Below are 137,330 nucleotides of genomic sequence, written 5' to 3' on the forward strand. Positions count from 1 at the left end.
CTCATTATGCAGTTTGCAGCCTCTCGAGCCAAGACTTGATGCCTGACCCCTGTCTTTAAGATCTAATCAAGCACAGTGTATACAGCTTCTACAAATCAAATTCAGAAGCAAATATGTGCTGAAATTATAACTTGTGATGTTTTATATTAGATCTAAGTTTGCTTGCAATTGTAAAATCAATATTTTGGTACCTTTACCTTTAATCTTCAACTCAGTTCTTGTAATTTCTTTAGGTAGACTTCCAGAATGGCTCTCTATCTCTTAAAGGATATTAGGACAAAGTTCTTCTGTGGCTGTTGGCTGTCTTTTATTCTGTTCTCAGCCAAGATCCCACACTGTAGTACTGTTGAGGTCAGGACTCTTTTATGTGTTTCTTTTGCCATCCAAGCATGCTTTTACTGCAATGGCAGTATGGGGAAATTATTCAGCTGAAAAATAAAGGTTATTTGTAGCTCCTTCCTCCTGAAATCAGTGCAGAATCAACTAAAACTTAAGGAACTAGTCTCATATAATGACTTTAAGGCAATTTTAAATGATTTGGATGCAGTTAATGCAAATGTGTTTCCAGTATACTGAATATCACCTCTGTTTCTAGCTTTAGACAATTACTTTTACTGAAGTATTCTTTTTTTTGACACTGAAGTTTATACGTAACTGTACATGGATTTGGATTAGGAGCATTTCATTTTGATGTCTGTACTGGAACTGTTTTTATGTTATCTCTCTATCCCTATAGGGGGCACAGGTTTGCACAGTTTGCTATGTTGAGCCAATTAGTTATTAGAAGAAGTGTGATAAGATGTTGTTTCCTCATGAGTTACGCAAGACTGGGTGTGTTCCTTCCAATCTAAATCCATCCACTCTGTTAAATCTCTTTGAGTGGCAATATTAGTACGTTTCTTACTTGTATTCAATTATCAGACAGTTTATATGATATTATTGAAGTTATTTGGAAATGTTTGCTGTGTTTTATATGTCAATAGAAGGAAATCCAATCCAAGCTCATGTTAATGTGACATTTCTGTAGTTTGCATCATTTCAGTTTCACACTTTTTTGCATTAAATCCTGTCCAAATACAACACGTGCCTGTTCATTGGAGGAAGTGATACAAGAGAGAGTTTAGCTGGCTGTGAATCTTACTATATAGGACACGGGGTCACATTGGGTGCAACAGTACAATGTTCTACTAACATTTACCTCCTTATTCTCCCTTCGACCTCCCACAGCATGGATTTTCACAGCCGAAGTGCCAATGTGTGCATTTTTTTTTGTTTCTCCACAATCATATTGTATGTTAGCGCTCAAAACTTTACAAAACCTTTATTATATACACGCAGCCATGTGAAGACGGTGTACATAAAGTGTTTTTGACAAGTGGTCCTTTTACAACACAGTCATGATTTCTTAGCAGAAAATAAAGGCAGAAGAGAAAACGAGATGGAGAGAAAGAGAAAGTTGTATTTGGTCTCCGCAGAAGAAGTGTGTCACACATTTCCACATTTATTACATTCAAACACTTATGGAAGCAGCTGAGTGTGATCTAATTTTGTCTCTTCTTTGGAGAGTTCACTGATTTCACAGACCGTAGTCTGATGTGATGATCTTGTAGAGCTCCCAACCTTCTGCGTTTTTGATACTGCTCTTCACAAAGGCTTCTGTTTCACTGTAAAATACTCAGTTTGCTCAGATGAACAGAATGCTCATTTCTCAGTCCTGAAATCCTTAAACGCATTAACCTTTCTTTGACATGCCATTTCACTTTGTCAAGCTGATCTCCTGCATCCAACCACAACCTCAATAGATGTGGCTCAAAGATGGCAGGTTACGTAATGTCACGACGAGTCTCTATGGGGTTTTTTTTTTCTTTATTTGAGTTTTGATACAAAATAAGATTTAAAAAAGTCTGGAAAAGCATAACTGAACAATGGTCCTGTCTTATAAATTCACATTTTAAATATTTATCAGTCTGTGGGTGTTGGATAATTACTCCTCACTCTGTAACTCATCATACATTTACATTTAAGTCATTACGTTTGTCTTCTTACTGTTGTCCACTCTGCTTTTTCTTTCTACTGCCTCCATGCAATTTTCTGCAGGCACATTATCACTATATTGCCAAAAGTATTTGCTCGTCTGCCTTCGCACAGTTATGCTTAAGTGGCATCCCATTCCAAGCCATACCAGTGGAATCCAGTATGATATCAGCCCACCCTTTGCGACTACAGAGGAGGACGAGCGGCAGGTGTGGCTGTCTCTAGTGCAGAAACACTTCTGGGTTCGCAGTCTCCTCAGCGAACCAAAACATCCGGAAGCTCACACAGAGAAACCAGGAGGAAAAAAAAGGAGAGAAAACCAAAACACCACACGGAAAATATAAACATACACTAAAATACATGAGCCCTGGGTCCCTAGACCCAGGCCATGACAAAGAGGGCCCTTTCCCAAACTGTTACCACAAAGTTGGGAGCATGAAATCATCCAAAATGTCTTGGTATGCTGAAGCATTAAGAGTTCCATCCATCCATCCATCCATCCATTCGCTTCCGCTTATCCTTTTCAGGGTCGTGGGGGGCGCTGGAGCCTATCCCAGCTGTCATAGGGCGAGAGGCGGGGTACACCCTGGAAAGGTCGCCAGTCTGTCGCAGGGACAGGGACAGACAACCATTCGCACTCACATTCACTCGCACATTCACACCTAGTGGCAATTTGGATTATCCAATTAACCTATCCCCACAAACTGCATATCTTTGGACAGTGGGAGGAAGCCGGAGTACCCGGAGAGAACCCACGCAAACACGGGGAGAACATGCAAACTCCACACAGAAAGACCCAGCCACACAGAAAGACCCATTAAGAGTTCCTTTTACTGGAACTGAGTTAGCTGAGCCCAACTAAAAAACAACCTCACATCATAAGTCTCAGTCCGGCAAGTGCAGTTCTCCTGGCAACCATCAAACCCAGACGCATCTATCAGTTTGCCAGATTGAGAAGCATGGTTTATTACTCAAGAGAATACCTCCAGAGTCCGGTGCCGCTGTTCTTTACACCAGTGCTTTGCAAAAGCTTGCATATAAAGCTTGGATGCAGGTGCTCAGCTATGGAAACCTATTCCATCAAGCTCTCTACACACTGTTCTTGAGCTAATCTGAAGGCCACATGAAGTTTGGAGGTCTGTCACTCGTGACTCTGCAGAAAGTCTGTGATTTTACATGGCCTACCACTTTGTAGCTTAGTTGCTGTCATTCCCAATTACTTCCACTTTGTTAAAATACCACTAACAGTTGACTGTGGAATATTTAGTAGCAAGGAAATTTCACAAAAGGACTTGTTGCACAGGTGGGATCCTCTCACAGTACCACACTGGAAGTGAGTGAGCTCCGGAGAGCGACTCATTCTTTTACAAATGTTCGTGGAAGCAGTGTGCCTGCCGAGGTGCTGAATTTCAACAGCTGTCACCATGAAAGTGATTGGAACCGCTGAATTCAATGATTTGGATGAGTGACCGAACACTTTTGGCAATATAGTTTAGCAGTGGGTTTGAAGCCGCATGTGGTTACTGGCCTGCCTAGTGTTTATCGCTTCTCACTGCTGAGTTTACTTCACCTTGTTTGGTTGACGCAGGCAGCGACCTCCGGGTCTGATTCCATCTGAAGTTTTTATTGTCACCACGTACTTGCTCAAAGGGTAATTGCTGTTTTTTTCTTTATAATAATATTAAAGGATCTTGACGTTACATACATTCCCACCATAACTTATGATTTGGTGCTAGATAAATGAAATTATTGTGACTTAATGAACAGCAGCCATGCATCTGGCGACTTGGATGATGGCTACAACCAGCCCCAAACCCTTTATCTGCACCCCGTCTGCTTCGTGGTCACAATTAGATTTAAGTACAAGACAAAAAAGAACAGAAATAGGAAAGTCTTTGTGGTTACAAGAAAGAAGCACAAATATTAACATCTATGCCCAACATGACACAAAGGGGAGGAAAGGTCATATAAAAATCTCACCAAAGATGAACACCGGCACTGATTCACCGAGCTGTGAGATGTGAGAATTCGCTGTTTGGAGTCTCTAATGTGACACATGTGGATCCTGGATATGTGGCAGAGATGAATATGATGAGTCACTGGTCACGACACATACGGAAGGCATCTCACATTGACGAATGTAAAGAATAAAATGATACTTTTTGAGGGGAAAGACAGATGCATTTTGGTCCACACCCACACCTCCACTCACCAAGCTCCAATCTACCCATCATTTTCTGCACCTGTCTTTCTCCTTTTTCTTTATCAGTTGGCTTTAAACTATTTATTTTTATCTTCACATTTTTGAAAAAATATTAGTAAGGACTGGGCGTTTTTTGGTTTGTGCTTTGGATAAATGCATCTTAACCTCCTAAGACCCGAACTCTTCCACGGCATGCATTTTTAATTTCTCTTTGATATTTGGGCTGATTGGGGCCCGATGAATGTAAAAACAAAGAATTGCCAGATTTTTTTTTTTACCTTATTTTTGTTTTTAAGAAAAATAAGAGCCACATATGAGAATATTTGTTTAAAATTTTGATAGAACAGCAGCAGTATAATGTCCTTGTAAGTGGATATCAGGCCCTTGTAGAGCAAAATTGAGTATTTTGGTCTAAATAACCCAAAATGTGATGTCCACATATGTGGACGCCAGGTCCTAGGAGGTTAATGGTTCTTTAAAAATGTAGCGAGCGCGACACACTCCTCTCCTTGTACATAGAGATGTAAAATATTGTGTATGTCATTTTATTACATTGCAGCATAACTTGGAGCACTTACAATGACCTTATCAGAGCAAATACATTTATATTGAGTCATTTTTTTATTTGCGAGAGGGTTCAAAGCATTGAGGTTTCTTCTTGGCATATTCACGTGTGTCCAGGCTTAAAAAGTTCAAACATCAGTGATAATATTTTTCCCTCTACTTCTTCTTTGTAACATTATATAGTACTAAATTAAACTAAATGACGACCATGAGAGTTATGAATCTATTCTTAACATGTAAGCCTTAGGTCTTCTTCAAAGAAACAGTAGATAGATCAGTGGTTAAGTTCAGGATTTGAACCTAAAGCCATGTGGGGCCTTTTTATGTGTAGTTTGCATGTTTGCCCTGCGCCTGGATGGGTTCTCTGCAGGTAATCTGGCTTTATCCCATAGTCTAGATTTTCACTTGGATTTAGGAGATGTGTAATGTTCAGTCTCTATATGTTGAGAACCCAGGACTAACAATCCAAACAAAAAAAATCCAAAAAACAGATTTGTCACCAGTGTCCTGGTACTGAGACCCAGGAAATCTGATTATTGTAAATCCTTGTAGACATGATACTCACAGTGGAGAGGCTGACATGAAACATGGGAACACATCAGAATGTAAATTAACAACAATAAAATATCAGTTCAAGTTATGAGATTATGCAATTTTCTAATAAAAATGATTCTAGGAAAACGAGGAGTCACTTTATTCAGTTAGCACACGTACACGAACACCATGTTAGTGTCCTACGTGGCCACACAGAGCCAGTGAACCTTTCTACTGAGTAGTCTGCAGTGATATCTCCATCTCCATAACCCTGTTGTAAAGGGTTTAAATAACAAACAGTGATTGAATAACACTGCCAACCTACTGCCTGTCTCTACAATGACCTGCGAGTCACATGGTGTCTGGACTCATGCTGTTTTCTATCTACAGGTCAGGCTGCTGGTGATGGTGTAGCAGAGAGTTTTTTATGCTTCAGTTTTAAGGATTCTTTAAACATAGATGGACTAAAAACTAAGCTGTTGGATTTTCTTTCTCGCTGATGGGACTAACTACGCACGCACATTAGAAATGTGGCATCTCGCTCCAAGAGACAAAGTTCTATAATTCAGCACAATAATGGGCTATGATTCATGCATTTCAGATAGGAGCACCAAATTGGCATAAGTGACAATGGAGACACTGTCCCTAGAGTGAACACGTTGTCCAGACAGACGGATATGTGTGAGAATGGGCATTAACGAGCTTATTTCATTCAGCAGATCCTCCATCCGCAGCTCTATTTTTATGTATTCAGATATTATTTCCCTTCAGGACTGCAGGATTGAGTGTAAAGTTGACTCTCTCCAGTTTTCCTTTGATAAATACCAAACACTCTCAGATATTTGTGTCTGTTTATGGAGGGGCTGTTTGCATGAATCCTCCCGTAGATTTATGACTTTAGAAACAAAACAGAAAACCGCCTGTTTGATGAACTAGGAGGCGGAAGACTTCAGTGTCTTTCTCTCTCGACTTGACATATAACATTTTAAATAATTCTTAAACGCTTCAGATCACGCATGACCCCAGCTGCCGAATTTAAAAAACAAACAAACCTGTGGTCTTTTGAATTTCAACATATCTTCCAGTTTGTCAACCCGTCACAATCACCTCAGTTTATTTTTCGGCCTGGCCTGAATTACTCCCCCCAAATGTTTTGTTGCGGTCAGTGTTTTGGCAATGAGTGGTTTGCGCTTAGAGTTCTGGGTCAGTCTGTGGGATCCAAATCCTTTTTCAAACAGACTATTGCAAGTCAAAAACAGGAATCTTTGGCTGATGCATTTATTGTACAACAGCAAAAGAAAAATGTTCATGCAAAAATTGTAATCAGAGCAGTTGTAGGGAAATAGAATACAGTCTTCTTATTTATACATTATATAACTTTTGCTTAATGTGGTTCTAACACCTTGTTACATAACCAAGAACACTGACTTGATAAGCCTTCTTGACAAATTTTTCTCACTGATGATACAGTATGGACAGCGGACACTTTATTAGGCAAACCTTGGTAGTATTGGGTTGGACCCCCTTTTATCTTCAGAATTGCCTCAGTTATTCATGGCACAGATTCAATAGGGTGCTGGAAACATTCCTGTCATGTCAATTTTCTTCCAAATTGACATGATAGCATCACATGGTTGCAGATTTGTCAGTAGTGATCTGGTGACTGTAGGGAGCATCTGAATACAGTGAACTTAATGTTATGATCGGGAAACCAGTTTGAGATGATCTGAGCTTTCTTGAGGTGTTTTTACCTGCTGTAAGCAGCCATGAAGAGATGGACATGGTCAGCAAGAAGCTCTCAGGTAGGCAATGCTCAACTGGTACCAGTGTGCCAAGAGTGGAATCCAGTGTAGCCTTCTGCTGCTGTAGCCCATCTTCTTCAAGATTCGATGTGTTGGTTATTTGAGTTCCTTATACCTTCCTATCAGCTCAAAACAGTCTGGCCATTCACCTCTGAATCTGACATCAACAAGGCATTTGTGTCCACACAGCTGCTGTTCACTGGATCTTTTTTCTTTTTGGGAATGTGCTTTGTTAACTCTAGAGATGTTTGTCTGGAAAATCCCAGTAGATCAGCAGTTTGTCCATGTGGTACCAACACCCTTTCTTTCCCATTCTGATTTCAGCAGGTCACCTTGATCATGTGTACATGCCTAAATGGACATGCTGCCATGTGATTGATTAGATATGTGGATTAACAAGCAGTTAAACAGGTGTAACTAATGAAGTGGCCAGTGAGTGTACTTGTCTGAAACACTAAGATAAGATAAGATAAGATAAGATAGAACTTTATTAATCCCTCGGGTGGGTTCCTCTGGGAAATTCAACTAATGCCAATAACTGGAGTTTGGCTTACTGCATGATGACATTGCTCCTTAGCATCTCAGTGTTTCTGTGTGTGTTTACCGTCTTAATGACCTAAGAGTTTTGACAAGAACCCCAATATCATCTGTGGCTTCCCACAATGCAATCGGATATCTGTAACCGAGAGGAGCCAGTTTCAGAGGTATGAAAAAATGCTAGGGGTATGAAAACTGTTCACCATGAATAACGCGAGGTGGGACCGTACGGAGAACGATGATGTCGGTAAAGATTTCACCTGAAACATAAATCCAACCATATGTGTTATGTGGATATTTCATCCAAGTGCATACATCTGTTTTGAGAAATATTTGCAGATCTCACCTTAAACATAAGTCAAACAGTATCTGGTGATCTGGATTTTGTTTCCAAGTGCTCACATCTGTTTTGAGAAACATTTGATTTATAAAGTGGCAGTGCAAGATTTCTTGAATTTTATTAAGTGATCTTGATATATTTTAAACTTTCTCACAAACACAGACTAGAACTTTTAGAAAGCTTCCTGCATTTGGCATGCTCATATGATTTATTTCTCCATATCTCTCTCAATGCAATATCAAACCAATGCAACAGTGTGTCTTTGTGCTTAACTGATTGTGGCTATTATTGTGTTTACAGTCCAGATGCTACCGATTTTATTGATTAGAGTATTTAAAAGTCACTCAGATCTGAGGGCTGTGAGGGTAAGACAATCAAAATGTACAATCTTTTCTGCTATGCAGATTACATTGCTAATCATGACTTTGTTTTTACTAGCTACGCTAAAATCAAACCATAATGAAAGAAGGTGATCATCCTCTATGCGGGCCATAAATTGCAGTAAGTGCAGGCGGTTTGATGACTCACTGAATCCAGAGAGTGAGTCACTAATTTCAAGCCCCTGGTGGCTTTTAGTATTAATCCTGGAGACAGGATTAATGTAATCGAAATGCTGTAAATGTCATATTGATTTTTAAATTCTGTCAAAATAAAAGTATGTCCTCCAGTAATAACTGGGTATTTTATTTAAATTTCTATTATAGAGTGGCAGGCTTTAGACATCACCCATACCTTGGAAAGGTTTAATAGAATATGTCTATATAATCATGTATATCACACTGAGATATTCATAAGAACACCCGGAGTGAGTCATCTATCACACTCTCTCCTCTCGTTATTGCATTACAGAGCATGCCCAGTCACAGCGTGACTCAACCAGCAGAGATGTTGCTGTTACAGGACACCACCATCAGGTCAGAGTACGCTGCTCCCAGTACTCGTTGCTAAAGGCCCAAACCTAATTTTCAGTTTATAGTACTACTACTGAGATATGTGTTTAACATATTTCAACATAATAGTTCATTAATGTGTTTGTCAGCTTCTCCTTACATATAGGATCAATATAATGCTTAGTATGTCTGTTTATAAAATCACACGACCAAATCTGAACCACCTTATAAACAGTTATTGAGTTGTGTAAGAGGGGGTTCACTGTATGTTACTGAACAGCTGCTATTCATTTTGCAATAATAACTGAATAACTCAAATGTTTAAAGATTAAATAGCTCATTTTAACAGGGTAAAAACAAACTGTGTCTCTTTATGGTCACTTTACATAACACGTGTACACTGTTAAGCATTCTGACTTTACTGTCTTGTGTGTCTTTAACCTTTACATACCTTTCATATTTCATGCCTTTACCATATGGTTTTGATCTGGGCTGAGAATCGGATCATAGAAATGGATGGATGGATGGATGAATCATGCAAAGTATCTATACTGTACTCAGGGTGAACCTGCCCTCATCTGTGTAAAGCGCAGGGTGCAACTAGTCATTCATAACCGGTAGACTGCTGGAGGTCAGGCAGTGGCAGTGCTCATCCCATTCCTCCTTGCACAAAGAAGCAGATACCTGCCCTGCCCAGCTCCCCTAGAGTAACTGCCTCTCCTGGAATTTCCTCCATGCTCTTGAGACTGTGCTGGGAGACACAGCTAACCTTCTGGCAATGGCAGATATTGATGTGGAGAACCTGGACTTTCTGTGGAACCTCTATAGGCTCCGAGTATAGTCTCATTAGTGGAAAAAACTGTCCGAAAAGATGAGAAGGGAAAAAAGTGCAGCAGCCAAAACAACAGGCATGATGCACCTGAGAAACCTCTATACTGAATCTTGTCTAAATTATGAGCAGGTTCAGATCTCATATCAGCATCAAGGCACCTTCTTACCTCTGCTTGACCTCTGTTCCTTACTTACATGCACCATATATGACCAGTCCTGTGCTGTTTTACTATTTCATCATTACAAAATTCCCCTACAAACCTTCAAAGAACAGCAGGTTCTTGTCTCTGCAGGAACACGCAGACAGTTCTCATGGCAGTGGCAGTGAACTCTCTATCCACTCTCCCATCAATAGACACAGAATTGGAATTCATAGTTTTCCTGATCTAAAATCCACCTTGCCAAATTTGACCTGGAATAGCCTCAATCGACAAAATGTTGCAGCATCTGTCCAACTGTATAAAATCAATATTATGTATTTTGGATCATTTTAAGAGAATATATAAAGTTTTTCAGTTTTTACACGCTTACATACACACGCAGTTAATGTCCCTCCATTTACAAAGGCAGAGGCTTCACGGTGTGATTATTTTACGTGTAGTTGTTTTTTTCCTGTGTAATAATATTCAACATTGCTGTCAATACATTTTTCAAAAAAATACCTCTCTGTGCAAAATGGATTTAAACACATAAACAGCTGTGGGATACTGTTTGTCCGTGATTTGAACCGGGGAACAAATCGTGGCAGGATCAGCCTGATATTCGTATATCTCCAAAATGTCAGGAGTAGTTAGTCATTACAAGAAGTGTTTGTGAACTAAAAATCACGAATGTGGGATGCTGTTTGTCCGTGATTTAAACAGCCCAGCGCTGCTCCCGATGAAGGGAAAACCAATTCTGCAGGGGAGACCTACCTCGGCACTTGTGCAGGTGAAACCAAAGGGAAGATATGCTTCACCATATTTTCTAGTCTTTGGCTTAGAATGAAGTTGGTTTGTAAACATATTCAGCTATGCTTCATCTCCTGCTTTGCGTTTCTGTAGGCGCCCGTGCTAGCAGTGTCCAAGCGTTTTGTTTTTTCCCCCCCTTTTCATCCTGTGCCCCCCTGCCAAGGCTCTGCGCCCCCCTAGGGGGGGCACTTTGGGAAGGTCTGGTCTAGGGAGACATACCATTTGGTCATCAAAAACCTTCCCCTACACTCTGAAGACATTTATACAACCTACGTTTTCAGCAAAAAATAACTGTTACATCCCCCAGCCCCTGAGTATGTTCATGCAGTCTTTATTTATTAACTGTAAAGCCACATAGGATCAATAAAACACTGGTTCATATCTATTAAAGACATTTTGAATAACATATTGTATACATCATTTCATGATGTTATGAGCTATGACTAAACTGCTGGTTTGTCGTCGAAACTGACATAAATCCTCTTGTGCAGAAACAAGTGTGTGCGCGTGTGTGTTTGTGTTGGGGCGGGGGGGTTGTACACTAAATTATTTGATGTCTCGCTTAATCTATATTTATGTTCAGCTGCAGTTGAGGAATGTACATTGATGAACTTGCAAGGTTTACGTAAAAGTGGTTGGAACTGTCCCTAATGAGCAAAACACTGTAGTAACAACGTAGTAGGTGCCAAACATCTTACCCAGTCAACTGCAGATGTTGAGAAGTGCAGCTGGGGCCAACATAAACTGTATAGAAAGAACGAGAGAGAACACTGAAAGCTCTGGCATCATTTGAGATCATTTCCTTTCTGTTCTCCAGATATAAACTTTAAGCAACCATTTTGTGCTACAGAACATCTGTTTATTGCCATTTTTTATGAAATAATAAAAAAAGTCTCTCTGTGTCTGCTGCCAGCTGGCTCCGTAATCAAAAACATAAAATAAATGAAACCTACTGTAGGTCACGTCTTTGAGTCTGAAGTTTTCTTTACAGGTTTAAAATCAATCCTGACAGGGAAGCTTCACTCAGAGACTTCTCTTACAAATAGGTGGATCTTATCCGTGGTGTTGAAAGACTGAAATAACAATACAGGTCGGGGATTTGACTCCCTATCATGCCACGCATTTTACAAAAAACCCAAAGAGTGTTTACCAAGGAAAACTTTGCATACTGCAAAATATAAACAAAGAAATAAAAAGAAAAAAAGGAAAGAAAATGTATAATTGTGTATACTTAGTTTTAAAGGCATTCAACTCAGTATGATTTATGTACTGCTGTAGGAATAAAAAACAATCACACCACATACAGATAAGACACATGAATTCTTCACCTTTTAACATGAGAATGTGACACTGCTGAAAATTTAGCATCAAGAAAAAGAGTAAAAAAAACCCAACCCACACAAAAACACATACATTCAAATTTTTTGACTAATCTGTCCAACACACCCTTGCAATCAAAGGAGCTTGCAAAGAAAAGCGTCTGGATTTCTTTCAGCTACTTGAAGACGTTTCACCTCTCATCCGAGAAGCTTCTTCAGTTCTAAGGTGAAATGGTGGAGAGTCCCAGATATAAACCTAGTGGGAGTTTCCCCCCACAGAGGGACAAAAGGACCCCCTGATGATCCTCTAATCGCCTGAGCCAAGGTGTGAAACTGGGCGTGGGTCCCAATCAGCCAGAGTTTCGGGTGAGTTCATTGTGAAACCTGGTCCCACCTTATCATGCGAATTCCTGAGATCAGATGGCCCAGGATGTGAGTGGGCGTTAAGGCGTCTGGGAAGGGATCTCAAAACTGGATTATAGATGGCAGAGAGTTGGTGTCGTAAACCACCGCCTCTGTTCAAAGATGGTCGCTCACAGTGGACATAGATGGCTTCTTTCAATCCTCTTTCAAACCATCTGTCCTCTCTGTCCAAAATGTGAACATTGGCATCCTCGAAAGAGTGTCCTTTATCCTTAAGATGCAGATGGACTGCTGAGTCTGACTGGCTGATTGGGACCCACACCCAGTTTCACACCTTGGCTCAGGCGATTAGAGGATCATCAGGGGGTCCTTTTGTCCCCCTGTGGGGGGATACTCCCACTAGGCCCTATAGGGCTTTGGAGTTGACGTCATGCCGCAATGCATTATGGGAGCGCAGCGCCATTTTCGGGGTCTACGAATCAAACCAAACACACTGTGTTGGAACGACGACTACAAGAAAGATGCTTAAAAGCAGCTCAAAAGAGAATGAACTGTATAGAGACCGATTTCATTCAGAGGCGACGCAGCGGTACTTGCAGAAAATAGCGTGCATTGGAAATGTGGACCCGTATGAAATACGGCCGTGGAGTAGAAACCCTGAAGACCAACCGCTACTGACGTAGCCTGACATATTTTCGTACCTTATCTGTGGAATCAGCGCGTACAAGTCGTCATTCAAGCAAAGGTAAGTCAGCTCGAGTACTGCGAGTGAAATGCGTTTGATTTCCTTGCAAACATTCAGATTAGTGCAGCATAAATTCATTCATGAGGGGAAATTACAGTGAGAACATGTGGAGGCTGTTAGGTGGATAACATAGCGAGTTCAGTGCATTGATGTGACATTCTCCTGAAGGATTGTTATTCTTTATGGTTAAAGAAATTGCACTAATTTATTCATATTTATTATAAATAATCCTAATTAAACATCTTGCTTCCATGTTTGTATCTTGTGTCACTAAAAATACAATTTATTTTAATTTTATATATTGATCAATGACCTGCAGAATCTCCTTATCATATTAAGGGATTCATAATTGTCACTTTATGCTTTCTCCATCTCTAAAGTGATGACATCCTTGCATTACCGGTACATACTTTAGGTTCATTTTCTGCAGGCAGATTTACACTATAACATGCAGCGTTCTATAGATGGACACATAAAGAAATGAAAAATTACATGTATGTGCTAACTTTCTAAACACTTTGTTACATTTATGATAAAGTAGACACATTTCACCAAGCATTTCACTACATATCGTACTGTGTATGACTGTGTACGTGACAAATAAAATTTGAATTTGAACATTTACGTCGGCCTTGGCTCATAGTTCTTGTCTTTAAATGAACTTTGTCTGTGTGTGTTTCAGGTGCTGCACTCTCAAAGACTGAATGAACCAGCATTGCAGCCATGGGTCACTGTGAGCATCACAGGGAAGGTTGAAGCCACCCACTGCACCTGTATGGCCGGAGTCGCAGAGACCTGCAGCCATGTCGCTGCTCTTCTGTTTAATGTAGAAGCAACAGTGTTGATCCGTGGCACAAGGACTGTTACAGATGAACCTGCATACTGGGTTTTGCTGGGTAATATGACCAAGATACAGCCAGAGGTTGGCCATAAGATAGACTTCTCCTCTTCAGCTGCCCAAAAAAAGGCTCTTGATCAAAACCTAAACAGACCATCTGTAGTGACAGGTAAAAGGAGCTGTCCTCAAAACAGAAAAATCCCACCTGCTACTTTGGAGGAGTTGTCACTGCTATTGGATACTTTGCTGGAACACAGTAAAGCTGTGGGTTGTGGGAATGACCCATAATGTTTTATCTAGGGGTCTAGATTTATGCCTGTAGTGCACTGCCGTGTAAATAATTTGCATTTACTGAATATATACTGACTGAGTACCACTGTTCAAAAGTTGAATAAAGAAACAAACTAATTTTTGCCTCTTTTTTTTTTTTTTATTGAAACCACCTTATAGAACATCACATCAGTTACAATGTAGAATCCATGTCATTTATAGTTTACAAATGACAAAATGTTTACACAAAATCATGAGTGTTTACATGACATCACCCACTACTAACATTATTTACTGTATCTTTTGAAAAAATACAGCAATTTTAACAGCACAAGACTTAAGAATATTTAACAGGAGCAGGTTTCATTCTTCCCTGGTTTTATTATCACACTGTTCACCAAAACGCAGCAAACCTTCACCATCTTATCCAGAAGGGTCCCCTCTTCACCCTCACATGGAAGAAGTAATCTGATTGGCATGGTGGTATGTTTGCAGCAGGTCCCTTGTGTAGCGCTGGAACCCAGTCACGATGTTTCATCCATTTCATAGGCTGGTTTGCTGCAATAATGCCAAATAATTAGCATCTCTATAGATAGAAGGTAGTTCTGCAAAATCACTCAGTAGGATGTTTGTTCTAATTTGCTATGACCTCAGAGCGCATAGAAAATAAAACTAATAGGCTATAAAGAGTGATATGAACATATTTAGAACTTACCGGAATGAAAATGTCTGGAGCACCAACAGATATTTGGAGATGGAAGAGAACTGCACGTCAGCTCGTCTCACAGCTGCTATCCAGGCTAGACGCCTTCGTTTGGTAACATCAATACACGAGCTGCTGAATGAAAAGATAAACCATTTTCAACCTTATTCTCTTGCCGGTCGTGTGATCGAACATTGCAGCCGACCACACAGCAAATACGAACCATGGCTGGTGTGTGTGACTTCGCTCCCTTTTCACTTGCGCTAGACCCCCAAAATGGCAGATCGGGCCAAAATCCTTTCCACGCCCACCCCCCGTGACATCACGCTCCAAAGCCCTATATCTGGGACTCTCCACTATTTGACCTTAGAACTGAAGAAGCTTCTCGGATGAGAGGTGAAACGTCTTCAAGTAACTTAAAGAAGTCCAGACGCTTTTCTTTGCAAGCTCCTTTGACTACGATGACCTGGATGACTGAGAACCTTCACAGACACACCCTTGCAATGTAACCTCATTCTGTAGACGTAAGAATGATGGTGACAGTAAAGCCGATCATTTCCACACTTGTATTCATTCTCGATGTGCCAAGCTGTGCAGTGTATTCTCTTTGCTTTTAGAGGGACTTTAAAATTTAGTTCAGAGGCATCGATTGCAACTTTCTGCCTCGGGAACCTCTCCCCAAAAATGTAAACTAACCCTTGACTCTCACATGTCTCGAGCACATATTGTTGAGTTATTTTTGAAGCAGTATTCAGTCTCTCAAAACATGCCGTCATGTTATCCATGACAAAAGAAGCTGCTGAGAAGTGCCAGGACCGCCCATTCATTTATTTTGAATAGGAGGTTATGGAGGCATTGTTGCACTGAATTGTTCTGTCAACAGTGCGACGCTGAGACAATGGCTTCTGTGCAGTGGATTGGGATCTGGAAAACTTGTAGTAGGGTTGAACACTTTTCACTGATCATTATGTTTGAAGAGTTGCTGCAATGTAGAAGGCCCAAGTTCCTGCCGGGTAAGTCCACTGCCATCAGGGAATGCTGTTTCTATGTGTGACAAGCTTCTTCTGCAACATTGTTTAGTTGGATAGTAAACAACAGAGTACATTATTGTGGAAAAGGTCTTGCGTCACCCCTCAGTTCATTATATTTTGCCTCTGAGGAGCCAGAATTTGTTGTAACTTTTCCATTGGTCCTGAGCAATAGTTCTCCAGGTGTTCTGAAGGTCTTTCAAAGGTTTGCTTTGGACATTGGCTGGTTTTTCACTCATTTTCAGTCCATTGTTGTACTTGACCATTTTCAGATGAATGTTTTATTTGTTAATTCATTTAACAGTGACATATCAATCACTTGAGCATCAACTCAAGGGACACCAGTGTTGTGTCCAGAAGACAAATTAGCAAAGAACCAACTTTAAATCTTTATACCTGTATACTCCAGATACTTGCAGCCTGTCATAAAAACACATAATTTGTTCCCATTTCTTTAGTTAAATCTACAAAAAATGATGTTAAAGATAATGATGCCAGGAAAAAATAGTATATGTGTACAAACAAGGTGAATCCCAAAGAGCTATTAGCGGGATAATTGGCATATTTCACCACAATGTGCACTGTGTCCTTCAGATTTGAGGTACCTGGACAAGCAGAAGACAAAGAAAGTATGACTACTGAGAAAACCCCCCAAAACAAAATACAAAACAATCTAAATCTAAAAGATACATCCTTAAGAAACAGGAAGGAATTCGGCAAAACTCAAAATGCATCTGGCCCTTCAGTTGATCATCTACTGTTTACTGAAGCCTCATCATAAAGGGTCTTGGTGGAACGGTGGCTGTCAAGAAACCAAACTTAAGGAAGTAAAAGAATGAAAAGTTACACAAGAAATGTACTGAACAGATAAATCCAAATTTTTTTAAATTCAAATCATCATTCAATGTATGGAGAATGTCAGAAGAGAGGTACAAAAGTAAGAGCCATCAGCCATCTGTAAAACACAGCACAGACTCTGTTATTGTTTGTGGCTGCACTTCAGGCAGTTGTGTTAGAGATCTTGTCAAAATGGATGGAATTATAAATTCAGAAAGGTACCATCAGAGTTTGATCCCACATAAAGCATCATATGAAAGATGTCTGACTGGCAACCTGACTGATCATCTTGACTGAGAACAACATATAAGGTGGCAAACATCCAAAGAAGACCTTAGAAAGTCCTTCAAATAGCCTGGAGAACCATTTCTGAAGACTAAGAACATTTCAAAATAAAGGTGGTCAATAAATTGCAACCTCATTAGTATCTTCAGGCTTTATTTTCGCCATATATGCTGTTTATTCACTTATAAGTTGTTCACTTATAAGTTGCAACAATAAGTTGTTGCATTTATTTGCCATTTTCCAGGCAAAAATAATGAAAAGAGGGATTGCTTAAGATTTTTGCACAGCACAGTACATTCACATAAATGCAGGACTCAAGTTTTCCTGGCAGAACTTTGCATAGTAACAAGGGGATCAGTGACATTCACGTCACCTGTCAGCAGTTTTACTGTTGTGGCTGATCAGTCTATTTAGAATAACTCATGTTTCAACGCTCTCGCCATAAAGTTTTGATTCCTCAAATCCTGCGCGAGCTTCAGCATCAGCCCTAATGCCATAATCCATATACATGATTCATCTTTGATATGTCATTTTCCCGGCAGTAATCCCAAACTGTTTATTAAAGTGTCTATACTGTTTTTAACTCACTATATTCAACATTTTCCTTATAAACGGCTCATTACATTTGGTAGACATTGTACCAGTTGTTTGTCTTAATTTACATCCATCAGTGTACAATGTACAGAACATTCTACAATATTCAATAAAAAGGTTATCAAGGGTCAATGTGTCTTTGGCTAGCGGGCACCTTTGACAAAGGCACGATGTTCATCTGCAATAGAAATCAGGGATTTTTGTGTTTATTCCCTGTCTTTAATCATAGATTTTCATGATTAATTACCCACGGAGAATACAAGTCATTCATCAAAACTGATATTAACCAGTTCATCAGCATCGATGTCCAATAACTTGCACAATCTCCTCAGATCTCCTTCTAACGCATGTTTCTTCTTTTATCCAAAGTGTTTTTACTCGCAGGACTGCAGCTGACTGGATGTTGTGCAATATACGGTTCTACACGACAAAAAGAAAGCAGCCATATGTGAGATTCATTAACTGGTGAATTTGGCATCAAAATTCGCACCAACTGAAGCCAGATTTAAACAAGGGAAAGCATTCACTCTAGCCTTCTGCTGCAGAAGAAAAAGGCCTTCTGAAACTAGGGAGGGTACTTAATCATTAATCAGTTGTATGTGACTCATGTGTCTGGATAAGATGAGATGGTTGCATCAGTTGTGGTGTACCTCAAAATGTAGTAACACAGTCTTGTGATAAGCAGTCTCACAGGCGATACATACGTGAGTTTAACACCTGCTTTCACAGAGAAACTTGTAATGTTTCACCAGCTGTTCTGGAGGAGCCTTCAGCACAAGGGACGGAGTCTTGATCAATCTCGATTCACGTGTGCACACCCACACACTCACAACACCACCTTTTATCAGTGCAACACCACCGTTCCTCTTCCTTCCCATCTTTTTAGATAACTTCCATGGATCCAACTGCTCACTGCCAAAACTTAATAGATGCTGACAGACGAATGTAGGCAAAGCACGCCAATATATATATTAAGATTCATCCGTCCGGAAAAACAAATGAGTGATATAAATAAAATTTAAAACAACATTGTAACCAAGATAAACACCCTGTCAAATCTTTGCAGAGATAAAAAAAAAAAGAATGAAAATGTAGTGTGGACAGAGGAATGATTCTCTCGAGTATGGACAGCTGCACATCTCATGTCATTTTAGCTAATACTGCCTTCTAGTGGTGCACCATCGTTCCCAGAGACTTACTGAAACCACCAACCTGCACATAAACTTTTTAGTTGTTTCTGCCTTTTTTACAATTTTGTATTTTTCATGCTACAAAACAGCAAACATGTTAAATCTATTTGACCTTTATCCATCAATACAGGCACATCGAATGCTGAGGATTCAACCTGAGCTTCCTTCGTGGCAATGGGGGCTACATTTGCTCCTAGGTGGGAATAATAAACAATAAAACTTTGTACAGTTACTTTGTTTGCAAAGAGAGGAAACTACAATGTGAATATTATTCACATCTATTTATGCCTTTCCCATCCCTTGAGGAAAAAGAGCCAGTGCTCAGAGCTTTTTGAAGTCCTGCAGAGTCCTGGCACGATCGAGAGGTGTGGGGAGTTGAAGCTTGCAAGAAACCTGTTGTGCACTGGGGGACTGGCACATCTGATTACACAGTGTGTCCTGCAGTTTCCACCCTCTGAGGCCCTACTGACAATTCATAGAACTTCAGAGACCCTCCAACCTCCCACAGCTACTGACATGTCAGATAAGTTTAACCAATCTGGGGATACAAAGCTGCAAGAACACGGAATTTATTAAGACTTAAATTTAACCCTTGTAGTACCTTTAAAATTTTAAAAGACAGTTTAACCTCGGGACCCCGAAAGGTCCCAAGGCAACAGGTGATATAGCAATATCATAAATGAATTAATTTTTTCACATCAAATCTTTTCAACAACTTCAGACCTAACCATAGGTATACAGTTTTTCATTAGTTTTTTTTTTAAATTAATATTTGTATATTTCTATGCCCTTATTGTCATAAAGACCCCTGTTTTTTAACTGGAAAAACCTATAATCTGCAATATTTTTCAAAAAATTAGTTGCAAAATAGAATATTTGGCATGAGGTAATTGCAGTCTTGAATAGGTCAATAATTGACAACATTGATTTGGATGCATTATTATTTTTGGAGCAATGAGAGTTTAAAAAAAAAAAAGATAACTTTTGCCCTCGGGACCCCACATGATCCCGTTCACAAATGTGTTATAACAATGTCATATATAAATTTCCCCCCCCACTTTATTAACATCAAATCTTTTCAGCAACCTTAGACCTAACCATAGGTATAATGTTTTTTATTCTTTTTTATTAATATTTGTATATTTCTATACCATTATTGTCATATAGGCCCCTGTTTTTTTATTGGAAAAAAACATAATCTGCAATATTTTCCAAAAATTGGTTGCAAAACAAAATATTTGGGATGAGGTTATTACAGTAATAGGTCAGTAATTGATAACAACATTGATTTAGATGCATTATTATTTTTGGATCAATGACACTTTTTTGCAAAAACAAACTGAACTGAGCTGAACAAACTCAACAACAAACTGAACAAAGATGTAATTTACTTTTTATAACATAAAGCACAAAGTGTTTTCAAATGGATTTTGCAGACAGGGGCACCACATCTGCTGCAGTTGTTTATGATCCTTTTGCGCTGTTTGCACGATGCGCACTGCATCCGCTTTTTGGAAGGCGACTCCCACTCCTCCTCCTGCTGCTCTTCCTCCTCTTCCTGCTGCTCTTCCTGCTGCTCTTCCTCTTTCACCTGCTTCTGCTGCTCTTTGCCTTGGGCTTGTAAGACCAGGCTGAGTGCGAACGGTGTTCTAGGCAGGTAGTTTCTCTTCATCATGGTCGGGGCGATAAGGGCTCTGCCAACCTGGTCTATGTACAGACGCCGGATATGTCCCTTTCCTCTGTTCCACTCTGTGTCCACAGCAGTGAAGAGGACAAAAGCGTTGTAGCAGCTTACATCAAGCATGTGATACAGCAGACACATGGGCCACCTACGTGTCCTCCGACGGCAGGAGTAGTTGCCACAAACCTGCAAAATAAAGAGAAATGATCAGATGACATGAATAGATTTATACAACCTCCACTGTAACTATCCAAACTATCATCATCACATTTATGTTATCAGATAACTGATGGGACTCTCAGAGTTATAACAACGAGTAACAGTAAATAATTTGGCAAATAATTGATGTATAATTGTGCTTACCTGATCTAGATGATCCACAGCCCCTTTGCACTTGTTATAGTCCAGGATGATCTGGGGCTTTTTCTTGCCAGAGCTTTCGACTTGTGGCTCACGGTGCTTTGTGCTCAACAGGAGAACATTTCTTGATTTCTTTGGCACGTAGGATACCAAAGCAGCGTTGTGACTAAAAGCAAAGACAGAGGACATTAACTCTCTGTGTTGAATGTTCAGCAGCTGTGGGGGCAGCTCAGGTTTGTTAATCCTCAGAGTGCCCACCAGGGCCATCTTCCTTTTCCTCAATTCCTCTGCAAGAGGAAATGATGTAAAAAAATTGTCCATTGTTACTGTGTGGCCCTTCAGTCCGTCTGTCAAATCAAGCACCACCTGCATTCCTTGACTAACCTGCCTCTTTGCTGATTCAGACCTCCCAGTGTACAACTGCAGCCTCCAGGCATAGGCAGTCTTCACATCGCATAGGGCCCAGATCTTTAGCCCATATTTTGCAGGTTTGAGGCGCATATATTGTTTGAATGAACAGCGGCCCCTAAAAGGGACCAGCTGCTCATCCACACATATGTCCCTCCCTGGATTAAAAAATTTGGGCAGGCGGCTACTCCACTTGCTCCATAAATCCTTTATAGGACCCAATTTATTCTCCCTGCCACCTGAACGGGAAAGACGATCGTCAAATCTTAGGGCCTGATTAATTTGCTGGAATCTTTTTTGTGCCATTGTAGCAGAAAAAAAAACACGTCCTGTCACCCCATCCCACAGGCTTATTGTAGATTCATGTTGAGACCTGTACAGACCAGCCAGGATCAGCAGGCCCATGTAAGCCCGCAGCTCCTCCTCTTCTACGTCCTTCCAATCTTTTATCGACCTCTTCCCCTGCAGGTTGGTAAAATGCTGGATTAGCTGCATAAGGTCCTCCGCAAATAAAAGATCAAAAGCACTCACGGGGCTGCTGATCCTAGCAATTGCGTAAGGGGTTGGTCCTGGGGTTAAAATGGAAGAAGGAAAATATGGCAGGGTCTCCTCGTGTGTGGGACACCACAGGATTTCCCCATTTTTCGATCTCCACTGACTTTTTCGATCTTCCTTCTCCTCCTCAGACGAGCTGCAAGGCTCCTCATTACCTGGCAGAAATTCCTCCCCTTCTTCATTGCTAGTGCTATCTTTTTTGCTTTCGGAAGACTGCAAGACTGCAGCAACATCCTCGTCTGAATTCGATGTGGGCTTCATCGTGCAGAAATGACCAGTGTTGCAAAATCCTCAGTAAGGAAAATCGCTATCGGTGTCCTTTTTTCTCTCTCCAACTGCATTTACAAGAACAATGGAGATCGACAGACCACGTGACTTTCGCGCATTGCATTGTGGGTACGAGTAGCAACAAAAGTTGAAGTTTTAATCCCTACTTGCATTTTATTTGCCCCCAAAACAGTTATGTACAAAACGAAGGAGAACACGGCAAAGACAAAGACAGACTTGACAAAAAGGCAAAAAAAAAAGTATGAGGAAAAAAATCAAAGGAGTGAAAGGGTTAGACCTGTGGACTGCCATAATGAATTAATTAAATACACCATTAAATAATTAATTAAATGTGGCAATAATTAATTAAAATCGGAAATAATCAATTACATAAATATTTACGACACATGTAATTAATTAATCATTGACATATTTAATTAATTATTGCCACATTTAAATAATTATATAATTAATTCATTTTGGCACAGTTGACTCCTATGAAACGCCAGGACTGCCATAATGAATTAATTAAATACATCATTAAATAATTAATTAAATGTGGCAATGATTAGTTAAAATCGGAAATAATTAATTACATAAATATTTACGACACATGTAATTAATTAATTAATTATTGCACATTGGAGTTTTGCCTACATCCGGTGATGAGAGTGCTCATTTCATCCTAAACCTATTTTTCATGCCATTAGGTATTCAAGGGAAAAGCATTATAACATGTCAGGATCACAGTATATTTGAAATATATGATTATAATAGAACTCAATGGGCACAAAAAAGGTACGAGAGCAAACAGCGTTGGCATATATGCCAATATCCTTTTCTATACACCAGTCTTTCTCAAACTGTGGTACACGTACCACTTGTGGTGCTTGGGCTCTTCTGGTGGGAAAGGCATTAATAGTCCAATTTCTTTCTTAAGATTAAATGATATACCATTGTGGAGGTATGCAAAGGCGACACGAGTCACACTGATGATAAAAACACAGCCCTTTTCCACGGTGCCCTGATCCTAGCCTCCATCAATGAGGCCCCTGGGAGAATCAGTGGGGGCGTGGGAGATGCTGCTGGTGAGTCAGGAACTATTGTCTGAATGCTGAAGCTCCTGGTAGTCAGGAGAATTCAATCTGCTTTTTCTGCGGGTGAGTGGTAACCCTTTGCGGCCAGCAGCAGGGAGCTGGTCTCACCAACTCCCTGCTGCTGTCGGAGAAAGACGTGAGAAATCCGCTCTCATCTGTTCCTAACAAGGAGTGTGCTCTCCATGAGCTCGAGAGCGGTACCATCACCCAGGCCGTAAAGGGAGTAGCACCGCAGCAGCAGCGCCTTGAGAGCGGTGTATTTTCCATGTAATCGCATGCTAAACAGACAGAACTTCAGTCAGGAGAAGAACTGCAATATAAGGTTAGTCATTAATATACTGCTGCATGGGCTGGGTTGTAGTTACATCGTAAGGTTTTAAAAACTGAGCTTTAAAATGAATAGTGATGATAAAAACCGTGAGAGGCCGACAGTGATCATTGAATTATTTAGGGGCTTGTTCAGATTAAATAGAACAAGATACAAAGTGTTACAACATGTTAAAAACATAACAGCTTTAATAAATGCAGAGTAGTTTGGAGCAGGTTTCAATCAGGTCATTAGTTAAAGATTTGATATCCCACCTGCTGTGAATGTTTTAATGTAGTACAGTTGTTATTATTATTATCACTTGTCACATCCTGTTTATGACAGTTAAAATAAATAGCATTTATATAAGAAATAAAATTGTCTGTGTAAACTGTATGTGGCCTATACTACTGTACTTTAATGTTGGTCATAAGGGTGGTACTTCAAGAGCCATTTATTTTATGAGGTGGTACTCATTGTGAAAAGTTTGAGAACCACTGCTACACACCACACTATAGAGGGGATCATTAAATTTTAAAAATAATCCTAAAAAACACACCCTGGCCAAGTTTCATGCAACTAGTGATGCAAATGACTGATATATTGATAATCAAAAAATGAGCAAAATGAACATTTAGGGTAACAGACACCTGGACAATTAAAACGATAGTCTTTTTGAGGGGAGGGGGTGCATTTTAACATGCTTTCACACGTTAAATACAAAACACTAAGTGTCCTTGGTCTTCAGAAATGTCATAGTGTACACAGGTTTTTAACAGTCACAGCCAAAAAACAAAAAAGACACCCATTCCTCAAATTAACCGACATCAATGAAAAAATCCTTTTTAAGTCATACGATGGAACTGACTTTCCATTTCCAAAATTCGGGATTAGCAAATCCGAGTGTCCAAATTCCTCCAAATGAAGCCCATTTATGGACATGCAGAGACGGATCAGTCATTCTTCTCTCTCTTCTCTCTGCGGGCCTTTCTCTTCAGCTGAAGGGTCTTCAGCTCAGTCATAGTGGAAAAGGTCCTGTACACCCACACCATCTGTCAAAGTATATTGTAGAGGGAGAGTTTGATTTTTTTTTTTCTTTAAAAAAAAAAAATCATATATGCCGAGAACAAGTGCCAAACATACCACGATGATGACAGCATTAAGAAGAAGAGGAATCGAGAAAACCAAAGATATGAACATGCCCTTGGAATCAAAGTACTGGAAGTTTGAAAAGGACCTGCAAGAAACAGTGAAGCTTAAGAACATTTTCTTGGCTTTGACATATCGCCTGTAATATTTAGCGCAACAGTAGTAAAAGAAAATATGGGTGATCAATGGTGTTACCTCCAGTTTCTGGCAGCCAGCTCATTTAGATATTCAGCACTATAAACCAGGCCAACTGTAAAGAGAGGGGATATCAGTCACAGGTTACACATGTAAATGGTAAATAAATGGTAAATGGCCTGTATTTATATAGCACTTTTACTAGTCCCTAAGGACCCCAAAGCGCTTTACATATCCAGTCATCCACCCATTCACACACACATTCACACACTGGTGATGGTAAGCTACATTGTAGCCACAGCCACCCTGGGGCGCACTGACAGAGGCGAGGCTGCCGGACACTGGCGCCACCGGGCCCTCTGACCACCACCAGTAGGCAACGGGTGAAGTGTCTTGCCCAAGGACACAACGACCGAGACTGTCCAAGCCGGGTACTACATGTACTACATGTAAACATCAAGTCATTTACATTTAAAAACAGCTGAAAAAAACGTGTAAAAGGTATAGCAGATTTACTAATAATGATGAAGTTAACTGGTAGCTTTGAGATTTATCAGTATTAATTAGGCTTAAAGTTAAGAAGCATTACGCTTTTTAACTGTAACTATTTTACATCATCACTATGAGCCAGTAAATATGTTTTCTGAGATTTCAAGGTCAAAAATGAGGGGTTGGGGTTTGTTTCTGCAGTTTATCCATGAGAAAGTGTTCAAAAAATGTCATTTTTCAGACATAGTTTTGAGAGGCATTTGTAGACGGTGATAGTTAAGATAACAAACACTGGAAATGTTGGAAAGTCTGGTTCCTGATTGCATCATTGCTTGGCTGGTTTTGTGCGCAGCAGGGATTCTTACTCTGCATCAAATGGTCCCATTTTCCCTACTGTGAGGTCTTCTTCTGACTTTGGTGCTTTCACGTGTTTTAGGTTGACATGGAAAAAAATTACGCTTCTCAGAGTGTTTCAGCAACACACTGGTAGGTTTTTTGTGTGCTTAAAGCTTTACTTAACATGTTAGCACTACTGCTAATGAGTGCATTTTGTAATGAATCCAGGTCAGTCTATATAAAGAGCAGTTAACAGTTTCTAATACTATCATCATCATCATGCCACATACATCAGGGATGTCAAATTCATTTCGAATTGTGGGCCAAATACACCCCATTTTGGTTGTAAGTGGGGCAGACCAGTGAAACTCCTCTTTCTGTCAGTGTAAAGACATTTGGAGATAATTTAATATAAAAGAGAAGTGCAATTTTAGTAAGGCATTTCACTTTTTCTACTTGAGAAAGAAATGCTGTTTTGGGCTTAAACTGTAATAAATAAATGTGTAAAATAACAGAAAGAGTTCTGTTAGCTCATTGTGCTGACTGTGATGTGATTATAAAGCAGATCAGCAGATTTGTACGGAGTCCCTCTGATGACATGGTGCAAAAAATAAATAAATTGTGACCACAAAATACTGTTTCGAGGGCATGAAATAGGTATAACGTGCGCACGAAATGCTAATTTGTGGGCACGAAACACTTGACCGATAACCGTGATCCTTCCCAGGCCCTTGCAGTTGGTTGACAATAAAATCTATCCCGGCGTCCAGGTCGTACTTACGTCCGTAAATCAACTGGGCTCTCAATATCCTGTTTAAATGTCTCTCCGTAATAATGGTTCGTTGCATTGCCAGGCTTTGCATTTGTAGCTCATTCGCAGCCTAAAATAAAACTCAATCATACTGTCTCTGTCCATGGTGTATAGGTTTAGCCTACTCCTATGCTTATGTCTCTACGCAACTGTCCAGGAATTGTATCAATATGATGTGCACATGTTATCTATTTTGTTGCCACAAATGCGTAATTCGTTGCCACGTTATACCCAATTCGTGCCCACAAATTAGCATTTCGTGCGCACGTTATACCTATTTCGTGCCCTTGAAACAGTATTTCGTGGCCACAAATAAGTATTTCGAGGGCACGAAGTAGTATTTTGTGGCCACAATTTTTTTTTTTTTTTTTGGGCCATGTCATCAGAGGGGCTCCGTAGATTTGAATTGAATTGAGCTAGTTTAAAAAAACAGGAACTTATTGTAATTTCACTGTTTATCTGTTACTTTCATCCTACTTTATTCTATTTTATCCACACATTTGTATGGTAGATACAAAGAACCAGGCCTTTTAAGTCATTTACATCTTATTTTCAATGCTTAGAATTAAAAGCTCCCATTATTGATAATAATGTGCGGGTTAAAGTGTCTGACCTGTAGCAAAATGTTGAAAGTCATACCCTTCCCTCTTTTAGCGACCGTGTAAATGTGTGGTTTTAAATCGTGCTTGATGACATCAATAATTGAGCAGTAATTCAGGTAGTTAGGTTTATGAGTTAATGGCAGGTCAATAGTAACAATTAACAGAAAACACATGTATAAAAATCAATGTAAATATCAGCCGATGATATGAGCCGTACCACATATAGGATGGGGTCATTGCTGTCCTGTTTGACGATGCCTTTCAATGGCCTTCATGTTTCCCAGACAATACAACTGAGAACCTCTGGATGTTACAAATTGTTGTATTTACTGTAAGATAATGCTACAGATTGTCCAGGAGCCAAAGGCACAGTCCCCAATCTCATCAGGAGCATGCCCAGGCATGGTCAGGGATGCACAGAAGCACCACTCAGGCACATTATGAAGGAAGTTGCATCAACTTTTGATTTCAATTTTTAACTTTCATATTTGGTGTGATTTAGAATTCCACTCTCAAATAGTGGATTGTTTTAGTTCCCACTTACTAGGAATAAAAATTGAGAAACGGAGAACTTGAGAGCTGGTTCCAATTTTTCCAATTCATCAGAATCATACAACACTGAGTTTATCAACTCCTTTATCATTGCTTGCAGGTGCTGGAAATGCAAACTGACTGCAAATCAGTAACATCATACAAGCACATTTGGTGTTGCCATAAAAAGGGAGCCATGGGAGAGATTTGGGAGGTGAGAAGCGGTCCAAAGACTTGCTTAATTTGACAGTAACAGCTAGCTTTAATGTCTGCATCGATTATTGCATGATTAACATGATTATTTCAAGTAGGGAGTGGAAACACCAGCAACATTCTGAGACATCTTTCTACACAACATGAGATCCACTTATCTGATCTTACGCCATACATTTCTCGGCCAAGCAGCTCATATGTTACTGACGCCAAATTATAATAAAATCAAAGGCACATTTTACTTGCCTAAGAAAGCCTAAACGGGAATGAATGTCATACAAATATTCTCTATTTTCCCATTGTTAATGTTAATTGAGAGACTGATGCTACAGCTAACAATAGGCAGTAAGCTTGTTTGGGATTTAAGATAATAAGACAGCTGGGTATATATAGATCTGGGTAAAAAAAAACCCGATAAAGATGGATCAATAATGGCATAATGGACGCTTGTCTAAAGTTGTTTTTAATAAATTACAGAGCGTATACCAGTACAGACTTTTAACGTGATTATCAAGTTTCCTTCTTCTTTTTGAACAGTGTAGTTTGTTTTGTGACACGTACCTACGAGCAGGAAGTGGCAGATCTGAGCTCTGTAATACTTGCAGGTGAGCAAAGTCAGGAACAAGCACACAGCATGAAACACCAGCAGACCGATAAGCCAGGGCTCGGACCACTGCACCTGCATACCAAGACAGAGACACACATACACAACCGTTAATGGAGCTGCCAAACTTGAATTAAACTGAAAGAGACTCCTGTTAGCTGTAATAGCTGAAGCGTAGTTTGCTAGTCTCCGCTGGAATCGGGGAAACAAAATTGAGCTTACCGACATGAAGAAAGTCCATAACGACGTTATTCTTAAATTGCTGAATCCGTCGATGGGGATACTGCTAATATTGTCTGCTTTATTGACCGTCATCTTCTAAAAATATTAATTCTCCTGTGTGTAAACACCAGCACACTGCGGAAGTGACACGTTAAGTCGCAGCCGTTTGACGTCACAGGACGATTAGTTTCTACCAATGACTGTAGAAAACAGTCGTCGTAGTAAAATATAATAAAAACTGAATTAGAATAAGATTGCTAGGCAAAAAAAAATAAGACTGGGAAAAATAAGTTGAAACGTCATGATTTTTAGTTACCGAATTCGACATTTCGAGCTACAACCTGAAATGTTGTATTACCAAAGGAAGAAAGGTTGGGAAAAGAATCCATGGGTACATAATGACATGTGAAACATTAAAATACTCAAAATCGCATATTTTTTCACCAAGCTGGATGCTTCACATCCAGCTTGGTGAAAAGAACTGAGGGGTGAGTGTTCTGGTTGACAAATCTTTCTTGAAAATGATACGGTTGATTTAAAAAAAGGAAAGAAAATATACATTGATTAAAAAAACGGGCTAATACTTCATTTTGTGATCGTTTCCACCAGATAGCAAGCATCTTCTTTCTTTAGCTATCTTTTTTTAAATAAAAATACATTTTTTATGGGCAGCTCAATTTACCTTAATGAATTGTGGTACATTGAGTCACCCTTTTCAGCTTAAATGAGCCTCCTTCAGCATTGAAATTTGATGGTTCCTTTTATCAAAAAAACAGTAAATATATCAATACATGTCAAATCATATACTAGATACATTTTAACATCTCCTTTCTAATTGTGCAGATCTAAAGTTTGTGGGTGCTTTAGCCTTGATGTAGTATGCATTGTGAGCAATGCACACTTAGATGCACACAAACACACACACACACACACACAGGAAAAGATGAACTAGCCATGACCAGTTCTCCTCAACCAAGGTGCTTGGAGTGGTTGGGCAACCATGTGTGGAGGTCTGTGCAGGTGAGAAAGGTGAAACTACCACTTGCTTTCTTAACAGCCTTCAACGCGGAAGGTGTTTTCAGTTAAAACATGATTATCTTCAAAGGGAAACGACTACGATGTGAGTGGCTCCAACATTGCCCCGAGAATGTTACTGTTCAGGTCTTAGTTAATAGCAGGATAAATGCTGATCTCTTCTTGGAATGGGGTCAGTTGTTTGTTCAGTCATTACCTCAGGATGACGCCAGACCCATCTTGCTACTAATCTGACAGGCAGCACAAAAGCTATTAAAGTCTGAGTTTTTCTCAGTTTTCTGCCCAGCATGCAGAAAGGCTGCCACTGTTGAAAATGCACAGGCAGGGTTCAGAGGGACAGGAATGTTCCCCTTAAACAAACACATCCTCCAAGAAAGTGCTCTTGCTCCCAGTAAAACAACCGAGAGACCCCTTCCACTTACTTCCCCTTCCCCTTTCAGCAAACCCCCAGACATCACAAGCACCACCAGGCAAAACTCAGACAACACTAGCCACTGCCCAGCCGACCCTAGAATCCATCAGCCCCATTCATCACCCTGCAGTGGTATCCGAGGTGCCCCTAATCTTTACATTCTTGGATGCCGAGGCGGTAGGATCTGAAGAAATAACAGTCAACTTTGAATGTGTTCCTGAGGAAGAGATGGTCTTTAACCTGTTCATACCTCAACTTGTGTTACATTCAGTGATCTGTGTTCCCTGCCAAAATGACAGGACTGTCAGGAAGAGAGCTAAGCCTCCATCATGTAGACTACATTTCCACCAAGGCACTGAAATCTAAAAAGAAAGAAAAGACCAGAAGAAGCAAAGGCACAAAGAAGAATGACATGTCCTTCAAAGCATGTAACGCAGTCTATTGAGACAAAAGTGACCCAGAGGCCACTGAGGAGTGGAGTAGCTGTGGGAAATGCAGCGCCTGAGTCCATGAGACTTGTGGAGAAGAAAACGGTATCTGGGCTGATGGTGGATTCTTCTGTAAAGTCTCTAAGAATTTGTCTTTTTAAAAATAGAACATACAGTTGTTATGAAAATGTTCTAATAATTAATTAATTCTAGTTGTTTTTTAGTAAAATGGTAAATGGCCTGTATTTGTATAGCGCTTTACTAGTCCCTAAGGACCCCAAAGCGCTTTACACATCCAGTCATCCACCCATTCACACACACATTCACACACTGGTGATGGCAAGCTACATAGTAGCCACAGCCACCCTGGGGAGCACTGACAGAGGCGAGGCTGCCGGACACTGGCGCCACCGGGCCCTCTGACCACCACCAGTAGGCAACGGGTGAAGTGTCTTGCCCAAGGACACAACGACCGAGACTGTCCAAGCCGGGGCTCGAACCAGCAAACTTCCGATTACAAGGCGAACTCCCAAACTGCCAAAGTTGTTATTCATGAATTATTAAATCAACACGTGAATGTGTTATGTTTGTTAAAATGAGTTCACTCTAATAATAGTAGTAATAATAATAAAAACGTCAATTTCTCTTCAGATGCATTCCTAGTAATGCTTTATTTTAATCAAAAGTACAAACATCATGAATAATTAATAATTTACAAATGATCAAATCTACACACATCTTTAAAAATATCTTAAAAGTCAGAATATTTTGTTCCAAGCAGAGAATTCTTCAAATCTTGGGCGTCACATTACAGTATTTACAGCAAAGTTATATTTTTGTTTTTTAATTTATATTAGTTTATTTAATTTGTTGTTGTTTTTTTAAAATTGTATCTTATTTAGTTAGCTTTCTGTTTTTGTAAAGGCTTTTGACCGTAAAAGTCATGTAGCCGCCCACCACCCACCAAAACACCCAAAATGAAAAACCTCCTCATACTTGTGTTCTCAAATTTGCAAAAAAGATTTTAACTATTAAAACTATTACTACTAGTTTTGAAAGTAAAAAAAATATTTATTTTGTTAGTTTTCATTTTTGGTTTCAGTCTTTCATTTTGTGTTTGTTAAGTTTAGTTTCACAGCAGAATTTGTACACCAAAAAGCACCTAAGTTGTGCCACCCAGAAAAGGACTGGGCCGGTTCCTTTCTGTTTACTTGCTCTTCCAGTATTACTGATAATCACCTCCTTGTTGAGTCTTTCCTGCTTGCAAATCCCTTAAAGAGGTCTCTGGCTTGACTCACCTCACCTGCAGCTACGGTGAATATTCCTGTTATTGCTGCCCTGCTATAGTTTCCACATGCCCACATAATCCCTTTGAACACATGCAGACACTTGATTTAAAAACAAGTGTTTTCAGTATTTAACCTAATACTTAATAAGATTTTATGATCTTGCATATTTCTGCAAATATGACCATGCAGTAGATCTTGTAAGATCTGCAAAAGCAGGGAATTTGAAAATGTAATCTGAATTGCACAATCATTATTCACATTTTTAAAGTCTTTGGTAAGAGTCTGCGAGTTACTGGTATATATAGTATGAAAACAAAGTGGAGGAGATCGACAGAGCTCGAATCAGGTCCTGTTCCTGCTCGGGTGAAAGTCAGGGACAAAAGTAGCAGCCACCGTGATGGGAGTGGAGTATCCGAGAGCAAAGCTGTAGAGACCAAGCATCAAACACTTCCATGTGGAACGCAGCGCCTTGCCGACATTCTGAAAGATAAATTGGAAAAATAACTTAATAAATCCACCTATCATTGACCACATTTTTATGATCTATAAATCGACTAATCCACTCATTCAGAGAAGGCAAGAAAGAAAAGAAACAAGCAGCGGTAACAAATGTGATTGTTTCCACACAGGTCATAATCATTTTTACTTTCGCAGTATTCAGACGCTGCATCAGTTCTCAGAGATTCTTCATAACGCAGGTGAAAATAACAGAAAATCGAAGTTAGGACATAATTTAAGTGTGCGTGCTTTAGAACAATGGCGCAGCAGGAAGAGTGGCACACTGTGAGCACAATCCTCTTCTGTACTCTCTGGACAGGAAAGAGATAACTGGCTGCAGAGGATGCAGGAAGTCAGAAGTTTTACTGGGGAATGCAACAGTCTGCAATTTAAATTAATCAGTAACAAAACCACAACACACTAAAATCTGAGCACCCTTTTATTTATGATTTATTTACCTGGCCTACATTAATGTTTACAAGAAAGACAGAGCTCACGTTCCATTTCCTTATAAATCACACGTGAGCACTGGTTAAAAAGCAACTTGTTCTTTCCAAAAGGAGCCACAAGCCTTTGCTGTGTTTCCTGCCTCTAGATTTCCAGCTGGGGTTTGTTTTGTCTCATGGTCTAGTGGTTTATACATTTGCCTAACAAACAAAAGGTCCCCAGTTTGTTCCTGGGAGGAGACACAAATCTCTTTAGGCCTTTTGCCATGCAGAGCTAAGAAGAAATTCAAGTTATCATCTTGAAATTTCAACTTGTTGACACAGAATTCTGAGTAAATTGAAATTTTGAGATAATAAACCCGAATATTTGACTTATGGATGGCAATTTTTTCAGTAGTGAAAAAAGCTTCCATAGAGGAAGGACATCCGGTGTACAACTCTTCCAAATCAAACATGGGGATCTACCCACTGTGGCGACCCCTTGTGAATAAGGAAGTAGCCAGAAGTATCTTTATGGGAAATAATTATGATAATGATTATGATAAACAATTCAATAATTGTAGAAAGTAATGATAAACATTAAAAAACAAATGAAGAAAGTGGAGCGCATGCTGTGAGGATGAGAGACTTAATAATTTCAGGACAATTTATAGAAGCGATCTTGGCCATTTTGGTCATTTAAATTTGAATCATCAGCTTGCAAAAGATTTATTAGCCCTTTGTTCAATAAACAGCAGAATGTCTGTGTCACGGTTCTGGGTCCGTTGGACCCAGTATTTTGAGTTTATTATGTTTTGGTGTAATTTTGCATCATGGATTGTTTTCTTGTTCTCTTGTGGTTGTGATGATTATTATTATTATTAGAGTTTCATGTTTCTGTTATCCATGTTTTAGGAATTGTGGTTTCATGTATAGTTCAGTTCCATGTGTCCTTTTCTGTCTCTCTGTGTTGAGTCCGTGTCTCTGAGTTGTGATTCATGTTTCCTGTTTTATTGTGAAAGTCTGTCTTATGTTAGTGTGTGTGCAGCTTTGTTTCCCCCGTCTCGTTAGCCCTGATCTCCCCCAGCTGTGTCTCCCTTCTGTGGCCCATTCCCCCATTACTACCCTGTGTATTTAAGCCCTGTGTTTTCCCATGCTCGGTGTCGCGTCGTACCCTCAGACCCTGCCTGTGTGTTCCTGCTTTGGTTTTTGTTTCATGCCAGCAATAAAAGCTGTGGTTTTAGTTACATTTCGTCTCGGAGTCCTGCATTTGGATCCACATTTCCACCTGCCCGCGCACAGAGCCCTGACAGACTGAATCATTAGTTTAAGGCTCATTGATCACATATTTTTTTAAGTGAAAAAAAGATGGAGGCAGAGATTATTTTCAACTTACCCAAACCAGAACTACAAGAAAAGACAAAAGTTTGAACAGTGTAAGTTTTCTCTTGAGTTCACCACATCATTATATTTTAATGTTACTTAAAAGAAGAAATGACTCCCCATTAATAAAGAATTTGGGAATTTGCTCTTTGGAAGTTGATTCATGGACTCTTATGTTTTGAGTTTGTTTGTTTGTGCGTGTGCACATGTTATGTTCAGGTCATGAGATAAGGTTGTTGTAAAATTGTTGCTTTCCTATCACTCACGTGGTATGGTTATAAACCTCTCTGCTTAGTAAACTGACTGTAGATGTGCACAGGGTTAAATACAGACATGCACTTGAACTGAGAATGCGAACGCTGAGAAGTTTGAGTGCAGGCTGCCTTCATACAGGAAGTGGGAAACTCCTTTGAACAGCATGTCCTGAGCTCTATTGTGTTAGCCTGAACTGTTGTCCACCTCGGTGCACGTTTCGCCACACGGCTGACACATATGAAGCTATAAAAGATCTCTAGAGAGAATAATCTCTGATAACCCAGAAGTTAGTCCTATTTGCCAAAGGAAAGGCCTCTAAAATATGTGCGTCATCATATCAGCCTTTAATCTTACCTATGATAAAAAGCTTGTTGTGATTATTTACGTTGGAGCATCTTAATCTCAAGATACTTTACACAGTAATGCTGAGAACTGTTTTATTAAGAGTTGTTTAAACCTTGATCAAATAAATTAAAATAATTTGATTGCAGCTGATTGATTTCATACTGAAAGCATTTCAACTTACCCACACTGACTCTATGAAGAAGAAAAAAAATTTGGAGAAAAACTGTCATTAGGCTGGATACACACAATGAATTTGCAACTTTAAACTTGGATTTGGAAAATTGCACTGTTAGAAAAAAAATGTGTAAAAATAAAAATACACAAACCTTCTTGACTTTTTTGTAGTTTTCCTTCTTCTTTTTCTTCTTCTCTTCTTTTGCCTTGGCTTTCGCCTCATCATCCACCAGTGGCTCGTACCTCTCTGGCAGGAAGGCGAAAAGTGTTTCTCTGTGGCACTTCTCGTGTTGCCTGTTGCTGTCAGCTGTTTGCTGCCCGTCGTTGGACAAAGATGGATCCAGCAGCTCTGGGTGATCAACGCAGTCCACATGCCGCTCATACTTTGCTGCACTTCTGCTGGGACTCTTGCCTGATGCTGTTGCAGGTGAATCTCTCTGAAACAGCCTGGATGGAAGAGACTTGGGCTTCATGTTTACCCGATTGTTGCAGTTCTCTGAAATGTAAGGAGGGGGGAAGAAAGGCACCAGATTCCTCAGGAGGTCAGGTTTGTTGTCAGCAGACGTTATGTGCATGAGTGGAAGTGCATTCCACTGGACCGCCTTGTGTGCTGGGATCTGGCTCAGAGCCCTTAAAGGTGCAAATCCTTCCTCCTCATTAGGCTGACCTCAATAGGTCACAGGGTTTCAGTTGGAATATTTTAATGAAGTACACTGAATAGTTTACCGCAGAGCAAAGTGCAAATCAATAAACTACCTTTTATCTGCACTTTTCTTAGTTTAGGTTTAGTTCAGAGCTAAGGGTAACAGGGTTTCCCACTCTAGTCCAGCTTGGAGCATTGCATCTCTAAGCTGTTTCTTTAGACTGTCTTAAAAATAGCTTATAGCATTTTAAAGAGAGTCATTTTTTCTGTTTTCTCTCAGTACTGTTTATATGTGCGCAACATCCATTCATTCATACTCTTCTGCTTATCCTTGTCAGGGTTGCAGGGGCGCTGGAGCCTATCCCAGCTAACATAAGAGGCAAGAGGCAGGCTACACCCTGAACAGGTCATCAATCTAACGCAGGGCTAAAACAGACAGACAACCATTTGCAATCAAATTCACACCTATGGACAATAAGACAATTTAGACCTATGGACACATTAGATTCATCAAAATAGCTTAACCCCACTAAATGCATGTCTGTGGTAGGAAGCCGGAGTACCTAGAGAGAACCAACACAGACGTGTAGTTTGCATGCATGGGTTAGGTTAAGTGGCAGTTTTACACTGTGAAAGTGTGTGTGAAAGTGAGCATCAATAGTTCCTCATGGTAGCCGGGAAAAGCTCCTTCAACCCTGAACTAGAGAAACGATAGAAAATGGTTGGATGTTTTTATAAATACAAGCAATTTGACCTCATACTGTATGTTCAAAATGTACAAGGTGATGAGCCTGTATAGTTTTACAAACTTAAACTGTCAATATAAACATGAAAAAAAATTTTAGCAAGAAGTTAGAGAAATGTGTTTCAAAATCTTTCTGATTAATATGTCTGTTCAGATCCCTGTTTTAAATAGCACTGTGGTAGAGTAAGGAAAAACTAGTTACTGCCTCTCAGTTTTACTCCTTTGCTGGACAACCAGCTAACATAAATGTGCCATCATCGTGCATTTATGTCCACACTCATAAAGATGGAATGAGAAGTGAAGCCACAGCAGAAGTGACTTAAACCAGAATTATTTTTAATAGGCACAGGATAAGGGAGCAATATCCTGCAGAAACGCTCAATTTAACAGAGTCAATTTTGGATCGACTGAATTGTAATTATCAGTTTTTTTGCGAATGAACTGATGAAGAAAGCAACAGCATTCAGCTCAATGATTTCACCCATGTAGATCCATCTTTTATAACGTCTATGCTCATAATACCATTGCATCCCCCCACCCAAAATCAGAATAATGTGAAAAAGTTTTAGCTCATCCGGCATGAAGGACCAATGAGTTAATACAACAGGAAGATGTCTGTTGCTCCATGACAACAATCCTCCCAGAGGGAAAGATTCATTGAACTTTGCACACAATAACCAACTAATGTTTCTTCACCCATAATTTATTTTTTAAACTGTAAGCTGCCTGAAGTCAAAGGACGAATAGAAGAGGAAGATGTGTTCGGAGACGGGAATTTGGCACGGAGGACATGCTGACACGTGGTGTGAAGGCAGATGATCCACTGCAGTGACCTTAAACCTTTGCTGACAACTACCTCTGCCCAAAATTCAAGGTGTCCCTAAATATTGCATTCATGAGATGATCATGAAGAACAAAAAAAAAAAAAAAAAGCCGTTTTCTGAAACAGATTTATAAAATTATCTTTAATTATAATTATCAGTGAGCAACAGGTTGAAATGTCAGTGGGGATGAGGGATTACCCTTAAATTCTTTTAATAAGTACTGGGAAACATATCAGTTAATAAATATAACAATATACATAACATAGGCCAATTACAATAACCAACGGGTGCCCTATATCACCCCTTGCTTTGTGCCACAGCCAAACTACCACACAACCCCTGTAACCTTCAGGACAGCACTAGCACAGTAAATGAGATAGTATAACGTAAGACAGTCAAAGAAACCTTTATAAAGACTATACTTAAAAAAAACAAAAATATGCTCAAAATTTTGGTGTCACAACTGTGTTTTAGGTTTCTTCAGCAGCACCTTAATACACTTACTTGCATTAGACAAACCTGAGGTGGAAAAAGACTCCATGAGGCTACACTTAAAACAAAATAAACCAATTTTGAACTGAATTTAAAGAAACTCAACCCGCGCTTACGATGACCCCATTTACTCCTCCAATGTGCCCGTTTTCAAGTCCGTTAACGGTTATTTTTTCTTGTGGGTATAAAAACACTCCTTCCCTGTAACTGTACTTATCTGAACATACAACATTTTTATTACTGTCTGAATCCAGTATTAGAGAACAAAATCTTTGACAAACAGCACACTGAACAGTTATTTTTGTTTACATGAACAAAGCTGAGGCTTCTCAAAACCGAAGTTTAGCTGAGAAGTAACTAACTTGCGGCTGAAGGCCTTCAATATTACAAACATTTCCGAAAAGCTGGCATCAGTGTTTCAGAGGCACTTTAAGGTTTTATCATGTTAAACAGAGCTAGCAATATTACTGGTCCTCGTCTTCACTTCTCTGCGTATTTCTCTGGCCCCGGTCTGGATCTTTGAGGCGGAGGATGCGGATGATTTTGCTTTCTGGAAGGGAACTTAACATAAAATAAAAATAAATAAAAAATTATGATGTGAATACTGAAACCAAGCAGCGCATTGAAGTCACACGACCTTTACCCTACAGTGGCTTAGTCTACAACGACCAAGTCAATAAATCACATCTGGGTGGTCTAGCTGCTGTAGCACACAAATGCTGTATATAAACACACAGAGGTTGTGTCAGTGGTTACCTCATGTTCTGTGGGGTTAAGAAAATGAACTGTCTGTAGCGCTGACTGGCAGCCACCTTCAGCATCATGTCCATGGATATCCTTCTGTTCACCATGTCCTATTTAAAGAGAACACCCAAAGCCAATGTTATCTTTAAATGGGGCCAAACCCAGTGGGACAGTTTTGCAACTGTAACGAAGTGTTGCATATTCTCTGTCTCCTTATCGTTTGTTGTTTTTACTGATGATTATCTCAGTTTGCAATATGCATGCACCCGCAATCTAAACATAAATATAATGCGAACGAAAACTATTGTATTACCATGTAAACATCAAACTCATCAAGACAGCGGAAAGGCGCCTCTGTGATCGCCCAAAGAGAGAGGACAAAACAAACAGTGGAGAAAGAGCGCTCCCCTCCGGACAGCAAGCGCATGTCACTCAAGTCAGCCTTGTTTCCTTGGCCTGGCTGCACCTACAAAGTTATCATAAGAATAATGAGTCTCTGTTTAAATAATAATAATCAAAAACCTTTAGGCACTTTAATATAAATCTGAGGCTGTAGTGGCCTCTTACTGATGAATGAAAAAAAGGCTTACGGAAATGGAGAGGGTTTCGTTCTTGTGATCAAAGATCATACTTCCACTGTAGCCTCTCTGGGCTAACATGCTATCAAAGTAGTATTTACAGCGGGCTGACAGGAACCTATGATACCAAGAGAGAGAGGGAGAAAAGTAATCATATAACCGCAATCTTAAAAATATAAATATAAAAAATAGAACTTTACGTATAGACTTCAGAGGGACCTGTAGGAGTATTTAACAAATTGTTGTCAAATATGGTACTAAAGCTACTAGAACTACAAGTCCAGGTTTTGAAGAATTAAAAATTCAATTTGATCGATCCAAATAAACATGCAGTGTCTGTGATTAAGCTAGGAGAGAAGATGAAACCTGAAAGTAACTAATGCTCGTGACTAGCTAAACCTGTGTGTGAAGCAGCGCACCCTTTTGGGGAAAGTTTGTGATATGTGTGATGAGTTCTTATCTGCCAATGAACAACGATGTCATGGTCACAGTCAATAGCGATAGCTCGCCAATCAAGGCGACTTTTTTGATGCATTAAAATTAATGTTGTCCATTAGTGCGGGATTCATCCATTTCTTTTCTTCCACTCATCCAAATCCAAGTGTTTGTGTGGAGCAACTATACTGACCCATCATCAAATGATAGGAAACAGCAAGATGTTTGTGACTGTTGAACTGATATTTAAATCTGTGCTTATTAGTGGAAAAACTTACATGGTGGGCATGAGACGGGTGAGATATTTTACACAGAAAAAGACCCCAAAAACCTCTAGGCTGTTGTTTTGTTTTAATATCTTGTTCTATCATTTTGTAGTGCAGGGGCTAACTGGAGGGTCATTAGCATGAGCTCCTTTTAAGTACACATATGTGGGCAATGCTTTGAATTTGATTTCAAAGATTCAGTGTTTTATGTTTATATATTCATGTAATTTAAAGTGAGGTTTAAAAAAGCATCAGGCCAAAATACCTTCATTTGAACAGATTTGCACATGTGCTGTCTGGACTGTTAAGCTAACATTTGTTTTAAAAATCTGACTAGTCACTCGGTCTATAACTAGACAAAAAAAGTTCCGATTCAGAAGCCACAGTCTTAATAATTTAATAATTATTACCTGGATTACAGATGTAACTATTTACTCTCTTTTACTTTATTGCACAGGTAAGTACATCACTGCAAAATACAAACAGCAAACTATGAATTCACCACTTACCTCCTGAGCTCGGCATAAGCCTGAAGTCTCTGGTTCATAACACTGTCGAGGCTTTTGATGAAGCTGTTGAGGTTCTTCATTTGCTGTGTCATGTTCTTGTAGCTCTCCAGAGCCTCGTGGTACTGCCTGTAAGTGGAAAAGGAAATCAATTCACATTTGGCGTCAAGGAAGGACATCAGTTTAAAATGCGTGTACATTCAACACCTCACAGAAGCATCACTGAAATCATGTCAGTAATACACCGTGAGGATCCAATACCTCACAATCTCCTCACGGTCTCCCTGTTGTTCCTTCTGTGAAGTGATCTTAAGCTTGAGACGACTGATCTCGCTGTCCAGGCTCCTGGCTGACCGACGGCTCTCCACACGTTCCAGACAAATCTCTTTGGCTTTGGCCACTGACATCTGAGTCACAGAGCAAAACAAACCACTATTTTAGCTGCTAAATACAGGCAAAACTTCAAGAGACAGTGCTATTTAACTCCTAAAACTAAAGCAGATACATTGTATACAAAGTGCTTTTCTGATACTCATACCTCGTACTCCTTCTCTTTGCTTTTAAGGTTGCCTTCAAGAGTTTGAATGTTGTGGAGATGGGCACTGCGTTTCTCATCATAGTGTTTCTTGTGATGTTTGCATTTTATCACCTCCTGGTCAGTTTTACTGAGATCCTCCTGTATTAAGAGAAAGCAAATAAAGAATTCGGTAAAAACAGACAAACACCAACTCGGAGACAGAGCACGGTGGGCTGGCATGGCCAACACACAAAGAGTTAGAATCACACCAAATTATCAGGGTTGATATAATGTTAGGTAGTTGCATTGACACAATGTCCTTACCAATCTTACTGATCACTGAATGCACTGTAGACTACAAGTCACATTTAGCAGTACGTACACAGGAAAAAAATCATTTAGATCACGTTTGATATCCTGTTTTCACCTTATTTCTTGACTTTACTGCCAACTGTCTCAAATAAAAGAATAGCACATAGTGTCACTACAAGATTGCAACATTAAAAAGTTGTCCCCCCCATATATCTACTGAAAGTTACTTCATTTGATTGACCTGATACCTTATAAGTCAAGAATTTAGCAACTGAAAAACAAAGGTTCTCACACTGGGTCTTTCTTTCAATATTACCTTGACTGAGTCAGCCTCCTCTGCGATAGTGTTAATGCACTCTTTGTGCTGCTTGTATTCCTGCTCTGCCTTTTCATAAGAACCCTTGAGGTCGGCCATTTGGGCCAGTCCCTCATCTGACTCCACTCGCTTGGACTTGATCTTGGTAACAATCTCATGAAGATCCTCCTCCTGTTGAAAATTAGAGATAATGGTGTATCATAAGAGTAGATCTGGTTGACATTATGTACAATATTTAAAAACTCTAAACCAAAATAAGCTGGGACAATGCTTATAGTGTAAATAAAAAGAGAATTCTTGTATTTGTAAATCTCATAAAAATCACAGAAAACAGATCGAATGTTTAAAGAGACATTCTACTTTTCAGGAAAAACATTAGCTCATTTTCAATTTGAAAGCAGACACAGGTCTTAAAACAAGTTGGGATGGGGGAAAAAATGGCTGGAAAAGTAAGCGGTACTACAAAACAGATGGATAAACATAAAATTAATTCGGTTTCTATGATTTTGTTCTCAGAATTAAAGCTGGACAATTTATTTTCTATGTTCTATTGTGAACAAAATATGGGTTAATGGGATTTTCAAACCACTGCATTCTGCTTTTAAATTTTACACAGCATCCCAATTTGTGGGATATAGCCAGCTCTAAGTCCAGTACAAGTGTGCATCTTTTTATACAGATGGAAAAATACATGGTGTTCTTTACAGACCAGGGGCCTGAGGTCCTCTGACTGAGGCTCTTCAACATTTTGTAGATCTGTGAGCTCTAGCTGCAACTTTGTGGCCTTGTCCTAAAACAAACACACAGACTTTGTTAGCAAATTCATTTCATATGATATCAGAACACTTTGTTCTCTTTCTAATGGATAAAGTATATCAAAGTAAGTGAAATGAATGACTAATATGCTTTAAACCCCAAATATGATTATATTAAAATATTAAAACTGAAAATACAAATTCTATTAGTATTCTTATCTGCCCTTCAGAAAATACCACTAACTTTAATGGTCTTTTGCTCTTGATGGGCTCTTCTTAGTAGGCCTTCATTTTCCTTGACGTCGTCATCCAACTTTCTCATCTGCTGCTGGAAGCGTGATGCTTGACCTTTCTGGTTTTCCAACTCCCTCTGTAAGTGTCTGAGAGGAATCAAAGAGACAAGGAGAGGCGAAAATGGAGAGACGTGGACAGAACATTTAAAGCACAAGTTTAAAGTCTAAAGACAGAGAATAAAATACGAGTTTTCATGTGTACAAGTCAGACATATACCTGATCTCCTCCTCAACATCTCCTGAGAGATAGTTGGCTCTAGTCTGCTCAGCAGCATAACTCCGGTTAGTAAAGATCTGATCTCCATCCTTAGAGAAAGCATGGATGCAGTTCGCAGGAGGATTTTTGCTCTGCATCACTCTCCGAGCTTCTGTTCGATTCTATCAACAAGGAAAACATGTAAATATGACATGAAGTCTGAACACAGAGTTCAGAAGGTAAGGAGCAGACATCTCTTCTATGGTATCCAAAGTCTGACTCCACATAAAGAATCTGTCAAATATTCTTATACAAATTTGAATAAAAAATAGATATAGTAAATATTAAGAAGCTTTCAAAAACATTATAGGTCTCTGCCATATTTCTGACCCAGCAGCTGAGGTTTAGGCAGATTTGTGACCATAACCACACTGACTCCACTGTGCAAAAGGTCAGATTCCTATTCCTGTACCTATGAAGCGCCTTGAGGCGACTTTTGTTGTGATTTGGTGCTATATATATAAAATTGAATTGAATTGAATTAGATTCCTTGACTTGGATCATTTTCATTAAAGCAAAAATTCAGGCAACATTCAGGAGACTCGGTCAGGCAAATAAACAAATAAACTTTCAGGCACTGGGGCCTGTTCTTCGTACGTCGCTTACTACATCCAAGATCAAATGACACATCCAAGATCAAATCATCGCGCTAACCGTGAGCTCGCTAATCCGGTTCCCCGAACACACCTGCTGTTGACGATTACTACAGCTGGACGCAGGAATGTGACATCACTGGGTGTCGTAAAAGGGGCTACGCATCGATAGTAGAAACATTGATCGGCAACCCGCTGATTGGTCGGCGAAAATGTCGAAGGGGCGTGCTCGGTATTTTCCGGCAGCAGAGCAAGAACTCATGAGTGAGGGATTTCAGGAGTTTCAGAGTTTAATTAAAACGCAAGAGAACACTGCAAAGGCTGCAAAAGCAAGGAGAGAGGGCTGGCAGAAAGTTGCTGACAAATCAAACTCGTAGGTAATTTAATAATAATACTGATAATAATGGATTGGGTTTATATAGCGCTTTCCAAGGCACCCAAAGCGCTTTACGATACCACTATTCATTCACTCCCACATTCACACACTGGTGGAGGCAGCTACGGTTGTAGCCAGGCTGCCATATCGCGCCATCGGCCCCTCTGGCCAACACCAGTAGGCGGTAGGGTAGATCTATCATATGACACTATATTGTCCAATATCATATGGCATTATATTATATTATAATATGTTATATTATATCCCCTTTCACATTAGAGCCACAACAGGACCCACAAGAACATGGGAACAAGTAAAAGTGGAATACAGGAGTATTCTACAGAATGGTAATATTTATCTCTTAGATTGCTTTGCGTCTCTTGGCAAGGTAATACTGGCCTGTAATACTCTGTTAGTTTGTTTATAACAGCAACCAAGAAAAGGGCAGAGGAAAAAAAGACAGGTGGTGGTCCTGCACCCCCTCGTCAACAAGTTGGTTAAGTAAATAATACCCTCACGGGAATATCGATATCTCTCTATGAGCACACTGTCGCGCTGAGCTAAAGGATCCTGTCTATCCCGCAATATACGCTGAATTCTGAGGACTCTCCTTATCAATCTTGCACCTTCCGCAATGGGTTGGTCGCGTATACGGACAGGACATGGCTGCGACAGGCTTCCCAAATCCACCTTCGCTTTTATAGCCGTGGTCTCTCATCTTGATTACACGAAGTAATTTACAATTACTACTCTGAAATATGAATTACATCTGTAATAATCACATACATGTAATAGAATGTTAATAGTACATTTCCCTTTTTTAGGAAATGACCTGTATGTATCTGTGTGACATCAATAAAAGGATCAAGTGCTGCATTATCTTTAGTTACATTGATAATATTTATTTATGGTGAAACAGTGGAAAAATATCGCTGTTGCTTTCGTATAAATGAAGCGGACATACCTGCGTGGCCGCGATCTAATCCTGTTTACATAAAGTAAACCTGCTCCCGAGCAGGTTTACGCTTACGGCTCTGTTGCTATGACAGCAAGTCCCGGATGAGCTTCGGGGAACCGACTGATCCAGGATCACGCGAAATCGTCAACAATCTAATCCGGCTAACCTACTTAGCGAGGTACGAAGAACGGGCCCCTGTTCGGCAAATGTACAGGTAGCTGTGTACACAATAAGCTGACTTTGGCAGGTATAAAACTTTGATGTAATAGCCATTCAGGTTGTAGAGAAGATCAGATCAGGGATAAGCTTAATAGACCTAAACAGCTGATTCATTATGGTTTGTTCACATGCTTAAGGCCCTTCAGTTCATTTACAGTATACTTTATCTAATATATGGCTTACTTTACACATTGCATCATATAAAAAAAGACATGTCTAACCACTCAATGTGCAACTATGGCTACCATCAAGCATCTTGTGTTGAAAAAAAGTTATGCTTTACCTTAATGAGCAGAATGCTCTCTATGCCCTTCTGATCGATCAGACAGTTGGCCACAACTGGGTCCTCAATTTCTAGAGCCTGAAGCACGGAGGGGTAGTTCGGATGACTGACAGCCCTGACACAAAACACATCAAAACTAATTTCGATTCATTTTTTCAGATATTTTGTAATAATTAAGTAATAAGCTACATAAAGAAAATCTTTATCATACATAATATATGTATGTATGATAAATTGGGCAGGGATAGCTCAGTAGGTAGAGTGGTGGCCCCATGATCGGAAGGTCGGGGGTTCGACTCCACTGAACGGCTACCCTGAGGTACCCCTGAGCAAGGTACCGTCCCTACACACTGCTCCCCGGGCGCTGCATTGGTGGCTGCCCACTGCTTCACTGGGTGAATGGGTTAAATGCAGAGGAACTATTTCCCTATGGGGACTAACACATGCACATTACATTACATTACATAATATTTTCCAAAAGAAAAAAGTTACAACATTTGAGATGCACTAACACTCACTCTGAAGAAGGATACCTTCTAACTGAATACTTGTTGTATTAATTGTACTTTGCACAACTATTTTATATATATAATTAAACCTCTATACTCACTTTTTTCTTGTATCATGAACTTGTGAGATGAAATTGCTAGTTATGATAGCAGGTCTGCGACCTCCTTGAAACATTTTGGCCATGAGGCCCTGCAGAACCTTCTCATCTTCATAGTTATCACATGTGAAGGCCAGCAGCTGGCCTTTAAGACATACTTCTACGGCCAGTGCGAGCTCTGGGTCCTTCAGACTAATTAGGTAACCTGTAAAAGAGAAGGAAAGTTAGAAGTGTTTTTTTGTTGCCACACATTTTGCACTGTGGTTGCGCACTTGGGGGGGGGGGGCACATGCTACACTTTCTGTGCATAACCAGGTCTTACCCAACGGTCCTCGAGGTCTGTGCTTGAAATGGCCTCTTCTGTGAGATTCCTGAATGGCGTTTAGCAGCGCAGGCATCTGCTCTCCAAAACGCCGCAGCCGATTGGACCGACTGCTCTCCATTGTCTGCAGATTCCTCCTGTTGGCTTCAATGGACCTCTGGAGAACCTCCTGCTCTCTCCTGAAAACAAACAGGGGGGCAAAATACAGTCATTTCTAGAGAATAGCTTCAATTAGAAACTGCAAATACATTCCTTTAAGCTACCCTAGAATCAGCAATTATTGGTTATTGCATGTACAATGATTTTCCTTTGGTGCATTGTTTTACCTCATTTTTCCTTGTTCTTCTTTGGCGCGACTGATGGCATGCTGATACTGGTCAATCTGTTGGCCCAGTGTAGAGATCTGATGCTTCAGGTTTTCCAACTCAGTCTGGATCTGCTCGATCCTTTCTGCTCTGGCTTTGCTCTCTGCTCCCGTTTTCTGACTGATGCTAGAGGTAAGAAAAGGGGTGTGATGAAATAAAGCACAGGCGAGCCAAAACAGAATAAATAACTTTTCAACCTCAATTTAATGCAGAAGACAACTAAATAAGATGACACAAAACCTCAGCTTGAGATCTTTTATCCTCGACATCAGCTGAGTTTTGTCCTTTTCCAAGTCTCTCAGGTTGGCTTTGCATCTGTGGACTGTGACCTGATGTGCACACGTAAATGAAGAGTTAAATATTCACAAGTTGACGTACAAGCATCACAAAGATAACAGTCATTTTTTAAAACTAATTTTGAATTAATTATATGACAGAATGGTGATGCAGCGCTCCTATACTGATGACGACAAACAAACAAACAAAAAAACACATCAGATGATGGAAAGCCACTGCATCTGCTGAGGAACACAAATGCACTTAGACACTGCTCAGCACTATAAACTAAGCCTCAGACTTGCTACATAAAATCATTAAGTACTTGTAAAAAGTGAACGAGCCGACTGTCAGAAATCCACCATATGCTGCGGTTAGTGCACTCAACTCTCACCTCGCTGGATTTTAAAAGGTTGTTGCGTTTCTGCGACTCAGTCTTGAGCTCAGCACATTTAGGTTGAAGCTCCTGGACTTGCTGTGTGATCCTCTCTAGCTGTTCCTGGACCTGTTTGTACTTTTTCTCTGCTTCATCGACCTTATTCTGCATGATCAAAAAGGTTTAGGGTTAAAAGGTTACAGAATGAACAGTCCAAAAGTCTGAGCCATAAAACTGAAGTAGCAATTACTTAATTAGTAGTAATTTGTGTTAATTCTAAAAGAATTATTAACATTTGAGATGTGTTATATGTTGATTTCAGGGTTACTACCGAAGAAGTTTCATACCTTCCATTCGTTCACCTTGTCGTCATATTTCTCTGTGGATCGTCTGTCTGCCTGCAGCTTCTCCTTCATTGGCTCTAAGTCCTTCTCCATCTCAGTCACCTGCAACATTTAACATATTTGTACAGGAATTAAAATTTAAACAAGTGATCTTAACTAAATAGGGAAAGGGAAATACTGGAAAATTGCGGGAAGTTGGAGGAAAATGATCTCACCAAAGCCCAAGCCATCTGCTTCTGCAACTCCTCCAGTTTGGTGTGCATTTCATCAAGTGAAGCCAGGCTCCTGTAACGGTCCTCCTTCTCCAGGTACTTCCGTTTTAGGTCTTTCAAGCACTAGGAATGACCACAAATTAATATTAAAAGATGCTTTAAAACAAAACTTAGCTGTGCAATCCAAATAAAAGGGTTTAAATTCAAGAAATGTAATAATATCACTACTGCCCATTTCAGCGACACAAATACATACTTCACTGTGTTGCTCAACTTTATCCTCTGTGAGATTCTTAGTGGTTTTGATGTAGATAAAGTCCTCTCTCATCTGCTCCAACTGGGTGGCTTTCATAAAAAACTGCAGAGAGAAAAATAGATTAAAAACAACCGGGGCTTATTTATAGTTAACAGTTAACAAATTCAAACAAGGAGATTGTGCTGCAAGTTAGGGAGCAGGCTAACAAGATGATCAAGCTGGTATAGAATAGAATAAACCTTTATTATCCTACAGATAAGAAATGTGGGTGTTACACAGCTCTTATAGCAAGGGGAATATATAAGGTCCTGTATACATAAGCAACTGAAGTTTGTATATGGTTTGCCATTTTACCAATCAAAACAAAACTGCAGATGAGGCTGGTGACAGCATCATTAGATATGTATATATGTGATCAGAAATTCCAAATGTACCAGAACAACATCTATACCAAATCTCTTCCATGCTAAATCTAAACTCTTATTGGCATTAGATTCGAATCAAAGAAGAGGGTTTTTGTTGCTAGAAGCTACTAACCAAACACATTTGGGCAGTCTTTTGTTACATGCAGGTAAAGAGTCTGTGTGGAGAATAAGAGAGATGAAATAGAAAAGCTATTTTGTCCACACCCCCGCCCCCGCAATTTCCAAACAAATATTTGCATTTGGAAACAATGACTGGCAGATGAAACAGAGTGTTGGCCTGCCGGTTGGTTTTATATGTACTGGCCACACCAGAAGCCCTACAAATAGGCACAAACTTAATTGCCTTGACTGACAATCATTTTCATAGGTACCATAAAGAAACACGTTTCACGGTGTAGCAAACTGTCCACCCAATGCTGCTGTGTGGCTTAAACATGCAAGTACTCTGAACTAACCTTGTACTTGTCCCCCTCTCCTTTAGAATGTAGGAAGTACTTGCTCATTTCCTGAGTGAGAACTGATACAGGATTGTTGACCTTTGGGAGAGAAAACACATTAATAAGCATGACAGTAACACAGGTTCACGTGACACCCTTTAACAACTGACATGGCCCCACAATTTGTTGCTTAAGTTTCAGGTCAAATGTTGAAATTGTACAGATAAATACAGCTAAAATCACAGCATAGTCAAAAGTGCAGTTTAACCAGAACATCAATGTGTGAAGGACAAAAACAGAGTTGGCTGAAAGTTGGCGGTAGAGCATCTCTGAGTTACATGAAAGAAGACCTGCATCTCTCATACCTGAATATTGAAATTATCCAGAATAGAGACAAGTTCTTCCTTTTTGGTTGAGATTAGCTGACCTGTAAGAGAGAGAAAAAACAAAAAGAAAAACATTGTGAACATTCACTTTACTCTCACTGACGATTTTCCAGACTCCATTAAATGACTCATCTTTGTTCTTTCTGTTCTTATTTTAAATCAATGGACAATTATAAATATACTTATGGAGAATTTACTGCAAATAGTTTGCTGCAATATCTAAATTTACAAACTCCTTCGCATTTTTACCTGATTTACTTCTCAGCTTATATGTTCTCAGTCCGTCCCGAGTTATCCTTAGATCTAGAATAATAGCCGACCCATACACCTCTGGTTTGTAAGCATCCCTTCCTTTATTACGCAATGTGATGGAAACATCAGCTGAACTGAGGAGACAGAAATGCACATCAAGGGTCAGATACTTGCGTTTGTTATTTGTAATTACTTTTCACATTTATGATGTGCTCTCTCATCACAAAATAAGATAACAGATAGTGCGTGACGGATAAAAAAATTATTGTGAAATCACCTTTCTCCTTCCTTCACAAAACCCCTGAGGGATGATCCTCTATTTGTAGCCTGGGCATTCCCGCCTAAGGCAACTATGAGAGCTGTCAAAACGGCGCTCTTTCCACCTGTCACAAAACAATTGGCACACAAAAATTGAACAGACAGGACACTGTAATAAACAAAGATTTATGGACGATAATAACAGCCACTGAGTTTCCACTTCACATTTTATAAATGCACCAAAACAACTTCAAACCACTAATAACACCATATAAATAATGACATTTGCAGACATGTGCAACAGAAAGCACCAGCACTGAGAAAGCAACAAGATCTCACTAAACCAAAGTGATTAACTAGTAATTATTAGTTAATAATTTTTCAACTATTTTCAGCAATGATAGAAGCCTTTACATGATAATTACAGCACACAATAGAGACATTTTGGCCAAAATGTAAATATAGGGTTGCAGCCTGCATTGGCATGAAACGAGGGGGATTCAGAAGCCTCGTTACATCTCCGATCTGCCAGATTAGATAGTGCACTTACTTCCGTTGTTGCCAACAACAAAGTTGACATTGGAACCAAAGGTAAACGGGCCAAGGAGCGAGTGGCACATAAAATTCTTCAGAGTGATACTTTCTACAATCCCAGCATCACTCACCACCTCCGCACCACACTGCAACTGCACACAAAGTAACAAGTATCCACACTGTGAGCCTCTATCCTTTGCATTCTCAGAGAATTATTTAAGAAATAAGTAAATACACGAGGGTGAAATTAAACAAAAACTGGAAATCAAACAAAACTAGCGTGCTTCACTGCACGGCAGACGTACATTACTCAGAATGGGATCTTCCTGGTCACTGTCAGCAGCATTTTCACTTTCATTCACAGATCTGGATCTCTTGTTGGGATTTTCATTGACGGAGGTGCCCTTCCTTTTAGACATCGTAGACACCCCGTGTTGCTTTTAACGGTAAAAAGAAGAAGAAGAAGAAGTAATAATAATAGAAAGCGACAGAGTGAAAGAAACCTGATACACATATAAAACTACTAGCACAGTCAGACATCTATTTAAACTGTCGAATCAGCTCTCCATCTAAATTCTGCCGTCACGTCGGCTGCTAGTTAACGGATATGAGTTTTAAAGCATTGCCTGCAGTTTAAACCGCGACATTAGTAGCTTAATTACGTTTAGGAAAAGTTACACACGTTACAGGACTAGCTTAGCTGGCTAACTAAGGCTACATGCTAAAAAGAAAGTCAACGACTGTCTATCCAAACGTGAGTCGAGTTTGCTGCGGGTTAGTTTTGTGCCGCCTTAAGTAACTGGAAGCGCAGGTATGGTATTTTGCGGAGTGACAACTGACCTACCTTGCGGTACCCTCACACTCTCCGACGCAACTGATGGGAACGACCACCAGACCGGCTATCGAATTCGCGCCCGCTATCCGCTTTGAAATCTCGCGGGAATACGCGAGATCGAGAAATCTGAACAGCTATTTAAAAAAAAGTAAAAAATAAAGAAAATGAAATATTATAGACTTTAACAATGAAGAAGAGAGTTAAAGAGAAGCAACGTGTAAGAATAAATTAAATGAAACAAACAAACAGTTGCCAGATTAATTCTTTAAGTAACAACGAATTAGTGCTGTAGTTGTGCTTTAATTGTACTAATGCTTTAGTTGTACCCTTTCCTTTCGCAGTCGTAGCACGCGGAAAGCTCCTGCTGTTTGTGTGTGTGTCAGATGATTATTTTACTGTACTCGGATGATTCTCCGGTGGAAATGTCTGTATTTAAACACACATTTACTAGAATTGAATGCAACGAGCATTTTCTAATTAAATATTATTGTCAAATGAACTCGCATATAGCTCTTTTTTGTCTCTTCAGTTCTTTGTATTTGCCTGGTTCCACTCATTGTAGACGTTAATATCACAACACTCTTTAGGCTGTTATTTGGGGTAGGAACCTGCAGTCATGTGCAGCATTTATCCACCCATCATCCAATTCACGGCCACACAATTTTCATTTTCATTTAATCAGCACAGAGGACCGCCAACACCCTGCTACCTTCACTACCTTCAGGTCTACAAAACCATCAAGGCCTCTTCTCATCCAAGCCACCATCTGTTCACTCTGTTGCATTCTGGAAGTATCAAAGTACTGAACTCTGTCTCATGACAAGGTGCACTACCACCACTCGGAACACCCTGTGTAATATTACTAAAGACTGTGAAACAGATATTCATATGTGTGTCAAACCCATTTCTGACTAAAACTGGATAAGAAAAAAACCTTAATAAAGTATACACGATCGTTGTTGAATGTTAAATTTATTTCAATCCAGGAAAAAGAAAATTAAATGCTTATGAAATGAATGAAATGTGTATGGTGAAAGTTACTGGTAAATAATGATACAGACAAAAGAGCTTTTATAATTAAAGATACAGTCTTTGGAAACATAAACGAAAGAAGTCAATGTAATTTTTTTTAATGTAGTTGTATTGCAGACTCAGATTACCACATCACGTTAAGTACAATGACAATGCTGTAGTCAAAAGTACTAATCAAGCTGTACGCCATTAGCTCCGGGCAAGTCGCTTAAGGCCAAAAACCTGTTCAGCTTGAACTCAAAGTCAATCGGGCGTTCACTGGGAGGCCTGTAGTTCCCCTTCATTACAGTGCTCAGGTAGGGGATGAGCATGCAGTTCTCTTCAAATGAGGCCAGCTTCTTTTTGTACATCTGGCGAATGGAGTCTGTACTCCTGTGGTTGAAAGCTATAACAATGTAAAATTGGAATTATTACTTAAGTAGGAAAAAACACATGAACAAGTTCAGTGCTGGAAGCATATAACAAGTCTTAAAAGGTGAATGAGATACATTGTACATAGTAAACTTTGATAGGAAAACATTTCAGAATGAGGTAAAGCAGCACATAAAATCTTTACTTTAAACTTAAAGTAAAGAGCGATCGTGGCTCAAGAGTTGAGAGTTCGCCTTGTAATCGGAAGGTTGCCGGTTCGAGCCCCAGCTCCGACAGTCTCGGTCGTTGTGTCCCTGGCCATCACCAGTATGTGAATGTGTGTGTGAATGGGTGGATGACTGGATGTGTAAAGCACTTTGGGGTCCTTAGAGACCAGTAAAGCGCTATACAAATACAGACCATTTACCATTTTAATCATCCTAATATTTCTCATAATATATTAAATAAAGGTTTAAATATAACATTCCTACCTTTCAAATACAAGGCCACATAACTGAGAGCTGATCTCTTTAAACTGAGATAAGGATGCTTTGGTTTGAGACACCCGGCAGCTGTCATTGCCTTGATCACTGCTTCTGCCACACCCTAAAAAATACAATGTGGTTGATGGATGTACTTTTAAAAATCTCAGCAGACAGGACGATACTGCAATATTTTCCATGTGATACAGAGTTTCTGACCTGCTCCAGGTAGCCCAGCGTTGGAAGGGAGGTGAGATGTACAGGTTCAGAAAGGGGAGGAACTTTAATGGGCAGCTTTTGGGCCCAGTAGGTTTCAGGAGTCCTTAAATAAATAATTTCACATTTCAGTGAATAGACCAAAGGTTTACACACCACCCACTTTCTTTATAAGTGTAGCTCAAAGTAGTTTGTAAAAAAGTGAAGTGAAAAAAGAAAACATTAAAAAAAGGCACACGTTTTTCAAATATACAAAGAAATAACACCTCATGAACTTGTCCCGTTTCTCCTTGGTCTCAAAAATATAAATTCGTTCTCTGTACTCCACAGCATATTCCATCTTTCCTCGAACCAGAGCTTCGTACCTAAGAACAAATAAGACTTCCATGTGAAAAAAATGTCACAGAAGACATATTCAATATTTCTGACATACTGTGATGGAATAAAGTATTTAGATTTTAAATGCTACAAAAAAGAGAAGATCCTTAGGATCTTATGTATGTCTATCTGACACCACAAAGTCAGAATCACAAAGAAATATGTTTGCCAACTTTCTTTCTTTCTTTCTTTCTTTTCTTTTTTTTTTTTTTTTAGCAATTTGAAGCATATTTCTCAGTGACACAGTGGATAATGTACCTCTGCTTTCCATCCAGGTAAGTAACAGGACAGTAGCCCTTCATCTCAACTTGCTGTGGAAACCTGTTCTTCACGTGTATCTCAGTCAGCTTCCTTGGCAGGAGGTGGGGTTTTGGGAGGGTGTGCGGGCAGCCAGGTGTGACAAATTGATCAGGAGTAGACAGGAACATCTGTGATTGAGAGAGCAAGATAACAAGTTCCAGTTCCAGTTTTTAGGTTTGAATGCCTTCCCATACTCATTTGGGCATTTACCTATGAATCTTGCAATTAATTTATGGGGGAACTTCCAAGAAACTGACCTCTAAATGGTTTTCATCACACATCTTGAAATAATGTCCCCTGTACTCAGCCGCATGAGTCAATGCTGCAGTTTCTGAGATGTCCACCAGGTGGTAATGTAGGGCCATGCAGACAGGGCAGTACTGGCCAAACTCTCCAAGTCGGCAGTCAAACTCCTTGGGTGTGATGCACAGCTTGTTGATGCAGGCTGCTTGCCCTGGTTAAATCATCATGCGTGGAGTTAAGAGGTTCAACATTTAGGCGCATGTAAAACATTTAGCCCATGAGTTTGACAGCATCTTGAGGGGATTTCTGGTGAAATAAACCAGCTTAAACTCTTCTTGAACTTACCCTTCTGTATCCTGTCCAGGTAAGTTTGAATATATTTCATGCTGGTGCTGACCTCTTTTATCATTCTGTCCCAGATCCACCATTTGCTCTTGAGGCCATTGAGAAGCAAGCAGTTTTGATATTGTTGTTGGAAGTGATGCCTCACATGCACCACCTCCTTCTTGTAGCAGGAATTACGAATGTGTAGGATCTCAGAGCTATCGTGCGTCAAGTGAGGCCTAAAGTGTAAGAACAAAGGAAACACAAGAAGATTATAATTTTTGCAATTATAATCAGCTGTCAGACCTAAAATCTGTCATTATATTTATAAGTTCTGTGTTCTCTGACTTGTTGGGCTTCATCTTGTCTGCAAGACCTCTCTTCAGCACCTCCACTATGTCCAGCTCTAGCTCAACTACTATCATGGGGATGATGCTCTGAGACCCCATCAGTTCTGCCTGCTTAAGGGTCATTGGAAACCCATCAAGCACATATCTGAAATACCAGAAATATCATAGTATATTAGATACACACTAAACCAACAAAAATAGAGTAAATTATACAGTCTTGACTTAAAAAAAACAAAATCCATGCCAAAGATTAAGTTCGGATCGCACCTAGCATTGAGTTTTGCTAAGTATTAACACATACATGTGATAAACCCTTTGTCTTACCCTTGCATGCTACAGACTGAGTTCATCAGTGCCACCTCCAGACACTGAATGGCCAGTTCATCAGGCACAACAAGGCCCTGTAAGAGATACTCTTTCATCTGAATAGCCAGATCGGTGTTCCCCTGAGTGTCAAGCACCATACGCATAACGCTACCAATGGACAGCTGAGCCAAGCCATATTTCTGAGAAAAAATTTGTGCCACTGAGGAAGCAGAAATACAAAAAGTAAAATAAAAGAAATGAACATAGTAAAAAATGTAATAAAGTTCATTTTTAACTATCTTGTATCTTACCGGTGGTCTTTCCAGATTTTGGAGGTCCAGTCACTGCTATTTTAATAGGAAGTGACGTGGTGGGCTTGGGCTGCCGCAGGTACTTTAAGGGGTTGAGCATAAATGTGTTACAGTTCTCCTTAGATGCAAAGAAGTAGATATACTGATGGAACAGCAGGAGGTATGTTGTGTTGAAAGGCCACTTCAGAGGCTGGATCAGGTCTCTTTCTTTGTGTAGCTACAGGTTGGAAATGGATGAAAAAAATGTTAAAGTATACTTTATGAAGGACATTTTACATATTTGTTTTTTCTGTCAACATTTCAGCTTAAAACAAAGGAGTAATTATATTAAAATATTTCTTGGAACTATTGGAAGCACAGCTGACGTTCCTAAACCCTGCCTACCTTGATGGGGTCCAGGAAGCCAAAGGCACTGAAGAACTTAAAAGAGGAGAGCAGCAGTTTGCATGCCAGGCTGTAGGGGATGGGGTGGCATTTTTGGAAGAGTGACTCCCTGTTGGTCAACAAGGGTTTGATTTTCTTGAGCAGCTGACACTGAACAATGCGTAGTTTGCGAGACGCATTGATGACCATTCTGGGTATATTGTGTTCACCTAGGAGTTCCTAACAATAGAACAACATATAGCACCATATATAAGATCCAACTAGTTTTATTGTAAAATACAAATATTTTAAAGTAAAGTCTTGTTGTGAATATGAAATACAAGTAGAATTGATCAGGGCTCATTTTTGTTTTGTGTATATGTACCATCACAGAACTAAGGTTGGTCTCTTGTGTCACAAAACGCTCTTTTATTCCTATCTCCAGCCTGTTGGTAGCTAGTTCCTCAGTCTCCTCATTCTCGATGTCTTCCTCATCCTCTTCTGCAGGAAATTCCTCCTCCAGCAGGGCCTCAATCATCTCCTCTATGTCTGCAGTTTCATGCTCTTCATCATCTTTTGTGCCATCTTGAAAACTGAGCTGTTTTGTTTGCAAATACAGAAAGAAAGAAGACGTTTGAATCAAATGCAGATGTGATAATTCGGGTTACCTCTTTTGCTTACCTCTTTTTTAGTTGCCTTTAAATCTTGCTCTGCCATGAGTTCAGCTTTTCTCTTGGAAATATCCTCCTCCTGAATTACAAAATTACCATGAATGTTTCAGATCCAAGAAATGAATTTATCCTAATTTGTCAAGACAGACAGCAAGACTAATGTTTCCTGGCAGAAAAATAACAGTTACTAAAACTGGGACCTAAGTATCACTTATTTTTTTACCCGTTTTTTTTTACGCAGGTCATGAAGGAGTTTCAGCTGTGCTTCACGTTTGTTTCGACGCTCACGCCAAATCTCCAGGTACTGTGGCAACAGACGACTCTGGACATCCTCAACATCCACTTCCATCATTACCACAACGTCAGGGAAAAACTTTTGCTCAAACATGTACTGCACCTCATTCAGATCAATAGGAAAGCCCTCCAAAATAAAACCTGTAGACCTAGAACATAGATGATCTTAAGTTAAAGAACAATATCTCTTGTAAGGTGACCAAAACTCTCAAAGAGACCTTGATGGGAAGTTACCGATCTAAAGTTCATTATGTATAAAGCTACTCCAGCAAATTTACATTTAGAAAAAGCTAAAAACTAGATGTTTACCCTAAGCTAGCTTTTTTTTTTTAAAAACGCGATTTGCTCTGAAAAAGACAGCAAATAGGCAGAAAACAAGAAGAGGCAGGAAACATCCAGTTTTGTAATAGCTACTTGTATGGTTCATGTTTCCAGTATGGTGCAATAGTCATGTCCAGAATCTTTGGATTGAGAGGATCTCCATCAGATAGGTAGGCTTTGATGGCCATTTCATCCTCAGTCAGTTCTTCTTGCTAAAGTTACAGAAAAGCACATACACAGAAATTCAAAACCTGAAATGAAATATCATAACAAACTGTGCTAGAATGAAACTGTGTTGAAGCTGACCTCCGTCTCATTCATGTTATCATAGGGATCCTCTGACTCCTTCTCGTCCTCCGCCCTGGCTTCCATTATTTTGGCATCCAAGTCTTCAGAATCATCTTGTAAGAGCACTAACTCATCAGCATCAGGTATCCGCATCTTTGTCTTGGCCATTATGAGCATTTGGAGCTGCTCTCTGAACTGGATATGGAAGAGTCCAAGCTGCTGTGCAAGCCACTTCCCATTAGTCGTCTTGCCTGAGCCTCCGCTGCCGAGCAAAAACATCCGCAGAGCAGGAGGCTTGGATGGAAAAACATGACAAAGAGCCAGTGAGGACACTTTTGTTCAGAACTACAGCATATGACTTTCTCTTTTCATGTTAAGGTTATACCTTGAGAGGCTCAGTGTGTGCAACAAATTGATCAGGATTTTGAAGAAATGATTCCCTGGCTTCTAAGCTGGAGAAGTAGTAGGTCTTCTCACGATACTTAGCTGCAATTTCATCGGTACAGGGTCGCAGGACATTATGGTCTTTTAAGACAACAGGGCAGAAATGCTGGGTGTCACCTAAGAATCTGTTGGTCGTGGTGTCTCCCTGCATTCATTAAGAAGATAAGATAGACATACTTCAATGGATTGCTTGCCTTACTAATATTTGTCAAGAAAGCAGTAAGTTCTTTGTTCTCTTTCTACAATTTTAAATAGCGCTGTAAACATATGGATATTAAAGCTGAAAGACTCCTTAGTTTACTGACTTCATCTCTTTCCCCTAGGGAATAATCATCATCACTGCCTTCCTCTGTTCTCTCCAGCTGAGCTAAGGCCTCTATATCTTCTGCGTCTTTTTCCATGTCCTCCTCTGATAACTCCCAGGACACATACTGAAAGGGTTCTGAAGATCACACATGAGAGCTAAAGATTAGATTGGAACTTTTTAGCAGAATATCACATGATATATCACTCGTTAGTTCACCATTTATTTATTCCAATCCATTACCAGTAAAATAACATAATATTTGTCTCAGTATTTTTTTGTGTGTGTCTGGCGCAAATTTGTTTCTAAGACAACAGTGATTTGGTCTGCATAGCTTTACACTCACTGTCCATCTGCTGGATCATCTCTTGAAGCAGGTTCTCTGGGCTTTTCCTGCCAATCTCCAGGGTACAGTGGGTTACCGTTAAACCAGACTGCATTTTCTCCCATTCACCCACAAACTGTCGTAACTGCAGTTTATACTCGTTCATCTCGGGGCTATCTGCATAGCCCAACTCTGAATCATCATGTACTACCACTGCTGCTTGGACCACACAAAGAGAGTGTGAACGAGAGAGAGTTAGAGAAAGAATGCTAATGATACTTCAGTGGTGCTCACAAACAGTACAAATACAACATATAAATTAGTTAGCACATTCAAAAATGTATCTGTGATTTTGATTGAAAATTGGAGTTTTTATTGGGCAGCATAGCCATTTCAGCGCACGTCCAAATTCAGAGAGTCATGAGAGTCAAACCCCAGGAAATCCTGACAATGAATGACTGACCTGAATATGCACCGTATACTAGTTTCTCTCTTTAGTCAATTTGCATTTTTGATCTGAGAAAAACAAACCAAACAAAACAAAACAGCATGTTCTTGTTGTAACTTTACCTTCTTTTTGTACTGCATTTGGATTTGCAGAGCTGGTGGTGTTCAATTCCTTAGGATCTTCTGAAAATAAAAAAGAATGTAATAAAAATTATACTGATTGAATGGTATATGTTCAAGGGTAGTATATAAAAAAAACCCAAAACCAGCACCATGAGCTTCTCCCATAACTGTCTTCATATTTGATTGCCCCTCTGATTCTTGCTCCTCTTGGTTTCTAAAATGGAGAGAATTAAGGCACAAAAACAAAAGTTGCAACAAAAATCTAACTCAGAAACATACAAAGAAAAAAAATTCACAACATCATTTCATGTGCACTTACGAGAGCTCTATCGCCTGAGACTGTTCATCCTCTAACTTCTTTACAGTGTTCTTTACACTTTCTTTATTCATCTCATAAAGTCTTCTCAAAACTGCTCAATGAAAAAATGTATTAATGGAAATGTAAAAAGCACCAAAGTGTATGCGTAAACACTGAAGGGCATTTCAAACCAAATTGTTGCAAATTATAAATGCAAATTTATATGTTTAAACTTTTCTATTTGTGCCTCATACCCTGGTGTCCATTGCTGTCTGTGAGACAGAAGAAGACCTCTGGCAGAAGTCCAGCTTGCTGTAAGGCATCCATCTGGGAAAGGTTCTTGGGAAAGTTGTCAAGCACCCACCCAGTCTTGCCCTCCACCTCTTCAATCTATAACATCAAACTTTTTATCACGTAAGTTAAATTTACTTTATGCATGTGACTGTCTAAGTGTCATGTCCCTGTATGCGTGATTTAGTGTTGGGTGTTGTGCGATGTAAGTCAATGATTTTATACAAATAAAAAAAATCTAACAATGCCAAACAAAGTTGCAGAAAAATCCTGTTGTGTGTCATTAATCATTCAAATATATGAACGTGTATGCATGCTAACTGCTTAAGACTGGGAAGTCGGTGTAAATCTCCCACCTGGGTTTAAATCTTTAACGTACCTCTTTTATACGCTTCTCTAGTATCTCAGCATACAAGCCAAAATAAGTAGTACTCGATTGCTTTGCTTGCTGCACAGCACTGAGTACCATGGCTTGCACCAGTGGATGATCCTCTGTCACTTAAAAACAACAGAACAAATAAGATCCTCTTTCATACAAATATACTGTTGTTCAGTATGCTTCAAAATGTTAGAACAACATAACACAACAACAACCAGAATATTGTTTAATTATGTCCTGATATGTTAAACCATGAAACTGAAAGAGGGTGCACTTTCCTTTTCACATATCTATGATACATATGGTTTATAAGAAAGTATTTTCACATCTTACCTTCACATTAATTCTGTGTATGACATTATCAGTCACTTGTTCAGCAATAGGTACAAATATTGCTTTATATCATACAGTTTGTTGGAGGACTATTACATACATATATATAGAAGCTACACTCTTAATAGTATATAGTGCTCAGACAAGTTATTATGCCATGGTACATGGCATTACTGTTATTGCAAAAACATATTATTGTCAGTCACAGTTTATCAAATGTAATTCTACATGTGATTATAGAAAAAAAAATACCAACAAAGTTCAGCTTACCTGAATTTTGTCCATCTTCCTTCATCTTCATTTTGATTTTGTCTATAGCAGCCTGTGTTGTCTCCTCTTTAATTTTATTAATCCTCTCCTCTTTAGCCTTGACCAAAACTGGCTGCAACAGTTCCTCCATGTCAATTACCGCTGTGTTATAGTGCTGAGCTAGAAGTTTACATAAGGTGGTCTTCCCTGCAAGGGAAGGCCCAATGATTGAAACTTTGCAGGGTAACCTCGGCATTGGAGGTAACAGGTAAGGGCGAGGGTTTGTGACAAATTTATGGTGTGCCTCCGCTGACGAAAGGATGTACAGTTTGTCCTGGAATCTGTACAATGAATGAGAGTTGTTTCACATTTTCACATTGCTACTCAATAGAATCCTCATCTGGAAACAGTTTTTAAAAGACTGCTCACCCCACACTAAATTGTGGCTTGCCAGGAATGACCTTGCCCTCTTTCAAAGCAACAGGGCAAGTTCTGCCCCAGCGGCTCCTTCTCCACCTAAAGCCAGGGACCATAATCCTGTAAGAGGACATAATTCTCAGTAGGTCCTCCTGAAAAAGATATGGTTTCAATATTAAAGCAAGTCCAGTCTTAATTCTTAGGATCAGGATTATTGGGATGGTTGTAGTACACATGTTATTCAAAATACAAGTATTTTGTACATGTTCCCATTCACTGATTGTGTTTTGAAATAAAATGTGAAGACTTCCAGACCGTGCTAACGTCCTCTGGCATTTCCTCATCCTCAGTCTGGTGGAGGAGGACTGGAACGGGGACGCGATTTATAGCCAAAGTTTCGAGACGCGACATAACAGACTAGAAGTACAAAATGTCAAAAAACACACCTTACAGAGACAACACTTCTGGAAAACACCAATACTATTTGTTGAAGTTTTTTTTAGTCTTTACCAAGTGCCACTCTTCTGTTGAATTATTTCCATCCAACTCCAAAAGGTAGAGAGGGTTGTGGTTTGCCATGTAGTCCTGAAAAAATATCAATTAATATACTTTTCATTCTGTGTTTTTCTTTTGTAATTTATTCTTTTAATAACAATAAATATTAATACAGTATATAGTTTGTCTGTAGTTAAATTTCAAAAGCCCTTAAGTACTGCCTTTTGAGTCAAAAAAATCTGGGATGTTCACTGCCTTATGATATAAACATACTGGTTAAGCAAAAACAGCATCTCCCAAGTAAATTCAAATACAAGGTTTAAAGGAATTATGAATTTTTATTCAAGATTTTTTTAAATAACACAACAAACTACATTTTTGGTGTGTCAGTAGTGGGTGACTTTGATGACAGGTCTAGGTCTGGGCAACTCACCTCCAGTGGTCTAAGCATGTTATCCTTGTACATGTTAATTCGAACAAAAGCATTTTTAGCCAAATACTCTGGTGTCCACACCATTCTGTCATTGGTATCCTTTGAGAGTTCCTCTTCCTAAGGAAAAAAAAATACTAGTATGGAACTCAAAGCTTGGCAGTTTTTTCTTTGCTATGATAACAACTGATCACCTGGGGAATAAAAGGTTAGCTAAAATAAAAACAGCCCCCTAAAAATGCAAAACTGAAATCCAAACATGTACGGAACTAGGAAGGTGCTAAAAATATTAATCGTCTAAGAATTGCTGGATAAAATTCTGATTAGCATTCAACACCCTTAAATCTTACAGTTAAGACTGAAACTAGATCAATAGCTTTATTTCACTAGGCAATAAATACATAGGTAAACATGGCAAAGCTTATAATATTTATGCTCCTACACCAAGACATGAGTACAACTGCTTCTGGGTATTGCTTCTGGTACTTTAGGCTAGTTTGCTCAGCGCTATCATGACAACAAGGATAGCAAGTCCTATACCTGCAGACTGACGTCATTTTCTCTTATTTACTCAAGAAATGCAGTGGCTCTGTCATTCAAATCTGACCAGCTGGGATTGGGGAGGCAGAGGATTTTAAAGGCAGTGATTTCTGTCAGTTTGTTTTGGTTGATACAATGAAATAAGAGGAAAAGCAGCAAAACAGCAGTCATTGGATTATATTTGTTACAAGCATCAAAACAAAAGGAGGGGGGAGAACTAAAAGAGCTATGATTATGCATATTACATGATCAAGTGACAACACTTATTTTCCCTTAAGTAATACCTGCTCCTCCACATCCTCCACATCCTCTGCATCCTCTGCATCCTGTTCCTTGCTCTTCTTCTCCTTGTTATACACCTCTTCACGCTGCCACTGATCCCTGTTGTAAAACTGCCCTGTCTCTGGGTCCTGCTTCAGACCAGATAGCCTCTGGACAAGGTCCTTGTCTGGGCACTGGTGAAAAGTAAAAGTATTTAATTTATAATCAATTCAGTAAAATCCTGACAGATCTTTTTCATAAATGAACTTAAAGAGATATTAGATTAAAAAATTACGACATTAAACTATGCAAAAGAAAAAAAATCAAATGCAATGGACAACTCCAAATAGAGAATGACAGTAACCTTGATGTTAATGATAATATCAGGCGTTAGCTTGAGGTTTTTGATCAGTTCAATCTGCTCATTAATCTTCAGATGCTCTTCTGACATGAACGGCAGGCAGCTCAGTACATAACCTGTATCAAAAACATGTGAATTACAAAACAGTGCAGAGCTTATCATATTGCTTATCGTCTAACCTATCAGTCATCTTATTTTCATCTGCAAAGAACATTTGGTGACTGAAAAGTTTGTTTTGCATGCATAGCCATAATTAAATGACGTCTTATTTATTACCATAGTGCTCCACATCTGGCGAGTTAAGCCTGGCAAGAATCAGCTTCAGCACCACATTCTCTGGTACACTTCTTCCCTCAGATAAGATGTCCAAAAGCTATATTCAACAGAATGCAACTCAGAGTTTCTAATGACTATAAAAGCATAAAGAAAACACATCACAGGAACAAAGGGCTTCCTTTCAAATGATACAGAAATTTTTACTTACCTCCAGGCCCTCTTTTGTTTCATTTTTTATGTGTGTGTTGAGAAGATTGGTATCTGAAAGATGTGAAAACTCATCTACATACACATCTCGAATTGGTAAAAAGATTTTTTTTATGAAAAAGTTTTTTTTATGAAGGCATAAAAGGGTACTCACCATCAATAAGGATACACCTCCAGGACTCTGCAATTTTTTTGGCCAAGGTGGATTTGCCAACACCCTGCCAAGAAGTGGAATATAGAGGAATTGAAGCATTAGAAAAAAATATTTGCTAGTGTTTGGGTATGCACTTGTTGAGCTTTGGTGGGGACTCTCTGCATGATGTTTGTGATTGTGGAGTGCAGCTTAAGACATGGAAAATTCTATAGTAGTTGTGTCCAGGAATTTTAAGTATAGCCTAAACATTTTACACTTGATGATCTACTAAACGTCATAATGTGTTTTATAACTGCATGGCATTCATGGTCTTTCCTCTTTGTTTATATATACATATCTGATTCACTGACAGATAGTACTGTGCATACTGTCTTTTGGACTTAAACACAACTACAAAGGTATATACGTAACCTAGCTAAATTTCACTTTATATTCACTTATATATATATATATATATGTGTGTGTGTGTGTAGATTACCGGTCTTCCAACGATGATAAAGCAGGTGGGCTTAGCAAGAAGTCTCTCTCTTTCGGCTTCATCTTCAATTAAGTTGTCTACTAAAGTAGCCATTCAAACTTTGTGAACACAGAAATTATAAAAGTCAAATAATCATTCAAGCAATCAGTTTTATAGCTTGAATGTGTAGTTTACATAATCTGACAAATATGTAAAATATTATTATTATCATATTTTACTTCAATGTTACTTACAGTTACCTTTGCGAGTGTCTGTATTTTCTTTTATCTGCTAATACCCTTTTTAGCGCAGTTGTTCACTAGCGTTACAATAACCTAGCTATCCATATACGGTTACCATGACAACTTGCAAACTAAAGGGCTGGCTGAAGGTTTCTTAATACCTAGTTAATGCTACCTTTAGAGTTTGAGGGTTGAAATAGCGTTTATAAATTAATTAATTGAATTATTTATTTATCATACTCAAGAGCAGTTATAAACGTTTAAAGCCGCTGCAAATTCAAATGCAAAGATAGTAAACCCATGTATCAATCGCATTTTCAGTCCTTCGAGCTTTTTGACTTTGCGAGGCACCGTACGACCCGACAAGCGAAGTCATTCATGACAGTCACCTGACTAAAACAAATTCAACTCCAACATGCTAACGGGATACACTGGGCAGAGTACAGATGCATTTTAACTGTTGTTAAGTGAAGCGTTTACAGTATTTGTTGCGACTGCATGGGGAGATGTATATTGTCATCAATGAAGACCATTTGTGGTTAATCATACAAGCTAAGTGGATGAATGGTGAGTGATGCTAGCTAGGAAGTACTGAGGGAAAAAGTAAGCTATATACATGAACACATTTGTTAAATATGCTGGCTCGTCATTTTGTGTCTTATAATGTGAAGAAATGAATGTAACAACATTCATTTCTTTTCACTTTCGCTTTGTAGCTCCTCTGTAGCCTCTTCCAGACTGACTGTTGAACAATTCAAGAATAGAAAATGCCTCAATCAGCAGCTATCATCGGTGGGATCCAGCGACTGGTTCTGTACGAGACCAGAGCAGTAAGTCTTTACATGAGCCCTTAATGTCACCATTTCTTCATAAAGTCCAATTCACCTGGGCAGTTTACAACTACACGCGATGACAGTTCTTTAAACTGCGCTGTTTCTCCATTTTGCTAAGCTTCCTTAAGGAGTTTTCAGGAATAGTACATTCAAAACTCTTTAGATGGTGGTTGTCTTTTGTTGTGTCGTGTTGTTGTGCTGTGCACGCCGCTTCAGTAGTGTTGAGGTCCGGTGTTTTTGACGAGGCCAATTTATGACTGATGGTGTTCAGTTGTGTGTGTTTTCTATCTAGGGTCAAGTGAGTGTTTGTGGGATTTTTTCCCCCCTGTTTCTTAAGGACGCGACTTTCAGATATAGTCTTCTGCTGTAGATATTTTTTTTTTAGGTCTGTCAGTTCTTCTTTTGTTCAGTTTCCTCAATTATTTTAAGCCACACTGCACAGCTCTTTAGCAATCATGTTGTTTGTGCAAAAATAGTATTTTATTCCAGTCAAGCTATCTTATATTTTGCATTTTTTCAAGGTTTGGTTAAAGAAATTGAAATAAATTGTGTGTTTTGTGACAGAATGCAACAGTATTGATGTGCCTAAAGATAAAATTTAAAATGGGCTCTTTACTAAGTTGTCTGTTATATGTAAATAATTCATTCCTTGAGTTAGGTGCTTTTTCTATGCTTGAATGATTCATAGGTCAAGTGGCTTAACAGACAAAAAAAATCTCCAGAAAATAGACTGAAAATGAGTGAAAAAGCAGCTGATGTCTAGAGAAGAACTTTAATTTGTACATTAAAACCTGGAGAACTATTGCTCAAGAAGATTTTTAAAAATTACATGTTTTCATCTGCTTAGAAGGAAAACAAATAAGGGGTGGCTGAAGGCTTTCAGACAAGACCATACTTAAGACATATGTGCTTAATGGGGAAATGCTCAAAGGTTCATAAAATGATATTGCTCAATTTTTGTGCCTAATACATAAATGTCACAAACTTGATATATATTCAGGACAATCACTGTCTTTGAAGTACCATGATAACGACACTGTGGCACAACTGTTCATTTAAGACAGCCAAAACCTATTACCTATTACCTTTTTTTTTTTTTAAAGTGCTCTCTAGTCTTTGGTTCAAGAGTTCTATAGTTGATCTGGGAAAATGTTTGGGACACTAGTGTACACGCTACATGTACACTAGATGGCAGCAAAAGCTGCAGGTGACTATATGAAACCTCAGGACCTGACATCCATGAGGTCAGTAAAGAGCATGTGTGTGATAATTATCTGGACATTTTAATTGGTGAATTAGATTTTGGCAGTTAAAATTAGTTTTTTTTTTTTTTTTAAATATTAGATGTATGTCCTTGAGAGGTAGAGTGTCTATGCTACTTTCTTTGCTGCGTATTCTAATAGTATCATGTTTTCAATTGTCGCTGCATTTCACCAGCTGTGGTCATGCTTGGTTTAAATGTGTGCTTAAGCTGGGTTTCGGTTTGCTGTTCCCATTTGCTACAAATATTTAGACACTAAGGCAAGTAAACATTTGTCTTATTTGATTTATAATTTCTTATTGAACCTCTGCTGAACAGTGCACGTGCAGGCTTTCTGTTACAGACAAAGAGGGTTAAATTAGATACTGGAAAAGGTGGAACAGGGAAAAAAAATGCTCTAATGGTTGCTGAGTGTGCTGATACAGGATGTTCCAATTTAACACTCTTTAGTGGACTGAAAATTTTGGGCCATTTTGCAACCCTGAATGAGAAGAGTAATGACCTAAAAGAAAGAAAGAAAGATGCAAGGAAGACACACATCTTGACAAAAAGAACATTGTAAAAATGTAACTTGTGATGAAATATGTGCTGTGCCTGCATGTGCTCTGCACTGTATGCACTCTTATTTCAATCTGTGTTTTTAAGATATCGCCTTTAGTTGAATACATACTTGAGTGTAATTTCACAAATTTCAGACACACTGATTCTTACTCGGACTGTGGAAATAAAATGTTTTATTATAGGAAAAAAAGAAATTCAAGTTTGACTTCAACAGTGGTGCTGCAATGCAGGAATGTGACTTGTCATTGGATTGATTCTATGTCTATTAAATACATATCTGCTCTTGGTTGAAGTCTGAATTGGTCCCAAGTCAACATCATCCAGGACAAAGCTGCAGTCCACAAAGTTAGAAGACTGTATGCAAGATTCCCTCTATGCATTTATCACCACATGCAGCTGTGAAAGGTTAAGGTTGCAAAGACTCTTCTGATAATAGGCTCCAAATGCATTGCAGCACTCACTTGACTTGTCATTTTATTTTCAGAGGTATTTTTTGGTTGGGAGCAATCATGCACAGACCAAACATCGAGTCCTAAAGATTGACCGCACAGAACCCAAGGACCTCGTTATAATTGACGATAAGGTAAGTGACGACTTTCCACGAGTTAAATTTTAATGTATATTCTTATGTAATACACAAGAAACATGCCTAAGGGGGAAATTGTGCAATCACTCAGCTGATGTGAAGTGTGCTGCTGATGAGAGTTTGGCTGCGTTCACACCCTTTTCTTATTACCAGGATCTATGAGCTGGTTTTTGATTTGTTTGTTTGTGTTGTGGGTAATTATCCTTCTGATGCAATTATTATGAAGCATCCATTAATAAATATTCATCACCCAACAGTCTCATTCCAAAAGATATTAAAATGACATCAGAAAACTGTGTGTTTTCAATTTTATTGGCATTGTGTAGCATTGTACTTGGATGCATGGATAATTTAATGAGTTGCTAGGGAGGTTTTAAAGCTAGAAATACTCCCTCGTCTTTTAGTTTTTACATAAGAAGTGAAGACAGTGGAATAAAAGACTTTGATAGAAGTCCTAAATTAATTTTTTCCCCACAAGATAACAGAATGAGAATTATTGCAATCTATAGAATCATGCACTTAAAACAAATGCAGTAGCATACAGCACACAGTACATTACTACGTTTCTCTTTGGGGTCTGTGCCAATTGTAAAGCTTATTATGTAAATGAGATGGGGGTTTTTTTGTAGATGAAATGCACGCAAAGCTACTCTTTAGTCATTTAACATTTCAGAACCAATGCAGAAAGCAGCCGATCTATTTTCAGACTAATTGCCTCAATGGCAGTCAATCTAATCCCCTTTGTAGAAATTTTGGGCATTGATTAAACAGGGACTGTTATTCATTTACCTGCTATTGCACAGAAAATAAAGAAGTCTTAATAGTTCTGACTGAAGCCATTAGTCACCCGCAAGCAGCACATTTAAGTCACTTTTGTCAGAACACAGCTTTATATATTTTAGTGTTGATTTTTAGATGGAAATCAGATAGGATTATGTGGCTAATTAATAAACTAAACTTTATAAACACTTCATCTAATGTGTATTTAATACCGTACATGCGTGCATGTGTGTGTTTCCAGCATGTGTATAACCAGCAAGAGGTAAGGGAGTTGCTGGGCCGCCTGGACCTGGGCAACCGGACTAAGATTAGTCAGAAGGGTTCCTCTGGCCTGTCCAGGACTGTCTCAGCTTTTGGCATTGTAGGTGAGTACATTTCCTCCACTCAATGGCAAAGCAACAGTCATTGCAGTTCAGAATAATGTGAGAATCTACCTCATCTCCAAAGTCTACAGTTGGGTGTGTTGGCCTAGTTTTTCCATTATTACTGCAAAATAAAAGAACACCTGGGAGTCTTTTGCAAACCACTGTAATAGTTCACAGCTTTTTCACGTGTTTTCTGCCATTATGTTTTTTAACATGTGTAACACGTTGTACAAAAAGATCCGGCCCCCAAATGTTATTAATTTGCAATTTTTTCAATAGTGGCTATGTTTAAAAAGATAAAATAGAATTATGCAACACTTGATTGTGTTACCGACCACTACTAACTCTTTAACACCTTTATGAATGTTTAATTGGGTACAAAAATGAAAAACCACAGAAAGAAGGTCCTGAGCTTAATTCTACCATCAGGCCGTGGTCTTTCTGTGTGGAGTTTGCATGTTCTCCCCGTGTTTGCGTGGGTTCTCCCCGGGTACTCTGGCTTCCTCCCACAGTGCAAAAACATGCAGTAGTGGGGATAGGTTAATTGGTCAATCTAAATTGCCCATAGGTGTGAATCTGTGAGTGCGAATGGTTGTCTGTGTCCCTGTGTGTTAGCCCTGCGACAGACTGGCGACCTGTCCAGGGTGTACCCCGCCTCTCGCCCTATGACAGCTGGGATAGGCTCCAGCACCCCCCGCAACCCTGGAAAGGATAAGCGGAAGCGAATGGATGGATGGTTGGATGGATATTTTACTTCAGCTATCTGAGACAGTAAAAGCACATCTGTGTTTTGTACGTTGCCCTAAAGACCTGATTACAATCCTAAACTGACTTTTTTTCCCCTTATAAGCAGTTTTTTATTTTTAATTTTTGTTCCAAATAAACTACCTAGTGAGCTAGCTATCATTTTTCACCTCAAATACCATCATATCATTGTACCCATAATGACAAAGTAAAATAAGTTTGTTTGAAACTCTTGCAATTGGGGAAAAAAATAAAACAAAAAGCAAAAATATAGAATGCATATAAATATTCACTCTTTGCCATCACAATCATCATGTTTTCCCTGATCATCTGTCAGATGTTTCTACATTTTGATTGGAGTCCACTTAAATTCAATTAACTGGACATTATTTAGAAAGTCACACACCTGTCTATATAAGGTCCAAATGGCTGACAATGTCAGAGCACAAAACAAGCCACAAGGTCCAAGAAATTGTCTGACATCTGAGTCAAGAGTTTATCGAGGCACAGACCTGGGGAAGTGTACAGAAACATTGCTGCAGCATTGAAGGTCCCAGTGAGCACCGTGCCCTCCATCATTATATATGGAAGAGGTTTGGAGGACTCTTCCTAGAGCTTACTGCCCGGCCAGTCTGAGTGATCAGGGTAAAAGGGCCTTACTCAAAGAGGTCATCAATAACCTGGTGGTCACTCTGACAGAGCTCCTGCATTTCTCTGTGGAGAGAGGAGAACCTTCCAGAAAGACAGTCAGACCAGTCAGATCTGTGTGGTTGAGTGGCTAGACAGAAGCCACTCTTCAGTGAAAGACACATGACAGCCCACCTGGATTTTGCCAAAAGGCACTTGAAGAACTCTCAGACTGTGAGAAACAAAATTATGTAGTCCAATGAAACAAAGATTGAGCGTCATGTCTGGAGGAAACCAGGCACCACTCATCACCTGCCCAATACCATCCCTACAGTTAGCCATGGTGGTGCTGTGGGGGTGTTTTGCTGCAGTCAGGGTGGAGGGAAAGATGAACGAGAGATCTGAAAATGACTGTGCATTGATGCTCAACCTGGACCGTGAGAGGTTCTGCAAAGAAGAATGGGAGAAACAACCCAAACATAAGTGTGCTAAACTTGTAGCATCATATTCAAAAAGACTTGAGGGTATAATTGCTGCCCACTTCAACAAAGTAGTTCTGTGGACATTTCCACAGCAGGTTAGTCGGTCACCCTGACACAGACAGTTGTTTGTCCTCTGCTTGAATAATATAGATACTCCGCCAACCCCCAACCCCAATTACATCTTTGTTCGCAAGCCATCATTTTGCTATTATGTAATAAAAGTGTGATGTAGCCATGTAGGGTACAAGGTGTATTCTAAGAGGCCTTTTGCCCGGTAGCTTTCTTATTACAGTACAAAATGAATATGATTAGCGTAAGTATATTTTTATTCGCAGGTTTTGTCAGTCTGACCCATCTCCTCCAGGAAGAAGGACAGTACCGGTATACTCATACAGGAACTCATAAGTGTTATTTAATCTTACACAGGGTTATTGCTTCTCGGTCATCATGCAGAAAAAAATACAAAAACCTTTGATAATGTAGACACACTAGCACACCATTACTTTGAATTTGTCACGTGAATGTTCATGAGTGAAACAGAACTTCTTATTTCAAAGGTTTTACCTGATTAGTTTATGAAACGGAATATTTTTGGTTAACTTCAACTGCAGCGTTTTGCAGATTAAGTACAAGCCACTTCAAAGTATAACTTTAAGAGTCCTTAGTGTGTGTGTGTGTATATGTGTAGTATGTATGTTGCACTTACCAATTCAACACATTTTTTTTTTTCACCCAACTTGGATGTCAGGCCACTTTCTAGTTTGAAGTAACAAATTATTAAAGTTAGCTAATGTTGATTAACTTGTGACAAATTCACTAACTAATCATATAACTAATTACATACCACTACTTAGGCGGCATCATTTGCCATTGTTGGTTATCATTTGTCATTGATCAGTTATTTTAGATTTTAGCTCAGGTTGTGTTTGTCTTCAAGTGAGAAGAAATCTGTTACACTACAAGTGAAGTGGGAAACTGTTCAGTGGGATTCTCAATATACAGTGGCTTGCCCCCTTGAACTTTTCCACATTTTGTCACATTACAGCCACAAACATGAATCACTTTTATTGGAATTCCACCTTGTCTTGGTAGGTTTACAGTTGTGCCATACTCCTTCCATTTCTGAATGATTGCTTGAACAGTGCTCCGTGGGATGTTCAAGACTTGGGAAATCTTTTTGTAGCCTAAGCCTGCTTTAAATTTCTCAATAACTTTATCCCTGACCTGTCTGGTGTCTAAATCTAATCGAGAATCTGTGGCAAGATCTGAAAACTGCTGTTCACAAACACTGTCCATCTAATCTGACTGAGCTGGAGCTGTTTTGCAAAGAAGAATGGGCAAGGATTTCAGTCTCTAGATGTGCAAAGCTGGTAGAGACACACCCTAAAAGACTGGCAGCTGTAATTGCAGCAAAAGGTGGTTCTACAAAGTATTGACTCAGGGGGCTGAATAATTACGCACACCCCACATTTCAGTTATTTATTTGTAAAAAAAAAAAAAATGTTTGGAATCATGTATGATTTTCTTTCCACTTCTCACCTGTACACCACTTTGTGTTGGTCTTTCACGTGGAATTCCAATAAAATTGATTCATGTTTGTGGCTGTAATGTGACAAAATGTGGAAAAGTTCAAGGGGCCCGAATACTTTAGCAAGCCACTGTAAGAACTGTATAAACTGAAAAAAATGAATTGATATCCAATTAAGTTAAATAACACTAATTAATCAAAATATTTACATAGTGAAATTATGACTTTATGCATCACAATGTCATATACAAATAAATATATATCTTTGACTGCTATCAGTGCTATTGTGCCATATTTTCCTTTATCAGTTTTACTCTTTGTAAATATGTGGAATAAGAGTAGGAATTTGTATAAGATGTTCGATTTTAGCAGGGCAGCAGCCGGTGTTGTTTATACCTGAAAATATTTTTTAGCTTTCCTGTCTTCTCGCCACTGTTCTAGCTACATAAAGCTACTAAAAATATTAAAAATGTATCTTTAAAGCTCCAGGTTAGGTGGAAGATGGTGTCTCTTGTTTTTGAAAAATCCTTCTGAAACCGCAGGAGACATTATACAACTGTTCTTGAGGGCTGAGTAGCACTCTTGGCCGTGTGTCTGTATTGTGATCCTCAATTCATCCATTAACAAATTAGTTCTAGTAATAGTTTTATAATGAAGGGGAGGTATATTTCTAGCAGACACACTTACATAAACTGTGTTTATCTAAGTAAGATATTATTAAAAACATACAGACATTGTCTGCATTATTTTCTAAATGTCACAGATGGAAAAATAGCTTGTATGATGCTGAAAGCAAATCATTGACTGTGTTTGCATGATGTTTTCTGGGTCAAAATTTCAAAGCGTAAATGGAGCAAATTACATGGTTAATATTGTCAAATATGACACACATACATTCACTATCCACCTCCGCAAGTGGAGCTATTCACTTGTTTGTCCTGTCAAAACTGTAGCAGATTTGCTGGCAACAATAAAGTTGACCTACAAATCAACTTGTTTTGAGCCACACTACATGTTGCTGGAAAGGAAATTCCATTTGATGAGATTGTTGTAAAAGATTTAAAACTTGTCTTCTTTTTGCCAGGATTTGTGCGTTTCCTAGAGGGGTACTACATCGTGTTGATCACGAAGCGCAGAAAGATGGCTGATATTGGGGGCCACTCCATCTACAAAATTGAAGACACCACTATGATCTACATTCCCAATGACTCAGTCAGAGTTACACACCCCGATGAAGCAAGGTATTGTGTTACTCTGTCTCCCATTTATTACCTTGAGGCCACTCTATTTAAGTACATTACTGTATGATTTTATTAATTTTGAGTATGGAAATTTTCAGAAATAATAAAATATCTTGAAATGCATTTGTAGCAAAAAACAACAACAACAAAACGCTTACTCTCTTCTGCTCACACCCACAATTGTAGTCTGGCCAAAAATAGTGTTGTCATACAGAATGTGCCAAAATAGGAAAAAAACAACAAAAAACCCCACAAAACAAAACACAAAGGCTGACTCATCCACTACCAGTGGACAAGGACTGAAGCTTTTCTAATAGTGGCTTGAAAAAAAACCCCCCATGATTTCACACATGTACACAATTTTAGTGTGAAAACATTATTTGACCACTTGACTGAGGAAAAGGTGTATCAGGTATTTTTAAACCACCCAAAATTCCCAAATTGTATAAAACAGTGGAAAGTCTGACAAAAGAGGAAGAATCTCTCAAAGCTGAAGAAATATTGATGAGTGCATTGTTATATAGTATAATAATAGCATTCCCATTATTATATATACTATATATATCATATGCTAGTATGGTCACCACTTGCCAAGTTGTAACTATTTGTTCGCTTTGATTCATTAGTTTAACTTTCTAGTGCAGCAATGCAAGTCTTGTTGCTTAGTAGCCATCTTGAAATACACCCAAACATTTATTTGGTTGTTATTTTGAGGCTCTGTCCAAGTTAACCACTGTTTTTGCTATTGCTGTGCATTTCGGTTCAGGAGTACCTGAATGCAGTAGATGAAATGATAGCTGTTACACTGGATGTGCAAATTAAAAATGTTTTTAAAAATAGATTTCTTCTGACAGGTATCTCAGGATCTTTCAGAATGTGGACCTTTCCAGCAACTTCTACTTCAGGTAAGACAGTTTGTTATTCCAAACTCTCACTATTAGAAGGATACAGTAACTTGTATATGCACAAATTACGTCAGATTATAAATGCTGTTATCAAGGGGGCTTTCAGCACACTCCCTCTAGGCTTATTTAGTACAAGTGCCCTTTGAATTTTACAATATCGCATCACACCAGACTAAACACGTGTACCGATGCCCTGCTCAGCTTGAAGGCTAGGAACAACTAAAAAGCATTTCTTGACCTTGTGGCCTTGGTTGGGAAAGGAACTCTGGCTATGGCCTGGAGATTTAATTTGATAATATGAATCATTTTCTAACAGTTTTTGCAGTATTAAAGATGATAAGAGGGGAAAAAACCCTTTCCAGTGAGGAAAATTATCTCAGAGGTTTGAAATGAGTGATTTGCTAATCACTCATCTGATTATATAGTATTTTAAAACACCAACATAACTGCTGAAAGATATGTAAAACATTGTGTTTATGTTATAAATTTGCATTGCATTATGGTTTTACTAATATGTGGGGAAAAAAGAATTTCTGTGAGTGTATAAAGTATTGCTTGGTGTAATAATGGTGTGCAGCACAGGTTGTACTTGATTCATATGACTTTGCTTTTATGCTCTTTAGTTACAGCTATGACCTGAGCCACTCACTGCAGTACAACCTGACTTTGCTGCAGAGACCTTATGAACAATGGTCTTCAGCAGCTTCCTCTACTGAGGAAGAGGTACACACACAGAGCAAGCAGGACAGCTTTGACATCTTTGAAGATGAGGGTTTGCCTACAAAAGGTGAGAGGAGTTTATCTATATTCCTTTCATTTCTTTTCTTCATTGTATTGGCTGGGGAGGAGCTCATTGGGAGACACAAAACTATGATTTCAATCTGGAGAGGGAATACATGTTGTACCTGAAGTATATACAGTTGGGTCCATAATTTGTTATTTATTTATTCAAAAAATGCTGTGGTAGTGTACAGAGGTAAAACCACAAAATATATGGAATTTGCATATATGATTGCTAGTGAAACAGCATTACTATTATTTATTGGTAGTGTGTGACTGCTGATAGAAGTGGGAGAATAAATTGTGAATTGTACAGGGTTTTACTCTCTGCTCAGATTCAGACACATGCTGCAAAACTGATCAGACTGCACATGGTTAATGATCAAAAAAGTATATTGCTGAGAGTTTCTCAAGCCAAAGAAATAGGATATTCTTCAATGGACAAATCAGTCAGCTGATCTTAACCCAAGAGAATATACTTTCCAGTTATTGAATACAAGTCCAAATGCAGTGAGACACAGCAACTTAAGGTGGCTACATTAAAACCTAACATACCATTAAAGTCACAGATACTCTATTTGGGAAATACTTTTATATTCTTTGACACAGGATTCGTGCCATTTATGACATATTTTGTAGTATACCAGTAGATAAAATTAATCAGTTATATAACTATCACTAAATATGATCTTTATGGTCTGATGAGCGTGACTGATACCAGTCCAGAAAAATGCTTCAGTCTTTTTTTTTCTCTCTACAGTGGTTTATGGCCTTTACAACGAGCCTTACTACAAATATGTGTGGAACGGGAAGCTCCTGGAGCGAGTCAAGGACATAGTGCATCATGACTGGCTTATGTATATAATCCATGGATTTTGTGGCCAGTCCAGTATCCTTTGAGCATCAGCTGTTTATAGAATTATTTAGTGTTTCCTTTTTAATTGCCATGACACACTTGCTATGCTTTTTATGGAAACCATAAAAGAATATCCTCAAGGTTAGTACCTTTAGTGCAGCGGTCCCCAACCCCCGGGCCACAGACCCGTACCGGTCCGTGAGTCATTTGGTACCGGGCCGTGACAGTTGAGGCTCGGGTGTGAAATTTATGGTTTTCAGGGCTTTTATTGTTAACTAGGTTTCCCTGGGTTTTTTCCCGTGTTGTAGTTGTGTCTTATTTTGAAAGGAATATTTTTGCGTTATATTACCATTACCATAGTAACCAGAGAGCATTAAGGGGCAGAGAGGAGGATGTTACTCAATGTTGTTGGCACATTTCAAGAGGACGCTGCTAATAAAGTTACACAATTACACCGTAAATTTGCGCTTATTATTGTATTTACAAAATACCACCGTTTTTGTCTTGGTCGTATCATTTTATTTTGTTGTATTTATCCGTGACACTTTAAAGGTCGGTCCGTGAAAATATTGTCTGACATTGAACTGGTCCGTGGTGCAAAAAAGGTTGGGGACTGCAGCTCTAGTGCATTCTTTTAAGTAATAAAGTTAGTGCCATGTTGAGACTTTGTTGGGATGCATCTGTCAGCACTGATCATTTTAACCAACCACATAGATGCAGCTGCATGCCAGGGAGTCTGTGTCTTTGATTTTCTTTTTTTCCCTTTTTGTCACAGCAAAAAGAACAGGGAACTGCTGTTATTTTTATTTATTTTTAACGGTAAAGGATTGCTTATTTGAAAATTAAGTGAATAACTGATTACTCCATGTGTGAAACTACACCCAACACCACAGAAGACTCTCACATTGTTATCCTTTGTCGATACTTCTCATCTCTCATTCGCAGCACCACTTGTTGAACTGTGCTCAGCCCCCACCAGATCACGTGGATCACACTGTGTGATTCATCACAGAACTGCACAAGCAATTATTTGGTTTTTAGGGATTTAACAAAGCAAATATCAGAGCGTATATACACGGGCACTTTCAGAAGTGCTCGGGCTGTTATCTGCAGGGAGAAACAACACTGTGCATATTAAACAGATGAGTTACACGTGCTTCTTTCTGGAGACGTGCCTGTGTTTTGTATGAATTATGAATACTTTTCTTTTTTTTGGTTTGTTTATGAGCTTCAGTCCTTTAGTATCATTTTCTTTTAAGTTTTGAGTACACACCAGCAAATTTTCTCTCCATGAATAAATTCTCCTGGATTTCTTTTTATTCATTTATTTTTTGTGTTATTGATGCATGGGTAACTGCCGCAGAGGGACTTTGCACTTGATTACCTCTGATTTATGGGAGTAAAAGTCAGCCTCAGGTTCAGTTTTCAAGTTTTAGTCATTCACCATTGTGTCTCGTTAAGCAATCTTTCCTTATTTTTGTTCAGCCAATATTAATAACGTTAATGGATGTTCAATATACAAATACTTTCAAACCAGATTTATCTTGTTTTTTGTCTTTAGCCACGTTCTGTGAGTCTTCTGCAGATAAACACAGAAGTGCAATAACTTAATATGCAATCAGGCCTGTTGCTGTTGTCTCCCTCTTTAGGCAGCCTGCTGCCGCTGTGGCAGTGTGTGGGTGTTTTGAGTTTATCAAATTCCTGGAAATTGTTTGGCATTCAGTCCTCTTTTCTGAGTGGATGAAAGGGCCACTGGGTGCAACAAGAAGAGACTCACCAGATAGGAAATATGCAAAACCTTTTAGCAGATGGGAAGACACAGAAATGCACTAAAAAAGATGTGGAATGGTTCAATCACGAGCTATAAGTAAGGTTTCTTATTGGTTTCTTAATATTGGTAGAGGTGGGATGAATCGGAAATAAATATATTTCCCAGGTTCATATTCTAACTACAAGTGAAACTGTCATCATTAAGAGCTAATGTCAAAGCATGACTGCTATGAATGAAATACAATTTTAAAAAGGATTTTTCTTTACATTTTACTAATAATATGTGTTTGTTTCCACAGGTCATTGTTAGGCTGTTAGGTCTATATTGGTATTATTATTATTTTTCCTTTACCGACCACCTACAGAACTTCTGATCTACGGCCGACCGGTTCACATCACCCTGATTGCCAGGCGCTCCAGCAAATTTGCTGGCACCCGTTTCCTCAAAAGGGGAGCCAACTGTGAGGTACAGAAGTTACCAGGGTAACTCGGAGGAACAGATAGTAGAGGGTGGCATCAGGGCCACAAAACAGATTGAGATGACTCTGGTTAATCACAGGGGGTTAATTGGACACACTTTCTCTTTTTGGAATGGGAGTGAGTGTCTTTGAGATGGGATGTTGTTCAGTTATATCCTTTTTTTCTGTAGGTAAAGAAGATGAAGAGTTTTCTTGCCCAGATATGTAACAAAATATGTAACAAAAAATCCCCCAACAATTTCTAGTATTTACTGTTCACATGACTGTAGTAGGAAAACTGAGAATGAGGAAGGTAATTGCAGACCGAATGTTAGAAGTCTTATATTAGAATGTTAGATGAAGAACATAGACATAGACTTTATTAATCCCACAGTGAGGAAATTCAGTGGGGATACAGCAGCACAAGAGTCAGTGAAAAAGGAAGTGAATTAGAGCTATATTATAAAAAAAATAGCAATAGAAATGAAAAATAATTTAATTTTTTAAAAAGCCCAAAAAACTGTACACCAGTAATTTCTGTTACTGGTAAAATGGTTGTTATACACAGGAAATAAACTCAAATTATTTTTTTCATATGTACATATACATACATAAAGTGCAGTGGGAGTGTTTATATAATATATACACGTAAGTTGTACGTTCAGTTTTGAAATGTTTGCCATGTGAAAGGTGAAGAAACACTTTGATATCTTATGATAAACTACAGCACTGTGTAAAGCTTTGAGCCTCCCCTCATTGGTTCACAAGGCGATGGCATCGTAATTTTTACATTAATCTTGAGCAAAAGCTCTTCAAGCTTTCTGAAGTTCATGCAAAGTTTTTCTGTCCATTCTTCAGTATAGCAGTGACTGTCTACAGCCATCTATAAAACACAGGAGAGGTGGTTTTAGTGCTGCATTATAGTCATCATGTCAAAATTGATGGAATTATGAACACAGAAAAGTGCTATGTTATTTGGATCCATCATGCAATACCATCTGGAAAGTATCTGATTGGCAACGGCTTCATTTTTCTAGCATGACAATGATCCCAAACACACTGCTAATGCAGTGAAAACATACCTGGGCAGAAAAACATCCCGGATAGTCCCAGTGCCCGGACCTTAACGTTACTGAAGTAATGTGAGATCATCCTTACAGAGCAAAAAACAGCGAACACCCAAAGAATAGCTCTGAATGTTCTTCAACAAGCCTGAAGAACCACTCCTGTAGACTACATAAAGAATTTAGATTTATATAATTGTATTATAATAATTGTTTTATGTTCTCTAAAGACATGTTCTTGGGTTTCCCAATCATGCCGAAGTTTATCATTTCTTTTTTGCTTTTCTCATTTTTTGTTTTATTTTGTTTTTTTTTCAGGGGGATGTGGCTAATGAGGTAGAGACTGAACAGGTCGTCCATGATGCCTCAGTTATGTCTTTCACAGCAGGGAGTTACTCCTCATATGTCCAGGTGCGAGGCTCCGTCCCACTCTACTGGTCCCAGGACATTTCCACCATGATGCCAAAACCTCCAATTCGATGTAAGACTTCTTCTTTACACTTCAGCATCAGCAGCTTTTGTTGTAGGCTGAAATATGTAACATGTGGTGAACTGTATATGTATTATTTTTGTCTTTTGATACTTCAGAAGAAATAAGTCATCGAAGAAAAGCTACATTAAAATAAGAGAATATATGTAGAGTATACTGAGGCCATTCCTTTCAACTATTGGCAAAAGATTAAAAAAAAAATAAGACTGTGAAGGCAGGATGGCCCCTTTTGGCTTCAGCTTTGTATCCGTCCTATTTCATTATAAGCAGGATAAAAACACAAAGCCGTGGCCAGAGGGAGGTGATTAGGTACCGAGACTGACGGTGAGGACAGCTCTGTGTGTGGGGGTGTACACACAGGAATAGACTGGTGTTTGCATGTGTACAATGCCTGTATTAGATTGTAATCTTTTTTTCGTTTGGTTTGCCCTTTAATTCATCCTCAGGTGACATTTACCTGTGAAAGATAGACACTGAGCATGTTCCTAAGATCTCTCCGTGTGTCATCTTCGCTCATCGTCCTGCTTCCACTTTGATCCTTCAAAACGGTCCTTATCTGACATTTCCTAAATGTTTCCCCAACCCTTCCACCATCAGTTTAACATTTGACCTGTTTACGTGTGTTAACAGTTTTCTCAGTGCATGGCATACTTTTTCCCCTCCATCATATTTTTGCCTCCACTGAGGAGAAGTAATATGCCATCTAATTAAGTGGTTGACGCAAACTAGTAGTTTAGTTTGTTGAGTCTTTAATCCTGTTCCCAATAGGTCTACTATTACTGGGGATTTCATTTTTAATAATTAAAAACACTTTAAGATCAATTTTAAAATTAAAATCACTAAATTATTCATTATTCGTTCCAGCTGGACTTTATTTTTGTACATTTCACATCTTTGTGCTTCCTGAGCCTTCCTAATTTTGAGTTAGGTGAAACTAAAAAGCTGTCCTGCTCACATTAGCCCATGTTTAATACGAGGAAAATGTTGCTTTGTTGTTGACTGGAGAGAAAGACATCTTCACTGGTGCATAAATGTTTATAGAAAAATTATATTTAAATAAATTATTGGTGTGCCAGTATAGCTTGCTTTCATTGATGGTACAACAAATGAAACTCAAAAATCAGTTTTATTTGTTTCTATTTAATAATATAGGTTATTATTATTGTGGAACCTTTCATATTAAATAACTGTCCGTCTCCAGGTCACTTATGTTGGTCAAAACAAATATGTTCTCTGTGGTAGGCTGATACACACATTTATTGATTGGACCATAATCTAAATTTTACCTAGGGCATCAAATTGACTTGGCTCTAATCAAAAACAGAACAAATCTTGGAATACTTGAAGTGGTCTGAAGAGCTTAAAATGCACTTTTGGGTATTGGATCAATCTCCTTAATAAATAAATGACCAACATGTGACATTTTTGTCACATATGTTTAGTTGGGTTCTTTTTACTTACTTTTAGGACCTATGTGGAAATCAGTTGATATTTTTTTCTGTTTTTCTGCTGAAATTTTAAAGGGATCACAAATATCCAAGCCCATTGTCGTAGCTGAATCTAGGTCAACAACGTAGCTAAGAGACATACTGGACTGAGTGCATGCAGAGTAGAGAGCGTCTATATTACACAATGCATCTCTCCTTGCCCCATCTCTGATATGTCAAGACTCATTATTGCATAATTGAATCCTTTAGGAGATGACCTTAGTTGACCGCTGAAGGAAAGTCACCAATGTCATTATCCAAACTCCCCTCCCAAGGTGCACAAGCGCTTTACATAAACTATCATCCTTTGAGGTGTGAGCAGTGGAAAACATGACGATTAAATGGTTTTGGGGAGAAGCTGAAAAAGGTGACATTTAATTTATCAGTTCTGACACACAAGCAGCTCTGTGGGATGAACTGCAGCACGATCTGACCTATTTTCTTAAGTCTCCTTTCTGGCAGCCGCACTAGTCCAATTTGGCAACGTGTGCAGGTGTGGGGTTGAGCATTAGTGGCAAGTAGAAGCTGTAAATGTGCTTTTTAAAAGGAACATTTAATAGAAAAATGAAAATGCAAAGGTTCAGTGCGGTGTTAAAGGTCGTCTGTTAAAATAGTCACGTGGAAAAGTTTTAAATTCAAAAAGAAAAGTATAGATACAAAAAATGTTAAGAATACTTGTTTTATTACAAATAAGACTACATAAACATTGGAGTGAAATCCAATCAAGTACTTTTACATTTTAATCAAAAAAATAATTATGTGCTTTATTGTTTTCTGTTTTTTAATTGTAAACCAGTTAATTTGGAAATTAATGGATAACAACAATATTTAAATTTTGACATGAAAAGTATAATTTCAATTAAAGAGCTTTCACACAAAGGTGTATTAACAGTTACAAACATTAAAGATGATTTTGGTAACTACCAGTACTGTTAATTTATGGTTGTGACATAAAACAAACATTGGGTGCTGATCTAATACATTTCTTAAGCCCTTTATGTAGCAGAAATATTTTTAAAAACACATGAATTGGGCTTGGTCTAAATTGTTTGTATCCCTTCTTGTAAATCCTGGATTTACTCCATGATGTAATGCCAGGGTTCGATAGAGGTATTGCTCTCTATATCAGGAATACGTCTTAGTAAAATTATTTTAAAGTTATCATCAGATCTAGGGCTGCTCAATATAACGATATACATCGGATGACGATATAAAAACGTCCATTGTTTCATTTTACGCTATCGTTTGTTTCGCGGTGTTGCAAAATAAACTGTTTACGGTAATATTTTTTCATCGTTTTGATGGTCACTGTAGTGGCTATATTAATTTCTTAAAGTTCTCTCTTTTTCTTATATTTAATATAACCGCACTACAGACGGACAAGCGCCTGTTTTTATGCGTTGTGGTTAGCAACAACGACGGTAACACCATCGCGTGTCCGCTTGTTTATGTTCCACATAAACCTTTCACAATAAAGCTCAAGATCCTGTTGAGACTTTTCAAAATAAACTGAGTCACGTGAAAGAGCAGATTATTTACGGATGAGAAGTAAAAAAGAGCCGCCAGGTGCTAAAAACTTATGTCTAAAAATGTATAGTTTCATGCATCTGTTAAAACACTCGACTCCAGGTACATGACGCGCAGCTGGAAACACTTCACGCAAGTCGAGTGTTTTGTTCATATCGCACAGCCCTAATCAGATCTCTATTATCAGATCTCTTTGTCATGTCATGCCTTGACGCATGCTCAGTCATGCAGGCACAACACAGCGGATGGCTCTATCATAGTGATGTGTGATGGATAAGAATTTAAGCATTTAGTCAAGTGACTCAGATAACTTCTTTTTCATAGCAGCTAGACCAAGTGTTCCACTGTAGTGATCTTTGGTGGTGGTAGTGATGTAGGTCTCTCAGTGTTGTTGCTACTTTTACCTCAGCTGTGACAATATGCAATATTGTTTTGAAAAATAATTTATATTGAGGTCAATAAAGTTGTGTTATATTCTTGTGAGGACCCTTAAATATTTAACCATTAAAATATTTTTTCTGTCTAATTTTGCAGTGGACCAAGCTGACCCATACGCCTATGTAGCTGGCCTCCATTTTGACCAGATGCTACAGCGGTTTGGCTCACCCATCATCATCCTCAACTTGGTCAAGGTAGGGAGGTGCTGAAATAAGTATTCCAAAATGTGTTTAATGACACAAAAATACAGTCATTAAGTAATAAAATCACTTACAAGCTATTTACTATTTACATAAATTCTTGTGATATAAATAAAATCACATCTCCACACAGTTATGCAAGTATGCAGACTTCGAACGTCTTAGTTATTAAATTAATAGCAGATTTGAATGTACCTGTGAATCCATTCTAGGGCTAGAGAGTTCACGGTTAAATTTTTCCAGTGCTACAGTTAATTAGCACTTTAGGGCACATCTGCAACACAATGCTTTCAGAGAAACAATGCAATAAAGGGAAATACGTAAATACACAGCTCATGTTGTCTTCTGCTAATTTATCTACATTTTATTTTCTGTATATCAAATTTCAGTTCAATAAAGTCAGTAAAATCTGTTTTATTTACATAAGCCCAATTCACAAAAACAGTCAATTCAAGGCACGTTATATTGTACGGTAAACAGCTTAAAATAATACAGAGAAAACCTTAACAATCCCTCCCCATGAGCAAGCCCACAGTCTGACAGCAAAGTGCTCTATTGTGGTGATATGGTACTAGGAGGCCTTTAAGATAAAATGCCACCTGGTTATTGAAGACCTTGTAAGTGAGGAGAAGGATTTTAAATTAGATAAGCCAATGAAGAGAAGCTAACGTGGGAGAAATGTGGCCTCTCTTTCTAGTCCCTGCCAATACTCTCGGTACAGCACTTTTATTAAAACTGAAAGAGTTAAAAATGGCTAAGGATTATATATGCATCAGGCATATCTTTAGATCAAATATAACTTTCTTGTGTGATCACTCAAGAGGTAGCTATTTAAAATTATAGTGCAGGGCACGACTGTAATTTGTCAAGCATTCTGTTGATATTGGTGCGTTAGGTGTTGCTGTGGAGCCGTTTAGTCACAGGAGACTTTCTGAGTGCTTGCTGATTACAAGCAGTTGAAAAGCTGCCTTGAATATTGATCTGCTTCTGCATTGTTCTGGAAACACAAGCATACCAACACGCACAAGCACATTTGATAAGACACACCTAGCTTTCACCACATTATGCCTTCCATATTATTCTGCTGAAAAATTAACATAATTCATTTAAACTGCTGTCAGTTTAAAAAAAAGAAAAGAAAAAAAAAGCAAGATTATTATGTTTTATTATAAATTATGAAGATTATAAAATGCTTTATCTTGCTTCATGCTGCAGATGTATCCTTGTGTGCATCACAGTTACTTTATGTTGGGCACATGGCCATATACTCCGTAGATTGGGTCTCCAGCTCACGTTGTCACTCACAAGGGGAACTGTGAGATGAGGAACGAATCACAGAGCTCAGAGGTGTGCACAAGCCACAGCCATGTGAAATTTGCAGACTGCGGGGAGCAAAGCAGGGGATCCCCTGCTAACACAATACCCCCCTCCAGATTATCCAAGAGAGACAGAAAGAGGAAGGAAATGGCATTTAACCATAAAACCCACTGCCATCTATCCCTTAATGGAGGTGGCATGGGCCATGCTGGCCCTTCAAACTCTTTTATATGTGCATCATTTTGGCAAGGGCTAATGCATGCATCCCAGCATGTAAGAAAGGAGGCGTAAAGGCACACATGGTAAAGCATGTGAATGACTTGTTCAGGATACCTTGTACGCTGTACCCTTAGATATATAATTTGGATTGTAACCTTACAGAAAAACATGAAACCCATTAAACCATTGTGGTAAAATATACACCCATATTATTACAGTGTTCATTAACGTCACTAATACGTCACTGAAAAGCCCACTCCCATACGTCAGTGTGCATGTGTGACTGTTTTATGTTATCATTCGTGATCTGCGACTGCACTTTTGCACCTCAACATTATTGTGGCCTTTTATTAAAGCTTGTTTATACCTGTGAACAATACAAGTCTGCTGTTCTGAGTGTTTGTTCACGTGTACTGTACTTGTAGCATCTCATCTGTGCTCAGAAAGTGTGACCGAGCGTGTATACGTGTCTGCCTGTATGACACGCTCTGCTGAATGGTCGAGGAAATGTGCTGGTAATTTGACTGGTTGCTGTGGTGCCACTGCTGGATGTTTGAATGGCGATGTGAGCTGCTAAATGATGCGTCCAAGCTGATTATCACCCTGGGTGATCAGTCATAAAGCTACAGTGGAGTTCATGTGGAAATAGCTTAATGGATAGTGTGACTGCAGATCACACAGAAGGATTATGAGTTCATGCATTTTAGTTGACAAAGAATAATTCCTTCGATTTTTTTTTCTGTTTTTTTTTTTTTTTTTCACTTACTGATTACGACAAAATTAGAGGCAAGATTTATAATCACTGTAATATTGTTGCACCATGTTTGCTCGCCAAAGGTACTTTTAAATTTTACACCATCAAATTTGCTGTATTTTGCAGTTTGATGTTGTTGCCCATCATTTTTTTTCTTAGTGAGCTTGGAAACCAATCTGGTTGGTTGCTAGATGTTGACCAACAGTTCTTAAGGCCACAAAGTTTTGTAAGTTTGTGCAGGCATAACTGAAGTAAAAGGCAGGAGAAAGATGTTTTAAATATTACTTTGGACAAAATTTCTAAATGTTTTACTGTTTTTTTTTTTTTTTGCCCCTCAGCCATAAAAGGCTCATGGGGTATCATCACCCCGCCAGGCAGGTGAGAGGTCAGGCGACGTGGACACCCAAGTTTGTGAATGGGATCATTCGTGAACAAAGCAATTTAGGAATTTCAAATTGATACCAATTAGTGCCAGAGGTATATCCTATATTTATATTTAAGTACCCGTGTGCGTGTGTGGACCGCTCGTTTTAATATTTTACACACAAAACATAACCCCCTTTTTTTTCTGATTATTTATTTTCCTTGTGAAAGTCATGTTTTTGTTTTTGTTTAATTAAAATGTTTTTTCACATTTAATTTTCATTTTTAGGTTGATTTTAGTAGGCTGGGATGTCCTTGGCCTGCATCATGTGGTTTCTATTACATATATTCTACTCTGCTCGTTACCTGTAAATTGCATCTTGCAGCTTTGTGTTCTCTGAGGTCACTGTGTAAAAGACATGAACGGATGTTGTTTAATACTTCAAAGGAAAACACAGAATCTGTTACATGTCTGACTACAGCCCTAATGGAAACCTTTCAAAGAACTCAGATACTATTGTGACTGTACATCAAGCTCCCCATAATGTAACACTTAAGTTGACGTTTGATAGAATCACACATACATGTGTACATCTCTTTGTTGTGCTACAGAAGCGTGAAAAAAGGAAACACGAGAAGATTCTGAGTGAGGAGCTGTTCCGTGCTGTGGTCAACTTGAATCAGTTCCTCCCTCCCTCCCATTGCATAGACTATATCGCTTGGGACATGGCCCGATACACCAAGAGGTATTGACAAATACTAGTGCACAGAATATCTTTAAGGTGCAGGTTTATTGTGTTTTTACCATCAAAATAAGAAGCTCACTTTGAAAGAGGGGAAAAATATCATGGTGTGATGTAAGCACATTACATAAAGAGAAAATTGAACCTTTGGACAAGTTTGTATGCCTGTAAGCACTCAAATAACAAAATCACTGTGACCCCCATGTCCACCTCATTCCTGTGAAAGTGGTATATCAGGAAAATCAGAGTCACTGTGAAAAACTAAGTACATCCTGGGCTTTAGTAGCTTGTATAACCAATATTTAGCAGCAATAACTTGAAGTAAACATTTTCTATGTGACTTTATAATTCTCTTAGAACTGCTTGAAATTCCTCTCACATTGTTGTAGAGGAATTTTGGGAAGGTCCGGACAGACGTGTTAAAGAGAGCTCAAAGCAGCTATCTGGGATACTCTGAAACTTCTCTGGATTAAAATACTGACATTATTCATTTCCAGACCTTCTCATTGTTTCTGATACACTCATATGAGATCTTGACATTTTAACCTGAGCCCTTTTGGGAGCAAAGAATAGAGATGTTAAAGTCTAGGGACTTGGATATAAAATTTGATGAATGAGCTTCTACAGGCACATCCATTTTTTAAAATGATTTATTCTTCAGCGAGTTAAAATGACATTTCCAATCTTTCTCTTTCTGTCCCAGCAAGTTGTGCAATGTTCTCGACCGTCTGAGTATGATAGCAGAGAACGTGGTCAAGCGAACGGGTTTCTTCATTAATCGCTCTGACTTCTACTGTCACACTCTCAGACCAGATGAAAGGTGAGACTTTTTCTTTTCTTTTTTTTAAAATCCTATTCGATTGCTTCTTTTTCTGCCCCTTTAAAACAGAGAAGGCCGAAACACACACTGCTGGACAAGAATTAAAACTTTCAGTCAGCCCCATGTGCAAAACAAACACATCTGTTACTGTTTCAGTTTTATTTGAAGCAAACTAATAAGTAAAATGGAAGCTGCTTAATGAATCTGAATATGACCGGGTTACAGAAAACTAAACCGCAATAGTGTCTTTTTTTAGATTTATATATCGGATGTTTTCCACAAATTTTGTAAATTTAAGGTTTTGTCATTTTCCATAGTCATGATCACACTTATCGACACTTGCTTGATTTTGAAACTTTCCACATATGAATTCTTAATGGAAATTATGCCTGATGGCAGTTGTATTACATTGAAATTTCTGCTAATGAGCTGAGTAGATTGCCATCCATGTACATAGTGCCTGGCTCTTCTACTGTCTGGATGATTTAATCGCTTTTACTCAGCATTAGCATTCTGTTACATAACACAACGACCATGCCAGAGCACATATTTATTACCCTTTCTTTTGCATTACGTAAGCTATCACACTTTCTTTGCTTTAAGGACTCATACGCTCAGCCACATGCTCCCAACTACACACATGCACGCACACACATACACTGGTAGGTGTTTTGTTTGTTTGTGCAATCAGGTATGACACCTGTAGCATTCATCACATGCAGGAATTGGGTCATGGATAATGAAGATATTTACAAAGTCTTGATAACGCTGCCTTGTTCTGATCATTTACACGTTTGTCTGAAGTTTCCATCTTGCTGCATTCAGACTTTGTACTTTGATGCATACTTTAGCTACACCTGCTGATTGATTTTAAAGTGGGTCACGGAGTTTATTCAGAGATGATAAAATGTGTTTTAAAACTTCCTCTTAAATATCCACAGCTCACAAGGAGAAATTCAGAATTACTGGGGTTTCTTTGCATTGATTGATTTCTGCTTGCTTTTGTACAATTTAGTCTGCCTTTCGTCAAAGGGTGATTTTCTTTATTTGCTGTTTTTCCCTTTTAAAAAGAAAGTGTTGAATGAGAGTGGTAGAGAATTTAAATGGAATAAGGAAAATACAGTTACTTTGTTAAAATAAAGGGATTACACGGCAGTCTTTTCCTGTTTCATATGTTAGGCTGTCCCCTCTCTATTTTTGGTAATTCCACGCATTGCCGGTGTTGTGCCAAAAAGGGATTGTCTGCCAAAAACTGATTTCTGGCATTTGCCAAAAACTGATTGGTTGTATTTAAACTGCTATAAATAACTTGTTGATCTACAATATGTGAAACATATGTCAAATATATCCCTCATGAATTATATCCAGTCATCTTGACCAACAAACAACATTCCTGTAAGAAGGTAGAAGCCACAATCACTTTTTGGCAGTGACTTTTATGTGTCCTTTATTTATGGAGTTAAAAAAAATTCTTGTTTGCTTTAAAAAATGTCTCTTTTAAGAGTATTCTGGTCAAGAGGACAGCTGAAATTGCAACAAATGCAAAAATAGTTCTGTAAACATATTTTAAGTGGACAAAAGGAAGCTGATTGATTATAATTAAGTACAATAACACAGCTACAAAGATAATTGAGAAACAGGTAATTTTTTTTAAATTCTGTATTTAACCCCTTTGCAATACCTGTTCACCGAAGTCTATTTAGCAACATACGTAATGGTATTACACATAAAAAACAGACGGAAACATTGGAAATCACTTTTTGGCACAACACTGGAAACCCAAACAAAACGCATTAAGAGGCTCTAATGCCTGTGTCTCAATCTCGCGGCCCATGTCACCTCTACTTGCAGCCCACATAATGACGTGACAAAATATGTTTTTTTTAATTATTGTTCAAAAAATTATTTAATATGAAGGCAATAGGCAGAGTGCTACAGGCATAACCCTAAAGAATGTAGCCTCATGGGCAGTGTAGCCCAGTTGTAAGTAAGCTATTAAGACTCGACTGTACACTGTGTTCGTGTTTTCCTCCAAAACAAGACGTTCTGTTGGAGCAGCCTTTCAACGCCTCTCTCTGTCTCTCGTTAGCAGAGTTGACCCAGACAACAAAGTAAAACTAGTTATCGGTTACGAGCCTGACGCGGAACCCGACGTATTAGCCAGAGGTCCATTTACTACGGTTCGGAGACACAGACCTGCTTTATATACACGCCGAATAGTTTTCGCTGCAAAAAGTGCAGCCTTACCTAATGTCCACCCTACGGTTACTCATTTTATATTAAGATTTAAAAATCTAGTTGGTACTGGTATGGCGTGTAGCCTTCAGTAATAGTAATAAATCACACAGCAATAGTACATTCATGTAGTTGTAAAAAGCTTGATAATATATAAAGTAATCCATTGTATTCAGAATACGTTACTCTCATACGTTACATTTTGGGGCTTATATTCTGTAATCTGTAGTGGAATACATTTTAAAAGTAACCTTCCCAACACTGGTGGTGGGAGATTTGCATCATGGATATGCCGCAGACAGATCTGCAGCAATGTGATGCTATCGTGTCAATATTGACCAAAATCTCTGAGGAATGTTTCCATGACCCTGTTGAATCTATGAAACCATGAAGAATTAAGGCAGTTCTGAAAGCAAAAGAGGGTCTAAACTGGTACTAGCAAGGTCTACACAGTGAAGTGTAAAGCAACGGCCAGCTACTGGATGGTTCAGCTTGGCCCCAAGTAACACAATATGTACCTACTAACAAGTTCACTAATCAGTAAATTGGTGTCCTGTTTATTAACATTCATGTAACAAAAAAAAAACTAGCACTCTGGTTGTTTGCCTCTTTCTGACTTCACGTTAACAAAATAACCAAGAATTAATCTCTTTTTTTTCTAAATTTTAAACATACTGTAACTTTTTTTTCCTAGGGGTCAGTATAACTTTGCTTGGTTTTGCACAGAAAGTACTACAGCAGTGTAAATGTGAACATGAGTTCCACTTTTCATCTCTGGGTATTAGAATTTGTCTGCTGAACATTTTCTTCTGTACTTGCACTCCTGATGGGGGTGCATTTGCTGTGTCTGCACCCATTCTATTATGTTCATTCTCGTAATGGTGACAGTCACTGTGATGACAGTTATCATCGCAGTTTCATCATACTGAAGCCGGAATAAATTAGAAAATGTTCTTGCAGAAGAATAGTATTGTGATGTACGTGTTCGGTTTGTTTCCGTTTGTTTATTGACTTCAGTAAATTAAGTAACATTTTTACAGGTGGGGAGATGTAGGTGGACAAATAACATCCACTGGGCGACTGCAGGTAGGTCTTTTGCAGCTTTTTGCACACAATTGTAAAAATTTAGTCTTTTTTAAAAAGGCTTGCCTGTTTGTCATCATCATAATGATTACTACTACTGAGTTAATAGGCTGTAGTTTATAAAGTCAGCTGTTTTCCTCTTGTTGCTTGATGTGTAGACTGGTGTGTTGCGGACCAACTGTGTGGATTGTCTTGACCGGACCAATACTGCCCAGTTCATGGTGGGCAAGTGCGCTCTGGCTTATCAGCTTTACGCACTGGGAATGATTGACAAGCCCAAGCTCCAGTTTGATACTGACTGCGTGAGGTAAAGTTCATATAATTGCCTGAAAATCTAATCCATGCTAAACTTTATCTTTTTCATTTATTTGGAATCCTTTTGGCAGACGCAGTTATTCCAACCTTTTATTCCAAAGTTTGCTGCTCTAAATTCAGTATTCGCAAACATTAGTCAGTAGTGTGTGTCTCTGTCTACTTTTACTTGAAACTGCCACTTAAAGCTCAGTTTTTTCCATCTGAACACAGCATGAGCTACAGTCAGTGCATCAAGGAGAACAAGAATCTGTCACATGCTTGAACTGAAGCGTTCTTACAAGCAACGTGAAAGCTGTTAGAACAGCACATTAACACCACTTAATATGACTCATAACTCTCTAGTAGTTAATCACTGTTGCACACATACAAAGAAACAAGCACAAAATACAGACCCAATCAGTTGAGGTATTTTTAATTACTTTTTTTTTTAACACCTTTCTTTTTTTTCCCAAAAAATAATCCTCCAAAAGTCCACATCACCAAAATAATAAATGAATCACAGTTTTATTTGCCCTTGCGAATTGATGACATTTTTTCTTTTGTGCTGTTCAGGTTGTTTGAGGAGTTGTATGAAGACCATGGAGACACTCTGTCACTGCAGTACGGGGGCTCTCAGCTCGTGCACAGGGTCAAGACTTACCGCAAGATTGCACCCTGGACACAGCACTCCAAAGATATCATGCAAACGCTGTCACGGTACTACAGCAATGCTTTCTCAGGTGTGTTCTACGCTAGTTCCTTCTATCCTCAGCTATGCTCCGTATTAAACAGAATCTACCCTTAGTTATGTTCCAGGTTTCCATAGAAATGGGCTCAACCTGTGCATGCATGTATAGTTTACACTCATGTGAAGTATGAAGAAAACGACACTCTATAATTACATATAAGCAAACATTTCTGCCTTTACTTGAACAGAACATAGGACAAATGTGAATCGGCTCACAAAACGTTTTGTGAGAAAGTTTGGTCACAAGTGAAAATCACTCAAGATAGTTGCCAATCTTCCCAGCAGACAACTTAACAAATTCACTTTTAAGCCAGACTGTGTGACTCAGAGAAACTGCACCAAGTCAAAGAATTGGTGACTGTAAAGCCATATGTTAGCATGTTAAATATCAAAGTTCATGACATCTCAATTCAAAAGAAAATGAACAGGCATGGCTTGTTTGAAAGGGTTGTCGGGGAAAAGTATTGTTTCTCTAAAAAACAAAAATGGCTTATGTTTGCAAAGTTGCATCTGCACCAATCACAAGACTTTTGGAACAATGTGTTTTGGACAGACGAGACCATAATGCCATGTTTGGCAAAATCTAAATAATAATAATAATAATAATGGATTGGATTTATATAGCGCTTTTCAAGGCACCCAAAGCACTTTACAATACCACTATTCATTCACTCTCACATTCATACACTGGTGGAAGCAAGCTACCGTTTGTAGCCACAGCTGCCCTGGGGCAGACTGACAGAAGCGAGGCTGCCATATCGCGCCATCGGCCCCTCTGGCCAACACCAGTAGGCAAGTAGGGTAAAGTGTCTTGCCCAAGGACACAACGACTAGGACAGAGAGCCCAGGGATCGAACCGGCGACCCTCCGGTTATAGATGCAATTCCCAACCCCCTGAGCCACGGTCGCCCCAAACACCTCATACCAACTGTCAGCACAATGGTGGATGCGAGAAGATTTGGGTCTGTTTTGCAGCAGCAGGACCGAGGCACCTTACAATCATTGAGCCAAACATGAACTCCTTTGCATACTAAGCTATTCTAGAGTCATATATGAGGACATCTGTCTGACAGCTAAAGCTTGGCTAAAATTGGGACATGCAACAGGATAATGATCAGCTTCAAATATACAATTCAGTAGCTAAAAGACTGCAGCAACAAGGTGTCAGTCCAGAACATCAGCGCTGCTGAAATGCTGGGACAAGACCTTGAGAGACCTGCACACAAATAAATGCCTGCAAAGCTCAATGAACTGTGGGAACATGGTAAAGAGAGGTGGGTCAAAATTCCTCAGGAAAAAAAAAGGCAGTTACTTCACATTTACCTTTGCTAAACCCCTTTTTTCTGCGCATGACTGCAGATGAGATTTTTAATATTGTTAATTGCAGATATTTTTTTGATTGCAGCCAATTTGTAGACATGACATAATTACCCAGCAGTTACTGATAAAAGTGGCTTTGCAATGTCCGCAATTTAGATTTTTAATCATTTTAAATGACACCCTAGTGCGTGGTTACAATCAGTGTATCTAGAAATCTTAATGGGTTTACAAAGGTGTTTTCACAGTACACCAGCGAGTGTTCCAGGAGTGAAGAAGAAGACTGTGTACTGTGTCTTAAACCTTGATTAACAGAACTGCACTACTTGACCTACAACATCGACCTTGTTTGTGGTGCTTTGCTCTTGATTTAGTTTTGAGAAATTCAATCAGTAGTTTGTTGCTGAGAGTAGCGTGTATTAAGAATTTTTAAAAAGAAGCCCATATAATCCAGCAGCACAGACAGCCAGAGACCATCACACTCGAACGGGATTCATGAACTGCAAATTGAACAATCCCATGACCTGAATCAGGTAATATGATTAACTACTTGTTGCCACTTAAGAAGACTATATAAGGACAAATTAGCCTAAATGCTTTGTAGTCTGAGCACTGGCTGGTTTGTTCTGTCAACTTGACCCTTTACAAGGGCACAACCATTTTCACAGATTTTCCCGTGGTCATGTTTTCCGTGGTCATGTTTTCCATGCCCTTTTAGACTAGTTTCTGCAAAATTGGAAAAGGGTAATTCCACCCTTGTGTTGCTCAGTAATTTCTAAAAAAAGAACACCCGGTAAATGTTAAAACCATAATCCTTCCATAATAAGTTCTCCTATTAATGGCACTCATATGTGCATATGTATGTTGTATATATTTTTATTATGTATATGGGGAATTAAAATAAATACAGTAGAATAAAATTATAAAATGCTACTTCCTATGAGGTAAATGACATATAATTTTATATCATAGTCAAGCACTGTAACAGCTTCCCCTTGAATCACAGATCAATTTTATACACAGAACCATGTAGTGTAAGCTTCCATATCCTGTGCAGCCTTTTAATTGGTAGATGCAGTGTGACCTCATATGCTTATTAAGACAATTAACAGACATGATGTCAAATTATATTCCTCCTTCCTTTCATTGATAATGGTTGCACGTGTATATTATTTTCAAAGATCACCAGTAACTCGTATCATGTGTGATACACGAGATAAATCTCAGAGAAAAAAACGTAATTGGAGAACAGTCTTGGTGGTGGGCTGTAATAAAACCCAGTTTAGTTTCTAATTACCTAACGTGACTGTTGGGGCAGCATGCACGTGGCTTCGTGCTGTAGTTAGGGAGGGTGAATTAAATGGCACTAAACCAGACAAATGTACAAAGCACGTGCCACATGCTGAGCACACAAACGCTCACAGAGATTATCTAAGCACACACTCATAGCCAAAATGCTGTAGTGCAGTTGTTACAAGAGTTTTTACTGCTATGATGTATGTACAAGTCAGCGTTACTTAGATGTTGATTCATTAACTTAAATCTTTTCAATGCTGCTCACAGTGAAGAGCTGGTGTAGTTTGCCATCATGGTAAAGGAGGCTTAAGTTTGCTTCACATTCACTTTTGAACTGTACTCTCCTGCATTAGGAACCACAGTAATTTATAAACTAACATTTTTTTCTTGTTCTTTTGTTTTTTTTAAACAAGGCACTGTTGACACAAAACTCAAAAGTTTAAATATATAAAATGGTACATGATTAAAAAGATTCAATTTAAAGTATGCACATTATTTGGCTTTCCTCTTCCTGAGCATCTCTGGGCATTAGTAACTTCAAGACTTTTTTTTTCAAGCAGTATATTTTTTTAAGTTATCTACATCAGTAGTTTTCCAGGCTTCGAAGACTTTCAAGGTTTATCTTTTGCCATTGGCTGCTTTTTCAGTCATTTTGAAAAAGCAACCAATGGCTACCTAGACCAGTTGAGGATGAGTTCAGTCTGTCTATCTACTGTTCACTGAAATGTCATCAGAAACGGTCTTTATGGAAGTTTGGCTGTCAAGAAGCTATTTCTAGGTAAGAGAAATTGGAAGAAAAGGCTCAGCTATGTCAAATTACCCAAGAACTGGATTGGAAATGACTGGCAACTCTTCTGGCAAGAGAGGAGCTTTGAATGTCTTTCAAGAACCCTGGATAAATATTTCTGAAGACTACTTAAAGAAATGACAGGAAAGTTTGCCTAAGAGAGTTCAGATCGTGTATAATCACGTCTCTTGATGAACCAGTTATATCATCATAACCTTTACAGTTTGTTTTACAGTTTTTGGTTTTTTTTGGTTTTTTTAGCTATTCGTGTTTCCATCTCTCTCTTTCAGATGCTGACAGACAAGATGCAATCAACTTGTTCCTCCAAGTTTACCAGCCATCAGAGTTTAAGCCACACCTTTGGGAGCTTCCCACAGACTTCTATCTGCATCATACAAGCACCATGGCCATCCCCCAAGACAGACGGAGGTAACAGATAACCCTAAATACACCAACCAAAAGATTACTGTGCTTGCTTTGCATGAACACAGACTTTATTTCTCTGTCTTCAATATTGAAGTTGTTCATTTAAATGTTGGTGGATTTTTATAGGATTGGGATTGCACACTTTTTGCACATCCAAGTGTGCAAAACGTCCAGCTTTTTCTTGAGCTGGACAAGATTTTCAAAAATTTGATCCTGAAAGTTTAATTATATGCAGCTATATGTTTCCTACTGGGTTGAGCTTTATGCTTTTATACCTGTGTCTATGTGCAAATTGGTATCTTATGCGTGGGTTCTGAAAGTACAGGAATGCTAAACTTAGGGAAGGAGATCCAGAGGAAACACAGGCAAATTAAGAACAAATTTTTAATGTTTCCACAGCATATGTGCAAAAATCAGTGCAAAGTGAGAAAAAACAACACAGAGTTTTGCAACTACACACTTTACTATTAGATTGTAGTTGCTTCAGACTTCAGACTTTGACTGTCAAAAAAGTGACCAATTGTATTTATTTATTTTTGTAGCTTTCACCTGTGAAGCTCTTACACAGTACTTTCTTATGAGAAATAACCTATAAGAGATGCAACCCAAACATTAAATGAGGTATGCTCAAAATTCAGAAATCCAAAACCCCTACAAAGAGGAAAATGTATATATGCTGTAAGATAATCCTAAGAGGGTGATCAGTTTGATATAAATACTCATTAACAGCACAGAGAAAGACATTGAAAGCTGTTTTATTGCTTATCCTATCAATGACTTGAAGAAACTGTGTGTGTGTGTGTGTGTGTGTGTGTGTGTGTGTGTGTGTGTGTGTGTACAAAATATCCATTAGATTTTAAATAGGTTGCCATTTTTTAATGCATATTTTGAGATGTGAGGATCTGGCTGCTCCACGACCATGCTCACTGATCTCATGGAGAACAGTCTTAACACAGTAATTACTCTCCTTGTAATTATCCTAGTGGTAATTTAACACTGGCACTGATGTCTGTAGTATCTGGATATGATATAATTTCTATTGTAAGATCAAATCTGATCTTTAAGATAGAATATAACAGTCGTTGCTGTCAGTTTGTCTCGAGGTAATGTTAGGTTATGCGTTTTATTGGGGAGTCTACGATCGCTTCGGTGAAATCTGAAATCCTTTTATGTGAGATATTGTTAAATATAATTGAATATATGATAAGACAGGGCTACATACTAAGAAAATATCAATAATCTTTTTTCCTTGTATTTCTGTTTATGTGGTTGATTGTTTATTTTGTGTCTTCTTAGAACCACCATGCAGTACATAAGCATGTCCGTATGACACATGTCTCTATCACCTGTTGTTTGTTCATGCAGGTGTTGTCTGTTCAAGCTGATGTCCTACAAATTTCACAATGTCAGTTTATCAATTGGTCTGTCCTAGTCATGATCCAGTAATGACTGCAATTCACTTCATGTTTTGACCCAGAGTGATTTTGTGCTTGTTATTTATGCGCGTAAGTGTGAGAGTGTATTCACTTTGGTTGCTTCATACTGTCTTCATGCTTACGTAAAAGCAGACCCAATTTTCTTTTTCAGGCCACGAATTTGTGTAGCCACAATGGGCCAAAGTAGCTCAGTCATTATTCCAAGAAATTAGCATGGCTGCAGCTAAATTCAATTCAGCTTCCACACTTTGCGCTTTTCCTCTCAAAGAGGAGTAAGAAGCAAATCGCACGCTAAACCAGATCATCATAAGAGCGTTCGCTCAAATTGCTCACATTGAATAAAAGTCTAGGTGGTCCAGACAGGCCAATTTTCCAAATGTAGGTTAAGTCCCAGAAGAGACTAATTCAGACTTTAGGTTGCGTTCACCTTCTCAAAAGTTTTAATATTTTAATGCTGTGTATTTTATTTGTTTGTAGCTATACACTCTGGTGGTCAGAGGGAGTCCTGTCCTACCTTCCTGTCCCCTATGATGAAGGTATTGTCAATGAATTTAATGGTTTTAATTGTAAGAAACAGAACTATTTATGAAACTGATTTGAACGACCAACCATCAATGGCTTTGTCTGTCATTGCTTACCATATTCCTTAGCCTAGCAGGAACTTTGTATTTGGTTGCAATTATTGTTGGTAAAAAATAAATGCAAAATAACTCTGCAGACCAATCTAGGGATTCAACAAACCTTATACTGATGTTGTAACTGACTTGTTTAAATATACACTATATTGCCAAATCATTGAGATCAGGTCTTCCAAACACTTTCATGGCCACAGGTAGGGCTGTTCGATACAACGATATATATCGGATGACGATATAAAAATGTCTATCGTTTCATTTTGTTTCGTGGTGTCGCAAAATAAACTGTTTACTGCAATATTTTTTTCATCGTTTTGATGGTCACTGTAGTCGCCATATTAATTTCTTAAAGTTCTCTCTTTCTCTTATATTTTATATAACCGCACTACGGACGGACAAGTGTCTGTATTTATGCGTTGTCGTTAGCAACTACGACGATAAAACCATTGCGTGTCCGCTTGTTTGTTTTCCACATAAACCTTTCACAATAAAGCTCAAGATCCTGTTGAGACTTTTCAAAATAAACTGAATCACACTATGCAGAGTATTTACGGATGAGAAGCAAAAAAGAGCCGTCAGGTGCTAAAAAATAAACCTTAGACTCAAACGTTAGAGCAGGCTTTTCCCCACAGCACGCTGTGTAATAAATACAAGGAAAACGGCGGCCGTTACAACTTATGTCTAAAAATATATTGTTTCACACATCAGTTAAAACACTCGACCCAGGTACACGACGCCCAGCTGGAAACGCTTCACGCAAGTCGAGCTGCCCGAGATTCACAGAATTTACAGAAAATGTTAAATTTTTGTGATTTATATCGTTATCGGGACGATAGATATCTTATATCAGGATATGAAATTTTGGTCATATCGCACAACCCTAGCCACAGGTGTAAAAATCAAGCACCTAGGCATGCATTCTGCTTCTACAAATGCTTGTGAAAGAATGGGTTGGTCTCATGAGCTTGTCGAATTCCAGTGGTAATATGATAATGTGTGCAGAAAGTCCCAAGTTCGTTGGGGTGATGAATCTTCTTTAATCTGATGGAGGAGTCTGGGTTTGGTGGTTGCCACAAGAACGTGATCTGCGTGACTCCCTTGTGCAAAGTTAAAATTTTGATGGAGGGGGGATTATGATGTGGGGTTGTGTTTTTTAGGAATTGGGCTCAGTCCCTTAGTTCCAGTGAAAGGAAACTCTTAATGCTTCAAACCAAGACATTTTGGAAAATTTGATGCTCTCAACTTTGTGAGAACAGTTTGGGGATGACCCCTTCCTGTTCAAAGATAGCTGTGTATCACAGTACAAAGCAAGGTCGATTAAAACACTGACTAGCAAGATAGGTGTTGAAGAACTCGAGGTGTCTCGCCTAAACCCAATAGAACACCTTTGGAATAAATTAGAGTGGAGAATCCGAGCCAAGCCTTCTAATCCAACACTAGTGTTAGACCCCACTAATGTGCTTCTGGAAGAATGGCAAAAAATTCCCATAAACACACTCCAAAACCTTGTGGAAGAAGGGTGGGCTGATGTCATATCATATTAAACCCTGTGGATTAAGAATAGGATGTTATTCAATTCACAGGCGTATGATGGCAAATGAGCAAATCCTTTTGGCGATATAGTGTATTTTTGTGTTGAAAGTGTGTGGGTGTAGCGGTTGTAATTGTTATAAATATTAATATTATTTCTGTTCCTGTTTGGATGCAGTTCCCTGTGAGGAAAATATGAATAAGGTCAAAGTGAAGAGAATGAACCAGTTGGACGAGAGTATTGACATTTACACGGAATTCTTCAAACCGTATGAACTTACCTCCTTTGATGACACGTTCTGCATTGCCATGACCAACTCTGCAAGGTGGATATACACATACAAAAGCAATGATTTTGGTAGTGAAACATGTCTCTGATAAACAGTGTGTTCTGAATTTATTAGCTGTTGTTGTTATGCAGGATGTCGACTAATAGCTATTTTCTGATCATAAAGGGAATTTATGCCCAAAACAGTGGGAGCGGATCCAAACCCGTTCACAGTGCGCAAGCCAGAGGAAACGGGAAAATCAGTGCTGGGGTGAGTGTAGTACTACCATGTACACATCAACCTTTGTGTTGTAGTTTTTTATTTATTACATGAAAAATAAATCAGCCCGATGTCACTGTGCCCTCATGCACACAGCTTTGTTTAACCACAAGCAATGTTACACTTTTCCCCTATTTTTTGGTTTCAAAAAACATTTATATGTTAATATATTTTCCAAATAAATATGTATGCACACAGGAAAAAATAGCAATTCCTCATGTGCTTTTCATTGTCCCTACATTAGCAAGACCCTTACATATGAAATGTTTATTTTTGATTTGCTGTAGAAATAGAAATTAGAATCTACATGTTTAAGCATGCAATTGAAGTCCATTTGTGTTCTGTGCTTCAGATAGCTTTCCCTGTACAAGCTAATCTACATCCCCAAAAGCTGCTCTGTGTACCTGTTGCCATTTTTCTGAGAATAAGAATTGTGTTTCATTACTCTTATCCTTCATATCTGCTTTTTCTTGCTTGCTTTGCAAGGTTCTCCTCCTAATATTGCGGTCAGGGATAACATTTGCAGAATCCTCTGTATACAGAGATCATGGGCTCAAACTCGTACAGCCTTTGGGAACCATGAAGTCTGTTTCAGTTACATGTTTAGTCACATTTCTGCTGGGAGATGTTGTGGAAGAACATGGTGCCATTTCTGATCTGATGACTCATTAGACATGATAAAAATAATCGGGATTCTGCTGCTTGACTAAACTGTAAAATGTACAATACATGAACGATAGTTGTATGTGTTTATACTGTACATACGTTGATCTGTGTGCATGCGTGTGGATCTTGGCAACAGCAAGAGCAGTAAAGAGGAGACGATTCTCCAGAGGAAGACTGCAGCTAGCGCACCTCCTCCCCCGAGTGAGGAGGCCATATCTAGCACATCAGAGGATGACTCCGAGGAGGACCGTGAGGATGAGGGGACTGTATCTCAACGATCCACACCGATCAAACTGCTAACGGAGTCTGGAGAGAGTAGTCGCACCCAGGAGGTATGAACACACAAACACTGTCCTAACAAGGCAGATTCAAATCCCCAAATATATTAAAGGAAGCTATCAGATTTGAATTTGTGGATCTTATTAAATAAATTAAAAATAATTTCACTTCTGAGTGTAATTGTTTAACGAGTTAATATCCTCTAATAATTCAAGGATATGTTATGTTGTCTAAAGACCTCCCAGCACTTCTCAGTTTATGCTGGGTTGCTAACTGCTTATATTTTAGGCCTCAAATGAATGTTGCGTTCCAGTATGAGTATGTCACCCTGGTTGTGTTCTCTCTCGCCCACCTCCCTTAAGTCTCCCAGAAGAAATTAGTTCTTTGTTTTGGTTTACGTCAGACGGAAGAGCAGACGTCACCTTAATCGGTGTCAGTGATAGAGCTGAGGCTCTAAATAGTGTTTGTTTCTTCTAACGCATTGAAGAAATGAATTGAGATAGTTGCACAGTTTCCTCTCTTGTATTATTGCTTACAAATCTACTGCTGCTACTACTCTGCTTGTCAAAGGAAACAAATCAATCCTGCATAATTCCATTTGTTTTTATTTTGGTTTTTCTGGTTCTGTGCACGTGTATTGTGATAGCGTGTAAACCTTTTTGATGTCCTTGATGGTCCCTTTGGGTGAGAATGTGGGGCATGTGCTTCGGGATTTTTGGCTGCTTTTAGAACATCAGGTGATGAGAGGTCACCAGCGGGTTTCCGGCTTGCCTTAATTTTTTGATGACTGATTCGGTTCTCTTTTTTGGTTTCTTGCCAAGGTAGATTTTATGGTCCAAATCAGCTTTGAAACTCCCTAACACTCACATTAAAAGCCTAAAATCACACTAGAGTTAAAAAAAATAAAATACGAGAGGCAGTGAGGAAGAATTTGTTTACCCAATGATTGCACTGAATTCTTTTGCCTGCAAGTAGTTGTGGCAACCGGCTAGTAACAAGAGGTTGAGTATGTTGCACTTTTGATTGTAAATGGATTTCATGGGTCACCTGGTGGGAGGCTACCTGTCTCCAAAAAGTCAGTCTGACTCAGTTTCAGTTCAGTTCTTTTTTATTTCAAACATATACATTCACCAACATTTCATAAAATCATTCCATACAGTTGTTTGAAAAGGAGTAGGCAGAAGTATATACTTATTTAGCCCTACCCCCTCAGGTTTACATCCTCATCATCTAAATTTGAACCACAAAAACGTATACAATACCTTCAACTTAGAACATAACATCTCAAAAAAATATTTTCACATGTTCAACTAAAACTATATTTAGATTTGCTAATTTGCAGAAGAAAATAAACATGAGTTTGACTGCTGTCTTGGGTTAATTGCATTTTCTTCATTCTTATACTTATTTAATATTTCTTTTTTGAGTTTTATTTTAAACTGGTTTATATCACTACTGACCTTTATTTCTTCTTTTAACTCATTCCAGAATTTAACTCCCGCTATTGAAATAGACATCCTTTTCAATGTTGTTCTTACTCTTTGTAATTTTAAATTCCACTTCCCTCTAAAATTATACCTCCCTTCTCTTTCTAAGAACCATTTACTTATTTTGATTGGGAGCATCCCTTTCCTTACCTTATATATTATTTGCACTGTTTTAAACTTCACCAGATCCTGGAATTTTATAGCTTGCGTCCTAATAAAGAGTGCATTTGTGTGAGCCCTATACCCCTCCTGATTTATTAGTCTAATGGCCCTTTTCTGCATTATGATTATAGTCTGAATATTACTTTTATATGTATTTCCCCAAACCTCTACACAATAACTCATGTATGGTAATAGCAAAGCACAATATAACATATACAATATTTTCCTATCCAGAAATTTTTTTACTTTCCCCAAGACAGCAATGCCCCGTGCTAACTTTCCCCTCACATAAGTGATGTGTGATTTCCAACAGGCCTTTTGATCAATGATCACACCAAGAAATTTTATGGCATTAACCCTTTCTAGATATATATTATATCGACACAAATTTCAATGTTAATGTTTTTCTTATAGTTTCCGAATAACATAAATTTTGTTGTTATTTAAATTTAAGGACAATTTGTTTCTATCAAACCACTTCTTTAATATCTTTAACTCCTCTGTGATCACCTCCAAAACCTGTTGAAATTCCGCACCTGAACAAAGTATATTGGTATCATCTGCAAAAATTACAAACTTTAGTATCTTCGATACTTTACAAATATCATTTATATACGTAATAAACATTTTCGGACCTAATACTGATCCTTGAGGTACTCCACATTCAATATCCATCAATTTAGATTTAAACTCATTTATTTGTACATATTGCTGTCGATTCATCACATAGCTGTTTATCCAATCCAGTACCACACCCCTGAACCCATATTTTTCCAGTTTGATTTTTAGAATTTCGTGGTCAACAGTATCAAATGCTTTTTTTTAGATCTAGAAAGACTCCAAGTGCGTACTTCTTGTTATCCATACATGCTGTTATTTCTTCCATTAAATCCATCAATGCCAAAACTGTTGATCTATTATTTCTAAACCCATACTGGCAATTTGCCAACAAATCATGTTTAGCCACAAAGCTATCAAATCTTTTTAGAAATAGTTTTTCCAGTATCTTAGAAAACTGGGAGAGTACTGACACTGGTCTATAATTTGTAAAACAATGCTTTTCACCTGATTTATAAATAGGAATAATTTTTGCAACTTTCATTTTTTGTGGAAAAACCCCTTCCTGGAAAGACAAATTAAAAATATATTGTAGTGGTTTTACAATACCATCAATTACTCTCTTTACCGTTACCATATCAATATCATGACAGTCAGTACTCGTTTTACTGCAATCACTCTCAGGCAAATTGGTAACAGTTTTAAAATGATTTGAATTTGTAAACACAAAGACAACACAATTGCAACTCGTCTGCTCAACGCATCTCTTTGCAATATGGAACTCGACTCAGCTGGTTGCCAACAGGTTGTGTTCTAGTTTTATTCCTATATCAAGCAACTGCATTATTATTTGTGGAGGCATTTCTCTTCTCTTTTCAAATCTATGAGAAGACGGTAGTTGTGGCTGTTTCAGTGACTGGTCCCCGTCAGTGAAAAAAAACATTTCAAAGTCGATGAAACTCCAAATTCAGTGCACACAGTCGCAATAGCTGTGGTCGTGCTGACGTCTCTAACCACTGTTCCTTAGTGTGACCACAGCATTGATGAATTTAAGGACATTAATCACTTGCAGATACAGTGGGGCAAAAAAGTATTTAGTCAGCCACCGATTGTGCAAGTTCCCCCACCTAAAATGATGACAGAGGTCAGTAATTTGCACCAGAGGTACACTTCAACTGTGAGAGACAGAATGTGAAAAAAAAATCCATGAATCCACATGGTAGGATTTGTAAAGAATTTATTCGTAAATCAGGGTGGAAAATAAGTATTTGGTCAATAACAAAAATACAACCCAATACTTTGTAACATAACCTTTGTTGGCAATAACAGAGGTCAAACGTTTACTATAGGTCTTTACCAGGTTTGCACACACAGTAGCTGGTATTTTGGCCCATTCCTCCATGCAGATCTTCTCGAGAGCAGTGATGTTTTGGGGCTGTCGCCGAGCAACACGGACTTTCAACTCCCGCCACAGATTTTCTATGGGGTTGAGGTCTGGAGACTGGCTAGACCACTCCAGGACTTTCAAATGCTTCTTACGGAGCCACTCCTTTGTTGCCCGGGCGGTGTGTTTTGGATCATTGTCATGTTGGAAGACCCAGCCTCGTTTCATCTTCAAAGTTCTCACTGATGGAAGGAGGTTTTGGCTCAAAATCTCACAATACATGGCCCCATTCATTCTGTCCTTAACACGGATCAGTCGTCCTGTCCCCTTGGCAGAAAAACAGCCCCATAGCATGATGTTTCCACCCCCATGCTTCACAGTAGGTATGGTGTTCTTGGGATGCAACTCAGTATTCTTCTTCCTCCAAACACGACGATTTGAGTTGATACCAAAAAGTTCTACTTTGGTTTCATCTGACCACATGACATTCTCCCAATCCTCTGCTGTATCATCCATGTGCTCTCTGGCAAACTTCAGACGGGCCTGGACATGCACTGGCTTCAGCAGCGGAACACGTCTGGCACTGCGGGATTTGATTCCCTGCCGTTGTAGTGTGTTACTGATGGTGACCTTTGTTACTTTGGTCCCAGCTCTCTGCAGGTCATTCACCAGGTCCCCCCGTGTGGTTCTGGGATCTTTGCTCACCGTTCTCATGATCATTTTGACCCCACGGGATGAGATCTTGCGTGGAGCCCCAGATCGAGGGAGATTATCAGTGGTCTTGTATGTCTTCCATTTTCTGATGATTGCTCCCACAGTTGATTTTTTCACACCAAGCTGCTTGCCTATTGTAGATTCACTCTTCCCAGTCTGGTGCAGGTCTACAATACTTTTCCTGGTGTCCTTCGAAAGCTCTTTGGTCTTGGCCATGGCGGAGTTTGGAGTCTGACTGTTTGAGGCTGTGGACAGGTGTCTTTTACACAGATGAGTTCAAACAGGTGCCATTCATACAGGTAACGAGTGGGGGACAGAAAAGCTTCTTACAGAAGACGTTACAGGTCTGTGAGAGCCAGAGATTTTCCTTGTTTGAGGTGACCAAATACTTATATTCCACCCTAATTTACGAATAAATTCTACCATCCTACCATGTGAATTCATGGATTTTTTTTTTTTCACATTCTGTCTCTCACAGTTGAAGTGTACCTCTGGTGCAAATTACTGACCTCTGTCATCATTTTAGGTGGGGGAACTTGCACAATCGGTGGCTGACTAAATACTTTTTTGCCCCACTGTAAGTACTGCGTCGTCCTACCATGTAGCAAGAGAATTTGAGAGTGAGTAGAGCTTGCAGTGGATATTCTTAGAGATGCATTCATCCATTCATTTTCTTAACCATGTATCCAACTAAGACTGATGGCAGCTACAGCCTCTCCTGGTTGACACTGGGCAAGATCCATGCATACCAAATTAGGCAGAGCTGTAGATTGCATGTAAGACCTTTTTAGGCCTAAAAGGAATATTTTCATTGAAAAAAATTCTCAATATGCGATTCTGATAAATGCTTTTGCTACTTTCTAAACAGACACATCACTGTATAGTTCATCAAATGCAGTAAAATCTGCGTATGTGTGTAGATATTAGTAACGAACCTTTGTCATGTCCTGTCTATATTGGTATCTGTTTCATGTCCCGGGGGGACTGGATGCACGTTTTGACCCAGATTCCCTATAAGCACAGTGAGACCAAGAAGCACATTAATGAGCACAGGTAGAGTAGGTCAGTGTGTCAACAGGACTGATGCACCAGATAACTACATCCTCTTAAAATGTCTCAGTTTCTAAGAAATTACCTTTGTCATGCATGAAGGAGCCCCCAGTGATGTGTAAACTGTTGGTTTCAGAGTTATTATATTGCCTTTGCTACCGAAGCTGCTCACAGTCATCATGACATGACATGAAAAAAAGACAAAACTAAAACAAACGCTGTTGTGACAGTGATGTACACTGTCTTGTTGGTATATATACATGTATGATTTGTATCACCTTCATGTTTCCAAACCGATATCATGAGCAGCAGCTTTTACAGCTGTGGCTCCAGCAAACATCAGCTGATACTAGAAATTAATTTAAAATAAATTATAACAACAGCTGATCAAGCTTGAACGTGCTGCTGTTGTTGTTTAGCGCAACATCCGCTGGTTTCCTGTTTCTGGCGCAAAGTGGGAGATAAACAAACAAGAGAGACGATCAGCTGATCATTGATCAGTTTCATGATTGAAGTAGCAACAGGAGAGGGAGGGAGGGAGGGAGAATGAGGGGAGAAGAGGCAGCTGACAGCGTAAAGACAGAATAACTCCAGCTTTGTGTCTTTTTTTCATTCTAGCTGAAGTACGGGACTAATCGCGTTCCTTTTCCCCTGAATACGGATGTATTGTAATTGGTCCAGCCCAGAGTTGATCATAACCAATTGGCTAATCCACCACCTTTTAGGTGCCATTTAGATTAGTTATTGATTTAGGAAATCTTCACATTATTCTCAGCCTGGGCTTACTCCTGTTTTATAATTCACTAAAGGTCTTGGCACCTTAGACTGCTCTTGTAGAAAGTCCCAGCTGTCCTTGAGGTCTCATCGGTAGACTCATTACATTTTTTCATGTAATTGTCCTATTTGTGCAGCACAAAGCTTTGAATCTACAACATTGTTCTAACAACAAAAAGAAAAAGCACCTTTGCTTGATTTATCTGGGCAGTGGCACCGAGAAGGAGAAATATCTTGAAGGCATTTGGTCTTCAGAGTTGAAAGCAGAGGCACTCCCTCTTTCTCCATCCATCTATTTCTCCTCCTGATTTATGATGTATTTTCCTTGGGTTTCCTGCCTGTCTTCTCGTGGCCATGAGCAATGAGCTGGTCATGAATATTTTGGGCCGGACAGCTTGCTCACGTGTTGGGCGCACGCAGTCACTCTCGTGCATCTCGTGTCGCTGCCTGCAAGCCTGTCCCCGAGAATGGATTGCCAGGGTGCCAGCACAACACACAACTGTTGAAATATTTAAACATCGGATCATTACTACGTTTACCATGTAATTACACATGCTCATTTGGTATTCCACCTCGATTTGAGCGTGCATGTGCTCAGTAGATTTGCTGTGTGTTGCTGTACAAGCAGATATGCGCCTGCACAACACCCTCGCCTGTGTGCTGCACGTAGGTGTGTATGGTGCGGTTAGTGTTTTGCGAATCCCCGTGTAGTCTTTGATCAGGGCTCTGTGTATTATTGTGATCTTGTGTGTGTTCACAGCTGCTGTTTTCCTGGACATGGTTCTGGTAACACCCTGCGTAATTCTCCCCTCCCTGCAGCTCAGATCAATACAGTTACTGGGAAAAATGAAAGCTTTATGTTGCACATATTACTGCAATGTCAGAAAAGTGAGAGAACGGACTGCGTTCATGCAAATCCTGTATATGCTGTTACATAACAGGTTTTTACCTTTTCTGTAGAGACTATAGGCAGAGTAAAATGTAACAAAACACCCCCACAAATCATATTTTGCCTAGAAAATGCTTTTTTATAGGACATTTTGAATAATCAGGAAGGTTATACAGATATATCTGCTAAATCTTGTTAAAATATTGACATGTTAATCTGGTCTAAAACTAGCAGATGTTGGATTGGAACTCAAATTTTGAGAACAAAGATGTTTTACAGGATATGTTTTGTGTTTTCCACTTTTTAATCATTTATTTATCAAGATTAAAACGTGTTGCACAATTCTGCAGCATCTACCATTTCAGCTGTTTCACCTTCCTTTTGATTCCTTTGGCAATTTTCAATTTCTTCAATAAAATAAATTAGCTCGAGCATTGCCTGTTAATGGAGGGTACTCTGTTACAATTTTATTGTTTTTATATTTACACAGCCCCACTTGATAGCAATGATAATCCTAATATGTGTTATATTGTAAAGAAAAGACTACAGACTACAATAAATTAATGATGAGTGTTTATAATTGTATTTTAAGGATTACAGTTCTCTCTAAATTAAAGTTTCTGTTGAGTTTTTTTTTAAATTAAGTGTCACATTTGAAATGCCCCGTTGCCTCACAGTTTAATTCTATTCCGATCAGTCAGCTTGAACCAGTTTGACCTTTTTATTATGATCTCCTGTTTATTATGATTATTATATCCCAACAGACACTGAACACTGTGTGACAGATCCCCAGGAGGGCATGTCCCTAAGCACGAAAGAACATGAAAGCACCTTACCAGACACCAACAATTAAATTACTTTTGAAGTTGCTAAGATTAACCTCCTTGCGCCATCCTAATTACTGAATCTGTTGGGGAGAAGCAGCTGAACCTGATGACCTTGTCTGTATGGTTTTATAGTTATAAGTCGACTAGCTTACTTTTTTTTTTTTTTTTTTTTTTTTGCGGTCATTTAAAAGCCATGATTAAACATTTATGAAAACTGTTTTTTAAATATTTTTTCTATCTTGTCCACATGCGTAAGTATGTTTTTGTGTCTCTCTTCACATTTTCAGGAGGTTTATCAGCAGCACATGGCAAAGGAGCCTTATGGACTCAATCTGGCTGAGTTTCCCTCTGAAGATGACCTACTCGTTTACCAAAGGTAAATCTGAGCTACTAATTACATACAAGGGATGAAAACTATAACAATATGTAATAACATATATTCAGTAGTCATCATATCACAGATACTGGCCCACAATTTCACTCACGCAATCTCAGCAATATTACTTTAAATTTAAAGATGGCCATCCATCCATCAAAGAATCTGTTGACATAACATTTAAGCAAACTGGGTAATCTTTATTTTTCCCACTCAAAGACCTTTTGCTATACAAAATAGCTTCGTTGCCTGAACTTAATCACCTCTTCCTTCTTTTGACTGCTTCCTTTAGCGGTTGCCACAGTGGATCATCTTCCTTTATCCTCACCCCATCTCTAGCATCCTCCTCTGTCACACCCTCTGTGTGTCCTCTTTTGCAACATCTGAGGTTTTCCTCTTTTTCTACCGCTTGGCAGCTCCATCTTCAACATCCTTTGTACACTATATCTGCTATCCCTCCTCTGCACATGTCTGACCATCTCAGCCTTTTCTCTCTAATTTTGTTACCAAACTGCTCAACCTGAACTGTCTCTCTGACGTACTCATATCTGATCTCGTCCATCCCGTCACTCCCAGTGAAAAACTTTACATCCTCATTGCCTGAACCTAACCTCGTAATGACAGTGAAAACAAAAAAACAACGCAAATGAAAATAAGACAAAGGCACCAGCACACATCCAAATACTCCCACTGCAGGTGCATCAAGGCGCTGAGTATTTGGAGCTGATGAGAATGCACTTTTTCACACTGAACAAGTGTGTCCTTTCGGACTGTAGTGTAGTGGTGTCGTCGAACTGGAAAGATTGCGTCAGGAATATTATTGTGAAGTGCCAGTCTTATAAACTGGACATGACAGGAATACAAGGAGAAAATTACATTACATTGTCACTTAGAGTTGAGGGGAACAGATTCAATTTTGGTGGTCAAAATATGTGACTTCCAAAGAAATTGTATATTTATAAGATAAATATTAGAAATAATATTTATAATAAAACTTTTGCACATAGCTAGTAAGCCAAAATTAATTGTCTTGCAGTTTCTCAAGAAAGAAATTGTGACCACATTTCAGATTTTTTTTTGGGAGGGGGTGAATTGATTTTTGTGGCACTAATGTTTACTGCCCACCTGTTAATTTCATTTAACCTCCCAGGACCTGGCGTCCACATGTGTGGACATCACATTTTGGGATGTCTAGACGAAAATAGTTAATTTTTCTCTACAAGGGCCTGATATCCACTTACGAGGACATTATACTGCCACTGTTAAAACCATACGTGGATCTCATTTGTCTCAGAAACAAAAATTAGGTTAAAAAAAATCTGGTAATTCTTTGTTTTTACATTCATCAGGTCCCAATCAACTCAAATGGCCAAGAAAAATTTAAAATGCATGCCGTGAAAGAGTTCAGGTCTTAGGAGGCTAATGTTTATATTAAAAGATTGAGCTGCAAATCTGGACTGCGTAATGAAATGAAAATGTTTCCATTAGTCCATTAATGCTTCAGTCACACTAAGAAAAACTGTGGTTGGAGATACAATTATTGCTATTTGGAGTCTCTTTGCCTCTGAAATGTTTTTTTTTCTTCAAAGTTTTGGTGCATCAAGACAGCAATAAAATGCCAATAAGACAGAGAGACTATTCTGTCATTCTGCTATCAGTTTGCAAGTGAAAGGGGTCATGTTTGCATCTGCAGTCTGCGAGTTACTGAATTCCTCAACAAATAGTGATGTAGTTGCTGTAGGATGGCGATTTAACTGTAAAAAGACTTAAGTGCTCGGCAGCCCTGCTTTCATTTAGGAATATAAGCAGTTGAGTCAGTTCCCACATTGCAAAGAGACTAGTAGTCAACATCAGCACATACTACCTCAGATGGGTTGTACCATGGTGATAATCTGTGTGTATATATTAAACAACAATTATTTGCAAATCTTTGATAATCTGAGAGCGACTGCAGTCAGTCAAGCTGGGCTGTGATTGTTTGGAGACAGATTGTGTCCCATTAGGGGACGTGTTTAATCATAAAATCATGATTCAAACCCTCAAACTTTAGTTACTGATACTACAATCAGTGCCCGATTGAAGGGTTTGGGGTCGTCACGTGGGTCATATGGCCTTCAAATAGTTTTTCTTTTTTAACTTCCTACCTTTTAGAAATGCATCTCAAACTTCTGTTCTTTTATAGCTCTATGCCACGGCTAGCAATTCTTGCTACCTTTCAGAATGACCATGATCCGCCATTGCTATAAAAATGAAAAAATGGTCAATTGAAGTGAACGGAGTCTTCCATTCAACAGCTCTGGTTGCAAGAAGGTTGCTGTCCTAATTTTATTCTAGTCATAAGATGACTAGGCACTGCTGGAATGTTAAAGTGAAAAGGTTTAGCTTCCTAATTTACTATTTTAGCGTCAACGACAGACATTCAGGTCAAATGTCAAAGTATTGGACAATCTGATATTTTCACCTGCGGATGCTGCTCAATAAAAGTAGTAAAATCTATGAAGTCTACTTTATCCTGAATGAGGCACTTAATATTATCAGTCAGAACAACGCAGTGTTCAAGACACAGGGGCAGAACAGGCAGCCACCCCCTCAGGGTGATATGGGTCATCCTGAAAACAAGCATCAACCAGGCGGGTTTATCACGCCTCTGACCTCACTATTCTTTCTCCACCTTTCCCTTCCTTCTCTTTTCTGCAAGTCCTTTCTATTTCATTTTGTACTTTCTCCCTGTTTGCTGCCAACACTGATTTAGGACACAGTGAATAGCCATCAGCAGGCTTTGAATCTGAACACAACTGTCTGTCTGTTCTTTGGAAGCTTACAGCACGTTTTATACAGAATGATCATTGGATGAAGCTTTGATAGCTTTTTCCCCCTCACACTGCTGTCCTAAATCCAAAGAGGATGACTGAAGTAGAACTGTAGATGGTGGATAGTTATTCTTTTAAGAGAATCTTTGCTGTTTATAGAGTAAGTGCACATTATAGTTTGGAAAAGACCATGTGACTGCAGACCTCAAACACACTTCAAGGCATTGCAAGAACTGCTGAAGACCATAAAATACCAATGGGCACCTGACACCTGACCTGGAACCCATTGGATAAAAAATGGAAGATTTTTGGAACATTGTGCAAAACCTCAATTTAAGATAAGACAAACTTCTTGAGTTTATGTGAGCTCACATCCAAGCTGTCATTAAAGCAATGGGGGCCATACATGCTATGTGTTTATTATATCAGAAGATATGTAACATGAGCTTTCATCCTCTCATGTACTGTGCTGTGCAATAGTTTTTAGCCACGCCTCACTATTTTATTTTATCTTTTTATCTGGCAATTAGATGGTCAGTTTGCTATCAGATTGAATGGAGTCAAGTTGGGAATTAAACACAATCTTGTTCTGATATAACAGTGTGGTAACTTTGCAAAATTTGCAACTGTTACAGTTTGCGTACATAGAAATTCAGATTGAACAGAAACTTGACCAATAACTGAAATTCTTATACAAATGTTAAAGTAAGATGGACGTTTAATTGCGAAATGATATAAGTGTTCAGCAACCTTACTTTCATATTGCAGTGTAATCAAAATACAACAGTTGGCAGCTCATTGAGTCTGCTGATTCAAAGAGGTGCCCTCATTCCTACACACTGACTCTGACTAATTGCAACATTTTGGCGACCTGTTTGCATTTATAAATGAGGCAGCAGTTGTTTATGAACCTTTCAAAATGTTTCTGAGTGATTGTTGGTCAAGTTGCAAGTTGGTCTTGCAATCAGTCGCAAAAGCAAAAAAATGAAATGCAATCACCGATTTTTTTCTAGTTGCAAAGAGGTTGAATGGTAAATGATTTTTATATAGCACTTTACACTGTATGCCTCATTCAGCCATTCATACAAGCACTTTTTTCAATGCTTTCTATTGAACATTCACAAACAACCAACCTTGCAATCAGTAGATGACCTCTGAGCTACAACCCATGGCATCCTATTTTTACTCTGTCACCAAGTAGATGAAACTACTTGCAGCACAAAAAAAACAATTTACTTGACTTGACTGCCAATCAGATTAACTTAATTTTCAGCACTTCTATCCGGTCGTTAAGTGATGACGTGACGAATCCTACTTCCGGGCCTAAAGTAGTCTGCGTTTAATATGGCTTTTGTGTTGTTAACATGTTTAATGTTATGTATTTTCTTCTATTTAATCTCAAAAAGCTCCTAAAACAGTCAGTGATCACTGTTGACCTCCCTCGGCTTTTATTACCGCTAATCATTTATTTAAGCTCAGTTTTTAAAACCTTAGGATGTAACTACAGCCCAGCCCATGCAGCAATGAATGACTAACCTCATATTGTGGATGGATTATCTCAGTTGTTCTCCTAGCTGAAGTTTGGTCCTTTTACAGCATCCTGCCATGCGATTACATTTGTTCCTGACCACCGAGAACACTCACGTTAACTTTTATCGAGTGGAAAAAAAGTTAGCTTGTTTATATTATGCTAACATAGCTGTGTCGTTAGCGGTCATGTAGCACATCATTATATACCAGCTAGCCAAACTTCAGTAACCTTACAAACGTCACTGCTGTTTAGTTTTCTGTCTTCATTTATGTTGGAAGTGATAACAGAGCTGTACGTTTTAATTTGTTTCCAAAGCCCCGCAGTCAGAACATGCTATATTGTATTTAGATAGAAGCTAGCGAGCTAACCTCCTGCTAGCTCCTAACTCCGTTAAATTTCATAAATTCCGTTTTCATGGATGCCTGGATGTTAAACTCAATTGTTACACCTGGTAGAGCAGAACGCTGATGATTTTATTAAAGATGAAAGACTTCAGACAGTTTTTCAACTCTCAGTAATGCCATAGTGATCCTTTGATATATGGACCTGCAGCGGCGTTTAGGCCCAGACACGGCTAGTGACGTCAGACTTAACGACCGGATAGAGAAATGCAATGTAGAAATGAAAACAAAAAAAGCTTGAATAGATCAGAATGACATGGAAAAATCAAACATTTGAATGTCATAAACATCATGAATCAGTCTCACACACACCAAAACACTGAAACTGATGCATACATTTAAAATACAGCATGTGCATTACATAGAAATGTGGCATTGGTCGAGAATGTATGAGCAATTTCTAATAAGTTAGGTAGTTAACGTAACAATAAATAAAATGGTCCTGACATTTAGTTGTTACCAAAACATTTATTTATTTTAACATCTTCACTGACTTAGGTCTGTATTCTGTCTCATCGCACTTCGATGGCAGTCACATTTATACTGGGTGACTAAAGCAAGGGAGTAAACCTTAAAAAACACACACAATTCAAATTGCAGTGAAGAATGCTGTTCATATTCTCCTACTACAGTGGCACATAATGAGAATGAAATTGCATTCATTATTGAAGTTGAAACTGCTCCAAAGATGGTGGCTGCAGCCAGTGCTCTGCTAATCAATGCATTAATATTAAAAATCATAAGCAACAGCCAGAGGGGGACTCAGCAGTTGCATATTATTGAGTCTTTGTGAGAGAAAAATGACCTACAGGGAAATTTGTGATTTGATGATGGTGAGATCTAAATATTAGAGATCTCAGAAGACAAGTTGAACACCGAAGACAGTATGAAGCCTTAAATTGAAAGCATTCGGTAGAGCCATAACGACCCTATTACAGATTAGGGTTATTTGGATCGTTCCGCTCACGATGAAGAGGGCAGAAGCATTTGTAAGCAATGCACACCTACACTACTGGCTTATTTTGCAGAAATATCATTCATTCTCTGTATTATGTTTTGTATTTTCCTGCAGGTTTGCTCACTTGGGTGAGAGCCAGCACAGAGTGGAGAGAACTGAACACATAAACCCGGCAAACATCATCTGTTTGTGAGTAAAACATATTAATAGAAAAAAGGGGAAAAAAGCCACATGTACTCAAACTCAATAAACCTGGCTCACGTGTAATGTATGGTATTGTATTCTTGGTTTGCAGTTATAAATGACCCCTTTTATAAAGCACTCAACATTTTCACTAGCCTTGGGAGAAGGATTGCACTACTAAGTGGTCTCAGTCGAGGCTTCTAGCTGCGCACTGTTTAATTGTCATATGTTTCTTCACTTCTTTGCATACACGCTATTTCCCAGACAGTCCACTCTTTACCGTAGATGGTGTTTGTTTGGTTTTTTTTTCCCCTTTTTTTTTTTATCCCTCAGCCAGATTCAAAGTTCAACCACACGTGTGATGGCAATGTGCAGCCATGGAAACGCACAAGATGTTTTTGTCGAGCTGTCTTTTGAGCTGTAAGGCATGCATGCACACACACCTGTGCAAACACATAAATCAGTTTAGAAACAAATTCCTCCTCTACATGCACTTGTGATTTTCTTACATGATGGCTTCTTATATATCAACATTCATACCTGCTAGGTTTTGTCTTCTTGTGAAAGTGCAAAAAACTTGTTTGAACATTTAAACTTATTGATGGTCCTTGCGCACCTCCAGTTTTTAGTCTGTTTAAATCGAACTCTGGCGCAGTCCATTTGTGCTGATTTGAACACTGTAATCGCATGTAAGTGCGAGCCAAAACAACCACACTAAGACCCTTTGGAGGAGGGGGCCCCTGTGTGGTCCCAAATGAACTCCAGAGCAGTCTGTGATTCTGTGAACTTGATTTGACCCCTTTCCAAACCTACTACCAGGTATACATTGCAAGTTTGAGCTAAAAAAAACTTCCTGTAGCTACATGTGCTTTGTGTTCTGGGATGCAACAAGGCGCAATCGATGTGCTGGGGTCTGTATCTATTAGCAACCATCTGTGACATGAGCAGGAATTCTTCATTTTATGCAGTAGATCAGAACACAGCACCTTCTTACTGTATTTACTGCTCGCACCCTAGACATATATGCCCAATAAGCAGACTGAATATTCTGTAATGATACATTTTGGTTTGCTTGCAGTTCACTTGGATTTTTTCCTGTGTGTAAAGAAATCAAATCATGTGGAAAAGCTACAGCTTTACAACCCCCCTAAAATTACTTTACAACCCCCTAAAATTACTTACTCATTTTGAATCAAGTAAATACAAATTTTTTTTGTCCTGGCAAGAGTAACTATAAATAACTCCCGCACTCGCCTTCCCAATTTCATATATGTTGTACATGGAAAATTCCCATCTTTCAGCCGCTGTTTTCTCTTTTAAAAAATTGTCTTTCTGTTTATAGTAAGACAATTTACCTATAACAAATCTCCATTAGTTCAGCATCCAAAGCCTCCCAAAGTAGAAATCACAGATTGATGTTTTTAATCATGTTTTTATGGATTATACAAACGAGATATGACTTGTTAATTTGTGACGATTGGCAGGCAGAGTCCATACTAACTCGCAGTTGGCTCTAAGACACGGTTTAGTTTAGAGATTTCAAATTTTACATATTTAGAAGTTTTGATGAAGAAGTACAGAGATGATCAGAAAGAGCTGTAATGTGTCATTTTGGAAAGCATGTGAAAGGATTTTATAGGATACCAAGAGAAGAGCTATGGTACTGTATGAGGAAGCATGTGATGAAATATTTAATTGTGGTGCAGGACACTGAACCCCTCTTGGCAGTGGTCATGGACAGCCTGGCAGATGAGGTCAGGCAGGAGTCACTGTCGACTGTGATGTTTGCAGTGAGATTAGGGAGGGAGGTGGAGGGAGCTCCTTGCAGTTGTAGTAAAAAAACAGCAAAAAAAAGGTAGTAAAACCTCGCTTCAGGAAAATAAAAAAACACTTTGAGACACGTTGATTATTAAGCAAATGTTCCTGAAGGGAAAATGGCTTAGAGACTGCATCAGAGGGAATTGGTAGCGGTTGTATTGTTCAACAGACATTATAGAAATGATACCTTTTTACAGAATGAAAAAGTGCAAAAGTGGATAGAAATTTCATGAATTAGTTTTCTTTCCCTTGTTATGTTTGAATGCATGGGTGAGAGGTGAGGAAGGTATTCACTTTCAGTTTTCTAAGAAGACCATGAATGCGACTCGTTATCATTGCCAGTAATTTCCTAGAAAACCAGATCGGTTGTCATTCGGATCGACTAAGTTTGATGGTCATGTGGAACTGAAGAGGATATGGACAAGAAATGGTCACTTAGAGGAAGACTGACAGAGGCTGACAAAGACACAGTGGGGACATGTAATCAACTTGGAGGAGGAAAATTCAAGGATGATGAAAGACATGCCTCTGATGTGTTTCTAGTATGTCTTTGGTGTGTGAACCGTTTTTAAATGTGAAAGTTTCTTGTATGTATCCCTTCTTACAGAACAGGAGAAAATTTGTAATTTATCTTACAAAAGTGGCAGAAGTATCAATATTTTCTTTTAGGAAATCTCCATCAGCAGGGAATCAAACCTTTTCATCTACGTTGTCTTTCTCTCTGGCCTTTCAGTAGTCCATCCAGCCATTGTTGTCATCCTCGTGTCAGGCCCGCAGGGTGCTACAGGTGTGTCTGTTGTTGTGCAACAGTGCTATTCTAAGATGTTACAGCACCCCAAACGTGTTGTCACTGTTAGAAGCCTTTTAGAGTGTCACCTCCCTCTATGTTCCTCTATTGATCCATCAGGCTCAGCCAAAGATGACTCAAGTGACGGAGATAAAAATGGAAAAGAAATGAATACTGTAGCCCATTCCTGTTGAGAAACATCAGTGAGGTGTAGAGATTAATGGCCCTCTTTTCTTCCTCTGCTCTCCTCTCACCCCAGCTGGTTAGGACAGATGGCCGCCCACCATGAATCTGGTTTCTAAGGTTTCTACCCATTAAAAAGAACTTTTCGGCACCACTGGGGCAAGTGTTGCTCATGGGAAGATTGTTTGATTTCTGTCTTCAGTATTGGAAGGTCTTGACCTTAAGACCTGACTGTACTCCGTTGCAAATTCGAACACGGACAGCTGGGGGCTCAATGGCCGAGTAATCATTCCTTTTACACTACTTTCAAGTTCGCCGCCTGAGGTGTATGCATCGTTGGTGCGCTGTAAATCCTCCACAGACAAATCCACGTGGTGTAAACAAACAATAGGCTGGCACGTGGATATCTGTATGGACCTTCATGCTGATGATGAAATTTATATCACTTGGACTGTAGCAGACTCATGTGGAAGGTATAATTGAGGCTTTTCTATGCTCTAAAATAAGTTGTCTTATAATAAGGCAAATGTAATGTACAAATTACAGACATTAAACAGTTTATACAGTAATAGTAAGCTCAACAGGCCAGAAGATGAAGTTTGAAATATTTGAAAACACAAACATATTTACTTGAAATGTTTTCAGTGTTGCTCACATGGTTTGTAGGAGTTTGTAGACACATTATACTTCTGCTTTATATTATGTGAACAAGAAAGTAAGAAATAAAAATTATTTTTATGGGTAAAAAAAGGTCTGCTTCTAATAAAAATTCACAAATCTTGTCAATACTGTTTGAATAAGTTTGAAAATAGCCAAATTGTGACCCATGTTTCCAGCTCTGTACACGCAACTTATCAAATTTCTTGCTTGTTTAACTAATATCAGCACTATTCATGTGACAATGTATTAGGGCTAGTGAAAGTTTAAAATAATATTTTCAAGATGATAGTTTTACAAGGAAATAATAGCAAATTTAAGAGGATAAAAGAGGCAAATTTATTAAAAAAAAAACAACCTCAAATTTAAAAGGAAAATATATCTGAAAAATATACCAGTAATCAATATTGCTTCACTTTTCATTATTAAATGCACATATTTAAACTGCCAACATCAATATCTCATAAGAACTTTATTTGAACACCAGCACCACCTCTTTATAGTCGTATTAAGTCACACTGCAAACTGTGAAGTTCATTTTCAATCAAACATATTGTCCTCTAACCTCATCTAACAGCACCGGTTTCTTTGTGTAGCAGGCTGTGAAACAAGTGAGACTTGTTAGAGTCAGATCTCTCCAGCAAGTCTCAGGTGTGTGTGTAAAATCCACTCAAAGTTCTGATGAATCTGTGCCACAGGAATCACTCCTCCTGCTGCATTGGGCAGATTTTAATCAAACTTACACACAGTAATCATCACGGGGCTTTTCGCCCAGATTGCGCCTAAGGGTCACGGTCATATTTGTTATTTTACGGGCAATAAACAGTGAATTGTAACGGATTGCGGTTTCTCAGTTTATGATGAATGAATGCATCAGTCAGTAGTTTTCATTTTCCACATTTTGCAATAAAAAGCCCCAAAACAAAAATGCTATTTGTTTTCTCAACTTGGCCTAGAGATATTTTTTACCTTCAGCACTACTGACTAGTCTGTGTAATTAAGGATTCTTACACAGCAGCCTTGGGGGGGGGTTGTAGCCATATACTCTATGGCTACAACATCCTCCACAGCTCATAATTTATCTCAAGGCTTCCGAGAGCCTCCGCTGTGCCTTTGAAAACAGCCCATCATGAGGCAGGTGCCATTTGAAATGCAGCCATGTGTCTAAACAGCCTCTCACTCAGGCCTCAGCTGTTGTTGGAAGCCTAACTGAATAGATGACTTGACAAGCACGCAGTTGATAATTCACCCAGAAGATGGTAAGACATGCTTTAAAATCTAGTTTTTGGAAAATATGAGTAATACTGCTGTGAAAGCACTCATCTTCACCCTCCTCGTGTTGTTTCCACCTCTCAGCAGCAGTTTACAGTCTTTTGTTGGCTCAAACAAACTCCTTTCCACCTCTTGTTTTTGCCTTGTCTTAAGCCACGTGATTTGCCTAAAGTTAATGTATATGGTGATACACCAATCACACATGCTTCTCTCCCATTTTTCTTTTCCTTCTCTCTTAGAGAGCCAGTGTCCTGCTTCCCAGAGGACAGCATCTATGCAGTTTTACCTCCACAGGTGGGCAAAAACAGCCAGGAGGTATTTGAGGGCCATGTGATGACCGGTCAGGGCCAGGTGAGGGCGTTGTGCAGAGAGGACATGTTGATGTACAGGGAATACATCAAAAACAGATATATGTGAGACACGGATAATACAGACTGGATCTCTGTTACCAGTGTGAATGGGAAGCACGATCAGCTGCTGAAGATGTTTCGTCGTCATTAATCATGTTTGCTACTACAAACAAATGCAAAATAAAATGTTCTATTTGAAATTGATGTGGGGGGTTTTCTATGGTAAAGGCTGTAAAAAAAAAAAAAAAAAAAAAAAAAAACAAAGATAACAGTGCATGAGAACTCCGCTTGGCCTCTACTTGAACTGAAGAAAGGTGTTTGTTTTTTTTTATAGAAGTCTTTTTATTTTTTGCGATCCACAAGCGTCATTCAAAATTGAAATACTTTGAATGTTAGATTTATCATTCAAAACTGTGCACACATTAAACTGCATCACAGACTGGAGTTCAGGGGTTTGAAAGAGTCGGGCACTTACAAGCCAGTCGTTATAGTCTGTGAGGTCAGGACACGTTCATGTCCTTGTCTTTCCTTTTGAGGGTTTTTTTTAATTTTTTTATTTCTTCAGCAACCTGGAAATTTCTCCTCCTCAGATGTGTTGCATTCCTTTTGTTAAACAGTTTAAGCTTTACCATTTTTAAAGTGCCTTTTGAGATTTTTTTTTTGCATTATTTAAAAATAGGGGGGTTTTGTCCTGTATTGAAGAGTGCACTGGTTAATTTAAATAAACTGTCTTCTTGTGTTGTTAACGATCTGTACAGAAAAACGTAGCAGTGATAGCTTGATATTTGATTTGTTTTTGTTTTTTCAAACCTTGCCACCAGTTTACAAAGTCACACACTAATTTATGTTGCATAAATGCTCAGATCAGATAATCATTGTGTACATTAGTTCTACAATAAAATTGTATTTAGTAACAAAGTAACAGTGTGACAGAATGTTATTTGAGTTTTGGGTTGGTTTTTTTTGTTTTTTTTTTAGTTTTCCACTTTTTCTATTGGCTGCCAGAGCTTTTATTGCAATCTTACTTCACTCTTTGTACAGGTAGAAACGACAGTACCACAAGTTGTTTTGAACAGTAGTTTTTTGAGAAGGTCTTTTAAAGTCCTCTTTTTGACCTTGGTTACATATTCACTCATTTTCAGGTCAGTCTATGCACCTGACTGCTTTCATCATTAAAGCCATCATCATTCAAATCAAATAATTCAAATACCAAAGATAACAGTTTGGGTTTCAATTCCCAAAGAACTATTATATGAAGACTTTGCATATAGGTATGCCAAATTACACAAGAACTGGACTGTAACAACAGGTCTTATGGAGTGATGAAAAATTTCAAAGAGATCCAGATTTTAAACTTTTGGTTCAAACCATGGGTCGTGTGTCAGGAGAGGTATAACATGAGTGCCATCTGTAAAACATAGTGGGGGCTCTGTAACAGTTTGGGGTTGCATTTCAGTCAGTGGTGTTGGAGCATATGATAAAGAAATGATGGGTGGCTCAACACTTTTGCACAGTACTGTAACGCTTGCTGCTTTCACGTGGCCTTTTATAAGTGTTCCCACTCTCCTGTAGTGACTTCTTCTTGGTTCTTTCCCCCCCCCCCCCATCTTGCACCGCCTTTGCCCTTTTTTCTGTCTCACGCTTGTTTTCACTCTCTGCTCACTCTTTTAGCGCTTGGCCTTTGACTGCGGGTGTCAAAAAAAAAAAAAGGCAAACGTGATGAAGGACTGCTTCCCAGCAATGCACATACACATTCAGTAAATGTACTGACTGGCCACTGGTCTCAGCATCACTGCCTCGTGAGTCTGTGAATAGGGGAGGAGGTGCCGGCTGTCTCAGCATGTGATGTGACAAAGAAAGCAGAGGAAATAAAGGCGAAAAATGTTTTCTTCTATATTTTAAGAAATAAACGACGAGGAGGAGAACGAGAGGAAGGACGTATCTTCAGTATCTGCACACCTTCCACGGGTACACTGGAAATTGTTAAATATGTGCTATAAATATCCATGATACAGTCCGATAATGACACATCCCACCTTGCAGGAGACTCTTGGAGTCTTTTCACATTGTTGCCTTCACAAGACCACAAGAGGGACATGAGGGAGGCTTTGTCCTTACCTTCAATGCTACAGTGTCACTGGGTTTTGCTAAGAATAACAGCTGTGGAAAGTTTATTATAAAAAGTGTTCATGCTTTGTTGGTTTTTTTTTTTTATACACTCAACATTTCTTGTCCCGAGTATTATGTGCTTTATAAAGATTCTACATTCACTGAACTTTTTAGTTTTACAAACTTTTAATTCAAGGCCAACAGATATGTGAAGGCTTTATATGCGTGCCAGTGAATCCTCACAGATCTCGTGCAGGCATGTTAGTTTTAAAAAATGCTTTGATGTGAATACGTTTTGCCTTTAAAACAGAATTCTTGCCTGTTGCCTTGTTGATTGTTCAAAATCTGCACAAGTCTAAGAGACAGTTGTCCTTAGACAACTATAGAAATGAACTATAGACTGTAATATTTAAAAAAAAAAAAAATGTTGATAGCCATATCCATCTAGGTCCCTGTGAGATTAGGCATGACCAAATATCTAGACAAAAGGGCTATGGGAAGTTGTTAGCCATTGCCAAGTAGCAACTTCCAGACCTGAAAATGGCAGCTACAGGCTTGATCGTAAAGTTGATCCTCGTAGGCTCCCATATTAAAATGCACAACAGCATTAAAAAGCCAGGCCTTAGTCTCTGTGGATAGTTTACCTTTTGCCTTCAGAACTGCAGCACATCCACGATGCCAATTTCCTGTTCCACCACATCCCAAAGGTGCTCTTCTGGATTGAGATGAGGTGACTGTGGAGGCAATCACTGTTCTTTTTTTTCGTTACTTTGCACGTTCTCCCTGTGTTTGTGTTTGGGTCCTCTGGCTTCCTCCCACAGTCTAAAAACGTGCAATAGGTAGGGTTAGGTTAATTGGTGATTTCAAATTGCCCACAGGTGTGAGAGGGAGTGTGAATGGCTGCCTGTCTGTCTGTGTTAGCCCTGCAACAGACTGGCATTGTGCTCTCTTTTCTAAATTTAATATCTTCTGGCTGCAAAGAACCAACATGGCGGTGTCTGATACCTATTGATGAGGCTTAAAAATATAGTGGGCTGACATCACGGTGGCTGTTTTAATTACAGTCTATGACTAAGGCTAGTGCTGACTAAATAGCTTTATTAGCAATTAGCAACATTCACTAGGAAAATAACAGGAATGAAACAACACGAAGAGCTGACTCAGTCTACTGAAGTCTAAACAAGAAGAATAGCACGCACCTAATTTTTTAACCACTTTATTTACGCACAACTTTAAATCTGAATACAGCCTATGGGGTTGAGTTATACAATGCCAGTTCTGAAAATGATGTAATCATAGTCCAATCAAAAGTTAAAATAATTTGCAAATTGCATTGCAATAGTTTAAGAGTAGAACATAAAACGCATCAGATAAACTTAGGAAATGAACAGTTTTACCAAAAAATAAATAAATAAATAAATTTTTATTTATATAGCACCTTTCAAGACAGAGTCACAAAGTGCTGCACATAAGTTTACAAGTCATAAAAAGATTTAAAAAGAGAAAATAAAACAGGCAAAAAATTAACCAAAAGCAGTTTTAAAAAGGTGAGTTTTGAGTTGTTTTTTAAAAACAGCTACTGAGTCCACAGTTCTTAATGCTTGAGGGAGAGAATTCCACAGTCTAGGGGCCACAGTGGCAAAAGCTCTATGCCCCTTAGTCCTCCTCTTAGTATTTTTTATAGCAAGTAAGCCCTGATCAGATGACCTCAAAGACCTGCTAGGGACATAAGGCTGTAGCAGATCAAAGATGTAGGCAGGTGCCAGTCCGTGCACAGCTCTGTAGGTCAAGACCAGGATCTTAAAATCAACTCTAAATTTAACAGGAAGCCAGTGTAACTGAGATAATAACGGTGTCACATGTGAGTACTTGGAGGATTTTGTCAAAAGTCTAGCTGCAGCGTTTTGCACAACCTGCAGACGATCCAGAGAACCTTTGCTTAGACACATAAACAGCGAATTACAATAATCCAAGTGTGACGAAATAAATGCATGTATAGCAATCTCGAGTTCAGAGCGAGATAAAACCGGGCTTAGCCTAGCCACATTTCTCAAATGATAAAAACAAGACCGAACCAGAGATTTCACATGCCCATCCAATGTGAGACTCGAGTCAAAGGTGACACCTAAATTCCTGATAGAGGATTTAACATAAAGTGAGAGAGGACCAATGGCTTTCACTATCTGCGATAGAAACCTATCAGGGGCGCATACGAGGACTTCGGTTTTCCCCTTGTTGAGTTGGAGGAAATTTGCAGCCATCCAACGTTTGATCAAATCTAAGCAATCATTCAGACGCTGAAGCTTAGATAAATCCTCGGGCATAAAAGAAACGTACAACTGAATGTCATCAGCATAACAGTGATAAGAAATGTCCTCAAAAGAGCCCATTATATGCTGGAGGGGGAGAAGATAAATAAAACAATAAAGGCCCCAAAACTGACCCTTGAGGGACACCATAAGTAAGGGAGGTAGAGGATGACCTAAAATCGGAGACTGCCACAGAAAAGTATCAGTGATGGAGATAAGAGAACCACTCTAATGCAGTTTGTAGGAATGTTTAGCTTATTTTAGAGTTTAGAAATGTGTTATCATAGAATGTAGAACTATAGTAGAGATACTGACCCTGCCCTCAATATAATAAAGGCCTCACTGTGTTGTGAACTTAGGAGTAGATTGTAGGAGACCCCTCCCCCACTTCAACTGTGAAAGTAAAACAGAGAGGAGTTAATGCTGAGTGGAAATTCCCCAGAGAATGTTTGGGTGGGGGTCTCAACATTTGTAACTGGATAACTGTGGTCTGGAAGGGAGATGGGTTTTATGACCTAGGGAGTCACCTACACCCACAGTGTTTTAACTGTCACGCACACACATCCACACGCACACTCACTCATGTGCACACACATACACACAGGTATGCGTACACAGTCACACACGAGCACTCACATAGACACATGGGAATGCGCACATGTAGGCATTCATGTGCTCGTGCACATAGACACAGACACAGAGTTTGCAGCACACCGTGGGGGTTTTATGATAGGGTCGCCCCTACAAAACTGTGTTACACAGACAAAGGAGTGAAGATTTGCAGAGGGACACACCGGCCTCGTCTTCCCTTCTAGAAGTGCATGCTTAAATGAAGATGAATAAAGATGGTTTTGTGAAATGACTACTGAGTTCCGGTGCCGTCTCTGGATGCCTCGACGAATAAAAGAACTGGGGTAAAACTGATTTCTTAACAAGTTCCAGATACACCAACCCATTTTTTCAGCCTTTCAATGAGGATGTGATGGTCAACTGTGTCGAAAGCTGATGTGAGGTCCAACATGAGTAGAACAGAGCATTTTCCTGCATCATTATTCATCAAGATATCACTTGAGACCCTAAGAAGAGCTGTCTCCGTGGAGTGAAATTGACGAAAACCGGACTGAAACTTATCATAAATGCCATGTTTGTCCAGAGCTGCCATAAGCTGCCTAGCCACAACCTTTTCTAGAAGCTTAGCGATTAACAGTAACTTAGAGATAGGTCTGTAGCTGCTCCAAAGAGAGGAGTCAAGCTGAGGTTTTTTTAAAAGTGGGAGAATAGCAGCGTTTTTAAAATAAACCGGAACTATACCAGATGCCAGTGAAGAGTTGATGAAAGTGAGCACACATGGGCCAATAGACTGGAAGACATTTTTGAATAATGATGCAGGTATAATGTCAAGTGAACAGGAGGATGCTTTCACAGAATTCACTAATTTCACTAGCTCAGGTAGTGAAACCAGAGAGAAAGTATCCAAGATAATGGGCCGGGATGGGGTAGAGATTGAGATAACAGGTGAGTGTGTAAAACTCATTCTCACGTTACGAATTTTTGCAAGCAGAAAAGACATAAAATTTTCACAGTCCTCGTTAGAAAAAATAGGGGCCGCAGGCAGAGCAGGAGTAACAAAATAAATTAATATAGGCAATTTGAATTTCACAACAGCAATGTTTCAGCACTTACTGCCGTGTAACATCATCTCTTTTTAAACAACACTCTGTAAACATCTGGGAACTGAGGAGACCACCTACTGGAATTTTGAGACAGGAAAGTTGTCCCATTTTTGTTTGATCTGGGTTGGGGCAGCCGTGTTCAGCACCCAGACTCTACTCCTACATAGCCATGCTATTCTAACAAATACAGTATGTGGTTTAACATTTTCTTGCTGAAGCATGCAAGGCCTTCTCTGAAAAAGATGTCATCTAGATGGGAGGATATGTTGCACTAATACCTCTATATACCTTTTAGTATTGATGGTGCCTTTCCAGATGTGCAAGCTGACAATTCCATAGGCATAAATGCAACCCGACACTATTAGAGATGTAGGATTTGTAAGTAAGAGCTGATAGCGAGCCAAATCAAATCTCTCTCCTCTTTAGTCTGGGCAAAATTATCTGTAAAGACGAAAAGCGGTCTCACCAATGTCGTGGAGCCCAGAACATTGTCGAAGGGTCCAGTCCAAATCACAGGATTGGATTTGTACCGCTAATTTGAAACTATGTACCAAGAAGTCAAAGGGAGGTAGAAATGTTATTGAAACAAATGCTTCAGGAATATTTTGTTTTTTATTAAAATTAATATTAAACGTTAACCAAATGCTTATTTGAAACAGTAAGAAAACAACCGATAAATCTGCTCATTCCTTTTTTTAAAAGCAGGAACACTCTGATTTATGGTTTAATGCTGTGTTTACAGTTCATCTGATTAGGACCATTAGCAACACGTAATTACCGTAACATGAAGGTCATGTTGACATCTCCAGAGAAACAGGTACAGAACGGCAGGTCAGCCATCTTTATCTGATATGTGGGTGATTTTTTTTTTTTCTTTGAGTTAGAGCCTGTGGGTAAAGGTTGCATCTGTTTTTCTTGTCAGAACTAGTTCAAGTTTATGAGTAAATTGAGGTGTTACGTCCCTGCAGTGCCTCCCTTCATCTGTCACAGTTTTATCCCTGTTTTCTATCAGCGCCTCACCTTCTACTTCCACTTATCTCCCTCCAGCCAAATGTCTTATCAGCCTTTTCAACCACAAATGAATGTTAATGAACTTTTCTCATCTTCTTTCTTTTCTCTCCTCAGCTCACCTCACATGATGTAAGTGAATATCATTACAACGGCCTTACATTGAGGTCTGAGTCACTGCGTGTGCCTGTGCGTTTGTGTACGTACGAGCATGTGCGATCAGGAGCGTGCTTTTTAAAACGAGAGCACGGCTGTTTGCCTCCTCGAGCTGGAGGAGTGGGTGGGGGGCTGCCTACGGTTAACATTTGTTTCCTGAAATGAGCTGGTTTGAAGGCTTTTTATGTAAAGCCCTGTTTTTTCCCCATGTTGTTACGTCCCTAATAGCAGGTGTCTCATTACACTGAAACCTCTCAGCACTCATAGGGGGGAAATAAAAGCATGATATTTTTTTGAGAAGCATATTCCTGGTAATTATCCCAAAATAGACCAAAGGTTCAGCTGCTTGATGCCTCCATCTTTGGTATTTCAATTATTTTCTGGAGGCAAAGAAAATAATCCAAAATTATTTTGAGATTTTTTTTGTTGTTGTTGCTGGTCTCATGTGTTGTTGGGTATCTGCCTAGGTCTTTGACATGAGTCACTAGGCACTTCATGTGACTGCTTAGCTTATGAATGAGAACACCCCCACCCAGCCCCCAGTCCACTGACAAAAGGTGGCCAAACAGCTGTTGCCTGGAAACCAAAACTGGTTACCATATTGCTATGCTGTGCTGCCATGAATCTCCCCCTACTTTTCCTTGTCGCTCAGCATTTGAACGTTTCAGTCAAATGACTAGTTTTTCATTCAAAAACTAAAGAAAGAGTGATGGTCACTCTTTCTTTAGTTTTTGCTGTTTCAAAACAGAAAAAAATGATGTTATTTCTAAGTACTTTCAACAGGTTGCTGAAGCATGTAACAAACAAAAACGACGGCCAGAGGTAAGTATGAAAAATAATGACTGAATTCAAAGTGACGGTGATGGTTGCACCAAATGATTAAAGGAGTAAGAGCAGCACTCTCGGTACCTATAACAGTACAGTATTACATGAAAAACTGTGGAAAATGGTGTGACTTTTAAGCAGAGCGCACAGATGCTCACAAAAAACGAAGAAGGATCTGTTTCTGCTGTAAACACAAACACATATAAGGTGCTGAAATGAGATGGTAAATCTACAGTCCCCACACTGCAAACCCCAAGAAACTAGCAGAACTACTAAAATAAGGCAGTTGATTGCCTTCATGTGCTTAAGCTGATAATCTTCCAAGTCAAACATTACAAGAAATATAATGTTTGGATTTACTGTATGTAAATGCTAACTAAAATTAAATGAAATTGCTTTTAATGGCTGGATGGATGGATCACGTGGTTTTAGTCTTAGTGTTGCTTACTGAAATCCCATTACTTCTGCCAAGAACTGTACCTTCTCAAAATAAATGCTACAGTTACTGATAAAAAAACAAAAAATGGAATGCTGTGTGAATGTAAATAAAAACATAATCTCATAAACGTATATTTTACTCACAACAGAACATAGAAAACAAATCAAACGTTTGAAGTGATAAAATTAAACATTTCAGGAAAACGATTGATAAAAAAGTTGGGACAGGAGCAACAAAATGTTAGCAAAAGTCAGTGTAAGGTTCTGAAAAGAAGGCTCTGAAAAGAAAATTGCAGGAGGAACTAATCAGTAACCTGACTGGGTATAAAAAGAGCATCTTAGACAGGCAGAGCTTCTCAGAAGTAAAGATGGCTAGAGGTTCACAGATCTACAAAAGCAGCCTCTTTCTTCAAATTTTGGAACATTTTCTAAATAATGTAATAATCTGCAGTACATAATATCATCAAAAATATCCAGAGAATTAATATTAATCAATGCTGGATGCTTGTTGTTGTCAGGTGGCACTGCATTAAAAACAGGCATGAGTCTGCCATGGAAATGACTGCATGGGAAAACTTTTAGATATCACTGTTTGTGAAGGCAGACTACAAATGCAGACTGTCGTGTGCACACGATCCAGGAATAATGCCCTTCTTCTCAGGATGAAAGGTTATTTAAAATGAACTGAAGTAAAGTGGAAAATTGTTCTGTGGTCAGATGAATCAAAATCTCAAATTCTTTTTGGCAAACACGGACACCATGTCCCCAGATTAAAGTGGAAAGGGATCATCCAGCTTGTTATCAGCACTCTCTGATCGTACATTAGTGCTTATGGACTTGGCAGCTTGCGCATCTGGAAAGGCACCATCAATGCTGAAAGGTATATTCAGGTTTTTTATACAGATTACGTTTTTGTTTTGTTTTCACAAAGGAGGCCTTGCATGCTTCGGCAAGGCAATAATAAACTGTATACTACGTCTATCATGACACTGTAGCTTCATAAAAGAAGAGTCTGGATGCTGAACTGGCCTTTCGTCGAGCTTTTTAGAATTTGCTTTCTATAGGCTCCGGTAAGGAGAGCGCGCAAGAACCTGCAGGAGGCTCGATGAGAGAGAGACGGAGACGTGCAAAGTCTCTCTCTCTCTCTCTCTCTCTCTCTCTCTCTCTCTCTCCCTCCCGCCCGTGACGTTACTCCGTTTTAAAGCCACCCTCGATCGTCCCCTCCGGTCCTCCTCCTCCGTCTCGCATTCACCTTCCTCACCGAGCTCAACATCAGCCAATGCTTCACGGCACTCCTACCCTGCGTGTCTATCCCATGCGTGGGAAGCACAGCAAAAACGAGGGCTTCACTTGAGTGAGTGAAAAGAAGAGATCGACGGAAAAGCGGGAATCGTTTCATCAGTTTTCATTGCTGAGTTTTTCGGAGGAAGCGGCTCCTGATATTAGCGAGAATCTCTGGTTTTTATCACGGTGGTAAGTATTCTTAACTTTTTAGAAAAAAAAATCGTAGTATCGAAAGAAAAACAGGTTTATAGACTGTTTATTTGATAAGACTGATTTTATAAACGGCGTTTGTCTCTTTAGAGTTTTATGTGGTAAGAGCTGCTGTGATTTCAGGACCACGGAGAGCTCTCAGGGCACCTTTAGTGGAACTTTCAAAAGGAAAATCTGCCCACAGCTATTTTCTATTCATTTATAAATTAATATTATACTACTACTTGGTTTTAACAGATCTCTGAATACTGGACATTGGATCATTCAAAGTTATTACTGATTCTATATATTAATTTTTATGTCTATATTATGCATTTGATATGTGAAAACAAATAGAAATTGTATGCTAGAAGACAGCAAGAATTGTTCTTGTTTCCCTTAGAGAAGGTTTAAGCTTTGTAAGTAATTTTTTGTAAGTTATTTTTCAAAGTTACTTGAAAACTTACTACTCCACCTTGCTGTCTCATAACAAGACTTGTCCTTTGGTCTCCTCATATAATTCAAGCTAAAAGGCACATTCACCTTGAAAAAGACCCTTTTTAATTAACAAAGCAATCTTCTTGTTCTCCTGCTGCCAACAGGACAGAGAGACGGCATCGTGGAGCTATGAATGAGTCGCTGGTGGTGAACGACTCTTCTGCGACTCCTGCATCAGGAGAAGCTCTCCCGTGGATAGAGGCTGAGTCTTCGGACCGGAACGGCAGCCTGGAATTCTCCACCGCCGCATTAGATTTCCCTATCAACCCATGGGACATCATGCTCTGTATGTCAGGCACCGTGATCGCCTGTGAGAATGCCATAGTGGTAGCAATCATCTTCTACACGCCCACGCTGAGGACTCCCATGTTTGTGCTGATCGGGAGCCTGGCCACAGCCGACCTGCTGGCCGGCATGGGATTAATTCTGAACTTTGTGTTTCAGTATGTGATCTCCTCTGAGACTATCAACCTTATCACTGTAGGCTTTTTAGTGGCCTCCTTCACTGCATCCATCAGCAGCCTCTTAGCCATTACGGTAGACCGCTACTTCTCCCTCTACAATGCCCTGACATACTTCTCAGAGAAGACACTGCAGTACGTTCACTTGATGTTAGTGGGCACCTGGGGGGTGTCTCTGTTCCTGGGCTTGCTGCCGGTGCTCGGCTGGAACTGCCTGGGCGAGCCGGCCTCCTGCAGCATTGTCCGCCCTCTGACCCGGAGCAACGTCATGCTCTTGGCCACCTCCTTCTTTGCCATCTTTGTGCTTATGCTGACCCTTTACTTCAAGATCTGCAAGATCGTGTGCCACCACGCCCACCAGATCGCCCTCCAACAGCACTTTTTTGCCACTTCGCATTATGTCGCCACCAAGAAAGGGGTGTCCACTTTGGCCATCATCTTGGGGACTTTTGGTGCCAGCTGGCTTCCCTTTGCCATCTACTGTCTCGTGGGTGAGAGGGAGTATCCGTCAGTGTACACCTATGCTACACTGCTGCCGGCCACCTACAACTCCATGATCAACCCCATCATCTACGCCTACAGAAACGCCGAGATCCAGCGCTCCATCTACATGCTTCTCTGTGGCTGCTTTCAAGCCAAGGGAGCTTATCGGTCCAGGTCACCAAGTGAGGTCTAAAAAAGGTGCTACAGCTTGCTGCGTGTGTGTGTGTGTGTGTGTGTGTGTTTGTGTGTGTGTGTGTGTGTGTGTGAGAGAGAGAGAGAGAGAGAGAGGGAGAGAGAGAGAGAGAGAGAGCATGCATGTGTGTGCGTTAATGGCCGAGCAAAAAGACAAACCCAGTAATCATCGACAATCTGCTTACAGTTGACAGTGAATGCTTTAAAAAACAAAAAACAAAGCAGGCGTGATGTTCGGAATGCGTCTCTCATGCATACTGTGTCTGCACTTTATTAGCCTATGTCTCAACACAAGTTAGGGGGAGAGTTTGGAAATGCTGTGAACAAGAAACTTGTTTTTTTTGTTTTTTGTTTTGTTTTGTTTTTTAAAAAAGACAAAGCAAACCTGTGAATGTACTTAAGTGGAAAAAATAGGAATGGAAATCTTGCACTTTATTCAATGTTTTTTTTCAAATGCCAAAGCAGTATTGTATAGCCCTTAATGTGTTTAAGCATTTGAACCTGTGAGTAACCTTGTGCCATTTTTCTATTTTGTATTGTACTGTCTTTGATGTCCATTTTGTACAAGAGGAATAAAGGGATAAAATCAAGTGGTGGCTCAAGTATGTGATCCATATTGCTGCACTTTCTGTGTGTGTGTGTGTGTGTATTACACACAATGTTTTCTTTTCTTTTAGTTTTTTACATCCTAGTACCATCCAAGTACCTTGTTCTAGTTCAAACCTAGACACATATGATTGCTTGCTCAGTTTTTGCGTGTCATACAGGGAGTGCAGAATTATTAGGCAACTTGTATTTTTGAGGAATAATTTTATTATTGAACAACAACCATGTTCTCAATGAACCCAAAAAACTCATTAATATCAAAGCTGAATGTTTTTGGAAGTAGTTTTTAGTTTGGTTTTAGTTTTAGCTATTTTAGGGGGATATCTGTGTGTGCAGGTGACTATTACTGTGCATAATTATTAGGCAACTTAACAAAAAACAAATATATACCCATTTCAATTATTTATTTTTACCAGTGAAACCAATATAACATCTCCACATTCACAAATATACATTTCTGACATTCAAAAACAAAACAAAAACAAATCAGCGACCACTATAGCCACCTTTCTTTGCAAGGACACTCAAAAGCCTGCCATCCATGGATTCTGTCAGTGTTTTGATCTGTTCACCATCAACATTGCATGCAGCAGCAACCACAGCCTCCCAGACACTGTTCAGAGAGGTGTACTGTTTTCCCTCCTTGTAAATCTCACATTTGATGATGGACCACAGGTTCTCAATGGGGTTCAGATCAGGTGAACAAGGAGGCCATGTCATTAGTTTTTCTTCTTTTATACCCTTTCTTGCCAGCCACGCTGTGGAGTACTTGGACGCGTGTGATGGAGCATTGTCCTGCATGAAAATCATGTTTTTCTTGAAGGATGCAGACTTCTTCCTGTACCACTGCTTGAAGAAGGTATCTTCCAGAAACTGGCAGTAGGACTGGGAGTTGAGCTTGACTCCATCCTCAACCCGAAAAGGCCCCACAAGCTCATCTTTGATGATACCAGCCCAAACCAGTACCCCACCTCCACTTTGCTGGCGTCTGAGTCGGACTGGAGCTCTCTGCCCTTTACCAATCCAGCCACGGGCCCATCCATCTGGCCCATCAAGACTCACTCTCATTTCATCAGTCCATAAAACCTTAGAAAAATCAGTCTTGAGATATTTCTTGGCCCAGTCTTGACGTTTCAGCTTGTGTGTCTTGTTCAGTGGTGGTCGTCGTCTTTCAGCCTTTCTTACCTTGGCCATGTCTCTGAGTATTGCACACCTTGTGCTTTTGGGCACTCCTGTGATGTTGCAGCTCTGAAATATGGCCAAACTGGTGGCAAGTGGCATCTTGGCAGCTGCACGCTTGACTTTTCTCAGTTCATGGGCAGTTATTTGGCGCCTTGGTTTTTCCACACGCTTCTTGCGACCCTGTTGACTATTTTGAATGAAACGCTTGATTGTTCGATGATCACGCTTCAGAAGCTTTGCAATTTTGAGACTGCTGCATCCCTCTGCAAGATATCTCACTATTTTTGACTTTTCTGAGCCTGTCAAGTCCTTCTTTTGACCCATTTTGGCAAAGGAAAGGACGTTGCCTAATAATTATGCACACCTGATATAGGGTGTTGATGTCATTAGACCACACCCCTTCTCATTACAGAGATGCACATCACCTAATATGCTTAATTGGTAGTAGGCTTTCGAGCCTATACAGCTTGGAGTAAGACAACATGCATGAAGAGGATGATGTGGACAAAATACTCATTTGCCTAATAATTCTGCACTCCCTGTATATGTGTGCTTGTGAGTGGTTAAGAAAAACCCAGAGGTACCACAAACGTGTAAAAACATGAGCCACGTGATCTTGGCTACTTAGCTGTGATTGCCTCCCCTCCAGCTTTAGCAGGTGAGACATAAGGCTGCGGAAGTCAAATCAGCATTTCTTTCACGTAATTTACTAACCCCTACGTAACATTCGCAGCCACTGCTGGCCTTGGTATGCGTTCGCATTGAAAATATATGATGCACTCTGTCTTGGTAGCGCAGGAAATGAGAAAGGTTGTCTGGACCTTATCTTGCTTCATCCCATCGACATCTCTAGTTATGATTCAAGAGTAGAGCAGCTGAATGCACGTGTACGGGTGTGTGACAAAGTGAGAAGAATGATCATAATGGGTCCGTGTCACCTGTTAAACACAAAGTAAACCCGGCAGCCTGCGGAGCGACTGATGCAGCCATTTATCTGCCGTGGTTTTCAGAGCCTCGCAGGAATGAAGATAACTTTGTAGACCAGGAAACTTAAGCTTTTCTCCTCTCCTTCAATAACTTCTTCTTCCACATCCTGCTTTTACACAATACTTCACATTCCTTACTTTTTCTTAATTGAAAATACAGCATATACAGCTTGCAATACCCAGCTTTAACCTAGGTGAAAGCTACTTTGATGACTGCATCATTAGTTCTTTAAAATGAAATTACTGAGCATTGAAACACTATTTAATTACTGAGAACAAACCTACATGCACAGTTAAATCTTTAATAAATTCAAAAATACAAGCTCTAATTGATGCTGACCAGCATGCCAGTAAAATGAAATGATTGGAAGCTCTAGAACTGACTCGATAATTGTAAGCGCTGTATCTTTGCAACTAACTTGTACCTGCAGAAGATGCTTGAAATCTCAAAAGCTTCATGTCAGGCTGAGCCTCTCCTGTCGAGAGACCTCGGACAACTTTATCACATCAGTGGCACTGAGGTGCAATCTAATCTGTGCAATCTGCACGGAGCCTTTCTTAGTAGGGGTTTGTCCTCAACACATGTCATCCCAAGTGAACATTTCTCTGTGTGCCCCTTAAGCCTGCTCCTCTGGAAACTGCAGAATCTAATGGTAGTGCCTTTTCCTAAGATATACTTTATATACACAACTCCCTGTGAGTAATGTATAGTATATCTTTCATCTTCATGGATGTTGGCCTCTGTGCTTTAGAGTCTCCTGTTGTTGGCAGAGGCATTCATAGAAGCCATTTACTGCTTTTGCTGATCTTCTCCAAGAAGTCCACATACAGCCCACTAAATAAAGTCACTGTTCCCACCGCAGCTAAATTCTGTTTCGTGATGAAACACTTAAACACCCACATTGCAGATAAATCGTTGCAGCATCAGCTCAGTTTAATTATTCGGTTCTGCAGTAGTCGTGGTAACCAGCATGTCCGAGAAGGCCACTGAACAGGTGGGCCTATTCAGGTCACACTTTGGGAAGCGCTTCTCATACCTCATTGAAACTAAAAACCAGTCATTCTGCAGCTCGTGCAGCTAGTTTTAAACCATCATGGTACTCGAAAACTGCAGAAAAAACAGAAATGTGTTGAGGATATTGCGAGCTCAGAGCCTGCAATAGGGTGAGAGGCAGGGTACGCCCTGGACAGGTCACTATTGTCTCACAGGGCTAATACAAACAACTATTCACACCTATTGGCACTTTAACTGCATGTCTTTGGACTGTGGGAGGAAGCCAGATTACCCAGAGAGAACCCACACAGGCACAGGGAGAACATGCAAACTCCAGATGGTGGATCTGAACCCAGGAACTACTTGTTGTGAGGCAAAGAGTGATAACCACTGCCCACCTTTGCAACAGGAAGTCATTAATTCAGTTAATTTTTTTCCAGACAGAATTTGTTTGACTTTTTTTTGTTCTCGTTGTTGTGTTTTTAAATGTCTGCACCAGATAATACATATTTTAGTCGTCAAATTATGCGTGAACTTTGAATTTAGTTGCATATTTTAGACTACACTGGCAAAGGTCGGGAGTAGAAACATTCTCTGTACTGTTCTTTCATTTTTAATTAATTCTTTTAAGCAAATAGCACACAGTTGTTTTTCTCGTCCAGTTTTAATTTCAGCCAAGTGAAAAGTGTTTTTTTCACTCCCACTTTTATTCGTCAGTTTAGTTTCAGTTGATGACAACCTTAACAGTTTCTGAGAGATCTGTGATCATCATGAGCTTTGGATTTCTCCCAAAGGACACGATAGTATCCGAGGAAATTCCAACTAAATCCATCTTCGTTTTTTCTTGTTTTTAGGTTTCTATCCTTCCCTCCATCTTTTCTGCTCTTGATTCGCTGATAGCAGTCTGATTGGTGCATACGCAGCCTATTCTTTATACTTGTTTAAGAGAAAAAACAGCTCTGCATGGAACAAGTAGTTGCTTTTACAGAGTATTTTCTTGCAAGCTAAATTTCGACACAGACTTAGACTTGCTTGCCATTTCTGCTGGCATTCACAAGTACTGTATGTGTGCTACTGTTCCTGCCTCTTACTTTGTCCCATTAATAGCTCTTACACAACAACACCACAAAGGTCAGTGTGTTTGCTCCTCGTAAAAGCTATCAACTTTATCAGTCACCACTCTGAAAGCAGTGGAGCCTTCAGTCAGTTTAGGGCTGATCACAAAGTGGGGTAAAGGTGAAGGATGCTGGGGGCCGCTAATGCGCTGCATGAAGAAGACTGGCCGCTTTGAGAGCAGGAGATGTTTGTTCAACTTGTTTTTTTTTCTGCCTTAACAGATGTTGCTTTCGGTCACTCACCAAATCAGGCAACCACCTGTTTGTTCGCAGGGCTTAGAAAGTAAACCTGTGGCAACAGTCTAAAAGTGCTCATGTACTTTTTAGGCCTTCGATTTCTAAAATGTTACATTTCTAAGATCCAGCTCACAGGCTACATTAAATCTCTTGGAAAGAGATTCGGATTTCTCCACTGTTTCATCTCTTTCTTCTTTCTTTTTTTTGGGGGGGGGGGTTCATTTTTGTAAAAACCGTGAAGTGATTCCAGTGTGTTTTGGACGGGTAGTTTGCATTAGTTGTTATATAGATTTATTCTTCCTGTCATGGTGCAAAGAATATGTGTTTATCAAGTTATTTTCTTAAATGTAATTTTTAATGTTCCACTTGCAACAACCTACTGGTATCAATCACATTTAACACGGCACATTCAGATCACTCCTTCAAACCTGTGGATAAACTGGTGGATTTCACTTTCTTGTGTTTATTTTAACCAAAGAAATCATTCTGTCATCGTGCACTTTACTTGTCTTCTGTCAAGTTCAGTTTTTTTTAAATGCAATGGATTTTGTCTTCTAAAGCTTTTGATGTCTTTCATAGGTTTATGTGACTAATGATGACGTCCTGCTCTTACACTGACATCTCTTTGAGCTTCATGTTTAAAATTACATTAAAAAGCATACAAATTCAACACAATTAACTACATATATTATGTCTGCTTCATTTGGAATGATTGAAGAAATGGATAACTCTCACTGCCATGAAACTGCTGCTCGGTCATTTCTCCAATTGATTTTGATCTGCTGAACATAGGTGACGTAAAGGTCTG

The 137,330-nt window shown here is 39.1% G+C and overlaps 6 protein-coding genes across 12 annotated transcripts; 2 read left to right on the plus strand and 4 right to left on the minus strand.

The window, feature by feature from the left end:
* Positions 1–22,026: 22,026 nt before the first annotated feature.
* Positions 22,027–28,808, minus strand: tmem18 (transmembrane protein 18). Its single transcript, XM_085247047.1, has 5 exons — positions 28,625–28,808; positions 28,360–28,477; positions 24,877–24,931; positions 24,676–24,769; positions 22,027–24,584 (listed from the first exon to the last, which is right to left on the minus strand). Exons 1-5 carry the CDS (start codon positions 28,715–28,717, stop codon positions 24,486–24,488), a joined length of 459 nt encoding a protein of 152 aa, XP_085103173.1. The 5' UTR covers positions 28,718–28,808; the 3' UTR covers positions 22,027–24,485.
* A 2,343-nt stretch (positions 28,809–31,151) lies between these two features.
* LOC146557820 (required for drug-induced death protein 1-like) lies at positions 31,152–35,456 on the minus strand. Its single transcript, XM_085247828.1, has 2 exons — positions 35,021–35,456; positions 31,152–32,268 (listed from the first exon to the last, which is right to left on the minus strand). The coding sequence occupies exons 1-2, from the start codon at positions 35,441–35,443 to the stop codon at positions 32,131–32,133; spliced, it is 561 nt and encodes a 186-aa protein (XP_085103954.1). The 5' UTR covers positions 35,444–35,456; the 3' UTR covers positions 31,152–32,130.
* Positions 35,457–37,206: 1,750 nt separating this feature from the next.
* Positions 37,207–50,989, minus strand: LOC146557821 (structural maintenance of chromosomes protein 6). Of its 2 annotated transcripts, none has more exons than XM_085247248.1 (27): positions 50,874–50,989; positions 50,335–50,466; positions 50,046–50,181; positions 49,515–49,620; positions 49,235–49,371; positions 48,965–49,026; positions 48,618–48,698; positions 47,738–47,839; positions 47,485–47,604; positions 47,273–47,371; positions 46,944–47,090; positions 46,514–46,602; positions 46,235–46,399; positions 45,909–46,087; positions 45,590–45,791; positions 44,980–45,094; positions 42,512–42,672; positions 42,246–42,381; positions 41,956–42,036; positions 41,247–41,417; positions 40,640–40,777; positions 40,363–40,508; positions 40,105–40,230; positions 38,907–39,012; positions 38,630–38,782; positions 38,329–38,426; positions 37,207–38,133 (listed from the first exon to the last, which is right to left on the minus strand). In XM_085247248.1, exons 2-27 carry the CDS (start codon positions 50,446–50,448, stop codon positions 38,037–38,039), a joined length of 3,267 nt encoding a protein of 1,088 aa, XP_085103374.1. In that variant the 5' UTR covers positions 50,449–50,466; positions 50,874–50,989; the 3' UTR covers positions 37,207–38,036. The 2 variants fall into 2 exon arrangements, with proteins under 2 accessions (XP_085103374.1, XP_085103375.1); XM_085247249.1 differs by having other exon boundaries at positions 50,870–50,947.
* An 852-nt stretch (positions 50,990–51,841) lies between these two features.
* ak9 (adenylate kinase 9) lies at positions 51,842–64,393 on the minus strand. 4 transcript variants are annotated; one of them, XM_085246364.1, is made up of 36 exons: positions 64,146–64,393; positions 63,907–64,004; positions 63,429–63,492; positions 63,276–63,349; positions 63,068–63,164; positions 62,795–62,907; positions 62,454–62,624; positions 61,633–61,749; positions 61,215–61,289; positions 61,020–61,121; positions 60,717–60,856; positions 60,309–60,628; positions 59,706–59,824; positions 59,290–59,425; positions 59,057–59,147; positions 58,887–58,951; positions 58,738–58,797; positions 58,189–58,383; positions 57,844–57,980; positions 57,480–57,683; positions 57,113–57,388; positions 56,900–57,018; positions 56,415–56,634; positions 56,202–56,270; positions 55,906–56,118; positions 55,542–55,760; positions 55,158–55,374; positions 54,865–55,066; positions 54,539–54,685; positions 54,212–54,429; positions 53,881–54,077; positions 53,582–53,751; positions 53,212–53,310; positions 52,949–53,051; positions 52,739–52,853; positions 51,842–52,281 (listed from the first exon to the last, which is right to left on the minus strand). In XM_085246364.1, the coding sequence occupies exons 2-36, from the start codon at positions 63,997–63,999 to the stop codon at positions 52,067–52,069; spliced, it is 5,172 nt and encodes a 1,723-aa protein (XP_085102490.1). In that variant the 5' UTR covers positions 64,000–64,004; positions 64,146–64,393; the 3' UTR covers positions 51,842–52,066. The 4 variants fall into 4 exon arrangements, with proteins under 4 accessions (XP_085102490.1, XP_085102491.1, XP_085102492.1 ...); XM_085246365.1 differs by having other exon boundaries at positions 64,140–64,393; XM_085246366.1 differs by having other exon boundaries at positions 51,843–52,281; positions 63,276–63,328.
* On the plus strand, positions 64,386–120,695 carry fig4a (FIG4 phosphoinositide 5-phosphatase a). 3 transcript variants are annotated; one of them, XM_085246370.1, is made up of 24 exons: positions 64,386–64,694; positions 64,844–64,957; positions 67,267–67,365; positions 68,390–68,513; positions 72,979–73,135; positions 73,990–74,040; positions 74,664–74,827; positions 75,581–75,709; positions 77,812–77,912; positions 79,287–79,449; positions 83,007–83,104; positions 86,376–86,509; positions 87,210–87,326; positions 90,602–90,647; positions 90,803–90,951; positions 91,512–91,678; positions 95,377–95,515; positions 97,426–97,484; positions 99,292–99,439; positions 99,569–99,652; positions 100,464–100,659; positions 108,739–108,827; positions 114,642–114,716; positions 117,575–119,796. In XM_085246370.1, the coding sequence occupies exons 2-24, from the start codon at positions 64,895–64,897 to the stop codon at positions 117,615–117,617; spliced, it is 2,595 nt and encodes an 864-aa protein (XP_085102496.1). In that variant the 5' UTR covers positions 64,386–64,694; positions 64,844–64,894; the 3' UTR covers positions 117,618–119,796. The 3 variants fall into 3 exon arrangements, with proteins under 3 accessions (XP_085102496.1, XP_085102495.1, XP_085102494.1); XM_085246368.1 differs by having other exon boundaries at positions 64,389–64,694; positions 119,667–120,695; XM_085246369.1 differs by lacking the exon at positions 64,844–64,957 and having other exon boundaries at positions 64,387–64,694; positions 119,667–120,695.
* Positions 120,696–129,481: 8,786 nt separating this feature from the next.
* gpr6 (G protein-coupled receptor 6) lies at positions 129,482–131,992 on the plus strand. The gene is made up of 2 exons (XM_085246782.1): positions 129,482–129,768; positions 130,371–131,992. The coding sequence occupies exon 2, from the start codon at positions 130,396–130,398 to the stop codon at positions 131,401–131,403; it is 1,008 nt and encodes a 335-aa protein (XP_085102908.1). The 5' UTR covers positions 129,482–129,768; positions 130,371–130,395; the 3' UTR covers positions 131,404–131,992.
* Positions 131,993–137,330: the final 5,338 nt, after the last annotated feature.

This window comes from Mchenga conophoros, linkage group LG15 (genome assembly GCF_057382185.1).
Source record: "Mchenga conophoros isolate Kocher_MC1m ecotype Shallow Benthic linkage group LG15, M_conophoros_male_GT1.1, whole genome shotgun sequence".
NCBI classification, from domain to species: Eukaryota; Metazoa; Chordata; class Actinopteri; order Cichliformes; family Cichlidae; genus Mchenga; species Mchenga conophoros.

Excerpts from the sequence above, each read along its gene's own strand:
- tmem18 (XM_085247047.1), bottom strand. The coding sequence starts at position 28,717 with ATGACGGTCAATAAAGCAGACAATATTAGCAGTATCCCCATCGACGGA. Across the intron at positions 24,932-28,359 it reads CTGCCACTTCCTGCTCGTAG|TTGGCCTGGTTTATAGTGCT; the intron begins GTACGTGTCACA and ends CTCTCTTTACAG. Across the intron at positions 24,585-24,675 it reads TTAATGCTGTCATCATCGTG|ATGGTGTGGGTGTACAGGAC; the intron begins GTATGTTTGGCA and ends ATACTTTGACAG.
- LOC146557820 (XM_085247828.1), bottom strand. The coding sequence starts at position 35,443 with ATGCACATAACGTCTGCTGACAACAAACCTGACCTCCTGAGGAATCTG. Across the intron at positions 32,269-35,020 it reads ACTACAAAAAAGTCAAGAAG|AATGTCGGCAAGGCGCTGCG; the intron begins GTTTGTGTATTT and ends TTTATCTTTCAG.
- LOC146557821 (XM_085247248.1), bottom strand. The coding sequence starts at position 50,448 with ATGTCTAAAAGGAAGGGCACCTCCGTCAATGAAAATCCCAACAAGAGA. Across the intron at positions 48,699-48,964 it reads TGGATAATTTCAATATTCAG|GTCAACAATCCTGTATCAGT; the intron begins GTATGAGAGATG and ends TCTCTCCCAAAG. Across the intron at positions 46,603-46,943 it reads ACCTTTTAAAATCCAGCGAG|GTCACAGTCCACAGATGCAA; the intron begins GTGAGAGTTGAG and ends TGTGCACATCAG.
- ak9 (XM_085246364.1), bottom strand. The coding sequence starts at position 63,999 with ATGGCTACTTTAGTAGACAACTTAATTGAAGATGAAGCCGAAAGAGAG. Across the intron at positions 56,119-56,201 it reads TAAAGGCAACTAAAAAAGAG|CTCAGTTTTCAAGATGGCAC; the intron begins GTAAGCAAAAGA and ends CAAACAAAACAG. Across the intron at positions 54,430-54,538 it reads GACAAGATGAAGCCCAACAA|GCCTCACTTGACGCACGATA; the intron begins GTCAGAGAACAC and ends CTTACACTTTAG.
- fig4a (XM_085246368.1), top strand. The coding sequence starts at position 64,895 with ATGCCTCAATCAGCAGCTATCATCGGTGGGATCCAGCGACTGGTTCTG. Across the intron at positions 74,041-74,663 it reads TCCAGCAACTTCTACTTCAG|TTACAGCTATGACCTGAGCC; the intron begins GTAAGACAGTTT and ends TATGCTCTTTAG. Across the intron at positions 95,516-97,425 it reads ATCCCCCAAGACAGACGGAG|CTATACACTCTGGTGGTCAG; the intron begins GTAACAGATAAC and ends ATTTGTTTGTAG.
- gpr6 (XM_085246782.1), top strand. The coding sequence starts at position 130,396 with ATGAATGAGTCGCTGGTGGTGAACGACTCTTCTGCGACTCCTGCATCA.